Below are 144,179 nucleotides of genomic sequence, written 5' to 3'. Positions count from 1 at the left end.
TAATGACATGTTATGTCTGCAGGAAACGAACTGGACAGACCTTATCATGAAAGATATAAAAACGAAATGGAAAGACATTATGTATGCAAACCATGGTACGGATAAATCATTTGGGGTAGCGATCCTGATAAAAAATAATACAGTAGAAAACCTCAAAGAAATCTACAAAGATAAAAAAGGAAGAGTCATAATCATAGAATTTAAATACAAAAAGATAGAGTACCGAATAATTAATATATATGCACCAAATATAGAAGCAGACAGGAAGGCTTTTTTCTTGGATTTAGGAAAATGGTGTGTGGGAAACTGTATAATAGTGGGAGATTTTAATTTAAAAAGTACAAGGTTGGATATGGCAAGAGGGAAGGAATTAAAAAATGATGCTTCAAGAAAGGTTTTTCTGAAAACAATGGAGGAAAAACAATTAATTGATGTATGGAGGAACGAAAACCCAAACAGGAGAGAATACTCAAGAAGGCAAATGGTAATGGGGGAATTAAAACAAAGCCGAATAGACTTATGTATAGCACATCAGACAATGGTTAAATTTATAAAAAATATGGTGTATAAGTTCACATCATTCAGTGACCATGCAATCCTGTCAATAGAGGTTGGTACTGGGATAGAGAGAAGGGGAGGAGGAGTGTGGTGCATAAACAGTACTCTCCTAGAGGAAGAGGGATATAGAAATAAAATAGTGGCCTGCATAGAGAATGGAAAAAAGAAGATGGACATGTGTAGAAACAAGGGATTATGGTGGGAAAGACTGAAGCAAAAGATAAGGACAATGAGTATTAGATATGCAAAGGTCCGGGCTTTTGAAGAAAGAGAGAAAATAACATGTTTGAAGGATGAGCTGGCAGAAGAGGCAGAAAGAATTGATAAGGATCCAAAACATACATAAAGGTGAAATCCAAACTGGACTTTTATGAACAGAATAAATGTATGGGAGCAATAACAAGGAGTAGGGAGAAATATGCGATGAAGGGGGAGAGATGCACAGGCTATTTTTTGGGATTAGAAAAAAGGAAACAGGAAAGGGTATATATTGAAGAGTTAGAAAATGAAAATGGAGAGATAATAAATGATTTTGTAGACATTATTGGAAATGTTGCGACATTTTATAAAAATCTATACAAAAAAGGAAATGCAAAGAAGGAAGATATAAAAACAGTATTAGGTAATATTAATAAAACAATAACAAATGATGAGAAAAGTATGTGTGATGACAACATAAAAGACATAGAAATAAAGGAATCAATAATGTCATTGAATACCAATAAAAGTCCGGGAACCGATGGCCTTACAAGTGAATTTTATAAAACATTTATCGACGATCTGCTCCCAATTTTAAACATAATTTATGCAGAGATGGAGAAGGAGCAGGAGATACCAGAGTCGCTGGCAACAGGACTAATAACGATCATATATAAAAATAAGGGAAGCAAAAGAAAACTGGAAAACTATAGGCCGCTAACTGTACTAAACACGGATTACAAGATCTTAACAAAGGTATTAGCAAACAGAATAAAAACAGCAGCACCAACAATCGTAGCACCAACACAGGCGTATGGGATACCAGGGAGGGACATATCGGACATTATTTGCACAATAAAGGGACACAATCGAATGCATGGGGAAGGATGGTGGAATTATTTTAAGTATGGACCTTAATAAAGCCTTCGATAGGGTCGAGCATAGTTTTTTATTTTGCACATTAGAAAAATTTGGTTTTGGGCAAAGAATAATCAACTGGATTAAATTATTGTACAAAAATGCAAGGAGTAGGATAAAAATAAATGGAGCTATAACAGATCCTTTTCAATTGGAGAGATCTGTGAGGCAAGGGTGCCCGCTATCGGCAGTACTTTACAGCTTAACTGCAGAAAGTCTTGCGGAAATGATAAAGAAGGATAAGGAAATAGAGGGGATAAAATTGCCAAATGGGGTGAAAGCAAAATACAGCAATACGCTGATGACACCACATGTATGGTAAAAAATATGAATAGCGTGAAAAGGATAATGGGAAAAATGGAAATATATGGGAGAGCAGCAGGGGCTAAAGTAAATATAGACAAAACTGAAATAATGTACGTCGGAAATATAAACCAAAATGATTGTAACATACCTTTTAGAATTTCAAATGATTATATGAAAATATTGGGGATAAATATGGGAGTGAAAGAAAAGGAGGCGAGAGATGAGACATGGAATGGGGTAATAAATAAAGTGAAAAACACATTAAATGCGTGGAAGCCGAGGAGATTGAAATTAAAGGGGAAGGTTTTAGTGGTAAATGCATTAATACTATCCCAGATTGTCTATGCCTTGACTGTGATAGTAGACCTGCCTGAGTGGGTGCACAAGGAGCTAAACAGCACAATTACAAATTACATTTGGGATGGGAAACTGGCAAGAATAGCACAAAAGACACTGATAGGGAAATATGAAGAAGGAGGATTGAAATTGGTGGACTTGAATATTAAGAAAAAAGCAATACGAATAAAAACTGTTAAAAAGTATCTGTACGATAGGGTTGATTATGGATGGAAAAATGTTTTTAAGGAATATTTATATAAAAATGGAAGATGTGAAGAAAACGGTCTAATAATGATAATGAAAAACTCCATGTAGGAGAAAGTGCCTAGATATTATAAAGAGGTGTTTGATGCATGGGGGAAATACAGAAAAAACATTAAATATGAATGCACAAAATACAGTCAGGTAATAAATCAACCAATATGGTGTAACCCATTGATAAAAATGAACAATAACATGCTATGGGATAAAAAAATATTTTATTCCGGACTAACGCAAATAAAAGATTCCCTATATGAATTCATTCCTGGGTTTCTAAGGTACCAGGCTATAATAGACGCAGTTAAGGAGTATGACGAAGAAATGAACAAAACCACTACTGTAAATATGTACGATAAAATAAAAGAAAGCATACCTATAGATTGGGTGAGGCAAATAGAAAATAACGTGGTTATAGAAAGGAAAATAACGTTCCCCGAGTTATATATAGAAAATCATGGGGAAAAAAGGCCACTAAGTGATTCAAAGGTAAAGGACTACTACAAAGCGCTGATCCAAAAGGAATTTAAGGAACCTGCATCGGAAAAGGTTTGGGAAAAGGTGTTCCCAGGTATGGAAGGAAATCAAATATGGAAGCAGTGGAATGTAAGCAAAAATAGTATAGAATGTCAGGATCATGATTTTAAATTACGGCACAACAGACTGTACACAAATGTGGTGATACACCAAATAAATAAGGATGTAAGAAGGGAGTGCGATGTATGCAAAACTGATCCGGAGACATTAATGCATTTGTATTATGAGTGTGACAAACTGAAGATTTTTCACCAAGTTAAAGGAATTCTTGCAGGAGAACTGGGGGAAGCAGTATTTTGAGGGAAAGGACTGGAAAAAAACATTTCTGTTTGGAGTATGGGAAAAGAAAGAGAAAGTAAACATAAATATGATAAACTATGTACTAAGTCATGCTAGATATGCTATATGGCTAAGAAGGAATCTAGCACATTTTGAACAAAAAATATATCTGTCTGGGCCTACTTTGTATCGGGGTTGAAAAAAGACATACGTTTAATTTTTAAGTATGAAAAGGAAGAATTTCAACATTTTGTTAATGGTTGCAGTTTCATTTCTGTCAATGACAAAGGAAAACTGATGTATAAGATTGAATGATGCTTGGCAGGAGGACCTATTTGTTAAAATGCTGATGTTATTGTTTACTTTTATTTTATTTATTTTGTGATTTTACATTTGAATTCAAGTATATGTTTTTTCCCCTCTGTGTAGATTACGCTTGTACATAAAATCTGATTTATTTTTATAATAATAGATTAAAAAAAAAAACACGCCCGATCTCGTCTGATCTCGGAAGCTAAGCAGGGTCGGGCCTGGTTAGTACTTGGATTGGAGACCGCCTGGGAATACCAGGTGCTGTAAGTGGTGTCGGGTGGTGGCCAATAGCTGGCACTCTTCCCTCTGGCCTTAACATCAATCCCGATGCCCCAGTGCAGTGACGGGGACACTGTGCTGCGGAAGGTGCCGTCCTTCGGAGGAGACGTAAAACCGAGGTCCTGACTCACTGAGGTCATAAAAGATCCCAGGGCACTTATCGCAAAGAGTAGGGGTTCCCCCGGTGTCCTGGCCCAACCAGGCTTTCAATCTGGCCCCCTAATCATCCCCCTGTATAATTGTATAATTGGCTGACTCATTAATTCCCTCACCCTCCACCTCGAGCTGGTGTGGGGTGAGCCTTCTGGCGCAGATTGGCTGCCGTGCATCACCCCTAGTGGGTGCTACACACTGGTGGTGGTGAGTGAGGTCCCCCCCTTCAATGTAAAGCGTCTTTGAGTGTCTAGGAAAAAGCGCTATATAAATACAATGCATTATTATTATGTATACATATGTATTTGCACTTAAAGGGACACTGTGTAATATTTTCAGTCATTTATTACCTCAAATCAACGTATTCATTCATAAATAAGTCCCAATTGGTGTAAAATTATCGCTGCCAAAAATCTCACTTATCCTCCTGAGCGAAGAATAATTAATATGTAGTAACATAGGACGGGTAAGCTTCATGGAGGCTTCCATGTTCTTCCGGTCTATGAACTGCCGAGAGGGACAAAAAGCACTACGTGGTACAGGAAATGCAAACGCGTTTTCACTCTGAGCCAGCGTGAATGATGACTGAAATACTTCACTATCTTGCTCGAGGAATAATTACTCATACATCATTAGCTTACACCAGTGATTTTCAACCAGTGTGCCGCGGCACGAGAGATCGTCAGGTGTGCCGTGGGAAATTTTCTAATATCACCTAATTAACCATTGTCGGGTGTCTGTGCTGTAATAAAGTGTTGCAGATAATGTACAATAATTTTCGGACTATAAGCCGCGCCTTTTTTTCCCATTTTTCGATTCAGCGGCTTATATAACGGTGCGGCTAATCTATGGATTTTTACAGCTAACGGCTACTCGAAAAATTTGTATTCGAAGCTTAAATCAGTATTCTGAGCTTCGTTGTTTTTTTTCCACGTACGTGACGTTACAAGAGCGAGGGAGGCAAACTATAAGCGTCAGCGTCACCAAGCAGAGAAGCGAGAGAGGTGGAGGAAGAATAGATATCTTGTTTCCCTTTACTTTATAACACAACATTAGCGGGATCTCGGGAGGAAAAGTAATTCTTGACGAAATGCTAACCTTAGTTGTTTGTTTACGTTCGCTGTACAGCGCTGCGCCAATCAACTGTGACTGGCTTGCTGCAGAGCGTGAGCTTCTTGGGAATACCCGTTTGGAACGGAACAACAGCTGTTCGCTTTCACAGGGAAAAACTAAAGAACTTCAACCTACTTAAGCCTACTAATTAACGTTCAAAAGCTATAAAACATTCAACAAAATATGCAGATACTGTCAAAATCGGTTCCAGGGAGTATATAGGATTAATGTTGTTTTTGATGGTGTTTTTTTCTGGAACGAGTATTCGAATATTCGCTTGGAAAAACCAACGAGTATTCGAAGCCTGAAAAATGGCATTCGGGTTAGGGTTAGGAGACAGAGAGATACAGAGAGCTGTTGAGGAAGAGCTTTGTGTGTGTCTTTCTACCATTCCTGCCAGGATATCCATTTTGTGTTCATCGAAACAGGCCCAGGTTTCACACTAAGTGAGTATAAATAAATTTAGAAACTATCTATCTATCTTTATGTGTTGGAGCTATGCAGTTCTTAGATTTAATTGTAAAACATTTATTTAGTTTGTTTGCTTAATATAAAATAATATGACTTTTGTTTATTTTCTTGTTTGTATTATAAATTAGTTAATTTGAGTTTGTTTATGCTTTTGTTTTGAAGTTATAACTAGCCTATATATAGAGGTGGCGGGCATAGGTAAGTCAGGCACTGGGAAGGGTCATGGTTTTTTACCAGCTGTACGAGAAAGACAAAGGACTGAGGCTGCTGGTTCACACTGTTGCACATTTGTCTTGTTTGCTTGGAAGATCGGAAAATAAACCTGCAGAAATCTAAATTCACGACTGGACAGTTGACTCTTTCCCCTGCACTGTGTAAGATTCGTCCCCCCTGGTGCCACAGTGGCTATTTTGATTATGTTGCTTTTTTTGATTTCTTAATTTTCAAGTTATTGTTTTATTGAGGACAAATCGCCACTATAATATGCATTATATGTACTGTGTTAGAGTGTCATTTTGTGTCATTTTGGTTGGTGGTGTGCCCCAGGATTTTGTAAATGTAAAAAGTGTGCCGTGGCTCAAAAAAGGTTGAAAATCACTGGCTTACACTAACACCTCGTTTCCACATACGTATGTTTTTCGTATCCGTGCTTCCGTAAATTTACGAAAGGCGTCGCTAGTGTTTTACGTACGGACATGAACTTATTTACGGACAGCCAAAAAGATGGGGGAACGTATGATAATGGCCGTTTTTAGGAGACCGGTACTTTGGAACATGAGGATCGACATAGAAAGAGATAAAAACAAAACCAACCATGCTTGGAAAGAGATCGGCGAGGAGTTTGGCCTGCCAGGTACTTACATGTTTTGTGCAAAACATAAAAACATTTTGATACGGTATCTCCGTAAAACAACGGCGAAAGTTACATTTTCTGAACGTATATTACGGACATACCGGACAGAAATTTTACGGAGGGGAGGAGTCTCGGAGGAAAAACTGACCTTACGGAGAATCACATAGGAATGAATGGACTTTCGGTCGGAGACGGTTGGATCGCATACGAGAATGTACGTATGTGGAAACGAGGCGTAATGATTCAATGCAGTTTGAAAAAATTTTGAAACAACGAACCTCATCACTCCAATGACTCGATGAGGTAGTATTGGATGTCATGACACAGCTTCTTGGCACATACTGCCCACCGTAGTTTTTGAACAAGCGAGCACTATTAGTTTGAATGCAATATACAATTGTACCACTAGATGGGAGTAATTTTTACACAGTGTCCCTTTAAGTATAAGAATGTGCATGTACGAGTATACTTATGCCGCTTTTCCACTGCATGGTACCAGCTCGACTCGACTCGACTCAACTCGACTCAGCTCACATTTTTGGCGTTTCCACCGCGAAAACATGGTATCTGGTACCTGAAGTGGCTGCTTTTTTTAGTACCGCCTCGCTCTAGGTTCCAAGCGAGCTGAGCCGATGCTAAAAGGTGACGTCGGCAGACGGCCGGCCACTGATTGGCCAGAGAGTGTGACGAAGTCACGAGAGCGACATGGCAACCATGCTGGTAACAGCCATAGCAGCGCCACAGCCAACATATTCCACTTCTTCAACTTCTTCAACATGCCAGCTAATAATACGAACACGAATACCATCGCATCGATGTCCTCCATTGTTGTTATGTGGGTTCTGTCCATGTGTGGGTTGCGTAGGTGTTGTTTGCGTCGCGTACAAAAATACGTCACGGCCCTTTCGCGCAGCCGACCCCGCCCACGTCCGGGAGGTACTATTTGCGGTGGAAAACGACCCGTGCTGCTACCGTGTCGAGTCGTGTCGAGACGAGTCGATTCGAGTCGAGTCGAGCATGTGCGGTGGAAAAGCGGCATTGGCTATGTGTACTTGTTTAAACACATGTATGTGAACATATGTATGTCCACGTACGTATGCATAGGAATATATCCCATGTAGATGTTATCATCTATATGTATGTGCAGATATGAAAACTTACAAAGTGTCCTTATGTATACAGTATGTATGCATGAACCAGTGCTATGGTCCTTACAGCACACGTTCAGTCCGGCCATTGTTTGAATAGGGGTTAGAGTTTAAAATGATACAGGTAAATAGGGGCTAGGGATTAAAATTATACAGGTAAATAGGGGTTAGGGATTACAGTTTAATACATTTTCAAGACTAGTATTACAACTATTTCTAGGATATAACATATGAGCATTCATCATACAACACATTTTGACAGACAAAACGTGTCTCGAATGTATTGTAAATATTGCAGGGTAGATGCTGCATACAGTTCATAAAGTTTGTATGTTTGGACCTCCAAAGGTATTCAAATAGCCTGGCTATCGCCAGACCAAGCTCAATCGTAGATTGCACGTTGGTCTGGTGAAGCTGCTGTCATTTTCTTCAGCACAAGAGGCGTGACCAATGGGCCTCAAATTACTCTGCTTGGCTGCTTGCCGTCGCTTCCCTGTCGTCATTGTGTTAAACCAGGGCGCCTGGGGGAAAAGCCAGCTTGGTGATTGGCTCCCGCAAAAACGTATCGAACAAGAGAGAAATGTATTGCTCATCTCCAGACCATTCTGCAGGGCAAACTCAAATCAGCGGCAGAATGGGCGGGGCTACCCAGTCTAATATTCAAAGACGCTTTGCAGCAGATCAAATCACATAATAAAAAAGTCAAATTAAATCTAGAGTTAAATAAGGGCAGCAAAACAAGACACACTTAAAACTTAAAATTAAGTGGTTCGATTCCAACCTTCTTGCTTCCACAGTTCAACATGGCCACCAACGAGCTCCTCTGGGTTGTGATTGGCTTTTGAAACTGCTCCTCTGGGCGGGAGCCCTGCCCATTCCTCCACAAGCTGGCAGCTGATTGGTGGGCAGTGGACCTGCTGACCTGATCCTGTTAAGACCTTCTGTCAGTATTTAATCTTCTGCTTGTTTATTTTGGGTTACGTTATTATTCATTGTATTGTTGATTATTATTTATTTATATTTGATTGAAGATTTTTCTGTTTTCTTTCACATGTTGACTCACAAAATGTACAAACACACTCACACACACACACACACACACACACACACACACACACACCTGTGTGTAGATCAGCAGGGGTCCTCTGCGGGTGCTATAGGTTTTAGCAGCTGTGGCCGCGCCCCCCTGCAGCAGACGGCTGCTGTTATTGGTCAGCCGGAGCAGAGACTGCTGCGACCTCCAGATGTAGTAATCCTATTGGTCAAAGCATACAGTCATTGATAGGTAGTACACAGACCAACTGGTTTGACTGAACAGTGTTGCATTGTGGTATGGGGTACCTGCGGTGTGAAACAGACCTCCAGGCGGCCATGTTGTTCCTCCACATGACCACAACCCCGACTCAGAAGGGACAGCCCATTCATGATTGCTCTTCCTGTGTGACCCTGGGAACAGGTCATACTAGCAGGTAGTGTATTCAAACTTATTTATAAATGTATTTAGCAAATACAATTCAGGAAAATATCCCAGGCAGAGCCCTGGTTGTTGATTGGCTCATTTAAATTGAAGACTGAAGATGATTGGTTGTATTTGAATTGTTTTTAATAATTTGGTTTAAAAATGTCCATACAAAGTGTGAGTGTTAATACACACACACACACACACACACACACACACACACACACACACACACACACACACACACACACAGGCGTCTGGATCTGGCAGCTCACAACATCTATAAATGTGTTATAAAAATAAATGCCATTGTATTTCAGGTTAAAATTTCTTGACATTTCTTTAACATTTGATTCACGCACATGTACAGAACTTCACATGGGGAGATTTTCTGGACTCAATCAGCTCCAGAAGATCAGAAAAACTCTCTCTCCTACTGATTTCAGATGCAGATCATTGAGGCCGGTGGGGGATAGAAGGCGTCTTGAACAGAGATGTTGGTCAAACACCCCAACCAATACATGATCCTGCCCCTTAAATGCCACCAAAAATGGTATAGGAGAACACATGAAGTTTTCAAGCAGCAGTCTCTAGTTGTTTGATTCCCAGTGCTCTGTTGAAACGCCTATGTCAACTGCAGCAGGGTTCCGTCATTTGGTTAAAACCCTCTGCGAAATGACCTAACTTAAGGGTTTAAAACCGATCTTACCTGACATACGCTCTCGTCCCATTCAGCAGCTCCACAGAACCATCTCCCAGCAACCTAAGACTTCGCTAAAAAACTCTTTGTGTGTAGTACCTGTTGCTATGTGTTTATGTGTCTGTTGTGTGTGAGTGTGTGTGTCCATTAAGTGTGTCTGTGTGTTTGTGTTTCTGTTGCCATGGCAGTAAGATGGATTTACAGACCATAAACTTCTGAGTTCTGAATTTCAATCTATCAGCACTCTGATTTCTGGTATTATTTAGCCACTTACTTACTGTTACGTACATTCATTTTTGATACATTTTATGCTTTTTATTCATAATGCATAATTTTTGTGTATATTCTATTTATCTATTTCTGCCATTTATGTTACTTATATTTTATTTAATATTGTTTATATTTGTAGGCCTTGTAATAGTTAATGTAATGTGAAAAAAAGTACTCAGATTCTGAATGCTATCAATGTAATTATGGACTTAATCTTAATACACATATATACATATATATATATATATATATATATATATTCAGCGTTATTGTACATGGGTCCAAAGACCATTGTGCGTCAGTTACGTTTTTATCTTTTCAAGGTGTAAAACCTGTTCATTAGATTTAAATGAAGTAATATTCATGTCATTGTTCCCTGCTTTACCAAGCCAGGCCATTAGGAGGCGCCAGAAACCATTTATCGGCTAGAAACCATTTCAACCAATATAGGGTTGGGGTTAGTTCCAGTCCGTCCAACATGCGTTTGTTGGAGGCTAATTGATTTGTAAAGTGCATAAAGCAAATAATAAAACATATTCCTATCATAATATAATCATAAACAAACAGCATATTTTTTTGAAATCAGATTGTTTTATTAACTTTCTGTATATAAAAAAACAAAATGCATAAATGTCAAAAATAGGTACCTGGCAGAACTATTAATACAATATATCATTTGAAAGTCTTCCATACCAATACTGTAGATTGCATATAAACCCCAAGTGTGAACCCTTAAACAGTCAGTCACATAGACTGTCAGTCAGTCCAATTGTCACAGTTTAGGCATTATTTGTTGTTGCTATAAGGGTTGGGCGGGTTCTGGTCCCAGGTGAATACAGAGGATAATTAAAGGACTAGGATTATTCTGATTATATATTTATCATTTAGTCCCCAGCAACCGTTTATCCTTTTGTCTATTATGGGATAGATCTTTGGTTCCCTGAGGTCCGTGTCGCTACACTAGAGGACATGAAGACCGAGCAAAGCTGTGATTGGCAGTAGTGGAAGTATTGTTCACATAAACATCTCAAAAACTCACTCTAATTAAGACTTTATACCTTGAAGATGAACAACGAGAAGATGTGAGGACAATATGACAATCAGGAATCAAGTCTAGGTCAACATACACATAAAAATAATGTGTGTGTGTGTGTGTGTGTGTGTGTGTGTGTGTGTGTGTGTGTGTGTGTGTGTGTGTGTGTGTGTGTGTGTGTGTGTGTGTGTGTGTGTGTGTGTGTGTGTGTGTGTGTGAGACAGACATCTAAACTATGTGAAATGTTTTCCTTGGTTTAAAGTCTCCCCAATCCAGGAGAAAACAGCAGAAGGCAGGGCTGGTTACCATGGTTATGTTGACCTGACTTATAAAGACTTCCCCAGTCTTGGGTCCTTAAGGTGAGTCCTGAGTGTAACCTGGAATGTTCATACTGTCACATCTAAATGTCAGTACATGGTAGCAGTTTATAAACATGTTGCTTAAAAACACAAAACTGTCTGCATGTTGGATCGAATATGTCCGTTATCTTCATGAAGTTGACTATTCTAGATAGAACCAGTTCTGATCGAGGAATAGGGTTTAACCTTCCACTAAAACCTGAAAAGTGTACATCCTAATAAGTGTAAAAGCTATAAGAATAAATTCAGAAATTTAAGAACATAAAGTTTACATCCTTATTCCGCAAAACAGGTTGCAATGTAATCCTAAATGGCAAAGGTCAAAATATGCTGCTGACAGCTTCGGAATATATTCTATCATTTCGGAAAGGATCCCGACAGAGAAATAAAACTTGTTTCTTTACCTTTCGCTTGAACTATTTGGCCCAGAGTAGGAAGAGTTTGGAGTGTGGGTGAGGGTTTGAGAGCAGAGTCTGCTGTGGGGACTACAGAAAGTGTCGTTTAGTGTTATCTAAAAGATTTGGGTGGAGGAGGGATGAGACTTTAAAGATAATAGAGAAATATCCTGCAACAACGCAACAAGGAGATTACAGAGGGAGAACACTCCTTGAAAGAGACTCTTTAAATTAAGTTAAATTAGTGGAGATCCTTTCCATAATGATATAACCTGATCTGAGCATCAGTGGTAAACAAGCCTTTACAGGTCCTTCATTGATGGGTGCTGTCGCCCCACAGGATGACACTGCAGCTGTCTCACAGATCACACCTGCAGCGTCCTCCTAAATACTGGACAAATCTCACATCATCGTCAGCATTAGTTCTTTAGACCCCAAATGATCTGAAAAAAGATGCTACAGGTTAAAGGACCACAAGGTAATCATTTGAGGAGTACTCTTCTATATAAGAGAAGTGCCCCGGTTCCCCTCGTAGGTCTAATGAGGTAAGTAACGTCAGACAGTGGTCTCGTCCTGTGCCCCGCTGCCCAGCCTCCGGTAGAACCGCCTCCAGGACTGCAGGGTCTTTCCGGACCAGATCCAGAACCCCGACGTGATGCCCACGATCATGGTCATCAGATATTTGATCATGAACACTGCGAAGTCCGGCCGCAGGGGTGCGGTATCGTGGCGAGGGCACGGCACCGCCAGCCGCTTGCAGGTCTGTGAGCGCCAGGTGTTCTCCCAGTGCGGCCGGAACGCCTGCTCGTAGAAGTAGCAGGCGATGACCACAGTGGCGGGCACCGTGTAGAGCACCGAGAACACCCCAATGCGCACCATCAGCTTTTCCAGTTTTTCTGTCTTGCTGCCGTCGTGCTTCATGATGGTGCGGATCCGAAACAGAGATACGAAGCCCGCCAGGAGGAATGACGTCCCGATGAAGAGGTAGACGAAGAGCGGCGCCAGCACGAATCCCCGCAGCGCGTCTACGCTGTTGATGCCCACGAAGCAGACCCCTGTCAGCACGTCCCCGTCCACCTGGCCCATGGCCAGGATGGTGATGGTCTTCACCGCCGGCACCGCCCACGCCGCCAGGTGGAAGTATTGGGAGTTAGCCTCGATGGCCTCGTGGCCCCACTTCATCCCAGCAGAGAGGAACCAGGTGAGGGACAGGATGACCCACCAGAGGGAAGAGGCCATGCTGAAAAAGTACAGCACCATGAAGAGGATGGTGCAGCCCTCCTTCTTAGTGCCCTGCACCACGGTGCGGTAGCCGTCCTCTTTGAACCCGTCGATACACACCAGCTGGTCCTCCAGAAAGAAGCCCACAGCGTACGCTAGAGCCACCATGAAGTAGCAACCCGACAGGAAGATGATGGGGCGCTCCGGGTAGCGGAACCTCTTCATGTCTACCAGGTAGGTGAGTACCGTGAACAGGGTGCTGACGCAGCACAGGATGGACCAGACGCCCACCCACAGGCGGCCGAACTTGAGCTCCTCCTCCCTGAAGTACATGAGTCCGCTGGGCTTGTTGGACTCGCATGGAGCCCCGCAGTCCTTGGCCCCCAGGAAGTGGTAGCCAAGATAGGGAAGCACCTCCAGCTGCAGCGGGCAGGAAAACGGCTGGTTCTGGGGGGTCAGGTGAGGATTCTGGTTTGGTCTTCCCAATTTCGGCGGCTGCATGGTCATCAGTTCCGGGAAAAACGGGACGGCGGACAGTGAGGTGGAGCTTCCGGAGTCAGAGGAGTTCTGGCCCACACAGATCTCTCCCCCACCGTGGACCGGGAAGTTCTCACAGCGGAGCCGCTCGGGCCACTGGAAGCCAAACTTGTTCATGAGGGCCTCGCAGCCGTGGCGGGCTCGCTCGCACAGGGAGCGGCAGGGCGGGATGGCCTGCTCCAGCACCGTGCACACCGGGGCGTACATGGAGCACAGGAAGAACTTGAGGTCCACTGAGCACTGGACCTTCACCAGAGGGTAGAACTGGTGGACCTCTAGACCTGCATCTTCTTGGTTGGTGTGGCCCAGCAAGTTGGGCAAGATGGTCTGATTGTAGGCGATATCCGTGCACAGAGGGATGGAGATGGGCTGGCAGAAGCCGTGCTCCGGCACCGACAGACCCGCGTCATCCTGAGATTGGGCCGCGCATGGCCAGGCGACCCCAAACACGAACAGAACGTAGACCCCGACAAAGTTGGTCCGGAACCGGTTTGAAGAACCAGATCTAGACCCTGACGTCACATACTCCAGCAGCGACATAGTTGAGGGAGAGAAAACTTTGATCTCACTAGACTTGAAGAGTACTCACCGAATCAGCGCCTTGGCAACATCGACATTTAAACAGTAAAAGTGTGTTATTTTGCATTTCGGAACGGTTGTTTTCCGTTAGAAACTGTTATTCTGCATCAGAAAGGTATCCGAAGTGATCCGAAGTGATAGTTTTCCACTCTGAAAAAATGTTATTTTCCAGGGTTTAACGGAGAGAAACATCCAGATGAAGTCCGCTGTTGGCGTTGCCCTTTGACTGCAGACATCCTCGTGTCCGTCGTCCCTGAGTGAACAAACGCCCCGCCGACCCTCCGGACCTCAACCAGAGATGAAGAGAAGAACGAACCTCAGACCCACCGACCCTCAGGAACTTGAAACAAAGATCAGAGAAGAATGAAACTTTCCGTGCAGATCATCAACAGCACGAGACGGTCGCTAGGATTTAGTGGGGGCGCGCGCACCGAGCAGATGGTTTCTAGACGCCCTTCCATAGACTCCTTGCACGGGGAGGGGCGCCTGGAAACCACTGCCGCGCCTCCACCAATCACAGCGGGTTATTTCTTTCTTTGATTCGAGACATCTGGATAAAACGAACCTGTCAAACTATGATATTTAGAGTTAAAGAAGAATTCATGATATGTGTAAAGATGATCATACATTCATATCATATTGAATAATCTCATCTAAACTATAACATTATCATAAACATATAATGAAATGTAAAAATGTATGTATGTTTTGATGAGCCGCAGAGATCTAGTGAGTTAAACAGTGTGAAGGTGATAGTGTTAACAGGTTAATCACTCTTTTATATTCTTCAGTTATCTAAACTCCTAATAACTAACTGAATTTACCATATTATATTATGTGGAAACGCAAGCCCTAATGGCGCGTTTCCACCGGCGGGTGTGCTTTGGCCCAGCACGCCTTGGCCCAGTACTGAAGGTGCGGTTTGACCCAGCTCAGTTACGGCTTGCGTGCCTTGCTTCGCCCTGAAGGGGCTTATTTACCATAATGGCAATGTTCTATACATTATCCCGCTTATTACACGGCTACTTGTCAAAACAAAAAATAACTTCACACGGTGTGTCTTTTTACAATTTATTTGTTACCAGCATTCGAAGAGTTGGTTAGCTGAGAAATAGTCCGCCAAAGACGTTGACGTCGCTTAGCTACTGAGTACGCTGGGGTTGATAAATTACCGGACTACTTGCAGAATGATACGAAAGACGGCAAAAAATCCACTTTCCTTGACAGCGGCAATTATACTTAGCAACAGTGAATTATTAAACATAATTCACCGCCGGAAGTTGTGAAGGGCCCATGCACGTGTAATAAATGACTATAGCCTCCTCTTCGAGTAAGGTCTTGCATCACTGTTTTTTCGCTGTACATTATTTTTAATATTATTATTATTTATACTATATTACTTTTTATTCAGACAAAATTTAAGTTGAAATACAAGATTGACAGTAAACACTTTGTGTTTCCTGATCAATATTTTCAGTGATGTTGCCTCAGTATAGTTATAATTTGCTTTATTACAACAGTATAAAAATCATTATTTTTTTACTTATTGGACGAATGATGCAGTCCCCCCTACAGGCATGGTGCACCAACCAGGCTTACAGCTAGCTTGGTCCTAGCAGACTCTCGTACTTCATTTCATTTGTACAGAGAGTCTGGACTTTCAAACGTTTACTCACATGAAGGCGGGTGTCTGTTGAAGTTTACCTAGAACTGACGGGAAATTTAAATTGAGCGGAAGTACTTAGGCGGGCAGAGCAAGGCTAGCTTACAGCCTCACTGTATAGAGCTTATAGAGTGGACTATATCATATCAGGTAATTCACAAGGTTACTTTGTGTTCTTAAAGAGGGTACTTTTCTGAATCCACCTTCATACATCTATTCATACATGTAAAGCGTGCCGATAACTGTAAAAAAGAATTGTAATTTAATTTTGTTGAATACAAATGTTCCCTACAAAGTATGAGTAGGACCTGTTTTTATTGGCTTGGAGTGCATTCAGCCTTCTTGGACTTGGGGAACACGATCTAGAAGACAGCTTGACCACATCGAATGTAAACACAAAGTCAAATATTCTCGTAACAGCCCCCGGGAACTCGGGAACAGCTCCTCTGTTGGTGTTTGGAGAACGGCCTCATGGAGCAGAGTTCAGTAAAAGGCACGGAATGAGGGAACAGTGACTTAGAGCATGGTAATAATGGTAAAAAGCTGTGTTGTGGCCGTGACATAAGCACTTTTACGGTCATGAATCATCTCCACGCATGCACATTTTTCAACATCTCTCAACTAGCAACATATTTCAAGCTATTTTTGAGTAAATGTGGGTAAGGTGGGCCTGGAGCTGACCTACCAAAACATGATGTGAGCTAGGCTGTTCTGGTTAGTCAGTTGTAGCTGACTAACCAGAACACATGATGTGAGCTAGCATGTTAGCAGAGGCCTACAACTGACCACCAGAACACATGATGTGAGCTAGCATATTAGCAGAGGCCTACAGCTGACCCTCGGATACAGAGACACTGTTAAAAACCCTCGGATACAGAGACACTGTTAAAACCCTCGGCTACAGAGACACTGTTAAAACCCTCGGCTACAGAGACACTGTTATAACCCTCGGATACAGAGACACTGTTAAAACCCTCGGATACAGAGACACTGTTAAAACCCTCGGATACAGAGACACTGTTAAAACCCTCTGATACAGAGACACTGTTAAAACCCTCGGATACAGAGACACTGTTAAAACCCTCGGCTACAGAGACACTGTTAAAACCCTCGGCTACAGAGACACTGTTAAAACCCTCGGATACAGAGACACTGTTAAAACCCTCGGATACAGAGACACTGTTAAAACCCTCGGCTACAGAGACACTGTTAAAACCCTCGGCTACAGAGACACTGTTAAAACCCTCGGATACAGAGACACTGTTAAAACCCTCGGCTACAGAGACACTGTTAAAACCCTCGCCTACAGAGACACTGTTAAAACCCTCGGATACAGAGACACTGTTAAAACCCTCGGATACAGAGACACTGTTAAAACCCTCGGATACAGAGACACTGTTAAAACCCTCGGCTACAGAGACACTGTTAAAACCCTCGGATACAGAGACACTGTTAAAACACTCGGATACAGAGACACTGTTAAAACCCTCGGATACAGAGACACTGTTAAAACCCTCGGATACAGAGACACTGTTAAAACCCTCGGCTACAGAGACACTGTTAAAACCCTCGGCTACAGAGACACTGTTAAAACCCTCGGCTACAGAGACAAAATATCTCGTTATTTTGACGTAGTATCTCGTTGTTTTGAGATAGTATCTCGTTATTTTGAGATACTATCTCATTATTTTGAGATACTATCTCATTATAATGAGATAACTTGTCAACAGGACCAGACCAGTCATTGTAGCCTAATTGTAGCTTATCCATAGGTGCTACATATAGCCTATTATTACAGTAGATTAGCTGGAGATGATGAATTAACTCGATTATTAAAGATTATTTCAGACGGAGGTATACAAATGCTGAAATTTTGGCTCGATTATCTATGGAGCACAACATAAACATTAGTAAAAGAACTCTAGAAAGAGTGCTTCATAGAAATCAGCCGTACACCACCAGCGTTCAATACGTTGGTTCCCCGTGCTTGGACCTAGAGTGACACAGTCTGGGGAAATGCCGTTTTCACTGCCGTGAATAAAACTTTGCATTGCGGCAATGTGTGTGTTCTCCGTCCCGCGATCCAATCTCACTTTCAATGGGCGACCATGCTGCATCACTGAATCAAGGAAATACCCCGCTATAAGACGTATGTCGCTGTTAGTTGAGTGGGTGTTTAGCCAGATCATCTTTGGCGAGAACCCATCAATGCAACAACTGATGCATATCCCATACGGCTTCAATTTGTCATATCCATCTATGTGCCACACATAATTCGGGCCACGACTGACATAGACTCTACGTCTCAGACGGTGCCGTGCACGGAGATCCACGCCACCACCATCCATTTGACGCAGCAAGAGACGAACGGTCTCTCTGTCCGTGATGATCCCTGCCATCCAACACTTCTGTTGCATCCACCTGTAGCCATGTGGTTGGCCAGAGGACTGTAATTGGCGATGTATGAAATCGGCTACTTCTCCGATGTCCGCCTTGTTGCGTCTTCGCCACAGCTGATTCCTATGAAGCACTCTTTCTAGAGTTCTTTTACTAATGTTTATGTTGTGCTCAGTAGATAATCGAGCCAAAATTTCAGCATTTGTTTACCTCCGTCTGAAATAATCTTTAATAATCGAGTTCATCATCTCCAGCTAATCTACTGTAATAATAGGCTATATGTAGCACCTATGGATAAGCTACAATTAGGCTACAATGACTGGCCTGGTCCTGTTGAGAAGTTATCTCAAAATAATGAGATAGTATCTCATTATAATGAGATAGTATCTCAAAATAACGAGATACTATGTCAAAATAACGAGATACTATGTCAAAATAACGAGATACTATCTCAAAATCTAGGGATGCACCGATCCGATGTTTGTATCGGTATCGGTACCGATATTGAAGACATTTCTAGATCGGGTATCGGTGACAAATGGGCCGATCCATATTTAAAAAAAAATTATTTATTTTTTTACGTTTATGTACGTACTTGAATCCTATTCCTACTACCTTGCTGCTTTGATAATTGAATTTCCCATGAAAATTTTCTCACGGGATTAATAAAAGTGTATCTATCTATCTATTGGCTGATCTATTCAGTTTCTATGCTGTGCGCTGTGAGTGACGTCATAAACAAGCAACACGCCGTGCGGAGCCTACAGTCTTTTCCCCTCAATGAAACTTACAGTTTGTAGCCATAATTTCGCGCTGTTTTTCTATATCGGTATCGGCCGATACTAAACCTCAGATATCGGTATCGGTATCGGAGGTGAAAAAAGCGGATCGGTGCATCCCTAAAAATAACGAGATACTATCTCAAAATAATGACATACTATCTCAAAATAATGAGTTATGACCTGCATTTTTTTTCTTTTACTTGGCGGAAACGGGCTTCAATAGTTTTAACCATTAAATTGAATGAAATTATTCTTAAACTTATCTAACAAGTGCACTACAGTCAATGAAATGAATTCAATCACACTTAAAGTGGGTTAAGTATGCAAAACAATGTCCTTCGGTAACATCAAAATAAACGCATTGCTCCTTTAAGGTTTCATCATGTCTGAGCTGCTCTACTAAGATGCGTCCTTAGCATAGTGCTTGACCTTCGCTAGCATTAGCATACAATTAGCCTGGTATGAACGATTAGCATCTAGCGCTTAACATGTAGCTAACGATTAGCGATCGCATTAGCGATTCATTAAACACATTTTAAAATGACACCATGAACACAAAAGTATAAATAAAAAGGTATCTGAACTCAAACAGCATTTATAGTATTTTGTTCTCTAAAGTCCTAAGCAACAATACATTAGCATTGGCATGTGCCACACTCACCGGAGAGATTCAAGTGAATAATATAATTCACGGTAGTTTCCTGTGTTTTCAATGACCAGATCCTAATAAAACAACACCTTATTAATACCATGGAAATATTAATGACTGAATTAATCAAGGTAGAAATATTAATTTATGGCGTTTTATACCGGGAGATTCTCTGTTGTGCTTAAAGGACAATTCCGGTATTTTGAACATTGAGCCCCCTTTCTGGTTTGTTTAGGATGAAATAGAGTGGGTGACACCGAAATTTGAAGTATTTAGTCCTTTCTCGGGTATTTGGCTCATTTTGAATCGCTCCTGCCTGCTTCACAATGGTTGTCTGTGTGCATACACCAACCTGTCAACCCAGCAACCCTAAACGTTCTTTTTCAAAAATGTGCAAGTAACCGAGTGGTTAGTGGCATTCGTGAAGTTTTAAAAAAAATTATCGGCGCAATATATGGTTTCTGTCGTGTTTTATTGCACATTTATCGCCAGTTGATTTCAGTTGGAAGACTCATTACTGCTCGCTGATATTACTCCGCCGAAACGGAAAGCTGGGCTGTTTACGTTGGTTAGAAGTCTTGTACCGTGACTTGAGCACCTCGGATTAGGGAAAATTACTGAAAATGGAATATGAAAGTTGGCTTCTGGAGGACGCACTCGATTTTGATTTTGACAGCAGAGGATATCGGTTTGAACCTGAATACACCCAAGAGGAGCTACGGGAGATGGAGGCTAGGGCTACGGAGGCGCCTGAAGCTCCGGCTGAAGCGGTCCCCAGGTTCACGGGAAATTGGTGGTGTGCCTGTGGGAAGTGCAGGCAGATGCCGACGGAGCACGAAAGTAGGTGCTGCACGGAGTGGGACCTTGTCGTCAAGCTGAGGTGCGTTCAAGTTCAGGGAACATAGGCGAACGTTCGCAACGAACGCGTTGACATTAAACAATTAATTTTGAACGATTTTTGAACACTGTTCTAAACAAACTGTAAACGAAAAAAAAATGGATACGAAGGTCATGGTTTTAGCGGCAGCCTCCATGTTATTGGAAGAGTTTACCGAAGAGGGTTTACAAGTGGTCGACCTCGTTGAAAGCCTACTGCAGACAACCAAGGCCGGATTAACCATTAGGGCAACTGGGCACTTGCCCAGGGCCCGTGACATCAAAGGGGCCCTTGACAAGGTTTTTTTTTTTTTTTTTTTTTTCAAAGTGCAACCATACATCTACAGACACCACATAACACGACAAAACCCAGATACGTGTGACAGACATGTAACATATACCAAAACATAAAGAATTATACGGGGACAAGGACAGATTACAAGAGGGTTTGGGGAGGTGTTTGTGAGAGGGAGAGAGTGTGTGTGTGTGTGTGTGTGTGTGTGTGTGTGTGTGTGTGTGTGTGTGTGTGTGTGTGTGTGTGTGTGTGTGTGTGGCCAGATGCTTTCCTCCGGCATCTCCGACCCCCAACGCGATAGAGGTCACACCCGAAGCACCTTATCCCCCCTGATGAACCCCCCCCTCCCCAGGGCAGCCGGCCCTAACAGCCATTAACAGTGGTAATGGAGGTGAGGCCTGTTAAGTTGAGGCCTACCTAGCTGTTTGCTGTCAAGACAATTGAAACTTTCAATAAGTCCTCATCAAGCCACCAAGTTCCGATGATAGCGACTTTACGATTGTTTGGCGGCGGCGGGGGGGGGGGGGGGGGGGGGGCCCTTGAGCCTTGTTGCCCAGGGCACAGAAAATTGTTAATCCGGCCCTGCAGACAACGAGTACGGAGAATTCAAGAATAGAGGGCTACGTCGCCCTCTATTCTTGAAGTAAGGGTGTAGATAAGCTATATGAAACGTTTTATCTGTTGCTTTCTGTTAGGAAAAGAGTAAATGATTTCAATATAGTTTAGTTTAATGCCATGGCAACGAATGTCACGTAGCCGAAGAGAGCACCGTTTGATACAATCAATGTTACATAGGCTCTCTGTTTATTTAAGATACACATCTGCCTCGCCATTAGTTATTATCCCGGCTACACAAAGTGGGCTATGTATGCATGAAGAAATGTCTTTTGGTCTATTTTAGATACTCTGCCAAGACCTTGGACCTCATCTAAATCAATGTGATGAACCTGCACTGGAGCTACGCATCTTGGCAACACTGTGGCTGCTAGCCAACAAAGAATCCTTCAGAGGAGTGGCTGATCGGTTTGGGGTCAGCAAGGGCAGTTTACATTACTATGTGATGCAAGTAGTTGAGGGCCTCAGCGCATTAGTGACAAGATATATACGCTGGCCATCGCCTGAACAATACCCTGCTACGGCTGAAAGATTTGAGCGAAAGGGAGGTTTCCCTAGTGTCCTGGGATGCCTTGATGGCACTCACATCCCCTTAAAAGGGCCATCAACCCATAGAGATGCTTTCATTAACAGAAAGGGATATGCTAGTTTCCAGCTACAGGCTGTATGTGACAGCCAGTTGCGTTTCACACACATACACACTGGAAATGCTGGATCTGTACATGATTCAGGGGTGTACCGGAACAGTGACCTAAAGGCCATGCTGACGGCTCATCCCCTCCCTGCCCAGTACCATTTACTTGGTGATTCTGCCTACCCACTCGACTCAAACCTTCTTGTCCCATACCGAGACAATGGACATTTAACTGAGCGTCAAAAAATTATAACAATATCCACAGCTCAACAAGGGTGCACATTGAACGTGCCTTTGGACTTTTAAAATGCAAATGGAGAAGACTCCACCACCTTGACATGGTCCTACTTGATACCATTCCTAAAGTAATTGCCAGCACATGTGTCCTACACAATTTAATTCTTATCCATGAGGGAGAAGAAGAGGCAGTAATTGTGGACGCCGATGGTCTTGATGATGCCCTTCCCACTGTAGATGGGCCTAGGGTGGTACAGAGGAGAGCAGCACAGCAAAAGAGGGAGGACATTGCGGCAATGTTATAGGTCAGAATAGGCCTAAAAGAGTTAATAAATGAATCACTACTTAGTCAAGTATATTGTTTGTTGTGTTTATTATATATTGCCTTGGAATTACAAAAATTAATAAATGGAATAAGTTAGATAAAGTCAAAGCTGTAGTCAAATATTAAAATAAAATAAATAAGTTACTGCTCATTGCCCTGAGACATGCGAACCATGGCTGCAGTGAATTGCCTAAGGATGTCATTTCTTTCTTTTTGAAAAGCTATCGTTTCTTTTTGTAATTTAATGATTTCCTCTAATTTGTCATCCAATTTGTCTTTTTTTGTTTTCGGCTTCACCGGTGGCGTAGTCATGGTAGCTGAAGTTGATGGTGTTTCCTGATCTGGTGGTGGTGGTGGGGGAGGGGTTGTGAATGTTGGGGTTGAGGAGATGACTACTGTGGGCTGCACAGCTGGGTTGCCAGCAAAAAGTTCTTCCAGCACGGCGAAATACTCCCACTTTCGCCGGCCCTGTCCTGTCTTCCCATGCCCATCACGGATGATTTTGTATCTATAGAAAGAATAGACAAAAAGTGCAGAGCAAAGAGCATTAGAAATGTTGAGATGAAAATTACCCAGCTGTTTAGGTAAGTGTGTGCGAGAGTGACTCTCCTCTTCATGGGGTTGAGTTTTTGTGATTTTGCTTACCTGTGCCTAAGGTTCCTCCACTTGTTGTCACACATCTGCCATGTCACAATAACTGCTTCCTTTCTGAGGCACTCCGCAACCATCTCCCAAGCTTGTTTTTTTTTTATGGTGGGACACTCAAACTTCTCCTTAAGAGACCTCCAGGTCTCTATGAGGAGCAAAACAGCGGTGTGGGGCCAGTTATCTGGAATGTAAACAAACAAGACAACATTTGACACTCTTCTACACTCTCAAGACAGTCACACTTAATAATGCTAGACTAGTTGCATGTTCAAAACTAACCCCTAAGTTAACCCAGCCTACTTAACAAAATGACGATCTTCCTGCAGTAATGCCTCACAGATAAGTCACCACCATCTAGCAACCTTTCTACAGTAATCCCCAAACTGGGTGGTCCTTCTAACATACAGTAAGCATCAGTGTTGTAGTGACCTAGTGGTGATATTTTAAGGGGGGGAACACTATCCTTATATCACATACATGAGCTGCTACAGCTTTCCACTTACTGCCAATGATTACCACCTCGTCCGCTGGTGGCTGGTCCAGTGCGTCTGCGGATCGGAGAGGAAATCGGTACCGTGAATATGTATATGACATTGTAACAAACCAACTTTCTACGCACCCTACAGCAGCAAATGCAGACACATCTTACAACTGTGGGCGTAACATTGTTCTACAAACTAGAAGCTAAAGCGCTATTTAGCATCTTGTGTAGCACCAGGGTCGTACGGGAACTATGTAGCACTTTTCTACTCGACACACTTTTGTTAAATAGCCTACGTATTACTCACAACCAACTATTACCTTTAAGATAAGGTAATATCTGATTATTATATTTTAATTTTCAATCAAGCATATTTAAATGTCTTTACTGGGTATCTATCATAAGCTAATAAAAACGTCAAACACAACAAAGCTAACGTATGTTAAGGAAATAAGACTAGCATTCATTTACACAAAAATACGCTTCTCAACGTAACTGAGACAAAGATAAATTAACAACTCAAACTGCTATACGATATTTTCATGAAATTCAACACATACCCATGTTAATCTCCATCTGGGAGCACATCTCTTGCAGTCCGCGATCCATCTATGTTTGTGGAGAACTACCTCTTCAGACAGTTTGCCTATGTTCGTAAACGTTTGCTTGCTTATGTTCGTTTAACGGAAAATGTTTAAAATCGTTCGCGAACGTTCGCCTATGTTTGCGACTCTGAACGCACCTCAGGTATGGCCAACCTCAATGTAACCATCGTAACGCAGCGAGCGGAAGTTTATATGCGGTTGTGAGGTATCTGAAAAAATAGTTCCAATTAGCAACTAACACGGATGGAAACCATATATTGCGCCGATAATTTTTTTTAAAACTTCACGAATGCCACTAACCACTCGGTTACTTGCACATTTTTGAAAACGAACGTTTAGGGTTGCTGGGTTGACAGGTTGGTGTATGCACACAGACAACCATTGTGAAGCAGGCAGGAGCGATTCAAAATGAGCCAAATACCCGAGAAAAGACTAATGGTTCAAATTTCGGTGTCACCCACTCTATTTCATCCTAAACAAACCAGAAAGGGGGCTCAATCTTCAAAATACCGGAATTGTCCTTTAATACCTCTCTAACGTCTTTCCAGTGTTACGATTCAAGGTGACCCCCTCGAAACGGGGTGCTCACGTGCAATTTCCTGTTACTGGAATCCTGTTGAGCGCGCCCTACTGGAGAACTCATGCAATTGCATCTTTAAATAATCATGGGTTTAGTAGCCCTATATTCCATATGGGTTACACTTGTTATGTTGGGTTATTTAGACAGCTTTTTTAATGTTTCGCTAGGAAACGTTGTTGACCCGCTTACAAATGCACTATTACCGGCCATATTCTGACCGCACTCCTGACAGTAAATCTGTACATCGTTTGGTTGATGTGTACCGGATCTCTTCACTTCCAATTTTTCCTCCAAAGACATTAAAGAAAACCGATTAGAAAGTAAATGATCCACTTCGTTCATTTTCATGCTAACGCCCGCCATACTGCACTTGCGCTACTGTGCTGTGATTGGTCGAAGGTCACTGTACTGTAGCTACTGTGCTAGGTCAGCCTTTGGGCTAAACCAGAGTGGTAGATATAACGTTTGTGTATCAGTCTTCAAATAATTAATCAATAAAAGGGATTTACTCTTTCCTTTAAATAAATCATGTTCCCTTTCTCTCTTTTCGCAGGAACAGCTAAAGCCCCCAACCAGGACTGACGGACACAGGAATTTTCAGGACATGTTTTATTAATTCTACTGCATCAGTTAGCAGTCAGTTAGTGTCAGCTTACATAGCAGTTTTTAAAACTTAACGGTGACCAACTGGGCACAATCCATGAGTCTCGCAGTCAGGTTTATGTTTTCTATTTTCTTCTATCCTCAGCACCAGTGTGTTGGATTTGTATACCATTTCAAATAAATTAAGTTGACTAATTATGAGCTTCAGCTGTGTTTCTTTGAGTTAAACGTTTGTATTTAAAAAACAATTAGACAGACTTTAACAGAATGCAAGTTTTCTTTATTCCCAATGTGAAAGATGCATTTACCTGCATTAGTATTTATAACTTCGATTTTATTCAAATCTTCAAGTTCAATATTCATTTCAGATAAATTGTATGGGCTATGATGGCTATGATGAGGACAAACGACTCGCAAAACAAAATGTCTTGTCCATGTCACACATGGTATGTCTCTTATGAGATGTTTGCTGATGTCCAAAGAAGAGTGAGAAAAAAAAAAACTCAGTCATCTTCAATGATAACCCTGTTAAAAAAACAGCTGCCTATGGATGGCATTCTTTAAGAAACATTAATAAAGGTCTCTGATTTAACTGCTGTGCATGGCAACTAAAATCACTGAATAGGATACATTACAGAGACATCTTCAGACACACCACTTAAATGGACCATGTTGAAGCTCACAGTGAGGGTCAGGTCTTCACTGTCCTGGCACGAGTGTAAAGGGGAAATTAAAACAAAACGCATACGCAAGAATCTACAATAGGACTGACACCACTTACTACAAATGATAACACACTGACCATGAAGGTTCCGTTTTCCCTCGGTTATCTTCTTTGTGTTGAAGGTCAGTGAGTGCCCAAATCAAAAGAGAAAAAAACAGTAAACCACTCACAAGTACACCATAGCACTGCTAACATTCAATGGTAATAATTAGTGTTTTTTATCCATTTTGTTTTGCAGACGAGCAGACAGGGAGCCAGACAAAAATTTGAGGGCGTGTGGATGCCATTTTCTGAATGGCAAAGAAAACAGCCCATGTCATTTCGAGTGGTCCAAGACAAACCCCAGCCATCCGACCCAACCAACTAAACAGTCCCTTGACCACACATACTGCACGGTGGGAGGACAAGATACTGCAGTGGATCCCAACGGAGGAGCGATGGAGGAGCACCAAGAGTCCTGTCCGGTCAACAGAAAGGATGAAGGAGCCATCTACTCTCCTGCAAGACTCAGTGATGAAGTCATCCGGATGGAGACTGGCCTACCCGATAAGGCCATGTTTGGCCATATGAAATCCGTTTTATTTTATTTCCAAATTCCGTTTTATTTTTTTCCAAATTCCGTTTTTTCCGTTTTAATTTTCATTAATTCCGTTTTTACACTTAAAATCATCAGAACGAGTGTCAAATAAGTGCGAACGATTACAATTTAATCAGATAGAAGACTACATTTATTAAAACATCACAACATTGCACTGTTTTTAGTGCTTCAAATAAAAACATGACATATTAAAGTGCTTATAAACTCTTTTTTTATAAACTCAAATTGTTGTTTGAAGGGGCGTGCCCTGGCTACGGCGTTCATTGTTTTTCATATGGATTTTGGACTTCAAGTGGTCATCGCACGTATCTTTGCGTTTCCAATCGATAGTATGTTGACATATTCTACAAAACACCTGAATGATAGAAGTGTTTTGGATATTGTTCGGCTCTGAATTTGGGGTTAGAACCGAATTACGGGCGCTTCAACTTCTTCTTCGGCTTCTTGTTAGGAGCGGGACCTATTGTTTGCGTGGTGGACCGGGGATTTTTTTTTAACATTGTTGTGCGAGTGACTGCTAAACATTCAGTGACGTTAATGTCACCTGTGTTGTTTCCCTTTTCCCTCGAAACTGAATTTCACCAAAATAATGGCAAATTCCGCTGCATTCCGCTGCATATTGTAAATGTGACGTCTGATGTGCCTTGTCCCTGTTGCATGTTATATGTGCTGAAGAACAGGAACCTGCTGGAAATCAGTTATTTTACTAAGACAGGCCCGTTTTAAATTGTAACTTTGTTACTTTTAATACTTTCCTGCTTAATAAAATAATTGAAAAAAAAAAGAAAAAGAAAAAAAAAATATCAGCTGATTCCGTTTTTATTGTCCAATTCCGTGATTCCGTCCGCGTTTTCGTTATCGCGGATTTCATAGGGCCCTAAGTAGGGTGGTGGGGCTGGTGCAGCGCTTGGAGGGCTCCATCATCTATGCAGCTGGCTGGAGGGTTGAAGGAATGACGATGGAGTCCCAGGTGTTCATGGCGCTCATGAAGGTTCGCCAGAACTACACTCACCTGCACCTGAGCCAGCTGTTCTCCTGCAGCACTGCAACGGTAGCAAATGTGGTGAACACTTTCATTCATTTGCTACATAGGCTACTGTTCAACACTATGTTGGCAGCTGTGCCCAGTCGCCAAAAGAACAGGGAGAGCATGCCTGCATCCTTTCTGCCCTCTGCCAGCAACTGCAGGATTGTTATAGACTGCACAGACATTGAGGTTGCTACTCCAAAGGAGATGGACAAGGCCAAAATGGTCTATTCGGCCTACAGGGGTATGCACTCCTTTAAAGTGCTAATTGGTGTCGCCCCTAATGGGGTGATAACATACTGCAGCTCCTTGTTCCCAGGCTCTGTTTCTGACAAGGCCATTACAATGCAGTCAGGCCTACTTGAGCACCTGGAGGCTGGTGATATGGTCCTGGCAGACAAGGGGTTCTTGATATCTGACATTGTGCCAGATGGTGTCTCTGTAAATATCCCTCCCTTTCTGAATAATGGAAAATTCACAGAGAGTGAGGTGAGGGCAACCAGGGAAGTGAGACGTAATCGCATCCATGATGAAAGGGCCAATGCTCGCATAAAGGATTATAGAATCCTCCAAATGATCCCCTCCCACCTAAGGAGTTCCGCCAACGTGCTTGTACAGCTGTGCTGCGCGTTGGTCAACCTTCTAAATCCCTTAATTAAGGAAATCAGCAGCACCCTTTCTGTTTACTAATTGATTAGTAGCATGAAAGGCTCACAGTGAGCTAGTTTATTTCCTTTCCTTCAGAATAGCACCAGGTGTGTCACCTGCCGCTATTCTGAATGTAATTAGTGTGCATGGACCAGGGGCCTCATGTACTAAGACTTGCGTGGATTTCATACTGAAACTTGGCGTGCGCCAAAACCCAGAAACTGTCTTACGCACAAATAAATTCAGATGTATCAAAGTGTGCGAACGCATGGATCCAAGCACGTTTCTTTTGTACATCTCGATCAACGTGGAATTGAGCGCACATGCCGAGGTGCCAAACTCCTCCCTGTCCACGCCCTCATTTAAATATGCAATTTCATTTAAATAGGCCTCTTGACATGAGATTCACCTCTTAATCCGATCACCTGGCACCATGAACAGGGGCGAAAAACGAAACTTCACGGAGTCTGAGCTCGAGATTTTGCTCCACGAGGTAGAAATGCGCAAGCATATGCTATTGGAACCCTGTCAACAGGGATAAATGCAAAACAAAAGAGAAGTGAGTGGGAGTGTGTTTGCGAGGCCGTCAATGCAGTGGGGTCTCAGCAGCGCACACACTCTGAAATTAAGAAAAAGTGGTCAGACCTCAAGGTGGAGGTGAAGCGGAGGGTTTCTGCCCACCGCCGAAGTGTGACCGCAACAGGAGGGGGGACGGGAGTGGGGGAACTCTCCGCCTTCGATTTGAGAGTGGCCGCTTTGATCGGTGACACGGCTCTCACCGGAGAGGTGGGAGCCCATGAAGGGGACACCGATCATCCAAGGTAAATATGCTGAAGTCATAAATGCTGTAATTATACTGGTCATACAATTGGCTGCTTGCAATACACATAAGTCGTGCGCAAAGATGCCAGGATATTAAAGACTTTGACTCGTGTTTATTAACTTAATTTTTTTTTTTTTGAATAGACAAGCAAGGAGAGGGCACGGATTGCTCCGTCGGCCCCGGCGTCTCCTCCTTCGGCCCCGGCGTCTCCAGCGCCCTTCGGATTTGACCATTTGCGACGTCCTCTAACAACGCTAACGCAGCCATTTTTAAAACAATTTTCTTCATCCATTGCGCATGCTTTTATAGCCACCCATATAATTGCAAGGTGTGTGAATTGTTCATTAGTGTGTCTCTGATGTGCAAATCACTCTGAGTCATTGTTTTCACCTTTTTTCCCAGTTTCCCAGCGTCACCTCTAAGTGTCGCCAAAGGAACAATAGCTGTAGAAACGTGCGTACGACAGCTCTGGAGCTGGCGTGGGGACCGCACATTTTTACGGTCATTTCACGTTTTGTACATCTGAACGTGAGCGTGGAAAAGGACGTACGCCACGTTTTTGTGCGTACGCAACCTTAGTACATGAGGCCCCAGGGGTCTCATTTATAAAACTGTGCGTGGGATCGTTACTAAAAATGTGCGTACGCCCAGAAGCCAAGTTTTGCGTGCGCCAAAAAATATTCGGATTTATAAAACACTGCGTACGCACACCTGTACGCAATCTTTGCTTTATAAATCACATACTGACTACAATTGTGCGCAGCTGTATCAGCTTCACGTTCCGCCCTCTACACGCCCCTTTTTAACCATAAATGGTCAATGCAAATGACCTCATGAATGCGATCTGCATATAAAACAGACTCAGATGCCGGTATTATGTCTTGTTGGAAACAATGGCAGAAGTACTGAGAAAATCAAAAAAGCGAAATTTCACGGAGGTTGAAGTGGAGACACTTGTGGGTGAGGTGGAGGCCCGAAAGGTAGTTTTGTTCGGCGGTCACGGGATTGGGATCGCCAACGACAAAAAGCAGAGTGAGTGGCAACATGTTGCTGCAGCAGTGAACTCTGTCACTAGCACGGAGCGCACTGTCCCAGAATTAAAAAAATAAGTGGTCTGACATAGAGTTACATATTTTTATGTAGCCTACCAATAAATCGTTATGGTCCCTAAATACCCTCTCCCTCCGAATCCTGCCATTTGCATGGTCCGCCAGAAGTGCCATATGGTGCAGCATTACCACGGCGCTCACCTCTATTTATAGGGTTACGGTAATAAGACTGACGAGAACGCCTTGGATAATCAGTTTGTAATCACCCACGTAAAATGTTCTTTTAATGCCTGATTTGTCATGAAAAGCATCAAGAGTAACGGACAACGATTGTGATGAGGAGTGTGGCTTGGTTTTTCACACTTGGGATTTAATTGACATTTGATTATGTGTTTACAGTCTCATCTCATCTAATTTTCGTCCGCTTATCCGGGGTCGGGTCGCGGGGGGGGCAGCTCAAGCAGGGGGCCCCAGACTTCCCCTTCCCGGGCCACATTGACCAGCTCTGACGGGGGGGATCCCGAGGCGTTCCCAGGCCAGTGTTGAGATATAATCTCTCCACCTAGTCCTGGGTCTTCCCCGAGGTCTCCTCCCCACTGGACGTGCCTGAAACACCTCCCAAGGAAGGCGCCCAGTGGGCATCCTTACCAGAAGCCCGAACCACCTCAGCTGACTCCTTTCTAAGTAAAGGAGCAGCGGCTCTAATCCGAGTTCCTCACGGATGGCTGAGCTTCTCACCTATCCCTAAGGGAGACGCCAGCCACCCTTCTGAGAAAACTCATCTCGGCCGCTTGTACCCGCAATCTCGTCCTTTCGGTCATCACCCAGCCCTCATGACCATAGGTGAGGATAGGAACGAAGATCGACCGGTAGATCGAGAGCTTTGCCTTGCGGTTCAGCTCTCTTTTTGTTACAACGGTGCGGTAAAGCGAACGCAATACCGCCCCGGCTGCTCCGATTCTCCGGCCAATCTCACGCGCCATACCTTCACTCGCGAACAAGACCCCGAGGTACTTGAACTCCTTCACTTGGGCTAAGGATTACAGGTGTTTACAATGTCACATAAAAATATTATGTTATTGACACATGTTGGACAGATGCTTTATTCCATGCAGTCGCGCCGTCAGTGGACAGTATGGAGTGACGGGATTAAATATAGAGAATTTATTTTTATTTCTATTCTAAGGAGATATTTCTGGAGTTATAACTGAGAAATAACGCAGTGGATTTAAATTATTCTGATTAGGATTTAACGCATGATACAGGTTGAAATTAAATTTATGAAGGGCGATGATAAAACATAATCGTTCTTCTCACTCTGCAATTCTTCGGTCTGACTTCAGTTCACCACCACACCGTCTGTGTCGCCAATTCTCCTTTTCCTCCAAACCATGCGTACGCATGGGTCAGAGTTTGCTTAGGGCTGCGCACATTTTCCCGTCAAGTTGGTTTTTTATAGATCACAACCTAGGCGTGAAAAGTCACGTACGCAACTTTCAGCCCCGTTTTGTGCGTACGCAACGGTTATAAATGAGACCCCAGGTGGGGTGTTGCACCTAGTGAATCAGAATGTTACGATAAAGAAGGACGTGTTTACACTAATTACATTCAGAATAGCAGCAGGTTCAAACATGCCTGGTTCCACAGGAAACAAACAAGCCCATCGAGAGCCTTTGGTGCAACTATTGGTGGAAGGGTGGAAGTCTTCTTCCACTGACACTCAACGTCGGTCACGCTGAGCTCCCGCATTGCAAAAATAGCAATTGTTGCTGCATGGCTGCATTTAAAACCCCCCAATTGGCATTCACAAGAGGACCTCAAAATGCTGCCATCGTCACGCAGGGAGATCTGTTAAAACAACACGATTGGCTATATTTACTCTTGGTGCATACAATCTTATCTAGCTTAATTTACACTACACTACAGCACTTGCCCTTGGCTAGCTAGCAGGCTACTTAGCTAATGGAGTCCTAGCACTTTCAGATTATTTTTATGAAAAGTGCTTTACAAATAAAATGTATTATTATTATTATTATTATTATTACTACTCACCGATGCCTTGTAACGCCGCTCCCTGCGACTGGCGTGGACAAGACCGACAATTTCCCCATCGGCATAACTAAAACTATCCACATGCCCCGATTTATAGTGGTTTTCACCTCTTTCTATGCTTTTATCCTCGCCTTGAAAAAAGTGGTGAAGTGGAGCAAAGAGATCGCCATCTCTGTGCCGAGTTCGAAGTGCGGGTGTGGTGACGTATATCATATGCGTCGAGAGCAGCGAAGAGCTGTAGTTCACAAAGCGGCCTCACATAAAACCTAAAATTATCAAACTTCTTCACGATTTTTTTTAGTTTTCTTTGCATGAAAAACTATCATTTAAATCCACAAACAACATATGTGTAATCCAGGGCATATAAAGACTGGGACCAGAAAATTATTATTTTCTCTCCATTGACACCCATTCATATTTTTCAATCTCATAGGTCCCATGAGCTCTACCGGAAGAGGCGTGACTTCGCCACTCTATTGCCAACAGTGCTCTCTGCAGCGGTGAGGGTCCCACCACAGTCCAATACTATCAAGGACAAATGCGCAGTCACCTCTTTTCCTGTTTTCAGGCTGGAGAAGTGCAACTCTTCCCTAGAGCCATGAGGTCCCCCACTGCCGAGCCATTCGCCATTGATGTGGATGTGCACTGCCTCTGCAGACGGACCATCGGGCAAGGAAAAGCACCTCTGGTCCCATTCAGGACGTGTGGTAGGCCCTTTCACCAGTCCTGTCTTTCCCATGTACAGAATATTTATGAATACATTTGTCCAAATTGTCAAATCATATTCTAACTATTCTGCACAGTCTTCTTCCTTTGTAGGACTGGTAGGTATAAAACAATAAATTTGCCAGTCTGATTTAATACCAGATGATAAAGCAATCTGTTTTGCCTGATCTCTTTCAATCATATGTTCTTTTGTTTCTCTGTCCAACCATGGTGAGTTAACAGTCCTCACTGTGGCTTTTCTCACAGGTGCATGTTGATCTATAACACCTGTTAATGTATCATCAAAAACTTTAAAGGCAGCTTCAGAATCTTCAAGCAACAGAATATTTGATATCTTAGCATTTGAAACATCTCTTACATATTTTTCTTCATCAAATGCTTTAAACGACCTCTTCTTAATTATTCTCGACCCCTCCTTGGGCACCTTTGTTTTCCTAGTTATAGCAATTCGATTGTGATCGCTGCATCCTATAGGCATAGATATAGCTTTGGAGCAGATCTCAGGTGTATTTAAATAGAGATGATCAATACAAGTGGCCACTCTCCTGCCATCATTATTAAAGCTAATTCTTGTTGGTTTATTCATTGCTTGAGTCAATCCTGAAGCTGCACATATATCAACCATTTCCTCCTCATTGGACAGGACAACAACTCCCAGTTTACATTCATATCTGCCATAAAATATAATTCAAGATTTGTACAACAAGCAGAGTCAAGCATTTCACACATTTTATCTAAATATTCACAATTAGCACTGGGGGGTCTGTAACCACATCCTATAAGTATAGGCTTGAGATGCTTTAAGTGTACTTGCAACCAAAGAACTTCAATGTCAGTTTGCATCAAATCATGTCTTATTTTTACAGGTAGGTGGCGCTGCACATAAATGCAGATCCCACCTCCATAAGCATTTCTGTCTTTCCTATAAATATTAAACCCCTCTATCATCAGTGATGTGTCCTCAAATGTAGAATCTAAAAGCGTTTCAGACATGGCTAAAATATGAAAATTATTTGACAAGATTATGTTCTCCGCTTCATTTACTTTATTCCTAATACTACATATATTTATATGGGCCATTTTTAGGCCTTTCCTTGGTAATTTATATGACATTAAACAGGGTGTACATTCTTATCAGGCTTATTCGAGTTGATTCAATTTCAGAGCAACATAAAATACATTTAACATTGTAACAAATACCCACAAACATTAAAAAAACAAATAAATTAACACTTTGTATTGTCAAAAAAAATTGTACCACTCGTCTATCCGTGAGAATCAGCCAACCTCCTACGTTGACACTTGAATAAACTCAGTTCTGTGTAATCCTCCTGAAGTCATACAGTCATATCACTGAGCTGATAGACTGCAAATGCATTAGCTTAAGCTTAATTTTCTACCCTTTTATCACTCCTTGGAAGTAAATATAATAATAATCATAACGTAAACCTCATTTATTTCTTGATATAAACAAAATCATATTTTCTTTATTGATCACCCATAATTTATCCAAACTTAAACCCTCCAAGTTTAGACAATTTATCATATAACAAATAATTATTCAGTCTGTGTTCTGCATGCTTACCGCACAAGTTTACTGTCTCTCTTTCTTTTCAGGGTAGATCATGTTGAATCAGTGTCCACATTACGCACCAGCTGCGCTCGCGCTGTTCACCACTCCCCGTCTCCATGTTACGCACAGTCTGTGCTCGCGCTGTTCGCCATTCTCCCACACCTCAGCGACCTCGCATCCTTTTAGGATTGTCTTCGTGTTCAAGTGTCATTCCATAAACTTAATCCAAAGTCCAAATCATGAGTCCCGTGTCCCGCGTCCTGTCCATTGCTCAAACACACACTGCTTCATGAGCTTCTTCCAGCTTCAGTCCAGCATTTACTGTGTATGCAGCGATGGTTTAATCTTTTCCTCGAAGAATTTCTCTGCTTCAGTAACTTTCTGGAAGATCTTTTTCTCTCCATTGAAAGTTAGGATGAGAGTGGCCGGGTGAATTAGACCACTTTGTATGCCAGCCCGATATAGCTTTCCTCTGACGTTATTAAACAGTGCTCTCCTCCTTGCCATTTCTGTTGTCAGATCAGGGAATATCTTCAACTTCATGTTTTTATATTCCAACACCTTTTCTGATTTTGCCATTTTCAGGATAGCTTCCTTCACCATAAACCGCTGCAATCTCACGATCATGGGTCTTGGACCAGGGCCTTTGCCGGCGACTCTATGCGCAATCTCCACGTCTGGAGGACCAGGAAGATTCCTTTGTCCCGTGAAAACGTCTCTCAGAAGCGCAGACATATATTCAGTGGCATTATCACCTTCGACATCCCTGTCCAGTCCAAAGACTCTCAAATTAAATCTTCGACTGTAACCTTCCAGTCTGTCAGTTTTGTCTTTCAGCTCTTGATTTTCCTGTTGGAGTGCATTACATATTTTCCGAAGCGTACCACATTCTCTATCCAGTTCATTTATTTGGTCAGACTGACCTGATAACACCGTCTCCATGCCCGTCACTTTTTCTGCACATGACTTCACATCAAGTTTTATGGAATTAAGCTGCGGTTGCAGTTCATCCATGTGTGCTTTTAATTCCTCCCGTATTATCGAGCGGATTAATTCAGACATTTCTTTTTTATCCATCTCTTTTACTGGTACCTGTGCCGCAGTTAAAACAGGTGAATCAGGTAAATCAATGCCAGGTGGTGCGGAGATTGGCGTCTGCTTCTCTCCACGCTTTCTTCTATTCATTCTATTCATTCGTCATTTAAACTTCCAGACCATTTTGCTTCGGTTCAAGTCAAAGGAATCCACCTTTCCACCAGGGATCAGGAGTTTTTCCAAACTTGGAATTTAACCATAATATCTCGGAGTATTGGCGTTCTCCGCACACGAGTGCTCCTCACGTGCCACCGGACATGACGTGTGAAGTGATGGCTCCCTTCAGCCCGCGACTATTCCATAGCCTATTCCATAGCCTATTCCATAGGAAGGGGGCTCGATAGGCAAACGCTCTCTGTCCAGCCGATTTCTTTTTAACCTTCGGCAGTGAAAGAAGGCCATCTCCAGAAGACCGGAGGGACCGAGAAGGACTATAAGGAATGATCAGGTCCTTCAGGTAGGATGGAGATAATCCATGCAAGGCTTTATAGGGTAGCAGTAGCACCTTAAAGTCTGATCTGAAAGTTATTGGTAGCCAGTGCAGAGAGGCGGGAATAGGTGTGATATGATCAAACCTTCTCGTTGTGGTCAGCAGTCTAGCTGCCGCATTCTGTACAAGCTGTAGACTTTTTGTGGTAGAGTTCGGTAATCCCGAGAACAGTGCATTGCAATAGTCTAGTCTTGACGAAACAAATGCATGAAGCAGTGTCTCTGCATCCGCTGCAGATAACATTGGTCTGATTCTTGCAATGTTTCTCAGATGGAAAAAGGCAATTCTAGTTATACTTCTTATATGTTGGTCAAAGCATAGTTGAGGGTCAAACAGGACACCAAGATTTTTGACGGACGCACTCTGTGGGATGGCGAGGCCATCCAACCACAGTGAGACATCCTCAAACTCTCTCCGGTCCCGCTTCGAGCCGATAATTAACAGCTCTATCTTCCCAGTGTTAAGCTGTAGGAAGTTGTGTGACATCCAGCCCTTCACAGCAGCCAGACAGGACTCAACCCTTTGAATCTGGGCCGAGTCCCCGGAATCTACAGGAATGTGGAGCTGGGTGTCATCCGCGTAGCAATGGAAACTAATTCCGAAGCTGCGGATAACGTCGCCCAGGGGAAGCATGTAGATTGCAAAAAGTAATGGACCAAGGACCGACCCTTGTGGTACGCCAAAGCGTAATTTGCAGTGCTTTGATTCTGAACCCTCATGAAGCACCAATTGGGTTCTATCTGTGAGGTACGATTCAAGCCAACCAAGAGCCGTACCCCCGAAACCAACATAGTGCTCAAGACGGTGAAGAAGAGTGCTGTTGTCGATCATGTCGAACGCAGCGCTCAGGTCCAGCAGCACAAGCATTGAGCTTGTATTTTTATCCAAAGCAAGAAGGATGTCATTTACAACTCTTATAATAGCAGTTTCAGTTGAGTGGAAATTCCTGAACCCCGACTGGAAAGGTTAGAAGAGATTGTTCCTTGTCAGATAATCAATGATTTGCTTTGGTACAATCCTTTCCTGTACCTTGGACAGGAAGGGCAGATTCGATATATGCCGATAGTTCCTGACTAATTCAGGATCTAGGCCAGGCTTTTTGAGTAGCGGTTTTATCACCGCAGCCTTGAAATTGGAGTAGGTGAGTCAATCTATGAAGAAAACGGGCTTAACCCCAAAAAAATTGATACAAAAGGTTTTTCAATGGATTCTAGTAGTATTTGGTGTGCTGAATAACATACTAAAAGTATACCAAAATATACCTCACAGAAAGCCCTAATTTCCAAGATGGCGGCCGAAATGGCGGCGGGGAGCTTGAAATGGCTATATCTCAAATTGAAAAAATGCTGCAAAGGAATTTTCAACTGATTCTGGTACTCTTGGACATGCTTATGAACATACTAAAAATCTAGGAAATACACCTTCCGGAAAGGCTTCATTTTCAAGATGGCGTCCAAAATGGTGGCCGGCCAAGCTTAAAATGGCTATATATCTCAATAGAAAAAGATTATTCAAATGATTTTTCCTTGATTCTGGTACCTGTAAATATGCTTATGGACATACTAACAATCTAGGAAAATATACCTCCCAGAAAGGCTTCATTTTCATAATGGCGTCCAAAATGGCGGCCGGGAGCTTAGAATGGCTATATCTCAAATGGAAAATGTTACAAAAGAATGTTTCAACTGATTCTGGTACCTCTATACATTAAGAACGTGCGACAAATCTAGGTAAATATAACTGCTAGAAAGGCATCATTTTCAAAATGACTGCCTGATGGAATAGGGGAGCATGGACTGCGGGAGTAAGACAAGTTCCCGTGCTTTGACTGCGGGAACGGACAGGTTCCTGTGCTTTGTGCGAGGAAATCACACACACACACACACACACACACACACACACACACACACACACACACACACACACACACACACACACACACACACAGTGGAAGGGGGAGTGTCTTCTTTATAAGACTTGCTCTGCTTCTCATTTTCTGTTCATTTGCCATTAGACTTACTTCGAGTAAAGACCTAACTTGAGCAGCAGCAGCATATTCGATTCATTGACGACATTGATGAGGTCATTGAAGACTACCGGTGGTATGACGCATGGAAGTGGAATGACTGACAATCAGAGAGCCCTTTGGAGCCCCATGTCAAAGTGCATAACATCAGAGTACAACACCGCAATGCAGGAGTTCACAAACCAGACATACACAACATCAGAACAGCACAAGGACTCAACAGAGGCAAGGATGAAAAGGGATGCTGCTGACCTGGAGAAGATCACTTCAAAACTTGCTATATGGTCACCTTTCTCTCCAGACTCTTCTTTAAGGAATGTTGTTACCGGTGTTGTTGCTGAGGACGGAGTGAACATGCATGATTATGACTCTGTTGGACGCAATATCATGCACAAAATGATTGGACAGCCTGCATTCACATTCTCATTTAGTAGAAAGGATAAAGCCATAACCCTTGGACAAAAATCGTCCATCAAGGTTGCTCTCCAAACTGGAGAGCTATCATTGGAGGAGGTTATGTGTTACGAACTCAGTCCTTTCCCTCCTGCCCTCTTTGAAGCTGGAAACATCTTCCGCAAGGCTGATAAACCACAACTTGCACATGCAATCTGTGATCATGCAAGTGATGCAATCATAGATACTGTACCAGAAACAGATCATTATGTTCTTGATGGAGGTTCACTCCTTCACCGAATACCATGGAAGCTCGGACAAAGCTACGGTAAAATTGCGCAGTCATATGCAGACTTCACCATCCAACATTATGGCTCAGCTACCACCATTGTGTTCGATGGCTATGGGGATGGGCCATCCATTAAAGACAACACACATCAAAGAAGAGGAAACAATATTCATCCCATTGTCAACTTCACTGCTGAGACAGAGTTCTCAGGTAAGAAGGAGGAGTTCCTGTCAAGAGATCTAAATAAACAGAGGCTGATCCAAATGATAAGCGATGAACTGAAAGAAAGGGGTTGCACTGTGGTCAATTCAATTGGAGATGCTGATGTAGACATCGTAAGGGCCGCAGTGGAATCATCTCTTCTTCTCACCACTACACTGATTGGAGAAGATACAGATCTCCTTGTCTTACTACTTCACTATGCACAGAGTAGAGAGATAGTAAGGGCGTTTATTTCAGATCAGACAAGTCAAAAGCTGATGGCAGTTTTAAAGTGTATGCCGTAAACCATTTAAAATAAGTACTTCGACATGATGTGTGTTCTCAGTTGATGTTCATCCATGCTTTCACTGGCTGTGACACAACTTCTCGGATCTTCGGGGTTGGCAAAAAGACTGCTTTCCAGCAGCTTGTAAAAGGGGATCCTGTCCTTCGATCTTGTGCCAATGCATTCATTGTCCCAAACCAGACCACAGAGGTGATCGATGACCTTGGGTGCCAAGTAATGGCTGTCCTCTTTGGTGGAAAGTGCACAGATTCCCTTGCAGCAATGCAATATAACATTTTCAGCAAGAAGGTTGTCTCAGCTTCATCAACTGTAACGCCTGAACGTCTGCCACCAACTGAATCTGCGACCAAATTTCACTGTCGTAGAGCATACTACCAGGTCATGGTCTGGATGGGAACAGAAGATGGTATGGATGCCCTGAACTGGGGGGGGAGCCTGCAGGACAATAGATTTGTCCCACTCATGTCAACAATGAATGTTGCTCCAGACAGTCTCTTGAAGGTCATTCATTGTAACTGTACCACTCTGCCTGCAAGACACTCCGCTGCTCTTGCAGAAAATATGGACTACCTTGTACTACTGTCTGTGGACCATGTCAACATAAAGAATGTGACAATCCACATAACAAGTTTCTTCCAGAGGAGCCCGAAGATGATGATGAATAAAGACCACAATAAGTGTGGCATTTATGTTGTTCAACACCAACACCACCTTTCTAGTTTGAATAGTAACCAATTTTAACCATTTAACCAATGTAAGCTTTTTGAAAATGATGCCTTTCTAGCAGTTATATTTACCTAGATTTGTTGCACGTTTTTAATGTATAGAGGTACCAGAATCAGTTTAAACATTCTTTTGTAACATTTTCCATTTGAGATATAGCCATTCTAAGCTCCCGGCCGCCATTTTGGACGCCATTATGAAAATGAAGCCTTTCTGGGAATTATATTTTCCTAGATTGTTAGTATGTTCATAAGCATATTTGCAGGTACCAGAATCAAGTGAAAAATCATTCGAAAAATCATTTTCTATTGAGATATATAGCCATTTTAAGCTTGGCCGGCCACCATTTTGGACGCCATCTTGGAAATGAAGCCTTTCTAGAAGGTGTATTTTCCTAGATCTTTAGTATGTTCATAAGCATGTCCAGAAGTACCAGAATCAGTTGAAAATTCCTTTGCAGCATTTTTTCAATTTGAGATATAGCCATTTCAAGCTCCCCGCCGCCATTTCGGCCGCCATCTTGGAAATGAGGGCTTTCTGGGAGGTATATTTTGGTATACTTTTAGTATGTTATTCAGCACACCAAATACTACTAGAATCTATTGAAAAACCTTTGTATACATTTTTTTGGGAAACGGGGCCCTGAATTGGAACATACTGCGTACTCAAATTTTGGCTAGTACGTACGGACAGTACGGGTATTGGAACACGGCACTGTACTTACGTGACACAAACCAGCACCGCAAACGTTCTCTCCCGCTTGAGATGACGTCTTTCTTTATAGGTTCATGGGTCTGATTCGCCGATTTCCCATGCTGATATCCCCGGAGATTCTCGGGCATCTTCGACAATTTGGCTATAGATTGTCTCATTACACGCTAAATAATATAATTATAGCCTAATTATATATATATAGCCTATACATATATATAGGCAATGTATATAATTAGGCAATATATATATATAGCATTTGTGGTTCTGGCATAAACATAACTAGGGTGCACTGTAGCCTACTATCTGCGCACACCCTTTCTGAAGCCTCTCTCTCGCTCTCTCTCTCTCTCTCTCTCTCTCTCTCTGTCCCTCCCTCTCTCCCTTTCTCTCTCTCTCGTACCGTTTTGTGGCGCACGTTCATTGTCTGACAACACTCCCATTCAGAAAGCATTGGTTTACATTTCGTTCTGTGTAGCACGCAAAAAGTCGGACTATAGTACTCTGGAACACGCTTCGATAGATTAACGTTCGTGCGCATGAGCACGCATCGCGTGATACCGGGTTGTGTAGCCAGATCAGCTGCAAAGTCAGAAAACTCATCAACAAAAAGTGAATACATTCCTGGGGGACGGTATACTACAGCTAAAACGAAAGAGTCTGGAACTCGTTTCGCTTCTCGGGGAGCTGAGGTGCAGAGCGCAAGCACCTCAAAGGATCTGAAATATATCTATTCTTTGGCTTTAAATTAAGCTTAGAATTAGATATCAGGGCTACTCCACCACCTTTCTTAACTTCTCTAGATACTTGAGTGCTAACGTAATGGGGTGGAGTAGCTTCGTTTAGGGCTAGAAACTCATCTGGTTTTAACCAGGTTTCACAAAGGCCCAGTATGTCTATCTTTTTATCAATAATTAGATCATGGACCAAGAGCGCTTTAGATGAAAGCGACCTTATGTTCATGAACCCTATTCTGAGTGCTTCCATTTTATTATTTTCAGAGGGAGTCCGGTTAACACTCAGCTCTGAGGCGATCAGTGGGATTGTGAGAGTTTGACATACTGGTTGCGGGCCTCGCCTGCGGGTTTTACACCTCGAGGCCGCACCACCGTACAAATTCAGAGGGAGTCCGGTTAACACACAAATTTCAGAGGGAGTCAACGGTTAACACTCAGCTCTGAAAAGATTGGTGCAATAGATACTGGTTCAGCTAACCCATCTCCTGTTCTAGACTCTGCAGCGAGAAAGAAAATCTCAATTTAGTCCAGCATTTCAATGACAAAACTGACTTGGTTAGGGTTTAGCTTAGGGGGCTAGGCTAGGTTAGCTTAGGTGGGGGGGGGGGGGGGGGGGGATCCCTTGTGGGATCCCCTCACCCCCTTCTTTTTGGGTAACACCAAACTTCTCATTAGATTTGCTATCTGCTTCTCTAATGAAATGTCTCACACAAACAAAATGCAAATCCCAATTTCTCTCAAAACATCAGCAAAAAAAACAATTCACAAATCACCACAACCTCAACACCAAAATAAACGTCTGGAAAACATCACAATCACGTAGCCTAGTAGCCCCCATGTGCCTGGTTGTACATCAAGGTGAAGTGCAACCAGCCACAACTGCAATGTATCCAACAGTGTTGGGAAAGTTCACTTTCTACGTGAACTACTTCAAAGTTCAGTCCACAAATTTTAAAATGAACTAGTTCAGTTAAACTGTCACAATTCAAAGTTTTGAACTAAGTTCACAGTTCCAAAAAATTAACTAGTCAATATGTTCCTGTGAGCTATTATTCTAGTCCGCTGAGCTATGAGCCAGAGAGCTAACGTTATGGATTGTACATATTTATAATTCAACCCATTCGCCCCTTTATACCACAGATACTCTAGGGTCTATAGCAGTCATACTCAAGTAGCGGCCCGCGGGCCTTTTGTGGCCCGCGGGGTGTCTATTAATGGCCCTCGAGCTGTTTTGAAAAGTTTTTTTAATTATTAAAAAAAAAAAAAAAAAAAAATCGTGTTGGGCGCTCTTATTTTGAAACCGCGCGCCGCGATCTCAATACGAGGCTGGGGGTTGCAACGATAAACAGATAGCACTCCAGCCCACAGACCGCTCCAGCCCTCCCAAACTCGAGGCAGACAGTCCATCTCAGCAGCAGTCAAGGCCGATTTAGGGTCGTTTTAGACGCAGAGACGTAAGCACGTAATTTACACAAGGGACTTGTTTTAGACAAGTTTTGATTTACGGTTCCTTTAAGGTTCCTTAAGGATTGCGCGTGTTGCAAGGGGATTCTCCGCCAGAACAGTAGGGGGAGCAACGAACGAATCTGTGGGCGTGGAAGTGGAAATCGCTGGCTTGTTTATATTTATAATTATCATAATTCGTTCTTGTGTTTTCTTCTTCTCCTTCTTCAAAATTCTTCATTCGCTTCTGTCACGGCCTTTTAAAAATGGCGCTATTATGCTGTAAAACCGGAAATGTGAGACTCCTGAAAGGATGTGGTTAGCTGGCCAATCACAGTCTTTGCGAGCTGCGTAGGGTGTGTTTCAGTCGCATTGTCAGGAATTTTGGCCGACGCACTTAAGCAAGTAAGGGGGATATTTTACCGCGCAAGGGGGGGTTATGTATCTTACGTGCTTACGCGTTACGTCTAAAACTGAGCATATATCGGCCTCAGTCACACGTATACCGACCGGCCCCTTGAGTCACTGAAAAAAATTTTTGTGGCCCCTCATCATTTCTACTTGAGTACCCCTGGTCTATAGCATATAACCGCATTTTCTGATTACAGTTTAATGCAACAGTAAGCTGACAACACCGCAACTGCAAATTAATCACACAGAGACACCAGAATGAACGAGTTCACAGTAATGTTCATCAGGCAGTAATACAGTAAGTTCACGTTCGCCAAAAATATGAACGAGTTCATGATCGTGTTCAGGCTCAACACTAGTATCCAAATCCTTGTATGGTAGCTGGTGAAAGCTCAACCCCTTATATTTTCTCATTTGGTTTTAACAATTTGGAAATGTAAAGGCACAAACCATTTTCCCAGTGACATATATAAATCCTTCCTTTTTCAAAACTCCTTTCTCAATCTCACTTTGATAATGATAGACTGTCAGTCGCCTTCAGACGCTCCTCTGTTACTACGTGCGCAACTGGGTTGGCTTAGCTCAGGAGGTAGAACACTTGTCTTGTAACCGATAGGTTGCTAGTTCGATCCCCAGCTCCTCCTTGTTGATGTTGATGTGTCCCTGAGCAAGACACTTAACCCTAACTGCTCCTGAAGAGCTGGCTGTCGCCTTGCATGGTTGACTCTTCCGTCGGTGTGTCAATGTGTGTATTAACCGATGTAAGTTGGTTTGGATAAAAGTGTCTGCTAAATGGCCTAATTGTAACTGTACTGCGACTGCTCGAGATTTGTTTTCACTGTAGCAGGTTAGCTGTCACAGGCTAGTCAGGCAATCGTACTATGTCGTTCCATGGTCATAAATGTGAACATGACAGCTTCATGGAGATATTAAGGACATGACGGCTGCATTGCTCAACGTTTTCTTTTTGTAAAAAATCAAAACAAGGAAAGAGTTTTCGTTTCTGTGGATAGTGGCTAGGAGCGCGTCCGTTCTGCTATCGGCTAGTAAGGGCTTTCTGGATATGTCAACGGGGTAATCTGAGGTGAGTGATTCCATAACACTGCCAATGCGGCAGTTTCATGCACAACGGGGATTTCTCAAGGTATCAGTGGCGGCGACTAGCGTCAGAAGCTGAACCATCACTGGTAGAGCTAAGAAGGTTCTACGAGCGCTTCAGACCAATCTTACCAACAAACGACATACAGAAGTGATTCGTAGCAAAGAACGTTTCAGGAAACACACAAAATGTTAAGGTAGAACTTAAAGTGTAATTCCAGCGTAAATTGAACCAAGGGTTCAATTAGATATTATCAGCAATGTTTTATTATAACAAGTGTTTGTCTTGCGCTCGGAGGGGGTCGAGCCTGGGGTGTAATTCAATTTAGAACTGCCACTGCATGAAGGGTTGCAATGGAAACTTTTGGACTAAACACTGCGGCTGCAAGTGCTACACCTGCTAACATCAAGCAGCCAGTCAACCTCCCTGCTCCTCCACCTACCAACATCCAGCACCCAGTCAACCTCCCTGCTCCTCCACCTGCCAACATCCAGCAGCCAGTCAGCCTCCCTGCTCCTCCACCTACCAACATCCAGCACCCAGTCAACCTCCCTGCTCCTCCACCTACCAACATCCAGCACCCAGGCAACCTCCATGCTCCTCCACCTGCCAACATCAAGCATCCAGTCAACCTCACTGCTCCATCAAGCATCCAGTCAACCTCACTGCTCCATCAAGCATCCAGTCAACCTCACTGCTCCTCCACCCTCCAGGACGAAGAGGGTTGTAACAGCAAGTAACAAAGTGTACTTTTTCTATGGGGAATGTGGTTCAGGTTAGGTATGACAATTATTAAATATTTATAATATAAAAAACTAGCCTATACGTAGGCCTACAGCATATCATACATTTGACATACAGAGTTAGACTATTGTATAAGGTTATAGGCCGAATTCTGTTAAAATGCAGCCTCTGCTTCCCCTCAAATCGACTTGTCTTGTTGTATGCTTTATAAGTTAATTATATTTAAATTATGATAACCAAGTAGCCTTTATCTTCATGGCGTTATCATTACATCCTTTCTCGTTACATCGATATAAATTATTGTTATAACGAGTAGGGCTGGCCCGAATACCATTTTTCAGGCTTCGAATACTCGTTGGTTTTTCCGAGCGAATATTCAAATACTCGTTCCAGAAAAACACACCATCAAAAACAACATTAATAATCCCTATATACTCCCTGGAACCGATTTTGACAGTATCTGCATATTTTCTTGAAGATTTAATAGATTTTGAACGTTAATTAGTAGGCCCAAGTAAGTTGGAGTTCCCCGTTGAAGCGGACAGCTAACGTTCCGTTCCAAATCAGCTGTCCTCTGCCATCTCAGCCGTTAGGGGATCTTTTCAATGCATCCTGGAACGTGCATCTTTACGTGCAGGGAATTTGTACAATAAATCCATAACAAATACCGAATATTGATTGTCTTATGTGTCCATATTATATCCATTATATTGACCGGGTATTCCCAAGACGCTCACGCTCTGCAGCAAGCCAGTCACAGTTGATTGGCGCAGCGCTGTAAAGCGAACGTAAACAAACAACTTAGCATTTCGCTAAGCATTACTTTTCCTCCCAAGATCCCGCTAATGATGTGTTGTAAAGTAAAGGGAAACATATCTATTCTTCCTCTTCCTATTCGAATAATTCGGGCCAGCCCTAATAACGAGATCTGTATCTGACCATTGACCATCCTGTGGGAAATGAATGAAATTCATATTGGCGTATGGCATATCCATATTCTCGCCAGCCCTTCTTGAATTTAATACACCACTTTTGTTGCTTCTAGGAGGTCTGGAGGTCTCCGTTTATAATAAATATATATAAATATGTATGTATGTAAAAAGGTATATACTGTAGGCTACATATTTATTTATTTATATACGGAGACCACCAGACCTCCTTGAAGCAACAAAATAAATAAACATATAGGCCTATGTATATATATATATATATTTGTTGTATATATATAGTTGTATATATATATTTTTTTTTTTATTTATTTATTTATATATATATATATATATATATATGTATATATATATATATATATGTATATATATATATATATATATATGTATATATATATATATATATATATATATATATATATAGATATAATAAATACACATACATATTTATAGATATTTATTTATTTCGTTATACATAGATGTTTATTTATTTATTTATTAATTATATGCAGAGACCACCAGACCTCGAAGAAACAAAAATGGTCTATTAAATTAAAGATGGGTGTATGGGCGAGAACAGGGATATAGTGCCATACCGTCAATATGAATTTCATTCACATATATATATATATGCTATGGTCATTTCAAGGATCCCTGTGAGACCAGGTTGACTCGGTTGTGGGGATCTGTGTGTGTGTGTGTGCCACTGAATATGAGTGTCATAACTTGCATTGGAGCAAATTCCGTTGGCATATCACAGAAAATTTAAGTGATTCCGTGAGGCCACCACGGATTTTGAGTTAAGAGCCCATCAGGCACAGCGCCAGGGTTCCAGTTGTGGATGGGAAAGACAAATTGTGGGTGGTCCTTAAATTAAAACCTTATCAAATCCTTGTTTAACCTAATACAAATGACTGACTAATATAGTGTTATATTATCGGTGCATAATAGCTTGATGCACTTTAAATATATGAAAATACATATTTTGCCTTTCACACTGCCAAGCCGGTTCGGTCGCGGCTTGGCACGAAGGAACGTTCCTCTGCGTCTTTCTCGTAGATCGCACCATCTTTCAACGTCTTTGTTAAATGCGACTGCGTCACCTTCTCTGCCATGATGGTCAGCAGCTCGCGGATTTCAACGAAATAAATAAATATCTATCAATATGTATCTGCCTTTTCTCGGTCAAGACGGCACCAAATTAGAATTTTATTTTATTATTCGACTACATATAGGACCCAATTCCAATACATATTCATGCCTCCACCGGTGAAATGCTCCTTTAATGGCTCTGGCAGCACCCTAATGAACACCATGGCAATGATGGAAAAGCTTGCATCAACTAACATTCTAAACATAATATACATTCACTGACTGAAGTCAGTGAATGTATCAAAACACATGTAAATGATGAAACTATCTTAAATGTTGCATTTTCCACTGAAAATAAAATAAATGTCATCCATTTTATTTTCCGCAACACAAAACCTTGCCCTACGTGACCGGCATTAAGTTAGTTTAATATTCAACATTCATTTAACATTCAAAATACAAACCTATTATGCACTTCAACGATTTGATTGAATGATGTCAAACCAACTGTGCAACTTACAGATTAATGTCCCCCATGTGCCACAAGGCTTATTTTTCAAATACATATTTTCGGCAATTTTTCACAATTAAAATTAATACATTAACTTATTTTGCTCCTTGATCTTTTGACCTCAAGTTGTCAAACAAACTGTATAACAAGAATAGTAATAACCCCCATGTGCCACAAGGCTTATTTTTCAAATATATCATTTCATTATTTTTTTATAATTAATATAAAATTAATAAATAAACGTATTATGCTCCTTGACCTTTTGACCTCAAGATATCAAACCAACTGTATAACCATATAATAATAACCCCCATGTGCCACAAGGCTTATTTTTCAAATATATCATTTCGGCAATTTTTCACAAATAAAATAAATAAATTAACGTATTATGCTCCTGGACCTTTTGACCTCAAGATATCAAACCAACTGTATAACACAGATAATATCAACCCCCATGTGTCCCAAGGCTTATTTTTGAAATATATAATTTTAGCAATTTTTTACAATTAATATAAAATAAATAAATAAACGTATTATGCTCCTTGACCTTTTGACCTCAAGATATTTCCAACTGTATAACACAGACAATAATAACCCCCATGCGCCACAAGGCTTATTTTTCAAATATATCTTTTCAGCTTTTTAGTATGTGGGTAGTATGGAACATGCCAAGTTGAAAAATGTTCACTTCCCATGTAAAACTGCTTGCAAGGCGGATCTTGTCAGTAATCGTGAAATCTTAAGTGTAGCACGTTTTTGGAAACATTGGTTGAGTTACTAAAATCTTTAATTCAGTCATAAGATTATTTTTTGTCCAGCATTTTCTTATTTTTTGCAGTTCAATAACTTATTATCCACCCTCTGCACATAGCTTTAAAAGTATCCTTTTCTATTTGGGCTGATTGTCCTGAGTTCCGATAAATGGCTAAGAAATCAGACATTTCTTTCTCTTAATTTATTATTACAGAAGAGGCAATAAACGCTTTAAAAAATGAATTATTAAATCAAAATTGGGAACTATTATACAAAGAAGAAAATATTGATAAAGGTTATGAAATATTCTTAGGGATATTTAAATTGTTGTATGATAAATATTGCCCAATAAAAGAAATTAAAATGAAATTTAAATATTCAGATAGTCGATGGATAACTAAAGGATTACAAAATGCCTGCAAAAAGAAAAATACACTATATAACGAATTTATAAAGCTTAGAACCAAAGACGCAGAAAATAAATATAAGAAATATAAAAATAAACTTACTAACATTATGAGAATTAGTAAGAAAGAATATTACAGAAAATTATTAGATAATAATAAAAACAATATTAAAGGTCTATGGAATATACTAAATTATGTTATTGGAAATGGTTCCAGACAAGTTAATTATCCACATGAGTTTATTGAAAATGATATGACTATTGACAATATGGATGATGCAGTAAATGGCTTCAACCAATATTTTGTAAATGTGGGACGAATACTGGCTGAAAAAATCCCTGTTCCTGTGAGATCTGATGATAGCAATTATGATTTAATAGAAATTAATCCAAAATAAATGTTTCTAACAGCAGTGGAAGAGAGTGAAATTATAGAGATTGCTCATAAATGCAAAAACAAAACTTCTACTGACTATATTGACATTGACATGAAAAAAGTCAAAGAGGTAATTCACGGAATTTCGAAGCCATTAACGCATATCTGTAACTTATCATTTAAAACTGGTAAATTCCCCAAAAAAATGAAAATTGCAAAAGTCATACCGCTGTACAAAACTGGAGACAAATACCACTTCACAAACTACAGGCCTGTTTCACTGCTTCCTCAATTTTCAAAAATATTAGATAAACTCTTTGCTGACAGATTTAACAAATTCATCAATAAACACAATTTACTAACTGACAGCCAATACGGATTCAGACCCAACCGATCCACTTCATTAGCAGTCATTGAGCTAATTGAAAAGATAACAAATTCCCTGGACCAAAAGAATTATGCAGCTGGTGTTTGTATTGATCTCAAAAAAGCATTTGATACCATAAATCATGACAGATTAATCAATAAACTAGAACGATATGGTATCAGGGGGGTTGTATTAAACTGGCTGAGGAGCCATCTACAGAACAGGCAACAGTTTGTGAAGATGGGTGAACATATGTCATCTTGTTTGGACATTGCCTGTGGGGTCCCCCAGGGGTCAGTATTAGGGCCAATTCTTTTTATTCTCTACATCAATGATATATGCAAAAAATCAAAGATTTTACAATTTGTGTTATTTGCAGACGACACTAATATTTTCTGTACGGGAGAGGACTTACAGCAGCTTCTGGAGTTAATTACACCTGAAATGAGCAAATTAAAAAAGTTGTTTGACAATGATAAATTGTCATTGAATCTAAGTAAAACAAAAATCATGTTGTTTGGAAACTGTAATTTAAATAATGACATAAATGTTAAGATTGACGGTGTTGATATTGAAAGAGTGTATGTATATAAATTCCTGGGTGTGATAATAGACCATAAGCTCAGCTGGAAACCTCACATAAAACATGTTAAATCTAAACTGTCACGAAGCATCTCAGTCCTGGGTAAAGCAAAGCATATATTGGATCACAATTCATTGCATATTCTTTACTGCTATTTAAATTACTGTGTGGAGGTCTGGGGGACCACTTACAAAAGCTCACTGCTACCACTAGTCACACTTCAAAAACGAGCCATAAGAATAATCAATAAAGCTGGATATTATGATCACACCAACCTCCTGTTTTTACATTCCCGTATCATAAAGTTCAATGACCTGGTTGAATATCAAGTTGCACAAATCATGTTCAAAGCTAGAAATAAACTGCTACCAGGTAACATTCAAAAAAAAAAAATTGACAGAGAGGGGGGTTACAATTTGAGGGAACAGTTAAACTTTAAGACACTGGCTGTACGCATGACTTTAAAATGTCATTGCATCTCAATTGGTGAAACTGTGGAATGGGATGAGCAAGGAGCTAAAGCAATGTCCAAACATGATCCAGTTTAAAAAAAGGTTCAAAGCAATGATTTTCAAAAGGTACAGGGATGAGGGACAGAAGTAAGAAGGAAAATATAAAAAATAATAATAATAATAATAATATTAATATATATGAAATAATATATCAAATATAGTATAAAGAGAGATTATGAGGAATACAGGAACACATATTAAATAAATATTAATTATTGAACTGTGGAAAAAGGGGTAGGATTAAATAAGTGTTACACTTCTTCCTACTCCTTTTCAGACATATCAATTGAATGTATATAATTTTTTATTTTGTGAAATAATTGGCACATCGCTTTTGTTTATTGTAGTTTCATGCTTTTTATTTTGTTTGGTGTTCTTTGCGATGTTTGATTTGTATTTTGATACGTCTGAAATAAATGAAATCAATCAATCAATCAATTATTTTCAAAATCACATCAAAATGTATCATTGACGATCTCTATCGTAACTCTATATTTTGTTTTCGTCGTATGTAAAATGACATATTTGAAAAATAAGCCTTGTGGCACATGGATGTTATTATTATCTGTGTTATACAGTTGGTTTGATATCTTGAGGTCAAAAGGTCAAGGAGCATAATACGTTTATTTATTTATTTTATATTAATTGTAAAAAATTGCTAAAATTATATATTTGAAAAATAAGCCTTGTGGCACATGGGGGTTATTATTATCTGTGTTATACAGTTGGTTTGATATCTTGAGGTCAAAAGGTCAAGGAGCATAATAAGTTTCTTTATTTATTTTATATTAATTGTAGAAAATTGCTAAAATTATATATTTGAAAAATAAGCCTTGTGGCACATGGGGGTTAATATTATATGTGTTATACAGTTGGTTTAATATCTTGAGGTCAAAAGGTCCAGGAGCATAATACTTTAATTTATATATTTTATTTGTGAAAAATTGCCGAAATGATATATTTGAAAAATAAGCCTTGTGGCACATGGGGGACATTAATCTGTATGTTGCACAGTTGGTTTGACATCATTCACTCAAATGGTTGAAGTGCAAATTAGGTTTGTATTTTGAATGTTAAATGAATGTTGAATATTAAAATAACTTAATGCCGGTCCCTACGTGACGTGTTAGCCCAGTCGATAACAGTGGGGGGCTGACACTATTCTGTCCTTTAGGTCGGAGGACAGGCTGATTGACAGTTGATGCTAGCTTACAGTTTGCAATTAATCTTACGTTTAATTCAAGTTTTGTTTTTGTATTTAATAATAAGTAGAAGAAAATAAGGTTTTTATTGTTGACGTCCGTGGGGTAAGGATTTAGATACAATCAAGAAACATGTTGTGTGTTTGCCCCCTGGTGTGTGGATCAATCACAGATCCCTGAGCAGGAGCTCAAACCCACCGTATCCTAAGCAGACACACGCACACACACACACACACACACACACCCCTTTATCCACCCCTATAGACATCTGGTGAGGCTGAGCCAGATGCTGCTCAGGAACGGTTGTGGGCTTTAGTGTGTGTGAATTTAGATCTGTTAGTGTTTGTTTATGTGTGTGTGTAGCTAAAGTCAGATAAGGAGCTTTGTGTAACAGTGTGTGTTCATGGTAGAAACACAGCAGAGAGAGAGAGAGAGAAGAGAGAGAGAGAGGAGAGTTAAACAGTTAAGTAGAGTGGAGAGCGAGAGGTTAATGGTAGAGCGAGCTATTGTTAGAGTAGGGAGAGAGAGTAGAGAGTGAGAGGGGGAGGGTGGTTTGTGGGTAAGTAGCTTAGAAGAGATTAGTTTGCTTTGCGGAGGAAAAGTCCTTCATACAGGAAGTGGACTACAGACGTGGTGTGCTTCGGTCCCACCGATCACAGTGACAAGGTAAGATATGTATTTCTGTTTGTGTGCATATCCTCTCTGCTTGGACACCAGGAGCTGCTTGTTCAACCACTGTTATTGAAGTGAAAACATAGTGAAAATACAGTGAAAATACAGTGATCATACAGTGATAATTCAGTGAAAATGTTAACAGTGATAATACCTACCCGGTATTGCGATTTAGCGAAATGTTAATATGGACATGTCCCAGAGCATGATTGTCTGACTTATTTAGTGCTACACATAACGAAATGTAAACCCATGCCTTTTGAATGGGATTGTTTCTCCGACTATGTTCTTGCTGGACTATATACGAAACGAGAGAGAGAGAGAGAGAGAGCGAGAGCGAGAGAGAGAGGCTTCAGAATGGGTGTGCGCGGACAGTACACTGCACCATCTAGTTATGTATTTCAAAATTTCAGATTTTTGCGGCAGACATCTTCAAAAACTGAAACAAGTTTTTTGTGCTACACAGAACGAAATGTAAATGAATGCATTTTGAATGGGAGCGTTTCTCAGTCTTTGTTCATGCTGGACTTCACGAAATGAGAGAGAGACATCGATAGAGGGGGGGGGCTTCAGAAGGGGTGTGCGCAGAGAGTACAGACAGTGCACCCTCTAGTTATGTATGTCAAAATTGCAAATGTTTGTGGCAGACCTCCTCAAAAACTAAAACAAATTTTTCGTGATACACCGAACAAAATGTAAACCAATGCATTTTGATTGGGAGTGTTTCTCAGACTATGTTCGTGCTGGATGAAACTAAACTAAACTAAACGAGAGAGAGAGAGAGAGAGAGAGACAGAGACAGAGACAGAGACAGAGAGAGACAGAGACAGAGAGAGAGAGAGAGAGAGAGAGAGAGAGAGAGAGAGAGAGGCTTCAGAAGGGGTATGCGCAGAGAGTACAGTGCACCCTCTACATTGTCCAAAAACGCACCATGGCGCCAGGTCCCTGACCTCCTCCCTGTAGGCGGTCTCATCATTGTTGGAGATGAGACCAAGGATGATGGTGTCGTCTGCAAACTTAAGGATGGCGTTGGAGCTTTGTGTGGCACACACACAGTCATGCGTGTACAGGGTGCCCCTGAGGGCTGCAGAGTATGCAGCCCTCAGGGGCTCCAGTGCTCAGGGTCAGTGCAGAGGAGTTGAGGTTGGCCACTCTCAATACCTGTGATCTGTCTGTCAGGAAGTCCAGGGGCGTGTTCTGATATCCATACCTCCCTTACTTACTTTACTTAGTTTGAGTACGTAGGTTCCAATTGTGATTGGGCAAAAAAAAGAAAGGACCCAGATGGTGCCCTTCATACGGACAAAATGCTGAGTGTGGAACAATGTACACTTTTCACGTAGCAATCTTAGCTACGCAGCGGAAGAGGCGGAGCCAGGCTGAGCCAGCAGCTCAGCTCTAAAAAAAAATGGCTACTGGAACAACATAGCCTGCATTAATGGAGTCATTTTATAGCTTTTATAGCTTTTTAGCTCTTTATAGCTGCTAGGCGTAAATGGTTCACCGTTCAAAGCGGGTGATGTGCCACGGTGGCAGTACCGATCTTCATCTCCGGTAAATGCACCACCAAGTATTCAATTTGGAACAACACTGACATCTGAAAATCTGCGCAGAGTGTGGATAGTGTTCTACGTTTAAGTGTACTCATGGAACAATGGATATCGGAACACAGCACAGGACCCAGTTGCAAAGGGAGGTGCTAAGGCCCAGGGTCCTGAGCACACAATATGCTTGGCGGGAACAATAGTGTTGAATGCTGAGCTGTAATATATGAACAGCATCCTCACGTATCAATCCCTTTCTCCTCCATGTCGTGGTTCAGTCTACTGCAGATTGATGTGGACGTGGATGAACCAGAGACGTCGGAGAATCCGACGCAGTCGTTTGAGATTCATAATATCGTCTGGAGGCGCACAGCTTTTGGCCGTGATAATATATATGATATGATACAGATATCTATGTATGATATGATATTATTTAGATATAGAGCTCCAGGACTTCCGCCGGAGCACCCAGAGTGTTCTAGATTATTTACAGAACATGGCCAAAGGCTGTGTGCGCCTCGCCATTGCAATACATCCACTGTAAACAGCGCGCCTGGTACCGTGGCCGTAAGCTGCTCAGGGCCACACCCTTACCTCCATGTGAAAGCTCAATGTGCGACTGGCTCGTAGTGGCTGTAATTCTGCACCACGGCTGAATTTCGGGAACGGCTTCAAATACTGTGTTAGGGGACCACTAATATCTATATTAAAGCATCCATAGAGTAGCATTCTAAGGGACCTTTAAAATCCATGTCACTTAGCAGCTCTGTGCCTGGGGAGAGCATCAATGTTGCATATGGACAGCGACCAGGACTGAGACCTACAAACAGGCCATCCGTGTCCGCCACACATCTGCACAGCCACAGAGAGGCACAGGTGAATGCTGTGGCACAGCGCACAGACAGGGGCGAGACCTGTGCCCTGCATTTAGAAAGTCTTGTTGCTTGTGCGTCACTGCTAACCACTTTGCCAAAGTATGCATGAAAAGAGGCCAGCAAGCACTTAAGTTGAACGCTGTGGATGACCCGGAGGACAGCGACCGCGATAAGAGAGATGTGTAGACAGCGGAGAGTGTGGGGGCTGTGAAGAAAGGAAAAAGTGGTTCGTAAACCTAACACTGCACAGAGTGGTCCAGAGGTGCCAGCTTGACTCTGGCACCACCTGCACCAGGATGAGCATGAAAGACAAAATAAGACTGGCAGCTAGAGCTCCTCTTCAGAAAGGTCTCATCAGATTTAGGATTTACAACAGTGAGAGGATGAGCTCAATGGGCGTGTACAGCACACAGTGTGTCATCAGGGGGAAGACACACAGACTGGACTTTGAGATCGTGTGCACCAGCCAGTAGCCCTTACTTTCAGGGGAGACGTGCGAGAGATTTGGCCTGTTGCGTTTTACCATTCCCGGAGAGCTGAACAAAGTGGAGCACTCTAAGACAAGTGAGCTAACCAGAGAGTCATTAACGCTTACAATGAAGTTATCACCAGCCCAGTCGAGTCACTACCGGGTGATATTCACAGGCGGCTGTTAAGGCACAGCTAAACCAATATGAAAAGGATGGACACTTAACCACAGCCACTCAGCCCACAGACTGGATTAGAAATCTGGTCATAGTGAAGAAGCCAGACAAATTGAGGCTTTGCATTGACCCTAAGCCCCTTAAAGTGTAATTGCGGTGAAAATTGAACCCATCAAAAGTATATGTATGTATACCCATCAAATAAGCCCTCCTCCTTATTTTTTCATTGAAAATCGAGTTTAAAGTTTGCCTGGCACAATGTTTGGCCTCCATGTTATTGCTTAGGGGCACCGCGAACGCTTCCAAATCAGCACTTTTTAACCACTAATATTGCTCAAAATAGCACCAAACCTCTGCAGTAGCATGATTAGGGTCCCTACACATAAAACAAAGCATCAACAACTTAGTTAGCATACCGGTAGTTTATTAAAAAAGACCTGCCTTACCGGTAGGTCCATGTTCCAGGAAGTCCACACAAGTCGATTACCTGCTACCGTGAATAATATAAAAGAGACGCAAACAAATTTAAAACGGTCAAGTATGAAAAGGGGAGATTAAATTTGGCGGCTCCTCTATTATATTATTTAGCAATTAATCGCCTTGTGTGGACTTGTGTGGTTAAAAATGCTGATTTGGAAGCATTCGGGGTGCGCCTAACCAATAACATTGAAGCCAAACATTGCACTGTGCGAACTCTATACTCGATTTTCAATGAAAAATGTGTCTGGAGGCCTTATTTGATGGGTATACATGCCCAAACAAAGACCCTGGGTTCAATTTTTGCTAGAATATACGCTAACTGAGTCCTGATGAGGTGACATTACCTCATGCCCACTTTAGATAATGTGCTGTACAAGCTGCCAAAGCGTCTTCAACCTGTATATGCGCAACGTATTCCTGCAGTGTCGCCTCGATGAGGAGAGCAGCCTGATGACAACATTCTGGACGCCGTGGGGTAGAAAGCGATGGCTGATGCTCCTTTTATTGCATGTCAGTTGCACCGGAGCTGAACCAGCGGAAACAACATTAGCCACTGGCCGGTTTGAAAGGAATTGAGCCCATAGCTGATGACATCCTCGTAGTCAGCTGTGGGGACACGGAGGAGGAGGCTGTACACGATCACGACGCAAATCTCATTGCTCTGATGGACAGATGCAGAAAAGTGATGCTGAGTCTGAGCATAAGCCCAACGGCCGCAAAAGGCACATTTCTTTTTCAATAAAAATGTCAATATACAGGATTATATAGGAAGATAGTCCCTATATAAATTTAAAAAATAAAGCAAAACAAAACTAATCGTAATATAGACTAAAACACACACACACACACACTGAGTAATGCATCATAATAGACAGGGTTAACAGATCAGCGGCAGTAGACAAATTATTAATTATCCCAGCTAGTGACCACATGTTTGATTTTCAAGAAGCCTTTTTTTTAGATGTGTGGAAAATGAGGTGAGAGTTGGTAGTTCGTGCATTGTACTTGGTATGGAGTTCCAGGTATTGCTAACTACTTATCGAGGTTCATGCTCTGCTTTTCAGAGGTGTGTCAACCGCTGAGAAGGTTGCTGGACAAAGAGTTGACGTGGCACTGGTTGCCCAAACTTGAAGCTGCTATGAAGGAAATTAACACGCTGGTCACGGCGGTGCCGTTACTACGTTATTATGTCAGCAAGACAGTCAACATAGAGACCAACTCCAGTCAGACCAGGTTGGGCTGCTACCTGCTTCAGGGGGGGGCAGCCAGTCGCAGCTGCCTCCGCCACCTTCCTTACTGACGGCGAGGTACGCACAAACGACACTGAAAGCCAAAACGAAAGCTCATTCTGATGACCGACGACATGCTACACCATGTAACATCAAGCCAGGTGACACTGTGCTGTGTCGTCAGCTGAAAAAGAACAAGCACACCTTATAGCAAAGAATCACTCACTGTCACAAGTGTGTAATGGTGTGTTCCAGATGCCTCGTACACCACCCGTACGAGTTGCAAGTGGGGAAATCTCCCAGCTTTCTTGCGGCATTTCACGGGGGAACGGCCCATTTTGGTCGGTCCCAATCGGAATTCTGGGAGTATACCGAGTGCAGTGAAGCCTTGATTCCACCGGAGGCGTACGCGCCGCGGGACGGCTGCGCCGCAGTCACCGCTGCTGATCGCTTCCACTCTAATGCCCCGTGCCCACTACATGCGTCCGTCGACTGATCCCCATTGACTTTCAATGGGGACGGACGCGCAATGCATTGTGGATCCGTCCGTTCCGTTGGAGCCGTCGGCTCAGTCATGGCTCAGTCAAAAAGTTGAAAAATTTTCAACTTTTTCATCAGTCAACGGACGCATGTAGTGGGCATGTAGGGTAACCCTACATGCCCACTACATGCGTCCGTCGACTGATGTGGGAAGGCGTGGCTGACTGATGGGGGAGTAGTCTTTGCAGAGGCATCCGTCAGCCAATCAAATCGCTTCGCCGGGTTCTTCCCGCTACTTCCTGCTTGTTGCGATGCAAGATGACCCGCTTTCCCGCTTTCCAGTATCGTCAGAGCCCGAGTCGCGTCACAGTGCTTAAATTTGCATACGCGATCTGATTGGATGACGGATCCGTCGCTGCCGAAAAAGTTGAACATTTTTCAACTTTTTGACTGAGCCATGACTGAGCCGACAGCTCCAACGGAACGGACGGATCCACAATGCATTGCGCGTCCGTCCCCATTGAAAGTCAATGGGGATCAGTCGACGGACGCATGTAGTGGGCACGGGGCGTAATCAATTAGACCATTTCGAACCGGGCGCGCCGCGGAACGTTTCAGCAGCGTCCCAGGAGCGGCGTGCCGCGCCGCGGCGCTATCTTTCCGTCCAATTCTATTTTTTAGCCGCGAGCCGCTGCTAAACCGCGTCAATTTCGACAGAGCAGGTCGAGCCGGGCAGGAAGTGAAAAGTAAAAGCCATAGAGCATCCGGTCAATTTTCAAAATAAAACACAATACTCAGCTCATGTAACTTCACATCAACATTATTGCGTCATGACCGGTGGCACCAGGTCAGCCGTCAATCAATCAAAGTGTCTCAGAGGGTCGGCAACATGGACGACGAGAGACTCATTGTCGAAGTTCAGCAACATGAAGTCATTTATATACCAAATCATCCTTTTTATAAGGAAAATGTCAGAAAGGACAAAGCGTGGCATTTAATTGCAATAGTTTTGGGAGTGGAAGGTGAGTACATTAGGTTCAGGATTATCGCGTGATCTCGTGATCTCGCGTGAATACGGCTGGCTCGCAAGGCAGCGCTACGCTGCCGTTACGCGCCCGGTAGGAATGGACGCAGGGCAGAGGACGCAGCCGTTCCGCGGCGCGTACGCGTCCGGTGGAATCCCGGTGTGAGGCAAACAAAAACAAAAATGGCTGCGCCCGTAAAGAGATTTATTTTCTTTGTATTTGTACCACGTTGGTCATTTTAATGTTGATTTTAAATGCTCTTACACATTACATTGCTACTTTATTGCGGTCACCAATTTACGCATTGCATGCTCTTGCTGTGCGTGCAATACAATGTAAAGTTGTTTTGTTTGTTTTCGAGCTGGTTTGCTAAAGAGGCTAATGTATCTAACAACGACTAGCCAATGATATGACACAATCACAAAAACTAACGGGAACACTATAAGTGCTACGAGACAGGAAATGACTTCACAAGTGCAACTCGTAAGGCTGGTGTATGAGGCATCTGGAACACACAAAAGGCTCCATGGCTGCCATCACCAGGAACCGTTAATTCTTCAAGAGGATCCAGCGTGAAGCACCAGCCAGATCCACTGCCACATCTTGATCCAGACCTGGATTCTGATTCGAATGATAATGATGATGCTGAACCAGCACCACCACCATCCAGATATCCAGTCAGGCAGCACAGGCGGCCTCCAGCATATCAGTGGGACTATGAATGATGGACTGTGAATGAATTTACAATAAGAGACTGTTTGACCCAGTTCAGTTACGGCTCACGTTACCACCGCCGACAGTACCCTCATGGTAGGGCGGGGTTTAAGCCGGATTTCTTCAATAAAAGAAGCTTTCACCGTTGTCCAGAAATACCTTGCGGGTACTGTATTTGTTTGTTATTATCCCCCTGCTGCACGGAAGTGACGATTCTGTCGACCAATCAACAGACGGCATGTGTAGCTCGAACTTGCCGGCACCCTTTCAGGCGTCTCAGTACCCCAACGGTCTAGTACTGCGAGACGAGTACGGCTCAATACACCTCAGTCCGGATTACACCCACTTTTGGCGTTGGAAACGCGAACCGTGCCGCACCTTGGCATACTGAACCGAAGCGCACCCTCCGGTGGAAACGCGCCATAATGCAGAGGATATTAATTATTATTTCATTTTTAAATTTCTTTTTTTTTTAATTTCAAATAATCCCAGGCAATTACTTTTGGTCGAAATAAAGTAGAAGAAATACTTAATTTCCTTTTCGTTTGACACATTTTGTCCAAATCGAACGGCTGTGCTGATGGCTAGCATTGTGTTGAATTATAAAAAATATATATTCTGAAATGAATAGGCCTATGTGTTATGTGATTGACAATGCAGAATGTGTTATGGAAGTAGTAATGTTGTAATGTAACACAGAGATTGAAAATGTTATGACTTCCATGTTGAAAGTAATATGTAAGAGAAGTGTAAGAATGTTGAATGTTGCTGAATATTGGTGCTCTCGCTAGAGATGCTTTAACATGCAATTTAATAATCAGTTAGAAAACAGTCTTTGGATCTTTCATATGATTCATGTTCGGTAATTCTAAAAGTGTCGATGTGCTCAGCTCTGCGGTAAATAAATAAAAAAACTGATATTCAAAAGGGAACACCACCGCTTGACTAGAGGGTGAGCTATCTGCGCACACCCCTTCTGAAGTCGAAAAAATAAATCTCCCTTTGGTTGTCAATGCTTTGGTTTCATTTTCGTTCTGTGTAGTGCAAATTAAGTCAGACAATCGTGCTCTGGGACACGATTGAATAGATTTATTTTCGTGAGCATGAGCACGATACATAATTATAGGTTGCACTGCACTATCTGCGCCCAGACCTTCTGAAGCCCCTCTCTCTCTCTGTCTCTGTCTCTGTCTCTGTCTCTGTCTCTGTCTCTGTCTCTGTCTCTCTCTGTCTCTGTCTCCCTCTCGTTTCATTTAGTCCAGCACGAAAATAGTTTGAGAAATGCTCCCATACAAAATGCATGGGTTTACATTTCGTTCGGTGTAGCACGATAAAAGTCGGACACCCGTGCTCTCCTTCAATAGAGTAACGTTCGTGAGCATGAGCACGAAATCGAGTGATACCGGGTTGGATAATAGAGTGATAATACAGTATAACACAGTGTTATCACTTATAGTGTTAAGTGATAATACAGTGATAACACAGTGACAATACAGTGATAATACAGTGATCATACAGTGTTAATACAGTGTTATTACAGTGATAATACAGTGTTAACACAGTGATCATACAGTGATAGACCCTCCAGGATTTTGCGATGTTGCGATTTGCAACTTCAACGCAACATCAACGATCACCGCGAATTCAGGGCGGTTTCGCAATTTTAAGCAACCACCACAACTTTCCCGCAAATTTGATCAGTGGCGTAGTCTTGAACTGACGTCGACAAACTACCTTCCGCCTTACTTCCGTGTTTACTACGTTCAAGTGATTCAAGCATTCATGCAGCATGTGCGCGTCCAACGTTTCACACTTACCGACCAAAATAACTGCGAAAGATCGCGAAAAAGCAGTATCTTGGTATTCTACATGGAAGCGGGGGAAAATTAATTTTCACTGCATGCAACATTGTGGTGGAACATAAGCATAAATCTTCCAATGATAAGCATTTGCCACTGCGAAACATTACTACAGAACTGCAGAACTGCAGGCAGGACTTCAGACGACGAGGCAGATCACTATTGCCGCTTTTCCACCGCACATGTAGCTCGACTCGACACGACACGACTCGACACGACTCGACACGGTAGCAGCGCGGGTCCTTTTCCACCGCAAATAGTACCTCCGGGACGTGGGCGGGGTCGGCTGCGCGAAAGGGCCGTGACGTATTTTTGTACGCGACGCAAACAACACCTACGTAACCCACACATGGACAGAACCCACATAACAACAATGGAGAACATCGATGCGATGGTATTCGTGTTTGTATTATTAGCTGGCATGTTGAAGAAGTGGAATATGTTGGCTGCGGCGCTGCTATGGCTGTTACCAGCATGGTCGCCATGTCGCTCTAGTGACTTCGTCACACTCTCTGGCCAATCAGTGGCCGGCCGTCTGCCGACGTCACCTTTTAGCATCGGCTCAGCCGCTTGGAACCTAGAGCGAGGCGGTACTAGAAAAAGCAGCCACTTCAGGTACCAGATACCATGTTTTCGCGGTGGAAACGCAAAAAAGGCGAGCTGAGTCGAGTCGAGTCGTGTCGAGCTGGTACCATGCAGTGGAAAAGCGGCATATGACACAGGCTGAAAGAATCATGAATCAATTATTCATAGGACCAATTCTCAGTGTTTTTTGTTCTTTTAATTAATGTGTTTTTCAGTAATAACTTCATATTCAACAAATTACTCTGGGAAAATTGCAGTAATAACTTTTATTTAACGTCAGGAAAATCGCAACTTTCACTTCCTCTTGCACTGTAATCGCAACGAAAACCTCAAAAACACTGCAACTTTCATCGCAGCTTTTTGGAAAAGCTCACGCAACATCAGCCATTGTAGGCCGCAACAATCTCAAAAATGGCCCGTTTAATCCTGGAGGGACTGGTTAATAGACTGTTAACACTGTGTTAATACAGTGTTAATAAAGTGTTTCATATAACAAACACTGTCGCTCTACGTAACCAGCTAACAGGAATAGGAGAGTGGTAAATGATTTATTAACTTCCAGTTTCTCAATTAGAAAGAGTTTGCATCACTGTTCCAGGGTTTTATTTGTTGCTAAAGGAGATCAATGTCGCAAGTTTTATGTAAATGTAACCTAACATTAGCAGGTCTGCACCACATAGGAAGGCCAATTCAGCAGGTGACGGCATCAAACAGCACCACCTGAAAACCGGCCGAAATTGTTTAATCGAGACTGAACCCGAACACCTCAAAGCCCTTTAAAGAAGCAACAACCAGAACGCAATTCAGTCATCTTATTTATTCATGTTACAAGTATTTATTTTATAAAGAGTCTGCTATGTTAATCAGGGCCAACGTTAACGCAAACACACAAAGACGTGAACAACACACCACCAACGGACAACCCAAGCGATAGCCTGGGTCCCAGAAAGCTTTGGGACGATAGCTTCCGCGGCTTAAATGCAAGCTTCCAGCTTCCTGTCAGCAGGCAGGCTGCAGACCAGAGGCTGAACCAAATATCTACTCACTAAGAAGTGTTCTGCCAGCAAGACATGCATTGTTCTGGAAAAGTTAGAATGGAGTCAAGTGATCTGTAAAATCTGGATTTGCTGAGTTTTTTAAACTTTAGCTAGGCCTAATAGTTTAACGGGTCAGCTCTATGTTCCCACAGCCCAATGGTCTCACAGCCCTATTTTCCCACTTTACTAAGGATTTTGTGTAACTGATTATTTAGAAGATTAGGCCCTAGGTTCCCACAGCCCTATGTTACCACATTTCTAGGACATTTTCAAAATTAGGTATTGTGTTCATTTACATTTACATTTAGGGCATTTAGCAGACGCTTTTATCCAAAGCGACTTGCAAGTACATTTTTCATAAGAAGTGAAACAATATATCGCTGTCAGTACAGTAAATATGTTCATAGAGCCAATTGCAAGTACTAACAATCGCTAGGCTAACCCATTCCCCGTGTACAGCATTGCTAGCAGCTACAGCAGATGTTACACAATTAAGTACTATAAATAACTGTGATGTTGATTAAGTGTGTACAATAAGTGCGTACATTTCCCTTCAATTTATGCCCAATCCTCCCACCCGATAGTAAATGAATGAGTAATTTTGTTCCACAATATTTTGTGAAAAAGCATTGCAGACAGGACCGACCCCCAGGGTCGCCAACTCTCACGCATCTGGCGTGGTTTCAGCCTCAATCTCACACTCTCACACACATGCAAGAAATGTCACGCCAAAAATCTGTTGATGACTAGACTAGACCAGATCACAGCATATTATTTCTTAATGACAGGCAAGGAGTTAAAGGCCCACAGCTGTAACAGCTGTTAACATCTGCTTACAACATTCTCAATGCAGTATTCTCAAGCAATTATCTGTTCCTGGCACATAAAAGGTTGAAAAGTACTAGAGGCCTTTCCAGTTTTAAGTGAACTGCATAAATAGTGAAACTTTTTACTTATTTAGATTGTTTGAATTTGTACTGTTCATTAAATAATTATAGAAAGTCAAATGTGCGCTGTGTCTAAATTGCACTAACTCATGGAGGTGAGTTTCGGTATGAGGGCTTGTTACTCCATAGTAACCCCATGCTGGAGTAGCGGTGTTGAGCTCAAGAAAAAAAATCTAACTGTGGGAACATAGGGCCTCATTTTGAAAAAACTCTTAGAAATGTGGGAACATAGGGCTGTGGGAACATAAGGCCTAATTTTGAAAAGAAAATCATAGAAATGTGGGAACATAGGGCTGTGGGAACGTAGGGCTGTGGGAACGTAGGGCTGTTGGAATATAGGGCTGTGGGGACATAGGGCTGTGGGAAAATAGGGCTGTGGGAATGTAGGCATGCTCCCAGTTTAAACAAAAGGTTTTAGAGGATATTTTAGAGGCGGTTTGAATACCAACTGTTATACCTGTCTTTAAGAGTGTGTGTGTGTGTGTGTGTGTGTGTGTGTGTGTGTGTGTGTGTGTGTGTGTCAGTGTCTCAGTGTGTAGATTACATGACCACCTTGCGGCCATCTATGGAAGACAGAGGTGAGACCAACATACACAGAAACACCCAGTATGTAAGGAGTGAACAACGGTGTGTCCTTACTTACTACCTCAGAAGTAATTCTATACTATACATAAACTGGATACATATATATATATATGTTTGGATGTAAGCTCGCAGTACCCAAGTACTGCAGGCTTGCATTGTTGATTTGGTTTTGAAGAAGGTACAACCGGCTATCGTCGACATTACTATGGAGAGAGATATTCTGGTGCATGAAGTGTTGAAGTGGCCTGATAATGGAACCTTCAAATTGAATAGATAGATATTTTATATTTAGTATACCTATATGTAAACATATACATACATACATACATACATACATACATACATACATACATACATACATACATACATACATACATACATATATATATATATATTATATAAATATATATAGGCCTATATAAATATATATGCCGTATATCTTTAGATCTAGATATTTTATGTTTAGCATATCTATACATATTATCAATACATCTATATCAGGGGTCACCAACACAGTGCCCGCGGGCACCAGGTAGCCCGCACGGAACATATGAGGCGCCCGCAGGCCTGTTCTAAAAATAGCACAACTCGCCATCGAGCTCCGTCCAAAAAAATGTAAATACAATTTAAAATTAATTATTTTTTAATCACACATGCATTTATATTGATATCAAAATGACAAGATCTTAAAAATAAAATAATTACAAATATTTGTACAATGCATGAAGTTTAGTTAGATAAGTTTAGTCGAACTCTGACCTATTCTAGTTCAAAGGTGAGTATTGTGTGCGTGAGCTGAATGCGCCTTCTTACCCCAAAAACATGGCAGAAAAAAGAAAGAGAACTTATCATTTTCACAGTGAATGGGAGGAAGAGTACATTTTTACTACTATAAAAGAAACCAGAGTTTCTCATTTGCGAGGCGACTGTGGCGACGGCAAAGCGCCACAATTTGGAGAGACACTTTTTTTTTTTTCACTACACACGAAAGCTACAATGCTACCTACCCACCGGGAAGCTTGCTACGGGCAGAAAAAGCCTGTGAGCTAAAGGCAGCTTTGGGAAAGCAGCAGTCTTTTTTCAGGAGGCCGGTGAAAAACTCCCAAAAAGCAACCGAAGCCTCGCTACACATTTTCTTATAAAGAAGAAGAAGGCCTTTTCAGACTGAGACTACAGCAGTAAAGCGCAGCTGTCGGTCTTTATCTGGATGGTGTTTGAAGATTTCTCCACAAATGCAGAACTCCTTACACTACTGCCCTTAGAGACAACTACGAGGGGCGTTGAAGTTTACAACACGGTGAAGGAGTTTTTTCGTACAGAAAAAGGTACCATTGGAAAGCCGGTAGCGGTGACTATAGACGGGGCTCTTGCTATGATCGGCCGACATGCAGGTTTCCTCAATCACTGTAAAGGTGAGCTAGCCCGGCTCCGCCCACCTAAGTACTTCCGCTCAATTTTAATTTCCCTCCAGTACTACATCTGGGTCTGCGGTATATCAGTGGGTTTTCTCCGTCCAAATTGTGTGCGTCCAATCAGCAAACAGAGGGAGTGGCTGAGAACAATGATGTTAAAGTCAGCTCTCGTTGACGGACATCTTCACGCACAGGGTTTGGTTTGTTAACAGCCTGCGCACAACGTCCCGGCCAAACGTGAGCGATTGGTTATGGCAGATCCAGAGTGGCACTGGGCAGATCCAATAGTTTTAAACTTCAACAGACACCCGCCTTCAAGTGAGTTAACGTTAGTCAATTGAGTGGGTCCAGACTCTCTGTGCAAATGAAATGAAGTACGAGAGTCTAGTAGGACCAGGCTAAAGGTGACCCAGACTTCCTAAAAATTCTGCATTACCACTGCATCATTAAACAACAGGCGTTAACCTGCAAAAGTGATCGGCTTTGAGCATGTGATGACTCCTGTTGTGAAAATCATCAACAGCATCCGCTTCAAAGCGAAACAGCACAGGATATTCAAGATGCTTTTGGAGGAGATGTCAGCAGAATATGGTGACCTGCTGCTACACACAGAAATCCGATGGCTGAGCAGGGGACAAGTTGTTCTTCGTTTTTTATCACTTTTGGGTGAAATTGGATTGGATTGGATTCACTTTATTATCATTGTGCAGAGTACAAGTACAGAGACCACAAGATGAGGCTTAGCGCCAACCAGAAGTGCAAAAGAGCAGTAAGGTGCAGTGTGTACATGATTGGAATAGTATAAGAGCAGCATAGAGGTACAGAAAGTGCAGTATATAATACATATAATACTACCCAAAGAGTACTATGGGTTTGGATACAGGGGATATGTAAATTCAAGTAGAGGATAATTCTTCAGTCAACTAATATGGACTAGTGCAATGGCCGGGGGGGGTCAGTCACTGGTGTGTGTGGGGTATCCCGGGGGGTGGGGGGGGGGGGGGGGGGGGGATAGAGTTTAGAAGGGTGACAGCCGCAGGGAAAAAGCTTCCCCTGAACCTGCTTGTCCGGGTCCGGAGAGACCTGTAAGCGCCTCCCGGAGGGTTGGGGTGGGAACAGTCCTTGCTGGTGCTGCGCGCCTTTCGAAGGCATCGCTTGCTCTGGCCAGCCTCGATGGAGGGAAGTGAGGAACCGGTGATGCGTTTGGCAGTTTTCACCACCCTCTGCAGTGTTTTCCGGTAAAAGACAGAGCAGTTGCCATACCATGCTGTGACACAGTTGGTAAGGATGCTCTCAATGGTGCCATGGTAGAAGGTCACCAGGATCTGAGGAGACAGTTGGGCCTTCTTTAATTTCCTCAGGAAGAAGAGACGCTGGTGAGCCTTCTTGATCAAGGTAGAGGTATTGAGGGTCAAAGAGAGATCCTCAGAGATGTGGTCACCCAGGAACCTGAAGCTGGTGACACGCTCAACCTCCGTCCTGTTGATACGGAATGGGGTGTGTGTGCCACCTTTTAGATAATTATGAGCTCTTTCTTCTTCTTGGTGTTGAGGGCCAGGTTATTGTTGGCGGACCACACAGTTAGGTGCTGGACCCCCTCCCTATAGGCTGTCTCATCGTTGTTGCTGATGAGACCAATAACCGTAGTGTCGTCTGCAAACTGAACAATTGTGTTGGAACCATGTTTAGGTGTGCAGTCGTACGTGAAGAGGGAGTAGAGGAGGGGGCTCAGCACACAGCCCTGTGGAACGCCAATTTTCAGGGTGAGGGTTGAGGAAGTGTGGTTATCCAACCTGACAGACTGCAGTCTGTTGGTTAGGAAATCCTGAATCCAGGTGCAGAGGGAGGTGTTGATGCCCAGCTCACTGAGCATGGTGATTCGTTTGGAGGGGATGATGGTGTTGAAGGCTGAGCTGAAGTCAATGAACAGAATTCTCACTTAGGTGTTGTTGTTGTCAAGGTGGGAGAGGGCGGAGTGGATGGAGATGGCATCCTCTGTGCTCCTGTTCTGGCGGTAGGCGAATTGGAAGGGGTCCAGTGTGGGTGGCAGACAGGTTTTGAGGTGAGCCTGGACCAGCCTTTCGAAGCACTTCGAGATGATGGGGGTAAGTGCAACTGGGCGGAAGTCATTCAGGCTCGCTGCAGTGGAGTGTTTTGGCTCCGGCACGATGGAGGAGGTTTTGAGGCAAACGGGGACAACTGCTTGGGCTAGTGACAGGTTGAAAGTGTCAGTCCAGACCTCAGTCAGCTGCACAGCACAGGCCCTGAGGACCCGTCCGGGGATACCATCAGGTCGAGCAGCCTTCCGTGCATTAGTACTGCTTAGTGCTGCAGACACATCGGTGGGGGAGAGTGTGAGGGGCTGGTGGTCTGCAGGGACTACAGCCTTGGTGGCCACCTCCCTGTTGTCCCTATCAAAGCGTCCATAAAAGTGGTTAAGCTCATCAGGTAGGCAGGCGTCGCTGGATGGGGGGGAGATGCTGGCAGGTTTGTAATCCGTGATGGCCTGGATGCCCTGCCACATGCGTCGGGTGTCAGAGTTGCTCATGAAGTGCTCCTCGATCCTCAGCTTGTAGCAGTGCCTGGCCGCTTTGATGCCCCTCTTCCGGTTAGCCCTGGATGAGCTATAGGCCCGAGCATCACCTGAACTGAAGGCGAATTGAAGGCACGCGAACTGTTGAGTGCCTTCAATAGGAGTCGGACCTCTCTGTTCATCCATTGCTTCTGGTTTGGGAATGCGGTAATCTGTTTGAGGGTGGTGAGACTGTTGATTTCAGAGTTCATACGTTTCAGAACAGAGGAGGCGCATAGGTCAATGTCCGTGTGGGAGTCGATGGTGGCCTGAGTGGCAAAATCCCTCCAGACAGACCTTGACTGTCCTCACTGTGGGTTTTACCCGTCTGATGAGTGGGGAATACTTAGGCAGTAAGAACAAAGAGAGGTGGTCAGATTGTCCAAGGTGGGGGAGGGGGACGGCTTTGTAAGAATCAGCTATGTTTGTGTAAACATAGTCTAATGTCAAGTCTCCTCTAGTGGGGCAGGAGACATGTTGGCAGAGTTTGGGGAGTAAAGACTTTAGATAGGAGTAGTAGAAGTCACCCGCAACAATGAAGGCTGCCTCGGGGGTCAGAGTTTGTTGTTTACTAATAGCATTGTGCAGTTCTTTCATTGCAAATTTAGCATTAGCATCCAGGGGAATGTAGGCTGCAGTCACAATGGTGGATGTAAACTCTCGGCAGATAGAAAGGTCTACATTTCAACAAGAGCTATTCTATGTTACCCGAGCAGTGACTCTCGATGGTGTTAGTGTCCGTGCACCAAGCTTTATTCACATAAATACACAGACCCCGCCTCTAGTCTTACCAGACTCCTTCGTTCTGTCTGCATGGAGAGTGATTTGTTCTGCTAGCTCCATGGCGCTATCCGGAACGTTGCTGTTGAGACAGGTTTCTGTGAAATCAAAGAGTTTGTGCAGTCCAAAGACGAAGACGTCTCGCTGCTAGAGGACACTTGACCATTTTTAACGGACATTACTGGGAAGCTAAACCGCTTGAACTGCGAGCTGCATGGCAAAGGCTGTTGCATATGATTAGTGCTTTAAATGCATTTAAAGCCAAGATTAACATTATCTCTGTCTCTTTTATATGCTGCACTTTCCCTTTGTGTAGTCGGTGCTGAAAGACAATGCTTCTGCATCTGAGACATTGGATAAAGTTGCAGAAAAGTACTGTCAAGTCATAAACAGACTTGGGCAAGAGTTTGAGGATAGGTTTTGTGACCTTGATCAGCTTGAGCCATGTGTCTCATTGATCTCTAATTCTTTAATGAACGTGGACATAACAGACATTGCTGAGTAAGTAAGTGCAACGTTCAACTTGGATGCTGGACAGGTGGAGATTGAAATCGTAACATTGCAAAATGACCACCTCAAAGCCCACCAGGCTGCACCAAACTTTTGGAGCCTTGTTGACACAGAAAATAACAGTGGTGTAAGCACAGCAGCTATGAAGATTGCCAGCCTGGTTGGTTCAACCTATCTCTGTCAATCAGCATTTTCTGACATGAACTTCATCAAGAACAAACACAGAACCTGCCTCACTGATGCACATCTGCAAGACTCACTCAGAGTTGCAGTGTCAAGTTACACACCAGATTACAATACACTGGTGAACAGCATGCAATGCCAGTCTTCCCACTAACAATGAACCGATCTGAATACCAGATGTTCTCAGTGGCAAAGTTTAATCAAAATTTTGTTCAATTCAAAAGAGTGTTCATGAAATGAAACAGATATAATTTTGTTGAAAATGCAGCAGATTTGGTAAGTAGTTCAAAATGTGATCGATTTATTTAAAAATATGTAAGTTGATTTTTCTTAACCATTACATAATTAATAACTTTTTCAAACAAGGCGCTACATAGTTAGTGATTTGTTAAAAGGGTTTGTCACTGGCTAGTGAAAATCTGAGATTTTTCCTATGAAATGTTGTGAATTAAAATTTGGAAAGATTGTTCAATTCAAAAGAGTGTTCATGATGTAACATATCATTATGTTAAAAATGAAGCAGATTTGGTCAATAGTTCAAAATGTGATAGATTTATTTAAAAATATGTAAGTTGATTTTTCTTAAACATTACATAATTGATAACTTCTTCAAAAATGATGCAACGTAGTTAATGATTTGTTAAAAAGGTTTGTCACTGGCTAGTGATTATTTATTTTTTTATATCTGAAAATGTAAACAATTGGTGAGATTAATATAAATAAGTTGAATATTGATATAATTAGTTTCCCACCTTTTTTAAGTCATTGGTAATTATTGTGAGAAATCATTAACATGATCAGTGTCTTCACATAGATGAGTATTATTAACTATTAATAATAATATATAACTAAAGGCAAACTGAGCAAATTTGTAATTTCAGAAGAGTGTATCAAACTGGGTGCTCTTTGTATGACTCAGTACCCATGAAGTAGATCTCAGGTTCAAAAAGGTTGGTGACCCCTGATCTATATTATATAAGTATATTATATAATAGATATATTTAGTATGTATAGATGCTATGCTACCTCCAGGTAAAATGCTGACCAGCGTGGTGGAGGATATAGTATCTTTAGATGTTATTTGACCTCCAGGTAAGATGCTGACCAGTGTAGTGGAGGAGATCCGTCGAGCAGTCACCAGGAACATAAGTGGAGCTCAGCTTCTCCACACGCTGCTACGGGCCCCATGGCTGTATGGCCTTCTCAAGGTAACACACCTGTCAACGGATTCGTCTGTCTGTTTGTCTGTCTGTCTGTCTGTCTATCTATCTATCTGTTTTTCTGTCTAACTGCCTGTGTAACCCTCTTTTTGTCTGTCTGTCTGTCTGTCTGTCCGTTTGAGGGATGCCAGAAATACCAAAGAACTGTATCTCTAAACCTCAACCAGTCCTACTCTACTATTCTGTAGGCCAAAAAAGTCTGCGATAGTTTCACCAATGCACACATACGGAAAGTCAGTTTAACCTGATGTTAACTAACCTGTATTCTATACAGCCTATGTTAAGTCAGAGTAAACCTGTATTATATACAGTCTATGTTAAATCAGTTTAACCTGTTGTATACAGACTATGTTAAATCAGTTTAACCTGTATTATATACAGTCTATGTTAAGTCAGTTGAACCTGTATTCTATCAATTCTATGTTAAATCAGTTTAATCTGTATTATATACAGTCTTTGTTATATCAGTTTAACCTGTATTATATACAGTCTATGTTAAGTCACTTTAACCTGTATTATATACAGTCTATGTTAAGTCAGTTTAACCTGTTATATACAGACTATGTTAAGTCAGTTTAACCTGTTATATACAGACTATGTTAAGTCTGTTTAACCTGTATTATGTATTTGTGCGGTACACCAACACCAGAGCTCGGTTGGCCAAGCAGTTCTTTCCTTGCTTATGACTGTTGTAGTAGTAGTGGAATAATCCCATCATAAAATATACACAAAAATAAATTGTAATCCATTGGTACATTTTGAAACATGAGACATCACCGGTTAATTGCATTTGAGTTAGGCTATTGTTTAGGACAGGTTACTTTTATTCACCTATTGTGTAGAAATATGGACCAGACGAGCCTCTCTGGAGAGCTGGTAGTATGTGTATACCGCCTGGGCAGGTATATCTACAGGTATATCTACAGCTGTAAACTTCAAACATAACACTATCTACAGCTGTAAACGACCCCACATCACATCATCTGTAAACTATCCCACATAATATTACCTACAGCTGTAAACTATCACATCACATTATCTACGGCTGTAAACGACCCCACATAACATTATCTACAGCTGTAAACTACCTCACATCACATTACCTACAGATGTAAACTACCTCACATCACATTACCTACAGCTGTAAACTACCCCACATAACATTATCTACGGCTTTTAACTACCCCACATAACATTATCTACAGCTGTAAACTACCCCACATAACATTATCTATGGCTTTTAACTACCCCACATAACATTATCTACAGCTGTAAACTACCCCACATAACATTATCTATGGCTTTTAACTACCCCACATAACATTATTTACAGCTGTAAACTACCCCACATAACATTATCTACAGCTGTAAACTACCCCACTTAACATTACCTACATCTGTAAACTATAACATTATCAACAGCTGTAAAATACCCCTCATAACAATACCTACAGCTGTTTTGGTAGTCTACCCATCTAATGGTTAGTAAGCAAGTTCATTTTCTGTCACTTGAAGCCATTTCATTGGAATGAATTGACACAACGTGACTAAAAGTAATGTCAATAGTGAGTGGTCTGTGGCAACGCTGTCATCCTTATAAATGACTGAGATTATTATCCCTGTAATTATCTGTTCTATTTCATGTAGGCTACGCCGTCTAGGAAAAGAGACAATATCCTCAATCACTGCGTGATTATATAAAGGTAGAAAAATAAATAAAATAGGCCTACAGAAGAGGAGAATAGAATATGAAACAGCCCTTATTGAATTGAAAAATGAAAACAACGAAATAGGAGCGCTAGACCAGTGCGTCAAAAGACACGCAGCCCATGAGTCTCTTTTTAATAGCCTATATAATTAAGTGTTTTCTCCTGCGGGACAGGAGAAGACACAAAATCAATGCATCTCTATTATTGTGCGGGCATAAATTCTCCGAGTTTTGCAGGTGCAAGCGGGAGTGGACATGCACATTGCGGGAGCGGGCGGGAGTGTAACACACACGTTGCGGGCGCGGGCGGTAATGGTCAGAAAATCAGCGGGAGCGGGCAGGAGCGGGATGAAGAAAACAGTCCCGCGCAGGTCTCTAGTGGAGACCAGGCTAGGGATATCACACACATCGCTGGATCTCAAGGATGCTTACTTCCACGTCCCTGTTCGGCAGGCGTTCAGGAAGTTTCTCCGCTTTGCCTTCATGGGGGTGGCGTACGAGTAGCAGTGCCGGCCATTCGGCTACTCCCTGGCCCCGCGCACCTTCTCAAGGTGTGTGGAGACGGCGTTGAGAACGCTCAGGCGTCAGGGAAAGAGGGTTTTCTTCTACCTCGACGACCTACTTATTGTGAGCAACTCAGAGGAAGCTGCGAGAAGGAACACCATGACGGTGATAAACCATCTCTCTTTCCTGGGTTTTGCCATAAACTGAGAAAAGAGCTCCCCGCTCCCCAGCCGGTAGATAGTCTATTTGGGGCTTTGCCTAGACTCAGCCACCATGACAGCGATGCTCTCGCCTCCTCGATGAGAGGCCGTCCTGTTAGCACTCTCCCGCTTTCGCGTTCGCAGAAACGTTACCCCACTGTCCACCATGCGCCTGCTGCGGCTGATGGCAGCCCCCCATCCCGTGGTTCCCCTGGGTCAGCTCTTTATGCGCAGACTCCAGCGGTGGTTTGCTTGCCAACGGTTGGTCCCCATGCGACACAAGCTCAGGGTGCACCTCGTACCCCGTTCGGTGTCACCAGGCCTGGATATTGGGAAAAAAACCCTGCACTTCTCAGGGGTGTTCCCCTGGGCAGAGTGACGTCCTACGTAGTGGTCTTCACGGACGCCTCGTTGACGGGTTGGGGAGGAACGTGCCTCTCCCACTCAGTCGGAGGTCAGGACAGGCAGCGTGTCGGCGGCGGCGTACATAAACAGACAGGGGGGAGTGCGCTCCTCTGCTCTCCACAAAAAGGCGGTCGAGCTCGGGCTTTGGGCTCATCAGTATCTCCTCAGCCTAAGAGCCCTGCATATCGCGGGTGCCCAGAACTTCGGGGCGGACCTCATGTCTTGCGGCGTTCCCCGCCGAGACGAGTAGCGGTTACATCCCGACATTTTTCAGACTGATCTGGCGGAGGTTCGGGACACATCAGGTGGACCTGTTTGCATCCAGGGAGAACACACACTGCAGTCGGTGGTTCTCTCTCAACCCTCAGGATCTTCCCCCATTGGGGGTGGATGCGTTGGCACACACACCTTAGCCGCGGGATCTCTTGTATGCGTTCCCCCCGCTCCAGCTGATCCTTCCTCTTCTGGAACGGGTCGGACAGGAGAGATTTTCCCTCATTATAGTTGCTCCGGAGAACCGCTCAGCTCTGTGGTTTCCAGAGCTAGCGGGGCTCTCACAGACGGTACCTTTCAGATCGCAGGCGCTTTCACAGGCCCACGGGACAGAGCACCACCCGCCTGATGTATCGGGATGGCTGTTGGTTTGTCTCCTGAGAGGTTGATCCTGCAGGGCAAAGGTTTGCCTGAAGAGGTTAACAACACTATCCAGGTTGCTCGTGCATCTTCTACTTCTTCCCTCTATGTGGCGAAGTGGGGCGCTTTCTCTAATTGGTGTGACAGGAACCACGCTGTCCCATCTCAATGCGAGGTGGGAAGCGTGCTTGCGTTTCTGCAGTACCTTTTTGAAAAAGGTTTGGTCTTCTCCACTATCAAGGTCTATGCGGTACCCGTTTCGGCTGGCCATGCAGGCTCTGATGGTAGACCGCTCTTCAGCCATCCACTGGTCAAGAGATTCTTGCGTGGGTTTCATCTCATCTCATCTCATCTTCGTCCGCTTATCCGGGGTCGGGTCGCGGGGGGGGAGCAGCTCAAGCAGGGGGCTCCAGACTTCCCTTTCCCGGGCCACATTGACCAGCTCTGACGGGGCGTTCCCAGGCCAGTGTTGAGATATAATCTCTCCACCTAGTCCTGGGTCTTTCCCGAGCCCCCCCCCCCTTCCCACTGGACGTGCCTGAAACACCTCCCAAGGAAGGCGCCCAGTGGGCATCCTTACAAGATACCCGAACCACCTCAGCTGACTCCTTTCCAAGTAAAGGAGCAGCGGCTCTAATCCGAGTTCCTCACGGATGGCTGAGCTTCTCAACCTATCCCTAAGGGAGACGCCAGCCACCCTTCTGAGAAAACTAATCTCGGCCGCTTGTACCCACGATCTCGTCCTTCCGGTCATCACCCAACCCTCATGACCATAGGTGAGGATAGGAACGAAGATCGACCGGTAGATCGAGAGCTTTGCCTTGCGGCTCAGCTCTCTTTTCGTAACAACGGTGCGGTAAAGCGAACGCAATACCGCCCCCGCTGCTCCGATTCTCCAGCCAATCTCACGCTCCATAGTACCCTCACTCGCGAACAAGACCCCGAGGTACTTGAACTCCTTCACTTGGGCTAATGACTAATTCCCTACCCGGAGTAAGCAATCCACCGGTTTCCTGCTAAGAGTCATGGCCTCAGATTTAGCGGTGCTGATCCTCATCCCAGCCGCTTCACACTCGGCCGCCAGCCGATCCAGTGAGTGCTGAAGGTCACAGGCCGATGATGATCCAATGAGGACCACATCTTCTGCAAAAAGCAGTGACGAGATCCTCAGACCACCGAACTGCAACCCCTCCCCACCACGACTACGCCTCGATATCCTGTCCATGTATATCACAAACAGGATTGGTGACAAGGCGCAGCCCTGGCGGAGACCAGCACCCACTGAGAACGAAACTGACTGGCTGCCGAGGACGCGAATGTATTTTTATTTATTTTTTAAAACAACCTCTTGCCTACAGAGCAAGCGTCTCTATCGATTGGGCCACGGCCACGGTGACCACACTGTTGTAACTGGATTTACTAATATATATCTATATGACGCTACAACTAACAACAAATGAGAGGAGAACTCCTCAAAGCAGATCTGTGCTGGCTGAACTGATTTTGTCTGCTTTCTCTTGTTCAGCGATTGGGCGCAAACACTTCAAATGCATTGGCTGAGAGAAAAGAAGGGCGGAGATTATTAGCATACTAAAGAAACGCCGTATTTTACGGCGTTGTGATGTGCACAAAAGCGCTGTATTTTACGCGCGGTTTGATGTTCAAAACGGCGCTTTTTTGCGTAAAGTACAGCGTTTTTCTACATTTTACGTCGTTTTTTTACAGCGTAATGAAGGTGATACACGTCTAAATTATGCAGTTTTCTGGCGGGGATGGCTTGCCATAGAAAAACGCCGTATTTTACGCCGTCATGCGCAAAAAAGCACCGCTTTTTACGCCGCAATTAAGCCTTTCAAGAGCGCGCGTAAAAAGCGCCGTTTTGAACATCAAACCGCACGTAAAATACGGCGCTTTTGTGCACATCACAACGCCGTAAAATACGGCGTTTCTCTAGTATGCTAATAATCTCCGCCCTTCTTTTCTCTCAGCCAATGCATTTGAAGTGTTTGCGCCCAATCGCTGAACAAGACAAGCAGACCAAATCAGTTCAGCACAGATCTCTCATTTGGCGTTAATTGTAGCGTGATATTAGTAAATGCAGTTTGAACATTGTGATGACCGTGGTCCAATCGATAGAGACGCTTGCTATGGAGGCAAGAGGTTGTCGGATCGAATCCATTTATTGTCAGATTTGTGCTTTTGTCAGATGGTCACGCTTTTATGATCGCAATGCTTTTTAGTCCGCAAGCCAGACCTCCTGTGTTATAAGTTCCAAATTCAGTGCCTTTTTAGTCAGCCAGCCAGATCATCTAGGTGTCTTGTTACACGCTTTATAAGTTAATTATATTTAAATTATTACAACCATGGAGCCTTTATTTTAAGTTATCGTAACATCCTCTTTTGTTCAATCGATATAAATACACAGTGGAAAGGAGTGAGAGGGAGCCATAGAGAGAGACACTGATGAACTTGGGAGCCATGCTCTAACAACGTTCAGTGGCTTGTAACAGTCTACTGAGTCTGACACGGTGCTTAAATGGGCTCTGTAGGAGGGGGAGACGCAGGAATGTTGTTGGATTCAACTATTTGTGCATGGAAGCAAAAAAATATCTCCCCATCAAGGCCAACAGCAGAGTAGCCTACGAAAAGAATAGACTGATATGAATGCTTCAAATATTAAAACCCGATTGATTAGGCCTATAGGCCGACATAATATCAGTCCTAATCCTGAACGCACCGTGCGTACATTTTTCCCCAGACAGACAGACAGACACTTTATTTAGCTACCCCAAACTAACTTTCATAATCCAGCAGGTTACACAATACAAATAACTCTTACATAAATACAGACACAGCCTAATACAGCGCCCAAAAGGTAAAATGTAAAAAGAAGATATAAGCTACATTTAAAATACAGATGCTAAAAATACAGATGCCACAAGAAATATGAAAATAGGATACAATGTATAAATATGCAAAAATAGGATATAACTAGGCTATAATGAGAATACTTGGTTAACTTACATCTGTGAAATGACTATCCTCCTAAATTAAATTAGTTAGATGGAAAGAATTTTGTCTATGGAATGATCCTGGAATGATCCTTTACTGCCACACATTGTTTGTGTCAGTAAAGTGATGAGGTAGGAGAATCCGTGTATGGTTCGTTCTTTGAATATTCCGATTTATAACAAAATCAGAAAAAACAATTAACAGGATTGTTTTTTGGTTTTTCTGATTTGGTTTTGAAACTGAAAAAGGCCAAAAGGAATAAACAAATAAACGGCATTTGATTTTGTGTTTGTGTGTTTTGTGTGTTGGTTTTTAAAACCCGAAACAGAAAAACAAATAGGGCCTACAAAAAATAGATACATTTATAGTTATAGGCTACACCAGAAGGCAGAACGCAGCGAAGAAAAAAGAGCCAACCACCTCAACCAGCAATAGACTGCCTAATTAAATGTAGCCTGGATTATGGCCGCACTTGAACCTTATGGTGATTTTATTCGTGAACTATTTGACACTGGAAAGACACGACGCGATCAGTACCGCTCTAAAGCAATCTGGTGCCCCGAAGTACTCCGTTATGAAGGTGAGGAGGTTCCGTGTGGAGCACAACCTTCGAAGAAGAAATCTAGTTTCCGATTTAGTTTCAGATCGTCCACTCGCAGACTAAGTCGCCGGCTCCCATGGGAAACAATAAAGCTGGCCATTGTAGAATGCGAGAGACTAGATGGAACGTTTGAAACGTCTTTATATGTATTGTTATTATTTATTTTTAAACAACCTCTTGCCTACAGAGCAAGCGTCTCTATCGATTGGGCCACGGCCACGGTGACCACACTGTAGGAACTGGATTTACTAATATATATCTATATGACGCTACAACTAACAACAAATGAGAGGAGAACTCCTCAAAGCAGTGCCCTATACCACGAAGCTCGCTGAACATACCCAGGCTTTCTTGGGAAAACCTGGCTCGACAGAGCCGCAACTCGCAATCAGAGTTAAATGGTACCACGAAGCTCACTTTAGATTCAATTAGTTGAACCAGGTTTTCCGCTTTAGGTTCAGTGCGCTTTCACGTGAAAGGGGCGTTTTTTGCGTCATTTTTCTCACCTTTACGATAGATCAAGCAGTCTATATGCGTAGTGAAAGTGAAAATAAGTGAAAATATTCTGCATATAGTCTGTAAAATAACTATGCCAAATGCAGAATTGTTCGCCATTAATCCAAATAGAATGATGATGATTTAAAAATGCATAAGCAACGTCCATCCTGCCTTATTCTATCATTTAGGGAATTCACTTTAAATACACCCTATGTAAGAAATGTATCGCATGTTTTCAACCGCTGAGAGGTAGCCGCTGTAGCATAGTGGATTAGTATAAGACCCGAACGCTAGCGACCGGGGTTCAAATTCGCCGGTCTATCATCATGCATTTTACCACCATAGATGTGGTGCCAGCACGGCCTTGAAAATATGGGTTCAAGTTCGAAATAAGCACAAAAATATAATTCCATAAGCTTTAGTGAATAAGTATTCCATATGCATGAGAATTAGGACTTTTTAAGCTTCACATAAATTTGCATCACTTGGGAGTCGAACCCCCCCGCACAGAAATTCAAGACTGACGCGCTACCTCCACTCTAGCACACTGTCACGGAGACACAATGCGCAACAGTAATCGTCTACATAAGGTCCAAAAGGACGATCAAATAACGAACACCCTCTGATGAGAATCTGTATCTCTCATGAAGAACCCCAATTTCGTTGTTTGCACAATGACAATAAAGTCTGAAATCTGAATATCGTCAGACAATGCCAAGGGATCGGTTCTGTCCCGTAAAAGTTTTAACCCTCTGTCTCCGGAGAGACGCCTGTACGAAAAGTGCGCCGGGGTCCACGGGAACACCCACAAATGGTGACGCCATTGTCAGAGGAGGGGCTAGGAAGCTGCGCACGCCGATTTAAGTAGCCGATCTCCGGCTAGACTAAGCCGAAAAACTGCTCCCGACCAGGTTTGGTTGCGAGCATAAGTCACCATGGTGATACAGCGACGCTAAAAGAGATCGACTTTCGTGGTACAACTAACCCAGGCTTGGAGCTCAACATACCTCGCTAACCCTCTAAGCGAGCTTCGTGGTACAGGGCCCAGATCTGTGCTAAACTGATTTGGTCTGCTTGTCTTGTTCAGCGATTGGGCGCAAACACTTCAAATGCATTGGCTGAGAGAAAAGAAGGGCAGAGATTATTAGCATACCAGAGAGACGCCGTATTTTACGGCGTTGTGATTTGCACAAAAGCGCTGTATTTTACGCGCGGTTTGAGGTTCAAAACGGCGCTTTTTACGCGCGCTCTTGAAAGGCTTAATTGCGGAGTAAAAAGCGGCGTTTTTTTGCGCATGACGGCGTAAAATACGGCGTTTTTCTACATTTTACGGCGTTTTTTACGGCTTAATGAAGGTGATACGCGTCTAAATGATGCCGTTTTCTGGCGGGGATGGCTTGCCATATGAAACGGCGAGATCGAGCACGCATCAAGAACACTTCCGGGTTTTACGACAGTGCTCGCTTGATGCGTACTTCGAATTGGAACAGTGCTCGGGCAACAACTGATGACGTTTCACGAATCCACGAGCACCCGAGCACGCACGCGGTGAATTATATTTGATAATTCACCGCGTGAGATTACTGCGTGTAATAATCCATAATAATGTAAGGTTTAGAAGTTAAATATTTGAAAGTTGTAGAATGAATTAATATAATTTATATTGGAGTTAATTTGCTAGAAATGTACTTATAATGTTTAGTCAGTTAATCATTTACATATTTATGTTACACAATTATTACTTACATGTTTACATGTTTACATATTTAAAACAGTCAGGATATTCTGTTGAATCTGCCCCTCTGATTCACTCACGTTTAACTCAGTCTAAATTCTAGCTTCTGATTGGTTAGTTCAGTCACGTGATGGGTCCGAACAAGGAAGTGTTTGAAAATAGATTAACGGCGATATTATTTTTATCGCGCGATAAAAGTTTTGCGTTAACGCAGCCGTTGACGCCGATAACGGCCCACCACTATTGGGGTATATATATATATATATATATATATATATATATACACACACACATACACATATACCTATCTGCACATGCATAAATATTTACATACATATACACATATACACGCATACATAAACACACACTCATGCATATGAATGCACATACACGTACATATGTACAGCCTAATGGCTGCCGGCATGAAGGAGAACTTGAAGCGCTCTATCTTGCACCTGGGGAATTTACATGATTTTTATACAGTGACATCATTGGTCAAATGTTACCTCCTGTGGTTTTTGAGGTGTAGTCATTGGTCAGATTTATCTTTCTGCGGTGTGTCTAGGGGCAGTCATTTGTCAGATTTAACTTCCTATGGTGTGTCTCCAGGTGTACGACTGTCTGCTGGACTTTAAGATAATGGACCACAGGCCAACCTTCCCCGATGCCTCCGGGCTCGCCTACCAAGTCAGTTAATTAGAGAGTGTTTTTGATTATTGTTTCTATTATGTAACAGATCAGTGGCGTAACTATAAGCAGGGTATGCGGGTGCGTACGGGCCCGGGGCCAATCAGGGGCCCCAAAAATAAATAAATAAATAAATCGCTCCCCCCCCATTTGACCCCCCCCCCCCCCCCCCCCCCGGTCAAATCCCCATACGGGCCCGTCGTTGCCTTGTTACGCCACTGTAACAGATTATAATGTGGCATGTATAACAGTATATCATCTGGTGTTTATTACAGATTATGGATGACTTGAAAACGGTTCAGTGTTCTGATGAAGGCAGGGAACTCTACGAGATCCTCCAATCACCACACATACAGGTAGGTTACATCCAGTCTTTCTCTCTACCTGTCTGTCTACCTGTCTGGCTCTCTCTACCTGTCTAGCTGTCTGTGTGTGCTGCAGGCCCTCCTGTCATCCCATGACAGCATCGCCCGGTTGGACTACGAGCCGGTCTTACCTCCTCTACCAGAAGAGCTTCCAGGAGACCAGGACGCCATGAGGATCGTCTGCCTGGTGAAGAACAACCAGCCGCTGGTGAGACGGCCGGTGGCTAGCCACCGGCTCCCCTTAGTCTAATTCCAGCCTAGCCTTCAATTGGCCTTCAGATAATTTATGGATGAACATATAATTGCATGAGGTTAGCTTAAAGTTAGCCTTGAGCTAGCCTCCATCTACCATAGCATAGGCGGCTTCATAAATAGTTGAGCGATTAGTTAGTTCCTGGTATCCCCAACCCCCCTGCTAGACTGGGCAGGAGAGCGTCCTGTAGCTTGCGTTGAGCCTTAAAGGCCCATTCACACCCTACGGTAAATAAGGATACGGACCGTTTCGTCCGGATCCGGAGGTAATGGATGCCAACGAAGGAAGGCAACGCTCCAGTGTAGTCAGTGAGAGTTGCTCCACTGAGCCGTCTGACCCACAACAGACGAACCAGCAGCGGACCAGACAAAAATTAGAAAATAGATGAAGTCTGGATTCACAGGTTACTGATGTGTGTAGGTCAATAAATTAAATGATTTATAGATTAGTAGCTGTAGTCGCATATTGCAGGGGATAAATGCCCTCTTATCAAATATCTTAATATCTTTACTAGTAGTCATATTATGCATTCCTGAATACAATTGCATTGTAGTCGCGGTACACTGTCGACGGGGTGCACCATGGTCCATCGTACGGAGCAAGAGGACCCACATACATCTATATATATCTCAAATATGTGATCAACATATAAATAGAGATATATGTGATCTATATATATAATAGATTCCCCTCTATACAACTACAGCTATTTATTACAAGGAAATAACTATAGTTATATAGGGCCCCCAGCATGTTTTTTACTTCACATCTTCTCACTAGTTTCATTTTGCGAACCTGGACATGGTGTGGTTGGTAGTGGAGGTACAGAAACACAGCGAGGTGTACGACCCCAGACAATGTTTATACAAGAACAATTCAGAAGTGCTGCTGTCATTGGTGCTTCAGGTCAACTTGGTTCGGAGTTCGCCAATGAAAACATTTGCCTGTTAAATGAACTCACATGTACTGTAGGCCTGGGACATGGCAGTCCCTGACGGTGAACCAAGCAGATGTCCTCTCACTGCCAAGAGTCCAAATGAAACCCTTCATGCTCTGTGTAGCTCTAACTTGGAACTAGCTCACTTAATTTAGGCTTTGGTTTTTTGCCTGTTCTCCCCTCTTGTAGTCTGAACCACAGCTCAGTCTTGAGGAGCAGGTCTTTCCTCATCAGTGCTGTTGTTCACTACTCATGATGTCATACCTGTTGTGTCTAGTTCCTGAAGAACGGAGAGCAGAGGAGCAGTCTGGGGGATGGACGGCTCCTCCACTCGCCTGTGGAGCGCTTGGTTCTTGGTCGCTGGGTGTGGTGTGGGGAGGAGCTGGAAACAGAAGAGGGTAGGCCCGTCCATAGGCCCCACCCAAAAGAACTCCAGCCCTTCCTTCCCTATTACTCCTCGCCAGGAAGCTGTCACTCATGTCAACAAACCAATGCATTCTGGGAGCAAGTTCTGAACCCGTCTGCTCTCCCGGTCTATAACACTGCCCCCCGCACTGGTAAAGAGCGATTTGATTGGTCGGTCAGACATCAGTTCATTCTTGATCCATGATTGTCATCTCTAATATCTCCATGCCTTGCCTGGTGGGGTATTATCCATGCATATATCTACATCCATCTTTCCATCCTCCAAATGAGATTCAAAGCAACAACCAATTTAATATTTTTGATTCATGTCGTATTTTATCTGCAGATGATTTTATACTGATTTTCTTTGTTCTTATGCTCTTCCGCACTCTATGGCTTCATTTCATTCATTCTTGAAACAACATTTACCTGCCTTCATCCATCTCTTGATCCTGTCCCTCACCTCTCCTCGGGTCTCACCCCTCCTCGGGTTTCTCACCCCTCCTGGATCTCACCCCTCCTCGGGTCTCTCACCCCTCCGTGGGTCTCTCACCCCTCCCGGGTCTCACCTCTCCTCGGGTCTCACCTCTTCTGGATCTCTCCATCCTCTGGAGGCTTTCCCTTGGAGCACTGCCCCCTGAGAAGCGGTAACCATGGCTACACCTGGACCCCTACAGCATCACAGCATCACCTGGACCCCTACAGCATCAGCCGGCCCACCTCCCCGTTCTTGCAGCGAGCTAGGAACATCCCTACCCCTGGGAAGAACCCCTCTGGCTACACCCCTTCATCTAGCCCCGCCTCCCATCTCCTCCCCAGAATGCAGGTTGTCAGCACCATCACTAGCCCAGACTCAAATCTGACCAAACAGCCCCTGTCCCAGCAGGAAGAGAATGAGGAGGACGAGTAGGACAAAGAGGTGCAGGATGGGGATGCTCTCATCCTGCTGGCCCATTTGCTTGAGAAGCTGCAGGGGACGGGGATGGCCAGGCCCTCCCCAAACTCACCCGGCCACCTCCCAGCAGACACCACAACCCCCCACTCCCGTGCCGAGTCTCCTCCCTCTCCCAGGAGTCCCGCACCCTCTCCTCCAGCTCCTGACAACACAAAGAAAACTGCAACACCAGGATTGGTGGTCCTGTGGTGTGAAACAAAGGATGACTGATTCCACGTGGTGGATGTGTCTCACAGACACACTGCTGTCTCCAGGGTCCCCAGATCAGAAGGTTGAAGAGCGATGCTGTTCACAGTTCTGTATGCATCCCTTCCTCGATGACCACAGCACTAGATCTGGTCTGGCTGTTCCAACGGTAACATCAAGCAGATGTATTCGATGGTGTCTACTTGATGGTATCTCTGTCTGCTTGCCTGTCGACCTGATGGTCCCTCTGTCTGTCTTTCTGTCTACCTGATGGTCTGTATGTCTGTCTACCTGATGGTCTCTCTGCCTGTCTGTCTGCCTACCTGATGGTCTCACTGTCTGTCTGTCTGTCTACCTGACGGTCTCTCTGCCTGTCTATCATCCCCCCAGGGTGCCACTATAAAGAGGGATGAGGAGACAGGGGAGATCTACATCGCGAGGGTCATCCACGGAGGCCTGGCAGACCGCAGCGGTGTGTATAAAGTGTGTATGAAGAGTGTCTAAAGCATTGGTTCTCAAAGTGAGGCCCGCGGGCCAATGGCCGCCCGCAGAAACATTCCTGGCGGCCCGCAATGACACAAAAAAAGAAAAGACAAAGCTTTCAATGAACTCCTGTTACATTAGTTTTATTCAAACTGTACACTACTTTGAAAGGCCACTGGGATCATGACGGCGTTTCCCGCCTCAGTCACTCTGCCACAGCCTCAGGGAAGAGACCGTGACTGCAGCTGTGATGATGGAGTCGGGGCGGGAGCCGGGCCCCTCCAGAATAAAACGTCATTTTGGCGATGAGAAGAGGCGGTTTCAAGATAACTGTATATACGCTTACTTTGCCGTACCTCACGGGTCGGATAAAGTCATGTGCCTGATCTGCAAGCAGGTTAATGCAATGCTGAAGGACTTCAACATAAAACGCCGTTATTATACCAATCATAAAACCTATGACAAATTTACCGGCGAGGAGCGCACCGCTAAGCTTGAACAACCTAAAAGAGGCTACGCTGCACAGTTTTCACAAATCTAACCAAACCCAGTGCAGCTATAACACAGGCTAGCTATTTTGTAGCTCAAGAAATAGCCCGCCAGAGCAAGCCCTTCAGTGACTGAGAATTTGTGCGAGAATGCATTTTGAAAGTGGCTGACGTTGTATGCCCGAGCAAAAAGCAAAGCTCTGTAACATAAGTTTGTCGAATGACACAGTGGCACAACGAATCGAAGATCTGGCAAACAATCTAAAAGAGCAACTGGGACAACGTATGGAGGGACTAGGAAAGGGAGCCTTTTCCATCGCACTCGATGAAAGCACGGACATTTCCGATACAGTGCAATTGCTGATTTTCATCCGAACGGTCAGGGAGAACTTTGAAATAGGCTGCTTAATTTGGAGAGTATCAAAGACAGAACAAGGGGAGTCAACATTTGTGATGCTGTGTGTCGCAGTCTCGAAGTATACAATGTGAGGCTGCCGTCTATGGTCGGTGTCACAACAGATGGAGCACCGGCAATGGTCGGAAGAAAGGCAGGTGCCGTGTCTCTGCTCTCTGAGAAAGTGGCCAACAGCGGAGGTGAGAAACTAATCAAATATCACTGCATAATACACCAAGAAGTCCTCGCTGCTCAAACGCTTGAAATAGAACATGTCATGGATATTGTTGTGAAGACAGTTAATTTCCTGAAATACAGAGGTCTGAATCACCGCCAATTCAAGACTTTTTTGGAGCAATCTGAGACCGATTTTGGTGACGTGATATACTTCTCTGCTGTCAGGGGGCTGAGCAGAGGTGCCACATTGAAGCGTTTTATTAACTTGAGGAAGGAAATAAGAGAGTTCATGGAGTCAAAAGGACAGGGTTTGACACAGCTAAGTGACACTAAATGGCTCTGTGACCTAGTGCTCCTCGTGATGTAAACACTTTCAGCGATCTCAATTTGAAGCTGCAGGGCCATGGGAAGCTTATTTCCACACTATTTGACGTCAAAGCTTTACAGAGAAAAATGTAACTGCTGCAGGGACAGCTCAAACAGGGAGATCTAACCCATTTTCCCGCCTGCAAGGCGCTCGTAGATACAGATGGGCGCCATGTTCTGCATCACCTGCGTTCAGACCACAACCAAAGCCTCATAAAAAAGCTAAGAGAGGAATTCGAACACCGCTTCTCTGATTTCAGGAACCACGAGAAGTCAATCAACCTCTTCCAAAATCCTTTCTCGTGTGTCCCTGCGGAAAAGCCTGCACAAATGCAGTTTGAGCTCATCGACCTACAGGAGAGCTCCGAGGCCAGAGCAGCATATCGTGACAGGAATCTCATCGAGTTCTACAAAGGACTTTCCCCAGCGACATACCCTGCACTGCGCCAGCATGCCAACAGAATGGTCTCCGTATTCGGGAGCACATATATTTGTGAGAAGACCTTCTCCACCATGGCCATCAACAAATCCAAGCTGAGATCCAGGCTTACAGATGGCCATCTACATGATGTCCTTCGTATTGCAACGACAGAGATGGAGCCGGACATCAGAGGAATCGTGGTCAACTGAAAACAGCACCACAAGTCCCATGCCAATGCAAAAAGGTATATTCACCTAGTAACAAATATTGTGTGATTTAATGAAAAGCTTATTGATGACAGGCAATGAGATATTAGTGATGATGACTTGTTTGGTAAGCTTCTATTTTAAAAGTCTCTCTTTCTCCCCCTCCCTGTGTGTGTGTGTGTGTGTGTGTGTGTGTGTGTGTGTGTGTGTGTGTGTGTGTGTGTGTGTGTGTGTGTGTGTGTGTGTGTGTGTGTGTGTGTGTGTGTGTGTGTGTGTGCAGGTTTTCCTGTGGTGATTTGGTAGCCGGAATTGCCCCTAATAAGGTCCATGCTGATAAGAAAGGAAGGCACACTGAGACTGACTGTTCTAAATAAGTTTTTATTCTGAAATACACACAGGACTGTTGTATCCCAAATTCGACTGTATAGGGCAGAGAACCCCAGGGATTGTGTGTTAGTTCAAATGTTTCTCAAGGTTTTCTAAAGGTGTGCCAGGTTTTGCCTAGTTTCTTATTTAAAATGTATTTATTATATATACTGGATGCAGACCAATGCATGTAACTGTAAGATGCAACCTGGTCATTAAGATGATTACAGGTGGGATTTTTTTCTGTTTTCAAGCAAGGCACAATGAGACTGACTGTTCTAAATAAGTTTCTGAAATGCACACAGGACTGTTATATCCCAGATTTGACTGTAGGGGGCAGAGAACTCCATGGATTGTGTGTTATTTACAATGTTTCTTAAGGTTTGTGCCAGGTTTTGCCTAATTTGTTATTTAAAATGTGTTTATACTGGATGCAGACTGATACATGTAACTGTAGAGATGCAACCTAACCATTAAAATGATTACAAATGCGATTTTTTTTCTATTTTTTTTTCCTTTGGAAGCCCTCAGTCAAATTGTGGGTTCCTAAATTGGCCCTCAGCTGTCAAAACTTTGAGAACCCTTGGTCTAAAGTGTGTGTATTTGTTTTATATGGTATTTATTGAGTGTCTTTAAGTGAGTGTACTTTGTGTGTTGTGTAGGTCTTCTCCACACTGGTGACCTCCTCCTAGAGGTAAATGGTAACCCAGTGGAGGGTCTGGAGCCGGAGCAGGTCATCCAGATACTGGTACGCCCCTGCCTTCCGAACAGCCTACCTAACAGCCTTCTTACAGATTCCCTAACAGCTTCCCTAACAGTCTTCCTAAGAGCCTTCCTGAAAGCTTCAATAACCGCTTCTCTTACAGCCTTCCCTAAGGGTCTTCCCTAACAGCCATCCCTAACAGCCATCCCTAACAGCCTTCCCTAACAGCCTTCCCTAACAAGCTCTCCTAATTAGCTTCCCTAACAGCCTTCCTAATGTCATGGGACCTGAAGCAATCCATATAACAGACTTAAATAATTTCAAAAATGAATCTGATTAATTCATTTGTGTGTGTGTGTGTGTGTGTGTGTGTGTGTGTGTGTGTGTGTGTGTGTGTGTGTGTGTGTGTGTGTGTGTGTGTGTGTGTTTGTGTTTGTGTTTGTGACAGATTCATTCTCAGGGAACCATTCTGTTCAAAGTCATCCCAAACAAACCGCAGACCACTGCCACCAACTCCTCTGTAAAGACTATTTTTGTCTCTCACTGTCTCCCTTCAGTGTTGCCAACACCTCTGTAAAGACCTGTCCCTCTGTTTGTTTCTCTCTGTCTCCCTCCAGTGTTGCCATCACCTTTGTAAAGATCTCTCTCTGTTTGTCTCTCTCCGTCTCCCTCCAGTGTAGCCAACCGCAGCCCGACATTCATTTAGCCTCCTCTGGTCCCTTGTAAGCAGGCTCATAAATTAGCAACATATTCAAGGAGCAAAAAGATCTTAATCGACTACCATTAACATCCATTCATCCTCGATGAGTATTTATTTACTATCAGTGATACTAATTACATTTGGTTGTATGTATTTTTTTAAATGTAATTAGCAACCAACCTATAAAGTTCTCTCTCTCTCTCTCTCTCTCTCTCTCTCTCTCTCTCTCTCTCTCTCTCTCTCTCTCTCTCTCTCTCTCTCTCTCACAGTACAGTATAGTGGAAAAATGGCATCTCTCCATCATGCTACTCTCACCTTCCCTCCAGTCTGATGTCTGTCCCTGTCTCTCTCTAGGTCTTCATGCGGGCCATGGTGGACTACAGTCCCCAGCAGGACTGGTCCCTCCCCTGCCCTGACGTTGGCATGTCCTTCAGGAAGGGCCAGCTGCTGGAGGTGGTGGACCAGACGGACGGACACTGGTGGCAGGCAAGACGGCTGCCCACCACCTCTTCCTGCGCCGGCCTCATCCCGTCGACTAGCATGCTCAAGAGGTATACTGCAGGGCTGGCTTCTATGCTCAAGAAACTCCGGACATGTGGAGGTCAATTGTAGGTCTACGTTCTCTAGATATGTGGAGGTCAATGTGGAGGTCTATATGGAGGTCTATGTTCTCTAGACATATGGAGGTCTATGTGGTCTATGTGGAGGTCTTTGTTCTCTAGACATTTGGAGGTCTATGTGGAGGTCTACATTCTCTAGACATGTGGAGGTCTATATGGAGGTCTATGTTCTCAAGGCATTTGGAGGTCTATGTGGAGGTCTATTTTCTTTAGACATGTGGAGGTCTACGTAGAGGTCTAAGTTCTCTAGACATGTGGAGGTCTATGTGGAGGTCTATGTGGTGGTCTATGTGGAGGTCTATGTAGAGGTCTATGTTGTGGTCTATGTGGAGGTCTAAGTGGTGGTCTATGTGGTGGTCTATGTGGAGGTCTATGTAGAGGTCTATGTTGTGGTCTATGTGGAGGTCTATGTGGTGGTCTATGTGGAGGTCTATGTGGTGGTCTATGTTCTCTAGACATGTAGAGGTCTATGTGGAGGTCTATGTTCTCTCGACATGTGGAGGTCTATGTGGTGGTCTACGTTCTCTAGATATGTGGAAGGCTATGTAGAGGTCTAAGTTCTCTAGACATGTGGAGGTATATGTGGAGGTCTATGTTCTCTAGACATGTGGAGGTCTATGTGGAGGTCTATGTTCTCTAGACATGTAGAGGTCTATGTGGTGGTCTATGTGGAGGTCTATGTGGAGGTCTGTGTAGAGGTCTATGTTGTGGTCTATGTGGTGGTCTATGTTTTCGTCTATGTGGTGGTCTATGTGGAGGTCTATGTTCTTTCGACATGTGGAGGTCTATGTTCTCTAGACATGTGGTGGTCTATGTTCTCCAGACATGTGGTGGTCTATATTCTCTAGACATGTGGTGGTCTATATTCTCTCATATTCTCTAGCAAACAGAGGGAGCAGTGGTGGAGCCAACCTCTTCCCATAGACACCTGCATCCGCCAAGGTGAATGAGTATCATCAATCACTGCCAATATCAATCACTACCAATCACCACTATAACCAATCACTAGCAATCTATGGGACATCAATACCTACCAGACACAATGAATCACTACTAGACACTATCGATCAATATCAAGCACTAATAGATACTATCAAGCACAATGAATCACTATTAGACACTACCAATCACGACTAGACACTTTCAACCACTGCTGTACACTAGCAACACACTCTAACATTACCAGACATTATCAAACTATCGCTATGAATATAGACCAGTGGTATCAAACCCTTTTGGAGGCACACCACAGCAACACCACAATACCAAGAAGAACTTCAAGACACTAACCAAGTTGTAGGACGTCATAATGAAAAATGTCAGACATAATTTGCAGGATATTTAACAGGTTGGTTTGCCACACACAAATAAGTATGACAAATAAATGTGTAGATTAAGTGTTAGATTGATAAAGGTTCATAATTAAAGAAGACATTTTTGTAATTTCTTGAAATGGCACAATAACTTGCTCTTCATGGAACAATGAATCAACATTAAAGCAAATCTTAAGTATCTATTCGATTACCAACCCATGACAGCATGGGTGTCCAATCTCACCGAATTTTACACCAATCCTTGTCTTGCCTCAAGGCACACCATATTCTCCAGCACACTGGTGGGGAACCACTGATGTTGAAAAGTATACTCTATGTAATTCTTTTCCCATGTTGGACCACAGTGCTGACTGATGGCCCTTCTATAGACGGTATTTATACAGTACAAATATTCAGAATATATACTGTATTTAACATGCTAGTTAATTATCATTTGATGTGCATCTGGATATGTTTGAGGAGGTTTGGTGTGACATCACTTTGAATTGGTTTCCAGGGGTTTCCAGGCCTGTGGATGAAAAAGCAGGTAAATAAGAGTTCATCTGATTATGTTGTTCCCTGGTTGGCTGACCAGCAACATAGTAACAATTTACTCTTTCTTCACAGACGAAGAGCCACTTAATAATGGTAATGTATGGGTCTAAGTACAGTTTATTGATCAAAAATAACATTAATGACTGACCAATTAACTGAAGATAATAATGATTGAAGATAATATGTAAAAAAATATTTTACTTGAATTTGTTAGAAAATAATCAAAAGGAATTGTGACAGTATTTAAGTTTCATGTTGACAGTGATGTAATAGTGAATACTGTAGGGAACTAATTGAATCCCTGACCCTAAAATGTGTCTTGATAATTTAAAATAATTTAAACATAAAATCTCATTGGTAATATTTGGAAGCAAGTGACTTTGATTGTTTCTTCCTCGTTTCTGTAAGAACTTTTATTTGCATTTTGAAACTCTCACGTGAAGATAATCTGTCTCAGTGGATGCAAACAGCAAGCCTTATGTTGGTTGCAAAGGAGAGCAGTACAGCCTCACTGTCTGCAGAGAACTCAAGAGCAAGCCACGCACACATGGACTTTTTGTGAGGCATGGGTCTGTGTTTTGGATGTTAGAAACATCCAAATGAAATGTGAGGAATTCTATCGTCTCGATGCATCCCACAATACTGCACATGACATGAAAGAATCCATAGTAGGGAATTGTTTCCTCCAGCTTTTGCTTAGTAGCCTACTGTCATCCATCGCTACTTTTTGGTGGACTGTACGGACTAGGGAGATGTTTTTATTTCGTCAATTGTGTTGCAGTGAGTGGTTGACATGCATCGTTGTTTCAGTGTGTGCTGGGACATTTCTCTGTGCTATTTATTCATTGTTCCGACCAAGATAGTTTTCTTAGCCAAAAGGTTATTCCGCAGCCGATTAATGTAAAGAAACGATACATTTGGACATTTCGTCAAAAAAGGTCAGGTATATGATCTAACTAGTTTCAATGTGAAATTGTGAAAATAGATTACCTATAGCCGATATATACTTCAAACTAAACCCACTTACTAACCAAATTATTTACTCAAATGGTTACCCATTTTTGTGCTGACAGCACATGTGATAAATTTGTCTTCAGGGCTTGTGGCAATAGCCTAGCCCTCAAATTGTGTCACCTGAACCTAGCCAAGTAGTAGTACTGAAAATAATACGTGACATGAACCTCAAATGGTGGAATGGGGAAAGTCCTGTTTGACCCATTCATCCACCACTAGTTCCTCCATTCATGTACATTTTCGCTCTTTATACTGCGTCACCTGACTTCCTAAAGACTTTCTGGCGGAATGCCTTAAATTAAACTACTCCAATTTTCTTTCTGTCAAAATTTGACACATGGTAAAGCAAACCAAAACTGTAGTTTAGTTTCATTCGAAATCGGTTCGATTATTTGTTGAAAGCTCACCATTTTTTCATTCAAGCAGTCAATAATGATGGTGGCATCTCTCCACGATGGTGGTGTGGCATAGGATGTGACGCCACTTAAGATTGTTTGACCCCCTATTGTGTATTCTGACGTCCACATGGAACCCGGCATCACGCGATTTCGTGCTCATGCGCACAAACGTTAATCTATTGAATCGTGTCCCAGAGCAAGACTGTCTTTTCAAGATTACTTTTTTCGTGCTACACAGAACGAAATGTAAACCAATGCATTCTGAATGGGAGCGTTTCTCCGATGTTTTCGTGCTTCACAGAACGAAATGTAAACCAAGGCATTTTGAATGGGAGCATTTTTCAGACGAGAGAGAGAGTGTGCGCAGACAGTACAGTGCACCCTCTATTTAAATATAAGTCAATACTTAAAAAGTTAACTCACAATTAATCGCAAATAATTTTTCTATGATAAATATCCCTTGATTTTTTTGTCCCATAATTCTTCTCATTTTAATTCTCTTATCAACATGGTGAAGTGCATCGGCTTGCCTTGTGCAAATGATTTTTTATTGATAACAACATAGGCATATACTGATCAAAACAGGACGATACAAAAAAAAGAGCCTATAGTGCAATTAAACGACTGCTATGAACAAATGTCATTTGAACATAGCAGTCAGGCTACTGCTTCTTTGTTTTGAGCCAAAGAAAAAAAAAAAAGGTTTTATTTATATATATTTTTTAATAAAATAATTGCGTTAATCGCGCGATAAATTTGTTTACGCCGTTAAATTTGGTTTGCGTTAACGCCGTTAATAACGCGTTTAACTGACAGCTCTAATATATATATATATATATATATATATCTGTGTATTCTCTGTGAAACGCTCCAATCTAAAATGCATGGGTTTACATTTCATACTGTGCTGGACGAATAATGTTGGACAATCGTGCTCTTGGACACAATTCAATAGATACTTTCCGTGAGCGTGAGAACGAAAGGTTTTTGAGGAGGTCCGCTGTAAAAAACAGGGAAATCCGAGTATCCCTAATACACTACATTTACCCTTTGATGAATTTGTTGTTTTGACACATACATAAGTAGAGGGTGCACTGTACTATCTGTGCACACCCCTTCTGTGGCAGAGAAAAGATCCCAATAGAAAGTCAATGATTTGAATTTCGTTCTGTGTAGCACGAAATAAGTCTGACAATCGTGCTCAGGGGCACGATTCAATAGATAACTTTTCATGAGCATGAGAACAAAATGTTTTTGAGGTGGTCTGCTGTAAAAAACAGGGAAATCAGAGTATCCCTAGTATGCTACTTTTACCCTTTGATGCATTTATTGTTTTGACACAAAGTAGGGGGTGCATTGTGCTATCTGCACACACCCTTCTGAAGACTCTCTCTCTCTCTCCCACCCTCTCACTCTGTCTCTCTCTCGTTTTGTTCTGTTGAATGTTGGACAATCGTGTGGCTCCAGCCCTACAGGAATTGACTCAGCAAGTGCCCCATCTTGTTGCACCTCACCCAGCGACTCGCTTGCAAGATTTTGGCCTGAAGTTCTTCCCAGACCTACATCCTAGCCATCCAAAATGCATATCTGAGAATCCGGCCTCTCTTTAATAATGACAAAAAGTTATGAGAGAAATGCACATTCACTTTTTGATATCTCATAAGTGGCGTGGTGCCGGCTCCTTTTGACCCCAGACTTCAAAAACATTGCCACAGGCCAGTTATGTCTACAAACCTTAAGCCACAAATGTACACCTCAATCCCACAAAAAACGGGGACTGGAAACTAACCTCTATCTTATGTACATTTACTCTACTGTTGGAGGTCACGCCCCTTTTCCTGCCTTTTCGAGATAGCTAGAGAATGATGCCAAAATGTATACGCACATGGAGTTCTAGCCCTTAGAGAAATTTTCCCATATAGAATGTTATTTGGACAAAGACTCTCAGAAGTGTTGCCTGCAAGACATAGTGGTTCCGAATGTGGTGGAAAGACAGTTTGGTAACCCTTCCTTTTACAGTCCCCCTTATTATTAGGTATTTACCCGGTGAATATATAAATCATAGTGAATTACTGGGTTATTACCATGGGTAATAAGAAGGTAAATACAGAGGAATAACCCGGTAAATATATATCGTAAATCATAGTGTATTACTGGGTAATTACAACTGGTAATAAGAAGGTAAAAACAGAGGAATTACAGCTGAAGTACTAAGTAAAACCTCCACTATCACCCATCAACTTAACTAAGTACTGTTTAGTTGAAACTGTTTTAGGTTGGTAATAACTCAGATATTATTGTGTACTTCCTAGGATATTAGGCAACCAATTCTTAGAAACACCTATTACTTCAAGTTACAATTGTAGTTATCCAAGGTTTATGTCGGTAACAGCCCAAGTTTAATGATGTACCATCTAGAAATTGGCATAGTACTTTCCAATCAATTACTTTTTCTTACACAGTTATTATTCATAGCTACACCAAATTAGAAAGGGCTTATTTGATTTACTTTAGAAACTATGGAATTACTTACCTGGTAACAACCTCCACAGGAACAGTTTTCCTCTAGTGTCATGGTACATCTTAAATACTGGGTACGAAGCTGTTTGTTTCCATGGTGTTACCACGTTATTACCATATCATTTGTAATAGATACATTGCATTGTCCATGCAGTAAACTGGAACTTGTACCTTGTAAGTTCTGCAACGTTACTAAGTAAAACATTACAATTTACCCAGTAAATAACCTGAAACTGTACTGTAAAAGGAAGCCTCGTTTGTTTCCATGGTATTACGAGGTTCTTACCATATCATTTGTAATAGATTATTCCCTTTTCCATGCAATCAACACAAACTTGTATCATGTATGTTCTGCAACGTTACTAAGTAAAACATGACAATTTACCCAGTAAGTAAGCTAAAACTATACTGTAAAAGGAAGCCTTGTTAGTTTCCATGGTATTACCAGGTTCTTACCATAGAACTTTTAATAGATATATTCCATTGTCCATGCAGTAAACTGGAACTTGTACCATGTACGTTCTGCAACGTTACTCAGTAAAACATGACAATTTACCCAGTAAGGAAGCTGCAACTGCACTGTAAAAGGAATCCTCGTTTGTTTCCATGGTATCACCAGGCTCTTAACATGTTGTAGGTTATTCCCTTCTCCATGCAATCAACACAAACTTGTACTATATATGTTCTGCAACTTTACTAAGTGAAACATGAAAATTTACCCTCTAAGTAAGCTGAAACAGTATTGTAAAAGGAAGCCTTGTTTGTTTCCATGGTATTACCAGGCTCTTACCATATAAGTTGTAACTGGTTATTCCCTTTACCATGCAATCAACACAAACTTGTACCATGTATGTTCTGCAACGTTACTAAGTAAAACATGACAATTTACCCAGTAAGTAAGCTGAAACAGTACTGTAAAAGGAAGCCTTGTTTGTTTCCATGGTATTACCAGGCTCTTACCATATAAGTTGTAACTGGTTATTCCCTTTTCCATGCAATCAACACAAACTTGTACCATATATGTTTTGCAACGTCGTTCACCAGTAGATAAGCACTTCAATTTTAGTTATAAAACCCCAAACCCCTGCTGATGAAAGGCATATTAAAATTAAACAAAATCAAAGGCTTATCTTTCAAACAATGCATAGCTCACAAACAGGCACTGAACACGAAAAAATCGGACAAAAAAAAAGAGACATAATTTAAATGTGTCTCTAATTTAAACACATCAACTTAATTTAAATGTTACTGATGGTGTTTTGTCATAAAACACATGACAGAGTTATGGCAATTGACCAAAATGCAGGCTGCCTCAACCTCTACATTATGAATAAGTGGCGAATGCCATGCACGCAGCAATCCGCCTATGGGAGCATTTTTGTGGTAATTCGCAAACCAATGAGTCCACTCGATGAATGAGAGATGGCTTTTTAGTGTCCTCTGAGCGGTTTCCCCGCAGTCTCCACACCTGGGATTTTAGGCTGACCAAGCCCTGACCAGTTACCTCCAAATCTCCCCTTCCATACTGTAATAAAGTATCAGAAGACAAAAAAAAAACATTAGGACTGTCAATTAATGAAAACTTCTAGAACATGTAAAACTCAAAGATTATTTTATTTGCCAGTTCAGAAAGAATGCTGGTCCTCTGGCCATTGTGTTTGGTCATATTAAAAATAAAAAAAAGGCATAGCCATAAATAGTTAATAGGACGGGAGGAGACAGGCTGTTACCTCCAGTTAGCGCTTTAGCATCGAGCTAGCGAAGCTTCTGTCATTCAAACAACTCGGACATGTTGTTTAAAACCTATAACACCCAACTTATTAAAATATCCGGATTTAATCGGGCTCTGTCCTATAAATACAGTTAATAGGACGGGAAGGGACAGGCTCTGTTAGCCCCGGTTAGCACAATGCTAAAGAGCAGCTCTACAGGAGCATGCTGCCTCAGCAGGTACAAGTTAACATCCGGTTTGATATTCGCCAGATATTCGCAGGGCTCTCAAGTCTCACGCATTCGGCGTGAGACACACGCAATTCAACCCATGCACACGCTCACATGCCACACTTCGTATTTCTCACACAGAGAAATTACCAGGATAGCGCCCATCAATTTGTGCCGCAATTTAACAGTGGAACAGGTAAGAATCAAATGGGTTTCCCCAGGGGCGCAGCTGCCTACTTTCTGGGGGGTATGCAGACACATAGCAGGCGCCCCCCCCCCCCCCCCCCCCCCCCCTTTGATCTGGGCACAAATTTGACCTAAAACACACTCTGATATCGAATCAAAAAATTCAGACAGATATCCAGTGTTTTTTTATAGGCAGCCTTTCTAAGATGCTGTGCCAGCAGTGGCGCAAAAAGTGGTTATGCACTATATGCGGCGCATAGGGGCGCCGCACCAGAGGGGGCGCCAAAGCGATGGAATATCGCGATGATCAATAACAGAGGGACGTCACTGATAAAGCGCCCCCCCGATCCTTCGCCTCCCTCCCCCCCTCCTCCTGTGGGGAAGAAAAAGATAGGAACTTGTTTGTGGTTATTTTGTTTTACTTCAATCTCTATGCAAGTCTTTGTTTTATGTCAATATAACCAGTAAAAACGGAGTTATAAAGTTGATACTTTATAACTCCGTTAATAATCCAAAAGTTAATAAATTAATAATCCAAAAAAATAAATAAAGATTATTATCGTATCTGAATCGAGACTGAATCGTTCTACACAGTATTGCGATGCATCAAAGAATCGATTATTTTTCCCACCCCTATTGGTTACTGTACTCCAACAGTTCTAACAGAGGGGTTTTGCATGTAAGCTTTTTGGTGAAGCTAGAGTTGCTGACACGCGCCTCGTGGTGGGTTATAATAACTGGCAGTGTCTTTCAAAGATACTGAAGCACCATGAAACAAGTGGTTACCACATAAATGCTTATCTGATGTGGAAAGAATTGGCATCCCGCTTATGCCTAGGTAAAATAGCGAATTGCAGAGAGCCTGTTGACTCGAGTACTCTTCCTTGCAGAAAGAAACCTGCCACTGAGGGGGACAAAATGCACAGTTAGGACATCCTAGAAATGGACATTTTCTGGGTATCCTTGATCTCTTATATCACGGTATGATGTTACACTGGAAGAGCATCTTCGAAAGGCTGCCTCTAAAAAAACACCGGATATCTGTCCTGGTGCACTCAAAATGATTTTTTTTGGGGGGGGGGGGCGGCCTGCTATGTGTCTGCATACCCCCCAGAAAGTAGGCAGCTGCGCCCCTGTGTGCCAGTGTAACATCATACCGTGCTATAAGAGATCAAGGATACCCAGAAAATTACCATTTCTAGGATTTCCTAACCCTAGTTTCATGGTGCTTCAGTATCTTTGAAAGACACTGCCAGTTATTATAACCCACCACAAGGCGCGTGTCAGCAACTCTAGCTTCACCAAAAAGCTTGCATGCAAAACAATAGACTCTGTTAGAACTGTTGGAGTACAGTAACCAATAGGGGTGGGAAAAATAATCGATTCTTTGATGCATCACAATACTGTGTAGAACGATTCAGTCTCGATTCAGATACGATAATAATCTTTTAATTTTTTGGATTATTAATTGATTAATTTTTGGATTAGGCCTATTAACGGAGTTATAAAGTATCAACTTTATAACTCCGTTTTAACTGGTCCTATTGACATAAAACAAAGACTTGCATAGAGATTGAAGTAAAACAAAATAACCACAAACAAGTTCCTTTATTTTTTTCTTCTTATGATCCGTTATATTGTAGGCTCCATTCTGATCAGTACACAGTTGCAAGGCAACAGTAACCTGTTGTTTTACTAGTAGTAGATTTAGCTAACCTGAATATTTACAAGCCTCCTCTAGATACAATGACATAAAAACGACTGTCTTTCAACCACTTTGAAAAGCTTTCTTTCATCCCTGCGCCCCCTTTCTCCTTCCCAATCTTTCTTTTTCTATGTTGTGACCCTGAGGGCTTTCTTCTCTGCCTCTCCATATTGAGGTAGCCTACGTGTCATGAGATGACAATACGGTTCAAATGAAGACACTCTGGCGCTCGCCTCCAGGGCGTGGTCGAGGGGGCGCCCACTGGAGTGCCGTGTGGGGAGGAGGGGGGGAGGGAGGCGAAGGAGCGGGAGGGCGCCTTATCAGTGACGTTCCTCTGTTATTGATCATCGCGATATTCCATCGCTTTGGCGCCCCCTCTGGTGCGGCGCCCCTATGCGCCGCATATAGTGCATAACCACTTTTTGCGCCACTGGGTTTCCCGTACGTAGGGTAACCAGACGTCCTCTTTTGCCAGGACATACCCTCTTTTTGAGACACTTAAAAAAAAATGTGTGGCGGAATTTCAAAATCGTCCGGGATTTTATTAAAGCCATATAGGCCTACATGTTCACATTGAATTTGCGTTGCGTTTCTCTGGGTCGTTCACAAACTAGTTAGGCTACGCCCTCCCCTAGAATACTCAAAGGCAGCATCAGTTCTGTTCGCTTTGCATTGGTGGAAGTGATAGGGGGAGTGGTTATGTAGAGCCTTCAGATTGGACGGTTTGACTTACTTAGTTACGTCATGTTTTGCAGCCTATTTTTTTTTTTACCATTATTGTATTATAGGGACAAACATTAACAAATTGCTCCTACAGGGGATTGATACAGTTCTATCTATTGAACATAAAGAAACACTTGGTCATACTTTACACACGTTACCACAGCATTGGCCTACTGAATGCCACAGATATATTTTAAGCATTAGACTGAATGCCACATATATATATAATTAGGTTTTTGCACGTTTGCAACGTTTAAAAGTTCAGGGAAAAGTATAGCCTATGCCTCTACTGGTGTTGCTCAGACCAATAGCTTTTTGAGGCAGTGTTGTTTCTGAATATTAGTGTTAAGGGCCATTAATGATTACTTTCATACATTAGTCACCATGTCTGCGGACACATTTGTATGCAGTCACATGTAAATATACCCCCCGCTGACAAAATCTCACTCTGAACTCAGTTCAAAACTTGAGAGCCCTGTATTCGGTTTTGGTTTACCACGCAATCGGATTCATCAACACAATTGCACTACATTACGGGTGTAGTGTTGAGGACAGTTTAGGACATCGTATCGCAAAATCACAAAGACATGTTGTTGCTATCGATGTCTTTGCAACAACGTCATCTACGTTCTGGCTGCTACCTGTTTAAGGGACCGTCTACAAATTATACTCACAAACTGGTGGCAGAGACGTAACCATGGAATTGTTTCAGGAAATAAATCACACAGATATATTGCATTATAGTTAATCAGAATGCAGTTAATAGTTTAATATTCAGCAAAAATCTACTAAACTATATTTGAAACTATTAATTGCATCCTGTTAATCCTGTCCTCTATGGTAACGTCTCTGCCACCAGACTGTGAGTGTCATTTGGAGACGGTCCCTAAAACAGGTAGCAGCCAGAACGTAGATGACGTTGTTGCACAGACATCGATAGCGACAACATGTCTTTAGGATTTTTCTAAACTGTCCTCAACATACTACACCCGTAATGAAGTGCAATTGTGTTGATGAATCCGATTGCTTGGTAAACCGAAACCGAATATCTGGCAAATATCAAACTTGATGCTAACTTGTACCTGCTGAGGCAGCATGCTCCCCGGGGCTAACAGACCACGTCCCTTCCTATTAATTGTATTTATAGGACAGAGCCTTATTAAATCTGGATATTTTAATAAGTTGGGTGTTATAGGTTTTAAGCATCATGTCCGAGTTGTTTGAATGACAGCAGCTCCGCTAGCTCGGTGCTAAAACGCTAACCGGAGCTAACAGCCTCTCCCCTCCCGTCCTTTTAACTGTATTTATGGCTATGTCTTTTTTTTCTTTTTAATATGACCAAACAAAATGGCCAGAGGACCAGCATCCTTTTTTAACTGGCAAACAAAATAATCTTTGAGTTTTACATGTAGAAATTTTCATTAATTGACAGTGCTAATGTTTATTTTCTTGTCTTCTGACACTTTATTACAGTATGGAAGGGGAGATTTGGGGGTACCTGGTCAGGGCTTGGTCAGCCTTCAAATCCCAGGTGTGGAGACTGCGGGGAGGCCACACAGAGAGGACACTAAAAAGCATTCATCGAGAGGACTCATTGGTTTGCGAATGACCACAACAATGCTCCCATAGGCAGATTGCTGCATGGCATTCGCAACTTAGTCAAATTGTAGAGGTTGAAGCAGCCTGCATTTTGGTCACTTGCCATAACATTGTCATGTGTTTTATCGATCAGTAACATTTAAATTGAGTTGATGTGGACGGCTCTTTTTTTTTTTGTCCGATTTTTTCAGTGTTCAGTGCCTGTTTGTGAGATATGCATTGTTTAAAAGATAAGACTTTGATTTGTTTAATTTGAATATGCCTTTCATCAACAGTGGTTTGGGGTTTTATAACTAAAATTAAAGTGCTTAACTATTGGTGAACGACGTTGCAGAACATATATGGTACAAGTTTGTGTTGATTGCTCGGAAAAGGGAATAACCAGTTAAAACTTATATGGTAAGAGCCTGGTAATACCATGGAAACAAACAAGGCTTCCTTTTACAGTACTGTATCAGCTTACTTAGTGGGTAAATTGTCATGTTTTACTTAGTAAAGTTACAGAACATCTATAGTACAAGTTTGTGTTGATTGCATGGAAAATGGAATAACCTTCAACATATATGTAAGAGCCTGTTAATTCCATGGAAACAAATGAGGCTTCCTTTTACAGTACAGTTTCAGCTTACCTACTGGGTATATTGTCATGTTTTTCTTTGTAACTTTGCAGAACATACATGGTACAAGTTTGTGTTGATAGCATGGAAAAGGGAATCATCTATTACACATTATATGGTAAGAACCTGGTAATACCATGGAAACAAACAAGCCTTCCTTTTACAATATAATTTCAGCTTGCTCACTGGGTAAATTGTCATGTTTTACTTAGTAACGTTGCAGAACATACATGGTACAAGTTTGTGTTGATCGCATGGTAAAGGGAATCATCTATTACAAATTATATGGTAAGAACCTGGTAATACCATGGAAACAAACAAGCCTTCCTTTTACAGTATAATTTCAGCTTACTTACTGGGTAAATTGTCATGTTTTACCTAGTAGCGTTGCAGAACGTACATGGTAGAAGTTCCAGTTTACTGCATGGACAATGGAATGTATCTATTACAAATTATATGGTAATAATGTGGTAACACCATGGAAACAAACGGCCTCGTACCCAGTATTTAAGAAGATGTACCATGACAGTAGAGGAAAACTGTTACTGTTACTTACCTTGAGGTTGTTACCAGGTAAGTAATTCCATAGTTTCTAAGGTAAATCAAATAAACCCTTTCTAAATGGGTGTAGCTATGAATAATAACTAAGAAAAAGTAATTTATTGGAAAGTACTATGCTAATTTCTAGATAGTACATAATTAAACGTGGGCTGTTACCAACATGAACCTTGGATAAGTACAATTGTAATTTGAATTAATAGGGGTTTCTAAGAATTGGTTGCCTAATTTCCTAGGAAGAACACAATAATATCTGAGTTAGTACCAGGGCTTGAAAATGAAATTATTTTTCAATCGTTCCGCTCCGAACGGAACCGGTATATTTAACGTTTTCGTTCTTGCGTTCCGCCACCAACATATCGTTCCTGAACCGGTTCGGAACGTAAAATAACGTCGTTCTTAACGTTACGGCAGTGTTATTGGGCCTAGTCTATTTTTGTGGTCGATAAAAGGGTGACCAGATGTGTCGCTTTGTGCGGGACAGTCCCCCATTTCCATTACTTTCTACACGTTCTATTACAAATTGAGACGTTGTCCCGCATTGTTATTAGGGCTAGCCTGAATTATTCAAATATTCAAATACTCGTTGGGAAAATTAGTATTCAAAGCTTAAATCAGTATTCGGAGCTTCGTTGTTTCACGTACGTGACGATACCAGAGCGAGGGAGGCAAACTATAAGCGACACCAAGCAGAGAAGCGAGAGGTGGAGGAAGAATAGATATCTTGTTTCCCTTTACTTTATAACAACATTAGCGGAATCTCGGGAGGAAAAGAAATGCTTAGTGAAATGCTAACCTTAGCTTAGTTGTTTGTTTACGTTCGCTGTACAGCGCTGTGCCAATCAACTGTGACTGGCTTGCTGCAGAGTGTGAGCGTCTTGCGAATACCCGGTCAATATAATGGATATAATATGGACACATAAGACAATCAATATTCGGTATTTGTTATGGATTTATTGTACAAATCCCCTGAAAAGATTCACGTTCCAGGATGAATTGAAAAGCTCCCGTAAGGGCTGAGACGGCAGAGGACAGCTGATTTGGTACGGAACAACAGCTGTTCGCTTCCACAGGGAAAAACTAAGTAACTCCAACTTAGGCCTACTAATTAACGTTCAAAAGCTATTAAATCTTCAACAAAATATGCAGATACTGTCAAAATCGGTTCCAGGTATTAGGCCTATATAGGGATTATTAATGTTGTTTTTGATGGTGTGTTTTTCTGGAATGAGTATTCGAATATTCGCTCGGAAAAAACCAACGAGTTCGAAGCCTGAAAAATGGCATTCGGGCAGCCCTAATTGTTATTGACAGTCAGACTCGTTTTTTAAAATAAGTGTTTTATAATCTGGCATTTATCAAATAGCTGTGTGTAGACAGCAGTGAGGGCTGTCATCAGGGAGCGGGCGGGCTGTTTGATCATGTCAATGAAACTTGGACGCGGACGCAGGTTAAGGGCACTCCCACCAACAAGAAACAATGCAAAGGCGATATAGTGGACTCAATTAATTTAGCTCACGTTACCTTTGTCGAAGATAGAGCTCAGTGCAACTGTTGCTTCCAAATCGCCTCTCGTCAGGGTGGTGGTGGGAATTTGTGACAACTGAGCTTAGCGGACGGCGAAGTGAACGCGGCAACCGGAAATATATATATTTTTTCATGAAATAGGCTATGCTTTTGTGACATTTTATAGTCTATATAGAGAACGAAAAAAAACGTTATTAACCGGTTTTAGGGATTTCAGAATAACGTTTCTGTTCCGGAACAGTTGAAGACCATCTGGTTTTCGTTTCCACTTCTGTTCCTCGTAAAATACCGTTCGTTTTCGGTTTTCGTTTTCATTCCTTGAACCGGTTCGGAGCCCTGGTTAGTACCAACCTAAAACAGTTACAACTACACGGTTCTCAGTTGAGTTGATGGGTAATAGTGGAGGTTTTACTTAGTACTTCAGCTGTAATTCCTCTGTATTTACCTTATTACCAGTGGTAATTACTCAATTACCGTTTTAACAAGATCTGTAGCCTATCTGACCGTTGAAAATCCACTTCCACCAATGTGTAAGTGTGGTTCAGGTATACCAGACAATATAAAAAAAATCATAATATAAAAACGATGTAAAAAATAAGGTTATGGGCCGAATTCAGTTCAAATTCAGCCTCTGCTGGCCCGCAACTAGATCGTCTCATTTCCTCGTTACACGCTTCAATTTAATTATGTTTAAATTATTATGACCATGGAGCCTTTATTTTCTTGCCGTTATCAATACATCCTTTCTCGTTATATCGATATAAATTCTGGAAACACAGTGGAAAAGCGAGAGAGGGAGCCATAGAGAGGGACACTGATACACTGCGGAGCCAAGTCTTCGTATATAATGAACAGTGTTAGGAACGTTACTTTAAAGGCACCCAGTGCAACTTTATGTAAACATTCAATGAAAAATAAACATTCAATTTCTAGTCTTTTTTACACGTAGTAAGTTTCAATAACTCCATACCATTACATCTCGACATTCAAGGAGCAAAGATGAGACGTCGCTGTGTGGTGAGAACTGATAGAAAATCGTAAACAACAACAATCGCCGGTGGTGAGAAGCCATTTTTCCATTGACTGGAAGCCTGCTTTATTTATTGTAGGTTACAAAAAATAAAGAAAATGGCGGCATTGTTGTTGTTATCGATTTTATATCAGTTCTCACCACACAACGACGTCTCATCTTTGCTGCTTGAATGTCGGTATGTAATGGTATGGAGTTATTGAAACTTACTACGTGTAAAAAAGACTAGAAATTGAATGTTTATTTTTAAGCCTCGAAAGTTGAACTGGGTGCCTTTAAAACAGTAATTAGTTATAGTTACTCACTACTTGTTCCAAAAAGTAACTGAGTTAGTAACTGAATTACACTATGATAAAAGTAACTAGTTACCAGGGAAAGTAACTATTTTAAAGAAAGTTGCTATATGTCAAAGAATTTGGATTTTTCTGAGCAGTTTTCACTTGCCCTTAATGTGTTAAATGGTTGAACTGCCCATTCAAGGCCCTGATATGCTTCCAACTGAGGCCCCGTCCACACTAACCGGGTAAATCTACAAACGCATAAATATTTATCCGTTTAGCCCTTCCGTCCACACTAAAACGTAGAATTCCGAAACTGAAAACGATGCTTTTCGAAAAAAATCGCTGAGGTGGATAAATGTGAAAAAGCTGGGTTTGCATTGTAGTGTGGACAGGGTAGATGGAGGCTTTAGGAAACGATGACGTTCGGTTGCCACGACACTGCCACGACACTGCCACAAGCTTGCGCTCGAGACCGAGACGCTCATAAAAAGAATGGCAGGGGAAGGGCAAACGATGATCTCTCTGTACAATGTACTAACTTATCTCCAGAAACAACTCGACATATTGGCTCAAACATATTCGTTGCTCAAACGCCGGAGGTAAAAAACCCGAAAGACGACAGTTCAAACCGTACTTGGAGCGGCGTTTCTGGACAAGACCGGGTCGAAAATGATTAACCAGCTGATCAACAGTAAATATCAGCTGATCGCACGCCTGTAATCTAAACAGAGGCGTGGCAGAGTTACGTAACAATGACAACAACTGTTTATCAAAATAATTTCAGTGTGGAACGTGGATGCAAAACATTTCGAAAACGATATGAAAACGATAGTGTGGACGGAGATCATTTTCATTGCGGATGTGCGTTTTTACTGCTACCTGGGTTAGTGTGGATGGGGCCTGAATATAAATGTGCTTGGTTGCAAAGGCTGTGGAACATCTGCTGAATACTACAGAAAATGCCAACTTTTCCTTTTATTGCTCCGGGCTCGCCATTTCTGCTGCTTCATCGAATCTGTTTGCTGTGTGCGTTTGCGTGGCGCGCGTGTCCTGGCTTTTGTGTAAAAACACTGGCTTCGATTGGCTACCATGAAACCAAGACCACAACCATCATCCCTGTTCCAAAGAAGAGCCCACCAAGCTGCCTGAATGACTACAGACCAGTAGTACTCACTCCAATCATTATGAAGTGCTTTGAGAGAGTGGTGCTGACCCACATTCAGAGCAGAATACCAGACACCCTGGACCCCCTGCAATATGCCTACCGGCCCAACAGGTCCACCTCTGATGCTGTCGCTGCTGTTCTCCACTATTTCCTCTCCCATCTGGAAAATAAAGACTCCTACATCAGGACGCTCTTTGTGGATTACAGCTCCGCCTTCAATACAGTCATCCCCCACAAACTCACAGACAAACTGTCTATACTAGGTCTGCACCCCACCATCTGTGACTGGCTCCAGGACTTTCTGACTGGCAGGCCCCAATCTGTCAGTATTGGAAATAGGACTTCAGCCAGCATCATCACAAACATTGGCACGCCACAGGGCTGCGTGTTCAGCCCCATCCTCTACACCCTGTTCACACATGACTGTGTCGCCTCCCACATAGACAACACCATCCTGAAGTTTGCGGAAGACACCGCAGTGATAGGACTGATCACGGGCGGGGACGAAGCGGCCTACAGGAGGGAGGTGGCCAGTCTGGTGTCATGGTGTGAGGACAATAACCTCACCCTCAACAAGGACAAGACCAAAGAGATGATAGTGGATTTGAGGAAGAAAAGGAGTCCTCATCGGCCACTGTTCATCGGGGAGCTTGAAGTAGAGAGGGTGAGCAGCTTCAAGTACCTCGGCGTCCACATCAGCGACGACCTCACTTGGACACTCAACACCACACAGCTGGTTAAGAAATCCCAACAGCGGCTGTACTTCCTGAGGAGGCTGAGGAAGTTTGGCATGTCGCCTGAGATCCTCAGAAACTTCTACAGCTGCATTGTTGAGAGCATCTTGACCGGCTGTATCACCGCCTGGTATGGCAGCACTTCCGCTTTGGACCGCAGACGACTGCAGAGAGTGGTAAAGACTGCAGAGAGGATCATCAGAACCCCACTGCCCTCTCTGCAGAGCATCTACCACTGCAGAGTCCACAGGAGAGCTGCCACCATACTCAAGGACCCCACCCACCCCCAGCATGGACTGTTTACACTTCTACCCTCAGGACGGAGGTATAGAAGTATGAAGTCCAAAACTTCAAGACTAAATAACTCTTTCTTCCCCACTGCCCTCAGACTCCTTAACAACAGATAGGAGTCTGTTGTTAAGGAGTATTCTACCTCAGGACTGCCGCAGCTGTTTACATTTTGCTCTCGCACTTTGGCTTTCTTGGATTTGCACCATTCCGTTATATTTATTTATTTATTTATTTATTTATTTATTTATTTATTTATTTATTTATTTAAACTTAAATGTATTATTGCTTTTATCTATCTAACTTGTAAAAACATCTTGGCATTCATTCTGTGGAAACAAAGGAAGAATTTCATTGTACAACTGAGAACATCTCTTTTGTGCATATGACAATAAACACTTTGAATTGAATTGAATTGAATGAAACATGACTCTGCCTTAGCCAATCATAATCACTTATCTCGTTGTCAACCCACCCGGTCTCCTCACTAGCAGTTTGTGTTTGGAGCCAGGGGTGCTTTTGGATTACTCAGTTCATTCAATCAATTCATAGTAACGCACTGCATTTATCGTACAGTAACGGTAACGGCATTGTAACGACGGAAATAGTAATTAGTTAGATTAGTCCGTTACTGAAAAAATAACGCTGTTCTTTTAAACGGCGTTATATATATATATACCTGTGTATATTCTGCGTGCATATTCTGAGAAACACTCCAATCCAAAATACATGGGTTTACATTTCGCTCTGTGCAGTACGAATAATGTCGGACAATCGTGCTCTCGGACACGATTCAATAGATTACTTTCCGTGGGCGTGAGAACGAAAGGTTTTTGAGGAGGTCTACTTTAAAAAATGGGGAAATCAGAGTATCCCTAATACACTACATTTACCCTTTAATGTCTTTGTTGTTTGATACATACATTAGTAGAGGGTGGACTGTACTATCTCCGCACACACCTTCTGTGGTCAAAGTAAATATCCCAATAGAAAGGCTGGTTTGAATTTCATTCTGTGTAGAACGAAATAAGTCTGACAATCGTGCTCTGGGGCACGATTCAATAGATTACTTTTCGTGAGCATGAGAACGAAATGTTTTCGATGTGGTCTGCTGTAAAAAAAAACGGGGAAATCAGAGTATCCCTAGTACACTACATTTACCCTTTGATGCATATATTGTTTTGACACAAACATAAGTAGAGGGCGCATTGTACTATCTGCGCCCACCCCTTCTGAAGCCTCTCTCTCTCTCTCCCTCCCTCTCTCTCTTTCTCTCTCACTCTCGTTTCGTTCTGTTGAGCACGATAATTGTCTGAGAATCGCGCGTTCTGTGGAGGACGTTCGTATCAATTTTTGAGGAGGTCTGCATAAAAAATCGGAATATTGACTTATAATTAACTAGAGGGTGCACTGTACTGTCTGTGCACTCTCTCTCTCGTCTGAAAAACACTCTGATTCAAATTGCATTGGTTTACATTTCTTTCTGTGTAGCACGAAAACATCAGATATTTTTAATCATTTATTTTCAGTTTTATGAGAAGGTCTGCTGCAAAAATGGAAATATTGACATACATATACTGTAGCTAGAGGGTGCACTGTACTATCTGAGCACACCCCTTCTGAAGCCTGCCTCTCTCTCTCTCTCTCTCTCTCTCTCTCTCTCTCTCTCTCTCTCTCTTTATCTCTCTCTCGCGTTTCGTTCTGTGGAGCACGTCCGTTTGAGTTTTTGAGGAGGTCTGCTTAAAAAATCGGAAATATTGACATATATATAACTAGAGGGTGCACTGTACTGTCTGCGCACACACTCTCTCTCTCTCGTCTGAAAAACGCTCCCATTCAAAATCCATGGGTTTACATTTCGTTCTGTGTAGCACGAAAACATCGGAGAAACACTCCCATTCAGAATGCATTGGTTTACATTCCGTTCTGTGTAGCACAAAAAGTCGGACAATCGTGCTTTGGGACACAATTCAATAGATTAACGTTTCTGAGCATGAGCACGAAATTGTATGATACCGGGTTGCATAGTATGATAGTATCTTGGTCTACTCACCAATAAACCATATCAAATACTACAGCCTACGGACCAATAACATCCAAATCGAGGGTGTCGAGAGTCCACCTCGACACTGCATAGCCACCCACCCCCTTCTGGCCACCATTGTACACTGTATTGTGTTGCATTGTATTGCATTGTATTATAGTACTTAGTACAGTATAAACTGTGTAGCAACTGCAGTAGCTGATATCATTGCTGAAACACGGGGAATTGGTTAGCCTAGCAATTGTTGTACTTGCACTTGGTTCTGTGAACATCCTTTCTGTACCGACAGCGATATATTGATGCACTTCTTATGATAAATATACTTATTGTAAGTCGCTTTGAATAAAAGCGTCTGCTAAATTCCCTAAATGTAAATGTAAATAACATGTAAAGTTGCTTTCCTTATAGCCTACATACGCGATTGATAAGCTTCTATTTAAGCACATTCTTGACTGATATACTGTTATTTCACTTTCTATTGACAAATGTAGGCTACTTATTATTTGTCGCTTTGGCTAAAAGCATTGACTGAATGGTTAAAACATAAATTTAGTGCATTAGGTATACATAGGTCGATACAGGTTACAATGAACACAACCGTACTAGACAAAAGTCCAATAAAACACATAATCGGTACCTATACAGATACAACAGAAATTTAGCCAAGCTCACACATTATACCCAATACTGAAATTCATCATCTTATTCAAAGTGCCAATTGCAGCATTTATAAAACAATCCTTTGCTATTTTGTAGCATATTCCACCCTTACATCAAGTTGTAAACCATATGTATTTGGAATTAGGGAACAGTATCATACGAACAGTAAAGGTAGATCCTCTTCAGGTCTTTTGTGGGAGGAAGAACAAGAAGATTTATTCAGATGGTTGACCTTTAAATATAAGTAAACGCTCTACTTGGTGAAAGACCCATTCCTCCGCCACTAGTTCCTCCATTATCTGATATCGTCGCTCTTTACACGTCTCTATTACGTCGCAACCGATGAAGATTTAATTAATTGCTGCCATTGATTCCTGTGATATTTATTGTTTCCACAGATGAAGCTGAATCAGATGTAATTAATGGACTCTACCTGGGTAAGCTGATTGTTGTTAAGGTAGTTGGTCAAGTTCTGCCGTTGTATGCTGTTGAAAGTTCTAAAGTATGAAGGAGGATATAGATTAAGATATAGAATGTTCTGCTAATAATGCTCTCTATAAGGTTCTGCAGTGTAATGTTCTATAGCAGGTTCTGTAGTGTGATTTTCTCTAGAAGGTTCTGCAGTGTGTTGTTTTCTAAAGGTTCTGTAGGTGAATGTTCTCTAGAAGGTTCTGCAGTGTGATGTTCTCTACATGGTTCTGCAGTATGATGTTTTCTAGAAAGTTCTGCAGTGTGACGTTCTCTAGAAGGTTCTGCAGTGTGTGCATACTCAGTGAGTCCTCTGTGTGCGTCAGCGGGGTTCCGGCGGAGCCTCCGTCTGTGGCGGAGGATGGCCTACAGGGGGTGTCGTCTCTCCTGCTCCTCCTGCTACTCCTGCTCCCCGCACAGCACCTCCCTATCCAACCCTTATGAGGAGGTGGTCCTCTACCAGCGCTCCCCCCAGGAGAACCCCCGCCTCATTGTTCTTGTGGGTGAGACTTTCTCCTGCTCTGGACTGGTATCTACTGTTTATCCCTGGTCTGGACTAGTCTATACTTGGTTAAACTAGTCCAGCTGACCCTTCGGTTTCTATTGGTACTACTACTTCCGGTTTTACATTGGGCTCCAATAGTCTCTAATAGTTCTCTCTGCTGTTCTCTACTGGTATCTAATGATCTCTACTGTACTGGCCCGACCAACTTCTGGTTTGTGGTTCTGCAGGAACTTCAGGGGTCGGAGTGAATGAACTGAGGAAGAATCTCATCAGGATGAAGCCCTCCTTATTCAAGGGTCCCATACCACGTCTGTACTCGCTTCCCACCTTGTATCATGGACCCCTTTACCATCTCTATACCCTCCGTATTACCTGCTGTGTCTGTGTGTCGTTAGATACCACCCGACCAATGAGAGAAGGGGAACAGACAGGGAGAGAGTACCACTTTGTCACCAGAGAGCTGTTTGAGTACATGGTCTGCAACAACAGGTACGCACCCAATTACAGTCACATCGACTGCTTCTTTGTTTCCATACTTGGATGTCTGTGTCCATTTGGTTTGTTTTTCATCTGTAGCATTGTGTTCTGTATGTATTATTTGAAATTGTGGACAGGAATAAAGAATTCATGAGTGTGTGTGTGTGAGTGTGTGTGTTTCTGTGTGTGTGTGTGTGTGTTTCTCTGTGTATGTTTCTCTCTGTCTGTTGGTTTCTCTATGTGCGTGTTTCTATGTGTGTGTGTGTGTGTGTGTGTGTGTGTGTGTGTGTGTGTGTGTGTATATGTGTGTGGGTGCGTTGCTCTATGTCTGTGTGTGTGTGTGTGTGTGTGTGTGTGTGTGTGTGTGTGTGTGTGTGTGTGTGTGTGTGTGTGTGTGTGTGTGCGTGTGTGTGTGTAGGTTCCTGGAGTATGGGCTCTGCAGGGGCCACCTGTACGGGACCAGCAGCGATGCCATCAGAGAGGTGCTGAAGAAAGGCAGGATCTGCATCATCGACGCTGAGCCTCATGTGAGACCAATCCTCTGGGCCAAGGGAGCCGCTCTCCTGCCCCTAGTGGCCACTCCAGACACACCACACCCTGAAGCAGAGATGAGGGATACATTGTTTATATCCATGAACCTTCTGATAGATAATACAGCACGATCTTCAATAGGCTGTATTAATATGGAGAACTGAATGCTGCCAATTGAATATAGAATAATCCATTGTTTGTGTTCCTTCGTCTATGTGTCTGCATGCGTGTGGTGTGTCTGTGTGTAAGAGTCTCCATGCGCTGCGCAGCAGGAAGTTGAAGCCCTACGTGATCTTCATCCGACCCCCAGAGCGTGACGTCCTGAGACTGACCCGGCAGCACGCCCGCATCCTCACCTCCTGCTGCAGCTGCAGAGCCTATACCGTAACACACACAGACACACACACACGCACACACACACACGCACACGCACGCGCACACGCACACTATCTTACTATCAGCTCGCTCATTTCATTTCTCCTCCTTTCCCTTTACATCCTCCCATCTCCTCCTCCTCTCATTCCTCTCCTGCTCCTCCTCTCTCCTGGTGCAGGAGGAGGACTATGAGGAGCTGGAGGAGGCGTCAGGGCTGATGGAGATGAAGTACCGCCAGCTGTTCGACCGGACGGTGGAGAACGGAAGGCTGGAGGAGGCGACGGCGGAGCTGCTCTCTGTCATCCAGGAGGCGCAGGAGGAGGAGCAGTGGGTCCCTGCTCCCTGGAGTGTCCCAGAAGAGTCCAGACGGGAGGAGCGGAGGGACAAGGGGATCCGGGAGGAGCGGAGAGGAGGTCTGACCTACACCATGGACTACACCAGCGATGTGTACTAGGAGGAATGCCTTATGGCCGTCGCACTCCGGCGAGCCGTCCACTGGCATGCAACCTTATATCAGTTCTGAAACATCATTTTTAACGTGAGCGCTCAGACCCGAAGCTCATTCCAGCTCTGCTCAAAAGCTTGTCGCACCGTGCGGCGCCATGAAACACAGAACAAGCCCTAGAATCAAACCAAACGGCGTGTTTTGCCCTTTCTACGAAGCAGTGGTCCGTGGCTCGTCTGGTGTGCCACCAGCTTTAACTCAGACAGAGATAGTCAGTTCACCTTTTCGCTAACATATGCAAGAAAAACTCCACACACACACACACAGCACAATAACGGCTTTTAAACTGAGGAGTTCACATGCAGTGAGGTGAAGCCGCACATAGAGACTGGGGGCTTACGCTAACGTTACGCCAGAGGTTGGAAGCTGCAGATGCATGGTTCAGAAACCAAACACAAACTGCAGTATTTGACACTTGTGACTCAAGCCATGTTTCCACCAAAACAACCCCTTACTTTTGGTCCCAGGAACTGCCTTTCAGGGAACTGGAAGGTTCTTTCGGCCCCTTGAATGAAGACTCTCTTAAGTTAGGAAGATTAAGCTCCTTAACATCAGATATATAACGACAAGGACATGACAAATTAAGTAACTTAACATCAGGTATATAAGGACAAGGACATGAACAATTATTTCCCTTTACATCAGGTATATAACGAATAAAGGACATTACAAAGCGAGAAATAATGAGAGAAAAATCATTGCATCATCAGTTACGACGTGAATATGCAGCATTTTCCAGAGTTGAACTGGACGGACCCTGAAGCTCATACAGCCAGAGTGTGTGTTGAGTGTAGTGTGCATGCTCCTGTGGGTTTAGCCGATGATCATAGAGCTAGTTTTAAATCCAGTTTGCAGGACAAGGGGGACTATGACCAATAGCGTGAGTGCGTTCTGTTATTCATCCAAATTTTGGAGTCAATCTTTTTTTAGGTTGATTCCCTGCTCAATAACTAAAAGTAGTCTATTCCTCTTTCGGAGGACTGTAGCGATACAAATGCCCATCTTCATTTTATTGAATGAAACGCACGTAACAGATGATTATAGGTCTTTGATGGTAGTTTACCACTCGGGATGATCAATACAGATAACAGACATTGATAACAATAGGTCTATGATGGTAATTTACCACTATGATTTAAATTACCACTACTACAGATTTTTTACATTTTAGGGCATTTAGCAGACGCTTTTATCCAAAGCGACTTACATCACATTGAAACACCAACGGCAAAGTCAACCATGCAAGGCGACAGCCAGCACGTGTAAAGTGTCTTGCTCAGGGACACATCAACACTCAACTAGGAGGAGCTGGGGATCGAACTAGCAACCTATCGGTTACAAGACAACTGCTCTACCTCCTGAGCTAACACCGACTCCACACACACACACACACACACACACACACACACACTATCAGCTCGCTCATTTAATTTCTCCCCCATTTATACTTCGTTCCCTTAACCTCCTCCTAGCCACGTCAGCGCTAACGTCAACGCTAGCGTCACCGCTGCCTGAACGTCGTAAAAGTTGACAAATTTGGCGGTAAAAAACACCCAATCTGGCAAGACTGCCTGCACGGCCCCCGCGCTAATCTCAGCATAGATCACTGAGACCAACTGAAAACGAAGCCGATATGGAACTTAAACTGTGATTCTGAAGAAAGTATAAAGATTATCGGAATTTGGTTTTCCGATTAATGAAGAGTTGACCACTATGGATGATCATTACAGATATGTTAACAATCAGAGTTCCTAGACTGCTACCCCCCCCCGAGCAGGGACCTTTTGAGGGGTAAAATAATGTCCCTGGAACTTAATTGAAGATTCCTGTGATGGAAATGTACAAACGTTGCACATTTTCAAGTAAGCAATTCCTGTCCATTTCATGTCCAACTCATCGGTTTAGATTGTATTCAGGAGCATCAGGACATAAGCTAAGGCCTACTGATACGGCCGAACAATAGCCACACGAGGGTCCGGTTCCCGTGGTGCCACCTTTCCGCCCAACCGGAGCGCACTTCCAACCAAGTGTCATTAAAGTACCGTTGAATACTCTTGCTCTACCACAAATTAGAATGCACACGGAATTGCATCAGGAATTCAAGCTTTGTTGAAAATAGATGTCCAGGGGACAAAGCAACTGTCTCTGGGACCACAGACAGTGGTGTACTGGCCGCTGGGCTTACTGGGACAGATCTCGCTGGGCCACAGCATCGTCAGCCCTGTTCCAGGAATGCCTTAAGCATTTTGACTAGTAGTAGTGCAGCAGTGAGACAGCGGACGAAAGCAATGAACGATCACAATCATGGCATCAGAGTTTTTGTAATTTATTTTGAGTAGAACAAAGAAATAATGACAGTGTCATTTGAGGCTGCAGTATGCGTTTGTTTTTCACTGCATGCATCTTATACTGGTGGTCAAACAGTGGGTTCACATGTTAGGTCAAGAAAATTGAATAATTGGGTTAGTCCGACTATGCTTGGATTATTAAAATGCATGTAAACACCTAAATCAGACGAAAATCAAGTTGTGTTTCTCATAGTCGGATTCAAACCCCTAGATTATTCGATTGATAGTCGCATTAATCGGCCATGTATACACTCAATCGGATTGGAATCGGATTTTGCGTTCTGGGCATGCTCGAGATTTTTTCCAGGGGCCATGAGCCGTAATTAGAAGGAGACGATAGTCGTCTTGTTGTCGACTAACGGCGAGAAACGGCGATTTATCTAAAAAAGGAAGCCGGGGTCGTGCAAATGTAGTTACCCCCTATAAAAAGAGTATCCCCGGCCGCAGGAGCGCGCATGTATTCAGTGCAGATGGAAGTACACAATACGCTTTGATTCCACCCCGTTCACCTAAGGCTAAATTAAAAGTACATTTTTTTCTAAATGTTGGTCATCAACAAGGTTGTAATGTAGTAACTTCGGGCACATCTGTCAAAACAATTGTTTTTTCTTCCGACAAGTTTACGATCTTTATTTATCGCGCCGTGACCAAACTGACGGGCATATTCCCAGTTATTATGTATCTTAAAGACTGTGTCTGGTTCTCCGACTCTCTGGTACCTTCAACAATAAGTTAAGACTCGTGGTGGGGGTTATCTCGGCCATGGTTGAGAAGAATTGGGGGAAAGGAACTTTGGCTTGGACTCTCAGAAGTCCCGAATGAACTGTGACGTGGAGGAGAAAGGGATTGTTGTTGTTGTATTCGGACTCCGCCGGAGCTCCACCATCGCAGGAGCTGCTCCGCCGCCGTAGGAACTCTGCAGTTGGCGCAGGAGCTCCGCCACTAGACTCCCTGCCAGGCAGACACATGGCCAACAACGTTGAAATGTGTTAATAGACTAGAGAAAAGTAATTTTGTTTGTTATTGTGGATTCAGATCTTAGATTATTGGAGGGGATCCACAAAAGCCTATATGATCGGAACAAGGAGATGTGGGAGCGGAGGGTTTATTTTTGGAAATTTTTCGGGTCATTGAGAGGTCGCAACAATGGAGCGTCGGAGAATATCATGGACCCGAACAGTTTGTTGTTGCTGGTGACATAAAGAGCTCAGCCGGTGGCTCTATTACCCCTAGTTGTAATGGGTACAGCGCCACCTATCGTACCGGGGTATGACATGCTTCAGCCAATGAATCGATTATCTCACCGCCATGTATACTCTGACAATTGAAGTTGTCCGATTGAGGAGCATAGTCAAACTAAGGCTTGAATCGGTTTAAGCTGTTCATGTTAACATACTGAATGAGAGGCCCAGTGGTTGACATTATATGTAAACACAATATGTAAAGCACAAATATGTGTGCGTGTCAATGTTTATTCTTACCCAGCTCCCCCCTCCTCTGTTTCTCTCTCTTAATCCCATGACAGATGGTGTCTGATATGTTTTAAGTGACGGATTAAGGCCTGGCCTGGTGACCTCCAAACTCCTCCTCCTCCCCCACCTCCTCTTTTCTAGCCATTACGGCACTGGTTTATCAGCCCAGGATTCTGGGAGACAATTTGCAGGCGTTGTATCCTTGCATTCCGATAAGCATTTTGAAGCGAGTTATTGAGATACAATAACAAACAGGGAAGAGGTGAGAACTGTCAGAAATACTGAAATATATTTAAAATTGAGTGCTGTAAACAGTAAAGACAGCAAAAAATGCTTTTACTCAAGTATCGACAGGCTCTTACATGTTCATTCCTCACACGGGCCGCTCTAAAGCAGTAGGTGTTGCATGGACTGAGACCGTTGCGATGGTGATTGTGGACCATGGTCTGCTCCACATACAGCTGGGAGGCAGAGTTCTCCACCATGAACTACTAGTAGTGTTGCAGACTCACCATGAGGCCCTACGCGCCCCTACACACCCTTCCCGGTGTGAGTACCAGATGTGTTCAGCTGCCAGATCGGCTCGGGGTCCTGCGCTTACAGATGACGTATCGACACTTGACGTATCGACACAAGCCAACGGACAAACCCGGAAGGGGTGTCTATAAATGGTGCTCAATCAGTTTTGGTTTTGATTTCATTGAACGGAGCCCGTTTTCTCACAAAGCCATTGGAAACATGTTTAAAAGCACTGATGAATGCATATTTTTACTTTCACATATGTTAAAGTAAGGATTGGTATTGTTAAAGTTAGATATTAAGACAGTATTTTCTAGTTTCTATTAACTGAAAATGAAGAACTTGGACAGTCATATGATTGATGAGATTTTATTTGCTCATACAAAGCTGAATAAATAAGACAATACATTGATACAACTGAGGAACAGCTCAATGTAAATCCATAAAAAACGGCATGTTTAGATCCCATGGTGAATTGAGGATGAATTCATGAATGTGTTCATATTAGATATTCATCCTATTCCTTGAAAATAGATTTTTTTTTTTTATGATTTTCCAGATGTTCAATGAATTGTAACCTTGCCTATACAACTAATAACAATAAAAAATGTAAAATTTTCCTCTTTTCCACTAGGGTTATCTTTGCTCTATAATTTAACAAACATCTGTAAGAAAGGTAGGCCTATAAGAATGTATATAATGTGTTATCACATTCATGAATATATCCTCAATTGGCCGCGGGATAGAACATGATGTTTTCATGGATTTACATTGAGCTGTATGTGTGTATGTGAATTGCAGTGTATGTGTTTGGATACACACACGAGCACACACACTGACATACTTCTTTTTTTTCATGATGCCTGCAGTGGCGATATCACACAGGTGTATTCCCACAGGCTCTGAAAACAACAGTCATCAAGCCATATCTAACTTACCATTTTTTAGCAAAATCATTGAAAAAGCTGTTTATCAACAGCTAAATAACTACTTCAATCACTGGATGTGCCAAAATTGTCTTAAATTGAACAATGAAAAAACTGAAGTAATGGTCTTTGGTGCAAGGGATGAACAATTAAAAGTCAGTGCACAGCTGTTATGTTAGAAAGCACACACCAAGACAGAAATCTTGGTGTAGTCATGGACTCGGACTTGAATTTCTAAAACCACATTAAATGCCATACTGAACTAACTGACTAAGGTGTAAATTTGAGATGCATTTTTGACTGATAGATGCTTCTGCTTAAATTATTTCGGTATTTATAAATAACATGAGAAAAGAATGTCGGACAAAATCCCAATCCCAATGTATTGGCATTTATAAAACTTTTGAAGGACTAATTAAATACATTTTAATACCAATACCATTTAAGGTATTAATTTAAGCATTTGTATGACTCGGATTTATTTTATACAGCAATTAAATGACTTACTTGTAGATGTATGAAATCAATGCTTGTTTAAAAACAGTCATCAACAGTCATCAATTCACTTCTAAGAAAAGAACAATATAGGTACATCACTCATGAACAATTATAGGCCCATATCTAACTTACCATTTTTTAAGCAAAATCATTGAAAAAGCTGTTTATCAACAGCTAAATAACTACTTACTTCTTAGCAATGAATACATTTACATATCGCTGACACACCAGCTACTGAGTGACGCGCGCATGCGCATTTAATGACATCGTTTACAGGAAGTGCGTCATTATTGCGCATCTAGGACTCGATCTGGCAGCCGAACACATCTGGTACTCACACCGGAACAGATTCAAGATCCTGGCAGGAAAATCTAGAGCACAGAGGATGCGGGCGGTGGGATATGAGAGGGAATAAAAGAGATGGGAGGCATCAAAGATGTTCATTGTTACAATGTTTTTAGTCGTTGATGCAATTTCTTGAGACCAGTAAGCTGTTGACTGCATACAGTCATTGAAACAACTATTAGGCTAATTCAATATATACCGCCGAGTTCACCTGGACTCTGCATAGCCTCCTCCCTGACCCCCAAACGACCCTCCTCCCTGACCCCCAAACGACCCTCCTCCCTGACCCCCAAACGACCCTCCTCCCTTACCCCCCACTGACCCTCCTCCTCCCTTACCCCCAAACGACCCTCCTCCTCCCTGACCCCCAAACGACCCTCCTCCCTGACCCCCAAACGACCCTCCTCCCTTACCCCCCACTGACCCTCCTCCCTGACCCCCAAACGACCCTCCTCCTCCCTGACCCCCAAACGACCCTCCTCCCTGACCCCCAAACGACCCTCCTCCCTGACCCCCAAACGACCCTCCTCCCTTACCCCAAACGACCCTCCTCCCTGACCCCCAAACGACCCTCCTCCCTTACCCCCAAACGATCCTCCTCCTCCCTGACCCCCAAGCGACCATCCTCCCTGACCCCCAAACGACCCTCCTCCTCCCTGACCCCCAAACGACCCTCCTCCTCCCTTACCCCCAAACGACCCTCCTCCCTGACCCCCAAACGACCCTCCTCCTCCCTGACCCCCAAACGACCCTCCTCCTCCCTGACCCCCAAACGACCCTCCTCCCTGACCCCCAAACGACCCTCCTCCTCCCTGACCCCCAAACGACCCTCCTCCCTGACCCCCAAACGACCCTCCTCCCTGACCCCCAAACGACCCTCCTCCCTGACCCCCAAACGACCCTCCTCCTCCCTGACCCCCAAACGACCCTCCTCCCTGACCCCCAAACGACCCTCCTCCCTGACCCCCAAACGACCCTCCTCCTCCCTGACCCCCAAACGACCCTCCTCCCTGACCCCCAAACGACCCTCCTCCCTGACCCCCAAACGACCCTCCTCCCTGACCCCCAAACGACCCTCCTCCCTTACCCCCAAACGACCCTCCTCCTCCCTGACCCCCAAACGACCCTCCTCCTCCCTGACCCCCAAACGACCCTCCTCCCTGACCCCCAAACGACCCTCCTCCTCCCTGACCCCCCTAAAACCATCCCCTCTTACAGACTTATATGTTGTACGGCCTGGCACTTAAAAATGGTACTTATCTACTATCTTACCCTAGCTACCTTTGTTGTATGCGGGCAATGCATTAACCTGGTGATTGTTAGTGCTTAGCACTTGGTTCTATGAACATCCTTACTGTACCTACAGCACTATCTTGTTGTTTCTCTTTCTTCTGACAAATGGACTTACGTTAAGTCGCTTCGAGTCATAAATTACCCCGAATGGCCATTCAGTCCAACCGACTAGAATCTTTAGAGTAGAGAAAATATGTTGGTCCCTCCCTACACTAAGGCCTTTTTAGTGGTTATATAGGGCTGAGGGACTGACCCATACAAATAGGCTTGGGTAGTTGTAATATAGGGCTAAGGGGCAGACCCATACACTAAGGCTTAGTGGTTACATAGGGCTAAGGAGTAGACCCATATACTAAGGCTTAGTGTTAAATAGGGCTAAGGGACAGACCCATACACTAAGGCCTGGGTAGTGGTTATATAGGGCTAAGGGACAGACCCTTAAACTAAGGCTTAGTGGTTACATAGGGCTAGGGGGAAGACCCATACACTAAGGCCTGGGCAGTGGTTGTATAGGGCTAAGGGGCAGAAACTTATTTTACTTCAGGGAAAGTTAGATTTACTTGCGGTAGATTTAAATTATTTATTTGGTTGTTTAACATGTTAAAAAGTCAAGGTTAAAACAAGTAATCAACATGAATGTCAAGAGACAGCATTTTTTTATTAAAAAAAAATGGTTTCTGAAATAAAACAATTTCATAAGGACATACATAACAGACATTTCAATAAATTAAACAGGGGCACTGGCAGTGTGCGAATACGGGGGGGCGAGCCCCAAATTGAAGACCCCCTGATTGAAACTTGAGACCCCCCGATTGAAACTTGAGAACCCCTGAATGCCTAAACTGCTAAATCGATAAAGACGGGCAGAAGAAGAATAAATAATAACTAGAATTGCAATCCCTGAAGGTATTGCGGTGTGAATGCTAACGCTGAAATGCTCCGCTCTACTGCTGAAGCTGCACGTTGAAGAATCGTTGCAATGAATCTAGGACATCTGCTGAACAGTTTGAATGTAGAATGAAGTCTGTAGAATGAACTATGAATGAGTTGAATGGTTTTGAAGTCATACTGCTAAAGTCTGCTGACGCTGAAATGCTCCGCTCTACTGCTGAAGCTGCATGTTGAATCAATACCCTGAATCTATGAAATCTGCTGAACATTTTGAAGGTAGGATGAAGCCTGTAGAATGAAGACGCTGAATCTAGGAAGTCTGAGGAACATTTTGAAGGTAGAATGAAGTCTGTATAATGAACTATGAATGAGTTGAATGCTAAAGTCTGCTGACGCTGAAATGCTCCGCTCTACTACTGAAGCTGCATGTTGAATCAATACCCTGAATCTAGGAAATCTGCTGAACATTTTGAAGGTAGAATGAAGCCTGTAGTATGAAGACGCTGAATCTAGGAAATCTGATGAACATTTTGAAGGTAGAATGAAGTCTGTAGAATGAACTATGAATGAGTTGAATGGTTTTGAAGTCATACTGCTAAAGTCTGCTGACGCTGAAATGCTCCGCTCTACTGCTGAAGCTGCATGTTGAATCAATACCCTGAATCTAGGAAATCTGCTGAACATTTTGAAGGTAGAATGAAGCCTGTAGAATGAAGACGCTGAATCCAGGAAATCTGCTGAACATTTTGAAGGTAGAATGAAGTCTGTAGAATGAACTATGAATGAGTTGAATGGTTTTGAAGTCATACTGCTAAAGTCTGCTGACGCTGAAATGCTCCGCTCTACTGCTGAAGCTGAATGTTGAATCAATACCCTGAATCTAGGAAATCTGCTGAACATTTTGAAGGTAGAATGAAGTCTGTAGAATGAACTATGAATGAGTTGAATGGTTTTGAAGTCATACTGCTAAAGTCTGCTGACGCGGAAATGCTCCGCTCTACTGCTGAAGCTGAATGTTGAATCAATACCCTGAATCTAGGAAATCTGCTGAACATTTTGAAGGTAGAATGAAGCCTGTAGAATGAAGACGCTGAATCTAGGAAATCTGCTGAACATTTTGAAGGTAGAATGAAGCCTGTAGAATGAAGATGCTGAATCTAGGAAATCTGCTGAACATTTTGAAGGTAGAATGAAGCCTGTAGAATGAAGACGCTGAATCTAGGAAATATAATAGCAAGATGGAACTAATGCAGCTGAACTTTTTAATGTTTGAATGCTAACATCAGCGCTAACGCTAAGGTCAACTCAAATGTCAGCGCTAACGCTAACGTCAACGCTAACGTCAGCGCTTATGGTGACGTCAATCCTAACTTTAGCGCTAACGCTAACGTCAATGCTAATTCAGCGCTAATGCTAACGCTAACGTCAACGCTAACTTCAGTGCTAATGCTACCGTCAGGGATAACGTCAACTCCAACGTTAGCGCTAATAATAACGGCAATGCTAATTCAGCGCTAATGCTAACGTCAGGGATAACGGTAACGTCAGCTCTAACGGTAACGTCAATGCTAACTCAGCGCTAATGCTAACTTCAGCGCTAATGCTAACTTCAGCGCTAATGCTAACTTCAGTGCTAATGCTAACGTCAACGCTAACGTCAGCGCTAATGGTACCGTCAATGCTAACTTTAGCGCTAATGCTAACGTCTGCGCTAACGCTAACGTCAACGCTAACGTCAACACCTACGTCGGAGCTAACGTCAGCGCTAACGTCCGCGCTAACGTCAACTCTAACGTCACTGCTAACGTCCATTGTTGTAGTCCATGACAAAGACTACAATACCCTCCACCACACTGGCTTTAACCAGATTCCAGAGTGGTGCGCTCGCCACTGATAGTCAACGAGCAACAGCTGTGGAAAACGGTTAACGAATCCGGAATAAAACTAAAACTGTGAATTTCAAAAAACTATAAATGATATCGAAATTATGTTTGAATATTATTGAAGAGACAAATGTGTAAATCTGTTTAATTCTTTGAATGATGGTAAACGGTTGAAATTTGACCAAGTTATGAAGGTTTGAATGTTGGAAGGGTTGAATCGAGTCAAGGATGAATCAGCCTCATTTGAATATCGACTGTTGGAGACCACTGATTGGTCAACGAGCTGTTGCCATGGCAAACGGTTAGAGTGAGAGCAACTGAAAACGAATCCGGAATAAAACTAAAACTGTGAATCTGAAAAAACTATAAATGATATCGAAATTCTGTTTGAAGATTATTGAAGATACAAATGTGTAGATCTGTTTAATTCTTTGAATGATGGTAAACGGTTTAAATTTGACCAAGTTATGAACGTTTGAATGTTGGAAGTGTTGAATCGGATGAAGGGTGAATCAGCGTTTTTTGAATTTTGAATGGGAGTGAATGGGGCAATTTTCGGTGAATAAAGTTGAATATCTCGGGAATTATGAAGAATATCAATAAGAAAAATAATAGCACGCGATTCCTAATGGAGCTGAACGTTTTAATGTTTGAATTAAGTTTCTACGTTGAAGTATGGCGAAGGAGTTGCACGACAAAAAAGTGGCGGAATAATAAAAATAAATACGTAGGATTTCAAAGCTGTGAATGCTAGCAGCATTCACACCAATAAATGTCATAAATTGGCATAAGTGTCATCAAATAAAAACAGCAAGAAGAGTCAAGAAAAAGTACATTGTAGAAACAACACCTTGATGTGTAAATCTAATGCGCAAGGTTTTGTAAATCAATTCCCTCGGGTCTCAATCCGGCCGCACGGAATAGAGTGGCGAAGTCACGCCTCTTCCGGTAGAGCTCATGGGACCTATGAGATCGAAAAATATGAATGGGTGTCAATGGAGAGAAAATAATTATTTTCTGGTCCCATTCTTTATATGCCCTGGATTACACATATGCTGTTTGTGGATTTAAATGATAATTTTTCATGCAAAGAAAACTAAAAAATTTCGTGAAGAAGTTTGATAATTTTAGGTTTTATGTGAGGCCGCTTTGTGAAATACAGCTCTTTGCTGCTCTCGACGCATATGATATACGTCACCACACCCGCACTTGGAACTCGGCACAGAGATGGCGATCTCTCTGCCCCACTTCACCGCTTTTTCCATGGGGAGGATAAAAGCATCGAAAGAGGTGAAAACCACTATAAGTCGGGGCACGTGCAGAGTTTCAGTTAGGCCGATGGGAAGATTGTCGGTCTTCTCCACGCCAGTCGCAGGGAGCGTGACGTCACATACGAGCCGTGTAGTCTTTCTCGTTGTGTTTTCTCTACAGCCTTTATCTGAACAATTGCACAATAAACGGTCAAACTCTTTGCATGAAAAATTATCCTTTAAATCCACAAACAACATATGTGTAATCCAGGGCATATAAAGACTGGGACCAGAAAATAATTATTTTCTCTCCATTGACACCCATTCATATTTTTCGATCTCATAGGTCCCATGAGCTCTACCGGAAGGGGCGTGACTTCGCCACTCTATTGGTTTGTTCTACACCGCAGGGATTCCCCATGAAGCATTGTGACCGGTTGCCATGGTTATCTCCGTGCGGTTAATTTGCAGTTGCGGTGCAAATTAGGATGTTGTCAGCTTAGTTACATTAAACTGTAATCAGAAAAAGCGGTTATATGCTGTATAGACCCTAGAGTATCCGTGGTATAAAGGCTGGGACGAATTTCGAATTATAAATATGTTGAAAGTATGGACCGCCGCGGTTCCCATTGAAACAATGGCGCGGCGTTTTTTTCCTTACGGTTTTCGTTTGCTTATTTTTCCTAAACGGTTATGAGTGCACACCCCCACCAGCAATTATACACTAGGAATGGCTGAAGTTAGGGTTTATCTTTTCACATTTTACTGTACAGTTACGTTGGTTTTACCATCCTGTTAAAGCTTCTCGTGTGCTTTAGTCTGATAGAGGTGCATCATGACATAAAGCAACTTCAACAGGTGATTTACAATCGTGTCCATAAACTCAACTCAGACTATATCGCTGTGGTTTTCATGAATATGTTGTAAAATTAAGATATTTCTGTTAATCAAAACCAAATATTGTTTGGAGATAATTGCTTACATGGAAACATGTAAAAAATAAAACTAAGTTCATTATTCAATAAGTTTGTATTCTAAAAAGCTATAAGGGCCATGCCCATAGCCAGCTGTGAGATCACAAAATGTTAGAGCTAAAAAGGATTTGGAAACTAAATCCCCCCCCCCCCCAGCCTGATACACACTGGGTATTTCGCACACTGGACACTGGCCCACCAGTCCCACATCACATTCACACCCTTTCATATGTACAAAAAACGATTCAGAAAACAGTGCTTAAAATGTTGATAAACCGCAGCTAAACTATTGAATAAACTTTAAAGTTAAAAGCACCATAGGAGTCAGTTTAGTTAGCATTAGCCAACTTAGCATTAGCATGGCTAGCGGTAGTCACTAAGAATCAGGATGGAGTTGCCTTCTCACTTTATGACACAGTGAGTCAGCATCGCCATCATCAGCCTACTGTTTCATGTCCTGGGATTGGCACCTAGCGTTAGCATTGTCCCAAAGGCTAAGACAGCTTCGGCTGGTCACTGGTCGCTGCATCTGTGTGTGTTCCAACATTTACTGTCCGTTTTGGAACAGTGCCTTTATCTGTTGAGATCTGAGCAGAAAAGGATTGTGGGGATTTTCCCTGAGGATTCGTGATGGAGGGATGAAAAACCCTGCCTGGGGACCATGACAACCTGGTACTATGGTCAGCTGAGAAGGAAAGAGAGAGAGAGGTGAGTTTCTATCAAAAGTTCTCGCATATTGAACCACATTATAAAAAAATAAAATTGCTAATGTAGGTGCCTTTTATCCAGTGTAAAAAATCGTTACTTCATTATTTTGGGATCTTTTCGAGATCTGGCTTTTCCACTTTAAAATGTACAACTTTAAATTGTGCATAAAAAGAGAGAGCAGGGAGCACAGAGACAGAGAGAGACAGAGAGAGGCAGACGGTACCCTAGAGGAGGAGCTCTCCATCAGCTGTGTTGCAGAGCGTCAACACAGATCCGGCTGCCAAGCAGGCTGACCAGCAGCAGCCGGACAGTGAGAACCAGACCAGGACTTGCGGAACACGGGTCTGGAACACAGCAGGTTTTCACTCTGAAAACATCTCTCTACATACAGTATTTTGTAATTGCAGAAAATAATACTTTTTGATGACATATTTAAAGGTGTTTTTGAGTGAAGTTAGCTAGAAATGCCATAGCCATCAGCCAGCATTAAGGGAGTGGAATGCTCTGAGAATGTCTGTTCCTGGTTGACTGAAATGTGATTGACGGCGTGGGGAGGACAGACTGACCTATAGCAGTGCTTCGGGTTGCGTTGAAGGGCACCGCCTGCTCAGGGCAGAGGTCACAGTGGTCGGCGCAGGAGGGACAGACCAGCATGCCGTTATAGACCCAGCCGCTCAGACGCACACTCACACTGATCAGCTGACCAGGACGCACGCATGGGAACGAGCGCTCCTCCACGTACACAGCCAGACCCTGGTGCGAACACACCACCTACACACACACACACACACACACACACACAATTTGTTGAGATAAACAACCGCTTTTCAGCAGCGCACCTGAAGGATTTCCGCACATGGATGTGTTCCTTTCAAATAGTGCTGTAGTCAACCAAAAAAAACCCTCAATATATGCATTGATTTTCAAATCTGCACGTTCTATCTAGGTAAACTAGATGAACTCTAGAGTGCAATCTACTCTTAATTGTATCCTTAGTTGGGGAAATGTACAATCTTTTTGTTCTGTGTTGCGTGATTCATCTTGCATGGAATGATTATGTTGGGGCCTGATTCTGTCTGTGTCACGGCCGGGCACAGATTGGGTCTGCCCACACTTCCTACCTACACAGGTAATCAGGATAGGGTTTCTTTGAGAAAGAGCTGGCGGAAGCAGGAGGGATACTTTTTATTTTACCATGATTCATGAATCATGAATAGTAAAACGTGAACGTTACCGTGGGCATCAGGGATAATGTAGTTGTTTTAAGTTAATAAACGTTATTTAAAAATAATCTGCGCCTCTCCTGCTCCGGTCTTAGCGACTCCACGCCAATTGAAATGCTACGGAAGCTGCAACATTCTTAAAGGACAATTTCACCGGCCAATATAGTAGCCAATCAGCGTTCACTCCCTGAGGGAGGTAACATAACAGCCAATCAGCGTTCACTCCCTGCAGTCCAGAGGGAACTGCAGCATGGAGAAGTGATTGTTGCCATTTGCGGACTCCCGGAGCGCTATATCTAAATAATATAATATTTATATAGGTATCTATAGAATATAATATTGTATTATATTATTATTATATATCCTTTTTTCTTTATATTATAACATTTAGATATAGAGCTCCAGGTCTCCCGCCGGAGCTCCGGGAGTGTTCTAGAGTATCGTATAGAACACGGCCAAAAGCTGTGTGCACCGGATGATATTATGAATAAACGACTGCTTCTCTGGTACTACATCATTGCTTCTTTAGCGTTCGTGTGATCTACAGGTCACACGGTCACGTCAAAATCCATACCGTAGTGCAAATTCACACCGGTGTACTCTCTACCGTTTATACCATACACCCCTAAGTCCCACCCACGGGCAGTGATCTGTTATGTGCTTGTAGTTTTTTAGAGCCCCCTCCCCCTTCACTTCCTACTACAAATGACGCAAAAATCTTAATTTTACATCATTTAAAGCAGAAAGTGTTAGAGGTAGATACGGATCTCTCCCGTCTCAAGGGGAAAAAATGGAATGATGCAAGACCATTAAAAAATACAACCCTTTAATATCAGTGTCCCTATAATATCACGCAAGTGCTGTTTGGAAGAAGTCCGGAGTTCAGATCCGCACGGTCCGAGTCGAGCTCGGTTACAGCTTCAATGTAGGCCTTTCATTCTAACAAAGCCAAAACACTTCTTAACCAAATGCTGCCAAACCAACGACTTAATGACCTGGTGTCAATGACTGTAGCCGAGTGAATGTTCAGCATAAAGACAAGTTATCATCCTTAAGTTGGGCGGGTTCAAAGTTTTGGAATCTGGTGTTTTTGACCTCCTGGCTTATACGTCTTTTAGTCCAATCAACCATACGATTATTAAAACAGAAACGACAGAGCCTTCAATCTTTTTTTCTTTATTCATAATTAATATGTGTGTTAAGTAGTTGAGTTGAATAGTGTGCTCGCGTGCGGGTGTGCATGTACCTTGTAGCAGCCTGACCCCCAGTCAGGGTAGGTCATCTTCTTGTCACACTGCTCCATGCTGAAGGCGGACCGCTGGTACACACACACCGAGTCTGGACCGTAGTGCTCAACTGCATAGTTCCTCCACCACTCTGCAGACACCATCACACTGGTCAACAGACCTTACACAACTGGGCACTTTCAACAGCAATTCAAATCAAGGGATCAATCAAGGAATAAAGGAAGGCCTCTGGACTTCCAAACTAAACCCTATTTTCCCATCATTCATTGGGGTCAATACCTACTTATCTTTCAGTCGGCATAGCGAACAACCGCTTCCCTTAAATCTTCTCTGATGCGCATCATTCGCAATATATTATTGAAATAATGGAGTTATATCATAGACGCATGATCCCTCATAAGAGTTCAGCCTCCAAGATCATTCAATCCTAGGGATGGGCACGAGTAGTAAATTCCAAACTCGAGTGATCGAAGGAATTCCTCGAGGATCAATATCATCTCATCTCATTTTCGTCCGCTTATCCGGGGTCGGGTCGCGGGGGAACAGCTGAAGCAGGGGGCCCCAGACCTCCCTTTCCCGGGCCACATTGACCAACTCTGACGGGGGGATCCCGAGGCGTTCCCAGGCCAGTGTTGAGATATAATCTCTCCACCTAGTCCTGGGTCTTCCCTGAGGTCTCCTCCCCACTGGACGTGCCTGAAACACCTCCCAAGGAAGGCGCCCAGTGGGCATCCTTGCCAGATGCCCGAACCACCTCAGCTGACTCCTTTCTAATTAAAGGAGCAGCGGCTCTAATCCGAGTTCCTCACGGATGGCTGAGCTTCTCACCCTATCCCTAAGGGAGACGCCAGCCACCCTTCTGAGAAAACTCATCTCGGCCGCTTGTACCCGCGATTTCGTCCTTTCGGTCATCACCCAGCCCTCATGACCATAGGTGAGGATAGGAACGAAGATCGACCGGTAGATCGATACATCGATACTTTTCGTTACAACGGTGCGGTAAAGCGAACGCAATACCGCCCCCGCTGCTCCGATTCTCCGGCCAATCTCACGCTCCATAGTACCCTCACTCGCGAACAAGACCCCGAGCTACTTGAACTCCTTCACTTGGGCTAAGGACTCATTTCCTACCCGGAGTAAGCAATCCATCGGTTTCCTGCTAAGAGTCATGGCCTCAGATTTAGCGGTGCTGATCCTCATCCCAGCCGCTTCACACTCGGCCGCCAGCCGAGGATCAATTGAGTACTCATTAAATCAAATCTATTTTTAGAATGCAACGCATCTGCAGCAGGAATAGGCCTGATGATGAACGGCAATATTACCAACCAAACATGTAATGCTTATTCTCCATCAAAACAGTCAGAGTTATCAGAGTATTCATTATTTATTTTTGCAAACGTTCAAAACACATTTTCCTTACAAAAATAAATATGCGTCTCACAATTTAAATCACGTCGAACCAAGGCCTGTAACAGTTTTAAAAAAAACGAAACAAGTAGCCTAACCATTGCAAATAAATGCTTAAAGCTGCAAATAAAACGGCAGCAAATGGACTATGTAAATACTCAGCGTTGTGATCTTCTCTACACGCCCGGGATTACAGCTGCGTCTTGCGGCGGTGAAAATAGCCGATACACTTTCACTTTCACAGTTGCTGCGGGTCTGCTTTCCCGAACTCACCGTTGTGTTTCAGGAGCATATGTTGCCGCATAGTACTTTCTGGTAGCTCGATTTCGCTTGGCATATTTTACATTTCACCTTATGATCTCCTATTTCTTTAAAGTATTTCAATTCTTCGCTGCGCTTTGCTTTAACCGCAATCTCTTAACTTTTTGAATTCTGGCGTGCCTGCACACGGCACGGAACGCGCCATGGAAATGGATGCATTTAATTTTCTTTGTGCCCACGTCATTCGTTAGTGGCGCCGACAGAAAATTGATACATTTGCTTCAGAAAACTTTGTTTGTGTGTGTATATGCAAACTCGAATTTGCCTGTCCACCAACCGAGTTCATTTGTAACGAGGAGTACTCGAGTAATCGATTCCTCATGCCCATCCCTATTCAATCCTTAAAGAGTTACATTGGTTGTCAGTGAATAAGAGGATTCTGTTGATCTAGTGCTGGAAGGTTGTTTCTTCGTCCTTAACTCATAGTGGCCACTCATATTGCCTTTTAACTACTGCCGAGGTCTCAGAACTTATGAGAGTTACTGGTTTGGAATTGTCTCTGTACTAGAATGAACGTATACAAGGCTATTAATTAACTGAATGGCTTGATTCACTCTGACCACTCTCTGGTCTGGTCTCCCAGTTGCTGCTCTGTTTGTGTGCATCTCTGACCAGTCAAGTCTCCCAGTTCCGGCTCTGTTCGTGTGTATCTATGACCACTCTAGTCTCCCTGTTGCTGCTCCATTCGTGTGCATCTCTGATTGGGTGGGTAGTGGTACGAACAAATTTAGCAGGCTCCACTGAACCAGCACCATAAAGGCTAGATAATCTGCAGCAGTTCCAATAAAACCCTCCCTAAGCATGCCTTCCGCTGATGTCAGACTCGGGATGCAGAGTGCTCAGAGACGTAGACGTGGTGCAACTGAACTGCAGCTTAAAGGGACCAGGGGCCGGTTGCACCAACTGGGCGTAACTAAGCCTGGTCGTAACTGCTAAGTAGGTCTTAGTTAAGACCTGGCGTTAGAATGGAACTAATGCCGGTTGCACCAACGGGATTTACGCCTGGTCTTAACTACGCCCGGTCTTAGCCATGCGCGGCCATGTGAATGTTCCATGGAATGCACATATCACGCGTTGCTAGGATACCTCGTGACAACAGCTGTTTACTATTTTACTTGACATGCTGTTGGACACCGAAATAAATAATTCATTCGTTCATTCATTGTCATTCATCCATTGTGTTAATGCCTGTAAAAACAGTACAACACTGCAAACGAATATAATTAAAATATGTATTTGTAATGTCTGGTTCACAACGAGCAGGCATTTAGACGGGAATGGTTCTTTTGGACAGAAGCAATGCATTGAACATCATCAAATGACAAGGAGCTAAATTTAGTTGTTTTGAGACTGTAGGAGAGATTTGTTGAATGTGTCGGCCTATATAAAACATATAAACATAGTTAAAACAACATTCACAACTGATTATAAGTTGAGAACGGACTAATCGGCCAGCGATATCTTCCCGACAGGCGGTCGATCTGTGAACACTGATCATATCGCCGGCTGTGTTTTGAAATGCCCCGTTTAGCGAAGCGCAATGAGCAGATGGTGGTAGTGCTGCATTGGATTGGATAGTAATATAGTAAATATAGTAATTGCTATAGAAACAGCCTGGAATTTCAACTCTACGCCTGCCCCTGACCAGGCGTAGGATTTACGCCTGGTCTTAGTGAAAAGAACGCTAAGCCCAGTTGGTGCAACCGGCGTAACAGTTAGGTTGGACTTAGAACGCCAAGTTACGACCAGGCGTAGTTAAGACCAGGCTTACGCCCAGTTGGTGCAACCCACCCCAGGGTAGTAGCACTAGTAAATAGCGTCTATTCCCAGTAGTATGGAGCACTGGTAGTATGTAGTACTAGTAAGAAGTGAGTATTCCTGGTAGTATGTAGTACTAGTACCTGGCTGGTTCTCTGGTACCCTGCAGTAGGAGTTTCTCTGGTATTCTCCGCTGAGGTGCCAGCTGAACTCCTGGCTGAAGGGGCAGTAGTCAGCAATCTCCACAGCGCCCCCGTAATACGGGAGCTCCTCCGCAGCCACGCCCTCGATCTGATCAAAGTACTGACGCACACCTTGAGCTGAGTAAGTATGTACCTGGTGCTCTTGGGATAGTGCGTGCGTGCGTGCGTGCGTGCGTGCGTGCGTGCGTGCGTGCGTGCGTACCTGATATTCGGAGGGCAGTGTGTGTGTGTGTGTCTGCAGGTTGCAGACCGCCACCGCCTGCTGGTCCTGTCTGCAGCTGAGCCGGAGGGGAGACGACCTCACCGTGTCACAGAATGGAGTCGCAGGAACCCGCCTGCACACACACACACACACACACTGTATCGTGTTTTGGAGTACTGTAGCGTGTTGAGGAGTACTGTAGCGTGTTGTAGGGTACTGTAGCGTGTTGTAGCGTACTGTAGAGTGTTAAAGGGGACTGTTAGTGTGTTGTAGCATACTGCAGCATGTTGCAGAGTACAGTAGCTTGTTGTAGAGAACTGTAGCGTGTTGTAGAGTATTGTAGCATGTTGTAGCGTACTGTAGATTGTTAAAGAGTACTGTAGAGTGTTGTAGCGTACTGTAGCGTGTTGCAGAGTACTGTAGCGTACTGTAGAGTGTTGTACTGTAGCGTGTTGTAGAGTACTGTAGAGTGTTGTACTGTAGCAGAGTACTGTAGCATGTTGTAGAGTGCTGTAGCGTGTTGTAAAGTAGTGTACTGTAGCTTATTGTAGACTACGGGAGATTTAAAGAGGACTGTAGCATACGGTAGAGTGTTAATGAGGACAGTAGCATGTTGTAGCGTACTGTAGCGTGTTGTAGAGTACTGTAGCATGTTTCCGTAGCATGTTATAGAGTGTTGTAATGTGTCATAACATGTTTGTAGTATCATAGGCCCTGTGTAAACAAGAACGGTTTACAATGCTTTTGATATTGCCACAAATAATGTTTAACAATAGTAATAAAAGGTCCAGGAATATTAAGAAAAGTAGACACAGCAAGCAATGCGGCAGATACAGCCTATAGTACCCTCCCTCTGGGGGGGCTGTATAGTTCAACCGCTCCTGCTAGTCTTGACAAGGACAACATTGTTTTGCATTACGATATCCACTAGTTTATAATTCACAAATCAAGATATTCAAAATCCCTTGGTAAAGGAGCCGCAATACGGGAAACAGCAGGTCCTGCTGTGTTGAAGTGACCCCTGACCTCTGCTTCTGTTTGTCCATCCAGAACTTGCAGCTCTTCATGACGAAGTCACAGCCGAGACCCCGCCCCCAATCGAGGCGCTGGGCGTGGCTGTAGTCGGCATGGTACCAGCCTGTGTCCTCCATGAGCGCCAGCGTCAAGCGGGAAAACACCCGGTTCTGAGTGTGGGAACCCGTCATCGCCTCGTTCTGTCGCCAAGGAAACACACTTACACTGTTTCACTGTTCCTAGAGTTCTGCTACCTTAACTAGAACAACGTGCTCATTAACTTACCTAAGCAAACTTAACCATCTCTAATAACCTGAACCAACGTCCTCCAAAGCAGAAGAGACATCTGTCTGTAGTTCTGACCACTGACACCTGTTGCGTGAACAGTGAGGGGTCAGCAGACACAGTCCATAGGAGGGCATCCATGGCCCAGCAGGGCATCCGTGGCCTACTGGTTAAGGAGTTGGACCGGCAACCAGAGGGTGGCCAGTTCAAATCCTGACCGGTAGGCAAAAATGTGGACAGGGGGAGTTTTTGTGCAGCACACTCCTACGTCCTCACGGATAGTTATCCAAAGGATAACTTAACTTAAAAGACAGACTGACCTCCAGGAGTCGTTTCTCCCAGTGGTTGAGCTGGGTTCCCGCTCCTCCCTGGTTCTCTAGCTCCATGCCCTCCAGGACAGGACAGTTGAAGTGTCTCCGGGCCTCCTCCTGCGCACGCACGCAAACACACACACACACACACACACACACACACACACACACACACACACACACACACACACACACACACACACACACACACACACACACACACACACACACACACACACACACACACACACACAGCTGTAAAGTGATGCAATGGTCTACAGGGCCAAATTAGTTCTACAAAAAGAAAGCTATGTTTTAACGTTTAATTGACCCCATGTTGCAGCTGATGAGGGGTATTGTTGTATATTAAATGCTTCACACACGCCATGGCGTTATTTTATAAGTGTCCAGGAAACCTAACCCTCTTTTGGAGGCAAACGTCAAAACGAACAGAAAGGAGAGAACCATAACCCTCACTCGAACCTCGGCCCAAACAGAGCTCCACATCCACACCCATCTCCCCCCTAGGAAACCCTTTGACATCAGACGTTCAGAGCAGCGTGGAGCCTTCTCACGCTGGCTGACGGACTGCCAAAGAGTTTTACTCCTGCTTCCCTTAAATAAAGATCATATTTCAGTAATAGGGAAAAGATTTCATAGATTACTGTGTTGAAGACATATTACCACGCAAAAGGAAAGAAAAAAAAAGCTGGAATCAAAGCTTCAAAAACATACACTAATTGTAGATATCCTACCTTTCCCCTTTTTTTATTCATTGTTTGTTTTCTAGAATGTATTTTTGTCCTTGGTTTGTGTTAGTTACATTTTGATGATGCTAAATCATTGCCTGTTATTGGATCATTGCTGTCAATTTGATATATTAAATGAACCGTTATTGGATAACAGTCTTACAAGTATTGGAGCCCAGGAGGACGAGAATGACACCTTGACTGTTCATCAAGGTGTCAATCGATGGGGATCCTTATGATAAACAAAATTTATATTAAGATATTTGTTTTAATACACGCACACACTCATGAGTATGTTAACATTCGCACAAACAAACCCCTCCCTCTCACCACAACACGGGGCGTGACCAATAGATGGACCTGGTGTCTGATCATGAGACCTCCTCTGACGTCCCAGAGGCGAGAAACAGAGCGGACCACTGCCTCGCTCCACTGGTACAAACCCAGGCTGAGGAGAGAGGTTAACAATGTACTGGTTACAAGATGGATAGAAAAGACAGATAGAAGTAAATATAAGAGAGAGAAGCAGTGTGTGGGGGTGACCTCTGACCTCTCGTTGAAGGCTGGCAGCCCACTAGCGTAGCGCGGCGTCAGGGGAGTTCCCTTGTCATCGTGGAAGAACGCAAACAGACCCGCTGAGAACCCCTAGAGGACAACAGCAGAATCAATGCTCACAAGATGGATAGAAAAGGCTGGCACTAATGTACAGTATGGAGTAGTAGGACAGAGTCACTGCTCAATGCTATACAGTATGTAATAGGAGGAGGAGGAAGATCCACAGCTCACTGCTGTACAGTAGGAGGAGGTGAGGAGAGGGAGGAGCAGGGAAGGGACTGACCAGTGCATGGATGACCTCATGTTTGACGGTGGCCAACATGCCCTCAAACTCCTGGGGCTCGGAGGAGATCATAGAGGGACACAGGTTGGCGTAGCCAGCCACCGGCCTAGAGGGAGACAACATTCTTTAAACATTTATCCCACAGGTAAAAATATGGCCCGGGACCCTTTGACGAAGACCGGCCTGCAACAGAGCAGGTCACAGATACTACAAAAACTCACTTTGGAATCACTCCCGGCTTCACCAAATGTTTTCCAGAACAAATGTATATCTATTTTGCATATTTGTATTGGTTGGCAGTAGGGATGACCTACCTATGCCACTCAACAAGCAACAAGCCATATCTTTCGACAATGAAAACCCCTTCTCTTGGCTCTTTAATTAAAGTGCATGTTATCCAGCCTGAATGCGAAAGATTTGAGAGAATGGGTTTTGGGGTCTAGGAAGGAGTTATCCCCATGGTTACGACCCACTGCAACTTTGAAAGGTTTAGTAGGTAGCCCATGTAGCCTATATAATGAGGGATGTTGTTTATGAAATGCCCCACACATTGTGGAGTTCTAATAAAAGAAGCATAACTTTCTCTCAGGCATGAACATCAAAATCAACCACTGCCCAGCCGGAGCTTCACAGCCACACGCACAGACGACAGCCGACAACACTGACAAAATATTGTATAGTATACTATTAGCATAGTATAGTACCGGTCTAGCGTGGTCTCCAGCTGGCTGTGCTCTGCATAGTATTATGCCCCTTTTCAACCGACAGAACCAGCTCAACTCGCCTCGACTCAGCCTGCCTTTTTTTGCGTTTCCATCGCCAAAATGTGGTACCTGGTACCTGGTACTTTTTTAGTCTCACCTCCGTCGAGGTTCCAAGAGAATTGATCCGATACTTTTGTGTGACGTAAACAGGCTGCTGGCCACTGATTGGCCAGAGAGTGACACAACTGGACGAGCGTGATGTCCGAGCCTGAAACCCGACACCAGATGTTGTGCCGAAAATGGAATCCCTGTCTGAAACCGCAGCCCCTCTCCGCGTTATAGTAGTGTTTATAACATATCGTCATAAGATGTTAAACTTATCACAGAAAGAGATATGTACGATTTCTTCTTCTGACGAAAAGAGGGTTTATAGTTTATAGCAGTGTTTATATCATATCATCACAAAATGAGCAACTTGTCACAGAAAGCGATATGCAAGCTGTCGCATTCAAGATAATAAAATACTACGAGGGCACTAAAATCCGTAATCGTTAACAATTCATACATTTATGCTTGATGTGACCCTAGAAAGCACAGACAAAATAAGCGAAAGCGCGTTCGCGCCGAGAGGGGGTGCGATTTCATATGGGGATTCCATTTTCGGCATTACACGCGTGCTTTGCGACCCGCCCATGTTGAAGAGGTACTATTCTAGATGGAAACACGACGTGCCTGAAACCAAACTAAGTCGTGCCATGCCAAGTCGTGGCAAGTTGAGCTGGTACTGTCGGTGGAAAAGAGGCATTAGTATAGTATTAGTATGGTTAATATGATGGTATTAGTATGGTTAGTATAGCATTGGTCTAGAGTGGCCTCTAGGGTTGGATGATGTCCCCTAAATTGGCAGTTGACGATGTCTACAGTAAAACATCAAGACAATGATGTCTTCATCGTAAGGTGGGGGAGTTTAGCACTTTTTACAATCTATTTACACAATATTTTTTTTACTTAAAAACTATAATTGGGTTATTTTACTAACCTAACTAATTACTCATCCAGGCTTTTGCACGCAAGAAAAAAAAAAAAGTAGCTTCCACTTAAGAAGATTTGAAACAATGGTGTTGTGTGCAAGCTCATGTGTGATCCATGCAAAAGATGGGCGACCAATCTTCATGATCACTTGCGTGTGCGCCACGCAGAAGTTAATAGAAATTATGATAAACAAAATATCACAGAGCATAAATCAGGTTTGTGAACGTATACAATGTCTGATGTCAATTTGCAATATGCAAATTGTGTCGGCGTCGGCCCAATAACATTTTTTAAATTAAGATATTGATGATGCCTGCCTCCTCTTTGCAACGGAATTTGTTTAAGATATAAAACCATTTAATTTAACATACACTCAAAAACGTTTTTTTTTTTTTTTTTGGAAACTAAAATTCGTGTTTCCGCAGTTTGCTTTCCTGGTATTGAGCGGGTCTGCAGGATCGCACTCTGCGCAACCCAGTCAGAAAAAAATGAATGGTCAGAGTCACGTACGATTACGTACTCAACGCTGTCCAAGCATTGGTGGTGAAGGCAACTTTCTCCGCTAAGGAGAGGATCTCATGGAGGAAGGCTGCTGCTTCGCTGTACATTTTCTCCAGCCGCATAGTTTGGCGACATGGCACTGTGTAGTCTGGCTCGGGAAATGCGATCAGGCCGCGGGAGACTAACACGTCACGTCTCTGGCATAGGCTGCCGTATTTAAAATAGCATTCATATGCATTAGTTATATTCTCAATTTAATTTACAGAGCAATCCCTGCGATGGTGACTCCATCGGGACGATGACATCGTCAATCGGCACAACCCTAGTGGCCGCCGGCTGGCTGTGCTCTGTATAGTATAAGTATAGTATAGAATTAGTATAGTTCAGGATTAGTATAGCATAGCATAGTATTAGTGTAGTATAGGATAGTCTGGTATTAGTTTCGTTCTAGCGTGGCCTCCAGCTTGCTGTGTTCTGCATAGTATAATTATAGTATCGAATTATTATAATGTTAGTTAAGTATAAGTGGAGCATTAGTATAGTATAGTGTAGTAATAGTATAGTGTAGTTTTAGTATAGTATTAGTATGGTATAGCATTAGTACCAGTCTTGCTTGGCCTCCAGCTGGCTGTGCTCTGCATAGTATTAGTATAGTGTTAGTAAAATGTAAAGTATAGTATTAGTATAATCGTATTGGTATAGAATAGAGTAGTGTTGGTACCAGTCTAGCGTGTTCTCCAGCTGGCTGTGTTCTGTATATTATTAGTATCTATAGTGTTAGTATAGCATAGTATTAGTGTAGTGTAGTATTTCATTATTATTACGCTATCACGCTAGACCATTGTTTTGGTCTAACGTGGCCTCCAGTTGGCTGTGTTCTGCATAGTATTAGTATAGTGTAGTACGAGTATAGTATTAGTATAGTGTAGTGTTAGTATCGTATAGTATTAGTACGATAGTATAGTACCAGTCTAGCATTGCCTCCAGCTGGCTGTGTTCTGTGTAAATTAGTGTTAGTATTAGTATAGTATAGTAACGTATAGTATTAGTACCGGTCTAGCGTGTTCTCCAGCTGGCAGTAAGCTGCATAGGCTATGATGTTCTCCTGACCACAGCGTTCTGTCATCACTCCGCTGACGTAGAGGATGAAGTCGGAGTGCTCCACACCTACGCCGTCTGGGGGCCCCTGGGGGCCACAGGACGTCCCTGACTCACTGCAAACCTTACACTGCTGCAACGAAACAATACTTCAGTATTAATAAACTTTACACACCTCACAATGCTGCAACACAACAATATTATAGTATCAATACTCTGTAGACACTTAACACTGCTGCTACATAGTACTAGTATCAACACTACAATACTACAGTATTAATACCCTGTCAGCGACTGCTCTGTAATTGTTGTGCAATAAAACCATCTTGAATCGTGAAATTAATACCCTGTACAAACTTAACACTGATGCTACATGGTACTAGTATCAACACTACAATACTATAGTATTAATATCCTGTAAACAATTTACACTGCTACAACACAGTGCTATTATCAACACTACAATACTATAGTATTATACACTTACTTTTTATTATTATCATTATTATATTTATTTTTTATTATTTAAGTCTCAGCTTTCCTACTTGTGTTTCTCATATACTTTTACTTTCTCTTTTATTGCACTGTTGGAGGAGCCCAAGACTAAAGAATTTCATTGCCAGCGACTGCTCTGTAATTGTTGTGCATATGACAATAAAACCATCTTGAATCTTGAAATTAATACCCTGTACACCCTTAACACTGATGCTACACAGTACTAGTATCAACACTACAATACTATAGTATTAATACCCTAGGGCCCTATGAAATCCGTTTTATTTTTTTCCAAATACCGTTTAATTTTTTTCCAAATTTTGTTTTTACCGTTTTAATTTTCATGAATTCCGTTTTTACACTTAAAATCATCAGAACGAGTGTCAAATAAGTGCCAACGAATAAAATGTAATCAGATAGAAGACTACATTTATTAAAACATCACAACATTGCTCTGTTTTTAGTGCTTCAAATAAAAACATGACATAAATATTAAAGTGCTTATAAATTATTTTTTTATAAACCTCAATTGTGGTTTGAAGGGGCGTGCCCTGGCTACAGCGTTCATTGTTTTTTATATGGATTTTGGACTTCAAGTGGTCATCGCACGTATCTTTGCGTTTCCAATCGATAGTATGTTGACATATTCTACAAAACAGCTGATCACCTGAGTGATAGAAGTGTTTTGGATATTGTTCGGCTTTGAATTTGGGGTTAGAACCGAATTACGGGCGCTTCAACTTCTTCTTCGGCTTCTTGTTAGGAGCGGGACCTATTGTTTGCGTGGTGGACCGGGGATTTTTTAACATTGTTGTGGGAGTGACTGCTAAACATTCAGTGACGTTAATGTAACCTGTGTTGTTTCCCTTTTCCCTCGAAACTGAATTTCACCAAAATAATGGCGAATTCCGCTGCATTCCGCTGCATATTGTAAATGTGACGTGTGATGTGCCTTGTCCCTGTTGCATGTTATATGTGCTGAAGAACAGGAACCTGCTGGAAATCAGTTATTTTACTAAGACAGGCCCGTTTTAAATTGTAACTTTGTTACTTTTAATACTTTCCTGCTTAATAAAAAAAAAAATTATCAGTAGATTCCGTTTTTATTGTCCGATTCCGTGATTCCGTCCGCGTTTTCGTTATCTCGGAATTCATAGGGCCCTAATACCCTCTACACACCTAAAACTGGTATTAGTGTGAATAGCTGTGCAGGTACAGGTGAGGTCTGCTGAACCCACAGGTGTAGTGACAGGCGTTATGCAGTACCAGCTGCTGACCTGCAAGTGGTGCTGTGGGACGATGACGGGTCCACAGCGGGTCTGCTCTGCACACGCCCCCTGGCAGTAGCGATGAGGGTCGCCCCTCTTCCTCAGGTAGCGTCCACTAGCACACTGCCTGGAGACATAGGAACTAATTAAAACTCTTGTAGTCATTTAACACAATTCAGTCATTCATTCAGTCATTAGTCACAACTCAAAACTCACCTGTTCAAACTCGCACACAACGTCTAACTGATCACTGTTTTGATTGTTTGTTTGTTTTGTCTTGTTTTTTTTTTATTGTTTTTTTATTTATTATGTTTATTTATTTATTTTTTCCACAATGTCTTGTTTTTTTTAAACGATTTATGATGACTATATGCTCTGTAAGGTGACCTTGGGTGTCTTGAAAGGCGCCTCTAAATTAAATGTATTATTATTATTAACATTATATAACTTATGGACCCATTACATTATTAGCTGCTTCGTTTTGATGGTCAGCCTCACTTGTAAGACTTAGTAAAGGTGTTTGCTGTACCACTAAATGTAAATGTGAGAGACAGGAAGTGGGGCATTGGGAGGGAGGAACGGGAAGGGAAGAACCTTGGAGTGGTACCTGCTTAGCAGCAGCAGTCCCACACGGTGTCGGACACTGAAGACCTTCTGAAGGTACTCAATGGCCTGAGGAAACAGCTTGTCCTGGGAGCAAACAGGTAGAATATGAATACACATGCACGCTAACAAATCTTGATTGGTGCTCTGTTTTCAGTCAGCTCACCTTCACAAGCCTCCGTTTATCAGCTGTTAGTCTGAGAGAGAGAGAGAGAGAGAGAGAGAGAGAGAGAGAGAGAGAGAGAGAGAGAGAGAGAGAGAGAGAGAGAGAGAGAGAGAGAATGTTGATGGATTAAAAGCCAAATTACAAGTCAAGCAGCCAGTTGGCTTGGTCGACATGATTGAAACAGTGCAAACTCACTGGTCGACACTGGAGTCGTAGATGATCTTCATCTTCAGACGAAGGTCTTCAGGAGAGCTCCTCTTTGTCAGGCGGTCTGACCTCAGGTTCACCTGGAGGACCACCTGGAAGAGGGCGGGGTGGGGGGATTTACACAATTTGTTGCTAGACTACACACCACCGCTCTGTTGCTAGGTTACACACATCCTCCTGTTGCCGTGTGAAGGTAAATAGAGTTACATATTCATCCGAGGTGACAGTAGAGATGCCATGTAGGGTATATGTTTAAAAGCCGTTTTAGATCCGATTTATCTTGCCTGCAGTCATCCTCACAGTACCGGAATAGAAAGTTAGCCCAAATCACGGCTTCATCCCCTCCCCTTCCCAACCTGTGCTCAACTAGAGTAAACACCTCACTGAGCTGGTACTCGATGTGTAATACCTCATAGAAGGAGTCAATGCAAGCCAATACAAGCACCTAGCCCCACTAGATACCAGTGCCGTTACTAGGCTGTTTCATTCGGGGCTAAAGCCCGAATCTTATTTAATTAGCCCCGAATCTCACTTTTTTGTAAAAAAAATTAAACTACTTTCCGACTGTCCTTGAACGCCCCTTGTTTACCTCAGTGTCTACAACAGGTTAGTTGAAAGCACAAGCTCTAGATTTCACTATGTCCTATTATTTGTCCGTAATTCTTAGATCATGGTGAAGTCATTGACCGGTTCGCCCAAGTCAGACCAAGTTACCCACTTATGCTCAAAGGACAAAAGCCCAAAGAATGGAGCATGAAACAGTTAGATAGCAACATGGAATGAAGGAAGGCAAATGCAGAGAAAGAAAGTAAAAAGTCAAGTACTACTAAAGCATACAAAATTTGTCGGACTAAGCCCCGGACGCTTCAGATACCTAGAAACGACCCTGCAGTATACTGCCCAAGTGCCCAGTATACTAGTAGTATTGCTCACTGCCCAGTATACTAGCAGTACTGCTCACTGCCCAATATACTAGTAGTAGTGCTCACTGCCCATTATACTAGTAGTAGTGCACACTGCCCAGTATACTAGTAGTACTCTTCTGTACCTCGCTAGGAGCCGGGACGTGGTGGCCGAAAGCTCCCTGGACTAGCAGGGACCCGACTAGAACCAGAGACAGGACCCAAGCCCTATCCAAAGCCAGGACCCCGACCCGGGCCGAGGGCCGAGGGCACATCCTCGCTCCCCGACCAGCTGCTCTCTCATCGGTCCGCTGGCGGTCGCTCCATGCATCGGCTGCTGAGTGGAAATATCACGTCACTCCTCGACGGAATAAGAGATATAAGGGGTATTATTACGATCCTCCCCCGCGAATGGAAACGTTTCAATACAGCTGTGGATGTATTGTTGCAATAAGAAGAAGAACAAATATATTAAGAAGGTGGTTGAATTAAATGCTTAATTCTACGGACTGGCGCTACGGTCTGCTGTCTTCTTCTTCATCGGAGGACCAGAACGCTGCCCCCTGTTGGCCCGGAACAGAAGGCCAGAGCACTGCCCCTTGCTAACCTGGCTGCAGCACGCAGAGGCTCAACGTTACGTCTGAACGTCTGACTCCGCCTCCGCAGATCGAGGAGTGGGCTAAATGTGGGCGCTACCTACGGACAGAGTGGCGTAAAACCCACATTGTAGAATGTAGAATAACGTCAGTGGCGTTTCTACATGTAAAAAACAGATGAGGCTAATATTTTTTATTATTTTAAATGACGAACCAGGGTTCATGACGTCCCCCGTTTATTTTCACAGTCGTGGCGATCTTTGTAGACGTTGATGTAATGTTCTTATTCTTCTATAAATAAAACATCATTAATATAACTTGTGCTAGCTTCAGCTAGCTGTTTTTAATATACAACTCTTTCAGTCTACTTTCACTCTGCCGTACAACATACAGTCAATCCAGCATCTGTTGATGTAAGAGCTCCACCTAGTGTCAGCTCCTTTGTTAGCACTCATCATTACATCCCCCTTCCAAACAGGTGAGTATGACATTAAACACAACTCTGAAATAACTCTCAGTCTGAGTAACATTCAACATGTCAAAATTAGTGCAACAGACT

At 43.0% G+C, this 144,179-nt stretch overlaps 3 protein-coding genes and 1 long non-coding RNA gene across 12 annotated transcripts; 1 reads left to right on the top strand and 3 right to left on the bottom strand.

The window, feature by feature from the left end:
- Positions 1 to 10,722: 10,722 nt before the first annotated feature.
- Positions 10,723 to 14,728, bottom strand: LOC115561726 (frizzled-7-A-like). The gene has a single exon (XM_030381938.1). The coding sequence runs from the start codon at positions 14,234 to 14,236 to the stop codon at positions 12,494 to 12,496; it is 1,743 nt and encodes a 580-aa protein (XP_030237798.1). The 5' UTR covers positions 14,237 to 14,728; the 3' UTR covers positions 10,723 to 12,493.
- An 8,665-nt stretch (positions 14,729 to 23,393) lies between these two features.
- Positions 23,394 to 23,935, bottom strand: LOC115561640 (uncharacterized). The gene is made up of 2 exons (XR_003979943.1): positions 23,900 to 23,935; positions 23,394 to 23,577 (listed from the first exon to the last, which is right to left on the bottom strand). It is a non-coding gene; the product is annotated as an uncharacterized LOC115561640 (long non-coding RNA).
- A 28,930-nt stretch (positions 23,936 to 52,865) lies between these two features.
- Positions 52,866 to 118,918, top strand: mpp4a (MAGUK p55 scaffold protein 4a). 7 transcript variants are annotated; one of them, XM_030381946.1, is made up of 21 exons: positions 52,867 to 52,969; positions 64,919 to 64,972; positions 71,529 to 71,644; positions 81,562 to 81,639; positions 81,915 to 81,995; positions 82,081 to 82,212; positions 85,131 to 85,212; positions 88,304 to 88,389; positions 88,793 to 88,864; positions 89,399 to 89,595; positions 90,548 to 90,606; positions 91,343 to 91,369; positions 91,495 to 91,524; positions 91,605 to 91,625; positions 110,921 to 110,959; positions 111,317 to 111,493; positions 111,723 to 111,803; positions 111,891 to 111,984; positions 112,391 to 112,499; positions 112,753 to 112,887; positions 113,057 to 118,918. In XM_030381946.1, the coding sequence occupies exons 2-21, from the start codon at positions 64,939 to 64,941 to the stop codon at positions 113,330 to 113,332; spliced, it is 1,926 nt and encodes a 641-aa protein (XP_030237806.1). In that variant the 5' UTR covers positions 52,867 to 52,969; positions 64,919 to 64,938; the 3' UTR covers positions 113,333 to 118,918. The 7 variants fall into 7 exon arrangements, with proteins under 7 accessions (XP_030237802.1, XP_030237806.1, XP_030237799.1 ...); XM_030381939.1 differs by having other exon boundaries at positions 111,723 to 111,984; XM_030381942.1 differs by lacking the exon at positions 64,919 to 64,972 and having other exon boundaries at positions 52,866 to 52,969; positions 111,723 to 111,984.
- A 6,537-nt stretch (positions 118,919 to 125,455) lies between these two features.
- On the bottom strand, positions 125,456 to 143,609 carry lmln (leishmanolysin-like (metallopeptidase M8 family)). 3 transcript variants are annotated; one of them, XM_030381645.1, is made up of 17 exons: positions 143,171 to 143,609; positions 142,111 to 142,214; positions 141,916 to 141,946; positions 141,754 to 141,836; positions 141,156 to 141,273; positions 139,338 to 139,516; positions 136,049 to 136,154; positions 135,761 to 135,855; positions 135,541 to 135,658; positions 134,471 to 134,578; positions 133,878 to 134,065; positions 132,852 to 132,984; positions 132,590 to 132,737; positions 128,960 to 129,090; positions 127,057 to 127,261; positions 126,714 to 126,834; positions 125,456 to 126,467 (listed from the first exon to the last, which is right to left on the bottom strand). In XM_030381645.1, exons 1-16 carry the CDS (start codon positions 143,297 to 143,299, stop codon positions 126,734 to 126,736), a joined length of 1,977 nt encoding a protein of 658 aa, XP_030237505.1. In that variant the 5' UTR covers positions 143,300 to 143,609; the 3' UTR covers positions 125,456 to 126,467; positions 126,714 to 126,733. The 3 variants fall into 3 exon arrangements, with proteins under 3 accessions (XP_030237505.1, XP_030237504.1, XP_030237503.1); XM_030381644.1 differs by having other exon boundaries at positions 132,590 to 132,749; positions 139,338 to 139,513; XM_030381643.1 differs by having other exon boundaries at positions 132,590 to 132,749; positions 143,171 to 143,608.
- Between the last annotated feature and the right edge of the window lie 570 nt (positions 143,610 to 144,179).

This window comes from Gadus morhua, chromosome 16 (assembly GCF_902167405.1).
Source record: "Gadus morhua chromosome 16, gadMor3.0, whole genome shotgun sequence".
Classification (NCBI taxonomy): domain Eukaryota; kingdom Metazoa; phylum Chordata; class Actinopteri; order Gadiformes; family Gadidae; genus Gadus; species Gadus morhua.
This window is presented reverse-complemented; position numbering and strand designations above follow the sequence as displayed.

What these genes read in the sequence shown, in the direction of transcription:
- LOC115561726 (XM_030381938.1), bottom strand. Translation starts at nt 14,236, where the DNA reads ATGTCGCTGCTGGAGTATGTGACGTCAGGGTCTAGATCTGGTTCTTCA.
- mpp4a (XM_030381939.1), top strand. Translation starts at nt 64,939, where the DNA reads ATGACCACCTTGCGGCCATCTATGGAAGACAGAG. An exon ending in GGCTGTATGGCCTTCTCAAG is followed by an intron (nt 71,645 to 81,561) that starts GTAACACACCTG and finishes GTGTGTCTCCAG; the next exon opens with GTGTACGACTGTCTGCTGGA. An exon ending in CCTCCGGGCTCGCCTACCAA is followed by an intron (nt 81,640 to 81,914) that starts GTCAGTTAATTA and finishes TGTTTATTACAG; the next exon opens with ATTATGGATGACTTGAAAAC.
- lmln (XM_030381643.1), bottom strand. Translation starts at nt 143,299, where the DNA reads ATGTGCCCTCGGCCCTCGGCCCGGGTCGGGGTCCTGGCTTTGGATAGG. An exon ending in TACGACTCCAGTGTCGACCA is followed by an intron (nt 141,947 to 142,110) that starts GTGAGTTTGCAC and finishes TCTCTCTCTCAG; the next exon opens with ACTAACAGCTGATAAACGGA. An exon ending in GGGAGAAACGACTCCTGGAG is followed by an intron (nt 134,066 to 134,470) that starts GTCAGTCTGTCT and finishes CCTTGGCGACAG; the next exon opens with AACGAGGCGATGACGGGTTC.